This window comes from Alosa sapidissima, chromosome 9 (assembly GCF_018492685.1).
Source record: "Alosa sapidissima isolate fAloSap1 chromosome 9, fAloSap1.pri, whole genome shotgun sequence".
Classification (NCBI taxonomy): domain Eukaryota; kingdom Metazoa; phylum Chordata; class Actinopteri; order Clupeiformes; family Clupeidae; genus Alosa; species Alosa sapidissima.
In genome coordinates, this window is record NC_055965.1 from 8457288 (window position 1) to 8601466 (window position 144179).

The 144179-nt window shown below is 40.1% G+C and overlaps 6 protein-coding genes and 3 long non-coding RNA genes across 11 annotated transcripts in view; 4 read left to right on the plus strand and 5 right to left on the minus strand.

The window, feature by feature from the left end:
* Window positions 1-2188: 2188 nt before the first annotated feature.
* Window positions 2189-7440, minus strand: LOC121719825 (apolipoprotein L4-like). The gene is made up of 5 exons (XM_042105618.1): window positions 7360-7440; window positions 5274-5325; window positions 4405-4938; window positions 3605-3712; window positions 2189-3499 (listed from the first exon to the last, which is right to left on the minus strand). The coding sequence occupies exons 2-5, from the start codon at window positions 5291-5293 to the stop codon at window positions 2623-2625; spliced, it is 1539 nt and encodes a 512-aa protein (XP_041961552.1). The 5' UTR covers window positions 5294-5325; window positions 7360-7440; the 3' UTR covers window positions 2189-2622.
* Window positions 7441-35770: 28330 nt separating this feature from the next.
* LOC121719280 (B-cell receptor CD22-like) lies at window positions 35771-51548 on the minus strand. Of its 3 annotated transcripts, XM_042104759.1 has the most exons (12): window positions 50661-51548; window positions 49123-49158; window positions 48707-48773; window positions 48180-48479; window positions 47865-48077; window positions 47306-47602; window positions 46954-47211; window positions 45000-45263; window positions 44738-44819; window positions 44537-44585; window positions 44159-44394; window positions 43894-44021 (listed from the first exon to the last, which is right to left on the minus strand). In XM_042104759.1, the coding sequence occupies exons 3-12, from the start codon at window positions 48759-48761 to the stop codon at window positions 43976-43978; spliced, it is 1800 nt and encodes a 599-aa protein (XP_041960693.1). In that variant the 5' UTR covers window positions 48762-48773; window positions 49123-49158; window positions 50661-51548; the 3' UTR covers window positions 43894-43975. The 3 variants fall into 3 exon arrangements, with proteins under 3 accessions (XP_041960692.1, XP_041960693.1, XP_041960691.1); XM_042104758.1 differs by lacking the exons at window positions 43894-44021; window positions 44159-44394; window positions 44537-44585; window positions 49123-49158 and adding exons at window positions 35771-36128; window positions 36770-37005; window positions 37099-37147; XM_042104757.1 differs by lacking the exon at window positions 49123-49158.
* A 1570-nt stretch (window positions 51549-53118) lies between these two features.
* Window positions 53119-63675, minus strand: LOC121717884 (B-cell receptor CD22-like). The gene is made up of 10 exons (XM_042102588.1): window positions 63597-63675; window positions 61480-61546; window positions 57278-57577; window positions 56971-57183; window positions 56470-56766; window positions 56118-56375; window positions 53976-54239; window positions 53714-53795; window positions 53513-53561; window positions 53119-53307 (listed from the first exon to the last, which is right to left on the minus strand). The coding sequence occupies exons 2-10, from the start codon at window positions 61532-61534 to the stop codon at window positions 53119-53121; spliced, it is 1707 nt and encodes a 568-aa protein (XP_041958522.1). The 5' UTR covers window positions 61535-61546; window positions 63597-63675.
* Window positions 63676-70153: 6478 nt separating this feature from the next.
* Window positions 70154-77413, plus strand: LOC121719283. The gene is made up of 10 exons (XR_006034220.1): window positions 70154-70350; window positions 73212-73312; window positions 74139-74298; window positions 74473-74772; window positions 74848-75065; window positions 75149-75208; window positions 76148-76400; window positions 76543-76808; window positions 77063-77153; window positions 77368-77413. It is a non-coding gene; the product is annotated as an uncharacterized LOC121719283 (long non-coding RNA).
* A 19471-nt stretch (window positions 77414-96884) lies between these two features.
* LOC121717885 (B-cell receptor CD22-like) lies at window positions 96885-101298 on the plus strand. Its single transcript, XM_042102589.1, has 9 exons — window positions 96885-96918; window positions 98250-98558; window positions 98640-98827; window positions 99261-99507; window positions 99642-99914; window positions 100171-100261; window positions 100442-100487; window positions 100572-100810; window positions 100975-101298. Exons 1-9 carry the CDS (start codon window positions 96885-96887, stop codon window positions 101042-101044), a joined length of 1497 nt encoding a protein of 498 aa, XP_041958523.1. The 3' UTR covers window positions 101045-101298.
* A 4621-nt stretch (window positions 101299-105919) lies between these two features.
* LOC121717932 (B-cell receptor CD22-like) lies at window positions 105920-113431 on the plus strand. Its single transcript, XM_042102644.1, has 11 exons — window positions 105920-106039; window positions 106125-106345; window positions 106972-107312; window positions 107400-107654; window positions 109120-109374; window positions 109562-109825; window positions 111017-111274; window positions 111430-111684; window positions 112101-112185; window positions 112392-112437; window positions 112741-113431. The coding sequence occupies exons 3-11, from the start codon at window positions 106988-106990 to the stop codon at window positions 112885-112887; spliced, it is 1890 nt and encodes a 629-aa protein (XP_041958578.1). The 5' UTR covers window positions 105920-106039; window positions 106125-106345; window positions 106972-106987; the 3' UTR covers window positions 112888-113431.
* A 20986-nt stretch (window positions 113432-134417) lies between these two features.
* LOC121719281 (B-cell receptor CD22-like) overlaps window positions 134418-144179 on the plus strand; it is a 10837-nt gene continuing 1075 nt past the window's right edge. The window contains exons 1-8 of the mRNA XM_042104760.1: window positions 134418-134548; window positions 134661-134743; window positions 135034-135330; window positions 135415-135645; window positions 136112-136453; window positions 143248-143502; window positions 143634-143894; window positions 144036-144129. Of these exons, the coding sequence (XP_041960694.1) occupies window positions 134665-134743; window positions 135034-135330; window positions 135415-135645; window positions 136112-136453; window positions 143248-143502; window positions 143634-143894; window positions 144036-144129 (1559 nt within the window). The 5' untranslated portion in view covers window positions 134418-134548; window positions 134661-134664. The remainder of the gene's footprint in view (window positions 134549-134660; window positions 134744-135033; window positions 135331-135414; window positions 135646-136111; window positions 136454-143247; window positions 143503-143633; window positions 143895-144035; window positions 144130-144179) is intronic.
* On the minus strand, window positions 136935-137994 carry LOC121719284. The gene is made up of 2 exons (XR_006034221.1): window positions 137833-137994; window positions 136935-137052 (listed from the first exon to the last, which is right to left on the minus strand). It is a non-coding gene; the product is annotated as an uncharacterized LOC121719284 (long non-coding RNA).
* Window positions 138190-144179, minus strand: part of LOC121719285 — an 11914-nt gene continuing 5924 nt past the window's right edge. Inside the window, exons 3-4 of the long non-coding RNA XR_006034222.1 lie at window positions 143372-143473; window positions 138190-138513 (exon numbers count right to left, since the gene is read on the minus strand). This is a non-coding gene — a long non-coding RNA (uncharacterized LOC121719285). The remainder of the gene's footprint in view (window positions 138514-143371; window positions 143474-144179) is intronic.

A 144179-nucleotide genomic window follows, 5' to 3' on the forward strand; every position in this document is an offset into this window, starting at 1 on the left:
AAAATACTATGGTATGAAGTATGTAAGGTTATAATTTGGAACCATCGGTTAAACCTTAAAAAAAAGAGAAATCTTGATTTTATAGATGCAGTTTTGCCAATTTCGCTTTTTGCTCGCAGGTTTCTCTGCCCCTACAGCTTTAAAGTATATATTTTACGACCTCCTCAATCAGTCGGTCTACCATTTCCTCTTTCCCTGTTCCTCCAACAACAAATTACTTGCTTTCTGCTTCTTTTCGCTAGCTCTGTCATGATGAATGTCTGAGAAGCTCCATCGCTACCTTGTTCTAGCCGGTACCTGGCTAGAACACTAATGCAGTAAAGCAATTTGTTACATCGCGAGGCTGTGAGACTTTCTGTCTCTGGCTTACAGTTGCAAGGGTGGCTATTCTGCTCACAGACGCTAAGGGAAAACATTTCTTATGTTCATTGCAGATAATGATCATTATGTTGTCTTACCAAATGCTATACATCAAGTTAACATACAAGGCACCTTAGTGATTCTTTCCAAATTCTGCATATTTACACTGCTTTATAGAAGTGCTAATGCAATCGTGTATGATTTATTTCCTTATTGGACACTGATATATCTTTGAAATATTGTTATTCTCTGTCATTGTAGTCAACAAGTAGTATTATTTTGATATCATAGTTACCAGTATTATGTTTGTAACATAAGAGACACAGATTGTAAAATATGCTTTTATTCAAACTCCATTTTGCTGTAACCAAATTATTACTGACATTCCATATTTGTGAATACTCACAAACTTACGTGAGACCACTATTGTGTCTATAGCGTCACATGGTGCCAATGCCAGGTCAAAAGACAGATCACTGAGAAAACATTTTAGGTGAGCCCCTAGCACGTTGTGCAAATGTGCTAGTGAGATAAAATACATTCTATTCTCCCTCTGTCACTTTTACAACAACAACACATTACATTTAATTAGCGCTTTTCTCGACACTCAAAGCGCTTCACAGGGAATTAGGGAACCACCTACTCTTTGCGATAAGTGCCATGGGATCTTTAATGACCACAGTGAGTCAGGACCTCAGTTTGACGTCTCATCTGAAGGACGGCATCTCTTACAGTTTTTGGACCAAAACTAAAGCGAGATATTGTTAAGTTTTAAGCCCCATATCAGTAAAGTTACTCAGACAGCCTATTTCCACTTGAGAAACATTGCCAAAGTGCGACCCTTTTTAATTCAACAAGATGCATCTAAAGAAATTGGCACTCATACAGAACTCTGCGGCTAGACTTTTAACTAAGACAAAGAAGAGAGAACACATCACCCCTGTGTTGGCTGAACTGCACTGGCTCCCTATTTCCTATAGAATTGATTTTAAGGTGAATTACTTACAAAGCTCTGAATGGCATAGCACCTTCATATATCTCTGAGCTTTTAATATCTTATCAACCACAAAGGAAACTTAGATCATCCAATTCTAATCTTTTAATCATACCCAAAGTGCTCCACAAACAAAGTGGAGAAGCTGCTTTTATCCATTATGCCCCCAAACTATGGAACACCCTGCCTCTGTACATCAAGCAGGCGAGTTCAGTAAATATTTAAAAAAAAAGATCTGAAAACATACCTGTACAGGAAAGCTTTTAGTTAACTCATCTTATCCTGTAGACTACTTTTTCAGATTATTCTACATCTGCTGCTATTGGAGGGCGCAGCCAGCCAGAAGCAGATGGGGTCCCCCTATTAAGTCAGGTTCTGCTCAAGGTTTCTTCCTGGAATATGAGAGTTTTTCCTTGCCACAGTTGCCATATGGCGTGCTTGTGGGGGGTAAGAGGGTTAAGGCTGCCAGTCTTATGACATGTCATTTTCTATATTTTTGATGTTGCTGAGTGGATCATAAACGGCCCCTAGCAATGAAGAAAAGTGATTGATAATGACTGACTGACTATTATTGTGTTACATGCTTCAAATGTAAAGCACTTTGAGCTGCATTCTGTGTATGAAAGGTGCTATACAAATAAAGCTTATTATTATTATTATTATTATCACAGTACAGTGTCCCCGTCACTGCACTGGGGCATTGGGATCGATCTTTTCGGCCAGAGGGAAGAGTGCCACCTACTGACCACCCACCAACACCACTTCCAGGAGCAACCTAGTTTTCCAAGGAGGTCTCCCATCCAAGTACTAACCAGGCCCACACCTGCTTAGCCTCAGTAATTCAGCTAAGACATCCATTGGTCTGGCTGCTGGCTACTTTTAGTACTTCTCAGTAGGCCTATTTAGGCAATTTAGACAGTGGGACATTTACTACGCTGTTGACTGATTGACGTTGATAGACTTTTATTTTAACTGTTAGTCTTCTCGGGCACATCCACAGATATAGTCCTAGTCATTGACCCAATCAGATCAGAGTAGGCTACCTAACATCATTGATTCATGTCAGCCAACTGCGTACAACTTGAACCAAACACGGGACAAGAGAACAATCCATAACCACCGGAAATTCATGGCAGGCATGTCATCTCCCAAGGGTCCTCATGACTTCTGCTCTCCGCTGCTGGGCTCACGTTACACATTACATAAAAATAGTTATTTAACGTGTAAAAACACCAAGTCCTCTATTGTTGTCTTGACCATTTACAAAACTAAAGTAGATTGGCAATTCCACGCAAAACTGTCACATCCATTACATCCATGAAGCTCTTGGTCCCTCTTCTCAAAGACTCGTGGATCCTAGACCAAGACTCCAGCTCGGAGCGCCACAGATCTACCCTGGACCGGATGATCTGGGCAAATTCATTTTTTCCCCTTTTGGACAGACTGACACTTTCTCTGGCTATCATGACGCCATCAAAACCAATGCAAAGTACATTGAGACCAATTAAGCCATATCGTGCAGCCTGAGTAAGGGCCAGTGGTGTTCCTTTGAAACCCTTTCCAATCTTAACCACATCCTTACTTCCAAGGACTTTCACAGCCGAGGCACCATCTACTAATGAATCTATCTTCTTTGCAATGGCACCAACCCTATATCCAGCCTTCCCTACTTCTAATGCCCTTCTAATGCCTTTCCTATCTGACCCTACAGATCCCTTAGAATCTGCTACCTCCACCAATAACACACTAAGCTTCTCCATATCCTCCTTGTAATTCGTGAAGATATAATCAGCTTTCTTTCTATGGCGACTGTTGACCACTGCATCTGTGATGCCAGTGACCAGACTGTTCACACCGCCGGTAACCCCTAGACCAACCCCAGTCAGAGTGAGAGCCAAGGAGGCACCTCCGGTGACTGGAGCTAAGGCCAGACCAACAATGGAACATATCCCCGATGCCACCGCTACTGAGTTGCTAGCTACACTAGAGATACTGGCACCACGTTGCATGTTATTCAGCTTTTTTTCTGTCTCCTCCAGATCAAACAGGAACTGCTCCATCCTGGTATGACGCTTGCTGAACTCATCAATAAAAGTTTCCGCCGCGTCTTGGAAGAGGAATGTCAACCTCAGATCCGGGTCATTCCTGTAAAATTACCAAGGGCTTTGGGTCTTCAGCTCACTTTCATTGTGCCACCATGCAATTTGAAATCATGTTCCTAGATTTACAGCACACAAAAAATATGATTACCTTAAATCTATTAGCTGTTTCAAATGGTCAAGAATGGATTCTTCCTGAATGAATTCCTCATTGCTATCCTCAGAGAAGCTATCCTCGGAGAAGTTGGAATTTTTCTCTCTGCAAATATAAATGACATTGGTAAAAAAGTAATTGGGGCAGGCATTTCAATAGCCCAAATGAAAAAAGAAAATTTTCCAATGCATCTATTCAAGAAAGCAATAAAAACCATTTTTTTTACCAAGCACAAACTAATAAGATTAATAACGTAAAGATTATTTTACATCAGTCAATAAATGCACTGAAGTATCAGATTACAAAAGATATTGAGAGGTCTAAAGGGCCTATCACATTACACGCGGTATGCGCTATGAAATGCATTATTGTCAATGTCTTGCGCGCCCCAGAACTGGTCTGCCACTGGGCTGAGCAAAGCGCAACGCAAGCGCCATTTTGCCGCTCTTGCGCGTGACGCGGTCAAAGTTCAATCAGGTTGATTGTGACAGGAGATGTGTTTTTTATTCATACCATCAGTGTGTAGTTGGCACATTGTGTGTTTACTATTGTGATGGCTTGTGTTTAATGTTTGATACGAAAACACCATTTTTACGAAGGTGTGAAGAGTTAAGCAAAGTGTGCTAGCATTTGCAAGAGAACAACGTTTTGCTGATTGGGTGAAAGGTTTTCCTATTTGTGTGTAGAGTTTTGCAAAAATAGCCAATAGTTACAAAAAATGTGCTTAAGCAATCAGAAAAAAACTGTAAAAGGTTAACAATTCAATTTAAATCTTCTAATGTTATTTGACACCTGACCTTGTTTCCAGCGTTTCACAGATCAGCTTCGAGTTGTTAATGTAATTCCCCAGCTGGCATGCCAGAACTTCCACAATATCCAGGCTGGGTAAGAAGAACGCCTTGTCGTCCCTCTTGAAGTGGATGACACGAGGGGCAGCCATCCTGGCAGCCTTGATGACTGAACGGACATCCGCAGCATTGGCTCCTCTGGGTAAGTGGTGGTCATCGGTGAAAGCATAGAGTGACGTGACGGCCAGCTTCTCCACAGCTTCCAGAAAGGGTTGCAACTGCTCAATCCCTTCCAGAGTGCCTTTTAGAACATCCCCCAGCTCCTTCTCCAGACCTTGACGTCCGCTGTCACCAGTTATCACGCCCTTCAGAAACTTTCTAAAGCCTTTGCGCTTGGCCTCAGCCTGGATTTTTTCCATCTGTGTTATCTCCTCATTTCTCTTTTGGGACCAATTGTCTTGTTGGGCACAGAAACGGTTGATGGCACGAATGCTGGATAAGGTTTCAGAAATGTACCGCTCTAAAGTTCTTTGTAACGCCTGTCTGAAAATAAAGGAAATATGATAACAATCATATATGACAAAAAGCAGAAAAATGGAGCAAACTGTAAAGCAGTAGGCCTATAGGCTATATGCATACAAGTATGTATTATTTAACTATTTATTTAAATGAATTTATAGGACACAACAAATCTACCCAACAAAACTGATGACTGTTTTAGTCACAATTTAGTCATTTTCGTGACAATATTTTGATGTAACAGAAATCACTGTATTTCTCTCCTGAAAAAGACATTAGTGACCATTTCTTTTGCCATAAATAAGTCCCACGTTCATCTGACACATCTATTGCCCTGTTCAGCGGATCAAATGTCTCACCTTTTTGCCGTCTTACCCATATTGATATCTGGCCAAGTCACGTTCGTTCAACCTTTAAAAAGACACAAAAGAATGATTTTCTTCACATAGGCTATGAAGCTCAGATGATTTCATTAAAAATGGTAACTTTGCCTATAGTGTGTGTGTCTGTGTGTGTATGTGGTGGGGGTTGCTTGGCCAGGGGTATTTGGGGGGCCTTGTCATTGAAAAGAGAGCAGCGGCACTGTCTATCAAAGAAATGCAGACCTGCAAACCTTGAAGCATTGTTTTGAGTAGCACCTCGAGAAAAAAGAAATTACTCAAGTCAGCTTGCATGCAGCCAACAGACATAGCCATGCACACAAGATACATTTTGGATAGCGACCCATCTTGGATATCTATCTAGATTTGATCCAATGCGTGCAAACTGAATATTTTATAGTAGCTCTATAATGTTGACAATCTGTTTTAGAGCCCAATAATCCTGACCTATGAAAACCACTTGTGTTGATAGGGACTGATGTGGATATGTTGTCCATTTTCTTATATGTGGTCTCTATTCAATCATGCCTGGTCTATTACAGTTTTTTCTGATTGCTTAAGCACATTTTTTGTAACTATGGCTTTTTTTGCAAAACTCTACACACAAATAGGAAAACCTTTCACCCAATCAGCAAAACATTGTAGTTCTCTTGCAAAAGCTAACACACCTTGCTTAACTCTTCACACCTTCGTAAAAATTGTGTTTTCGTATCAAACAGTAAACACAAACCATCACAATAGTAAACACACAATGTGCCAACAACACACCGATGGTATGAATAAAAAACACATCTGGCTTTTGCTTTCTCTGTGCACAAGGTAGACAATGTCAAAGTTTGAGGTCATACTTTTGTCATAGTTCTGTAAACATACAGGGATCCAAACTTCAAGTATTGGTCTTTATTACACATCAAAACAAACACAAGTGTGTTTTTCCAAGTCAAAACAAAATAGCAATTTCACTGAGACAAAACAAATCAGTCTACATCGATCAAAATTTCGTCTACATCACATGCAATGTCCTAGTCCAAGGCACCGGGAAAAATATATTCTTCAATGCTGTATCCAGGCCTGACATGACAATATCCCCACATGTAGACTGTTTTTTTGCCTGTATAAAAGGGCTATTTCTTTCTCTTCTTACCCTTCCTCTTTCCCCTCCTCGTCCTCCTCTTGCTCCTCCTTGTCCTCTTCCTCTAACTTCACCTCCTTGTCCTTGTCATTCTCTCCCTCTCACTTCTTCACCTCCGCATCCTCCTCCTCTTCTTCCTCCTACTTCTTCACCTCCACGTCCTATTCTTCAGCCTCCTCTAATTCTTACTTTTCTCACTCTTCCTACTCCCTCCATTGTACCCATTGTACATTACCTGTGGCTTATTTATAGTGCTTAGGCTGATTGCAAAGTGAACTAATTATCTAAAACAGTTTTCACATGAGAAAGTGTGCCAGAGAGTTGGCAAAATAGTGAAAATAATAGCCATACATGTGTATAGATTTGCTAGGAGTGTGTTGATCATTTGAAAATTGAGTGTAAAGCATGAGTTGTGTTTACAGTTCCGCAAAGAGAGTGCTGTGCAGTGAATTGTGCCAGTTGTGCAAAGTGTGTGTTACAAAATTACAAACTGAGTGCAAAGCAGTGTTTGTGCTTTTAGTTTTGTGAACTCAGTGAGTGGTTTTGCTATAAGTATTAATAGTTTTAGAAATTGTGCTATTAGAATCACAGTTGTGTTTAAGCATTCAGAAAAAACTGTATTAGGCCTACCTCGTTTCAATCCATTATTATTATATATTTCTTTTGTAAAGAAATAGGCTACATCTGTCCCTTATGTTATGCCAACATATTTAATTCACCAGAATATTAGGCTACAGAGACTTATGGACATCTGGCGTTGTCAATGTGCAGTCTATCCCTATAGTAACAACTGCTAAAAATAGCCAAATACTAACACACGGTAGCAGCTGTTTGACAAACAGAACACAAACAGCTTGTATAACATGATGTCTCTGACGAGTTCGCTAAAAGACAAATCTAACGGCACAATAATATCTAATAATAATGGCCTACCTTTCAACGATGAGTCCAGTCCAACAAAAGAAAGTAGCCGCCAGTCGGCAGTAGCGAGTCCTGTGTGTGTGTGTGTGTGTGGGGGGGGGGGCTTGTGTGTGTGTGTGTGTGTGGGGGGGGGGGGGCTGGGGACAGAACGTCTTTCTGTCTTCCCACTGACATTAGTGGGCTGAAGCACAAGAGGTCTTTTTAATTTTCCAGTGCATGTTATGGTATATAGGCTACCGTGAGTTGTGTTTTCTTCACCCTAAGGACCCAGACAGGTTGGAAATAAATGTACTTGGGCTGAGGCTGCAGAGTTTCTGCAGATCACACCATAGGCACTTGGGTAGGGTGAAAGACGATAAAGAGAAAGGCAAAGTTAGAGAAGAATAAATCAAGAGTGTGCCAGTCTGGGGGGTAACACATAGAGTCTGGAGGGAACCACTGGTATGAATTAATTGGGTAGTGTCTGTGTGTGCATGTCTGTCTGTGTATGCATGTGTGTGTGTGCACACATGTTTGTCTCTCTCTCTCTCTCTGTGTGTGTATGTATGTGTGCGTGTGTATGTATACACATTCATTTTCTCGTATTTGAAACGTGGTTAACGAATGCACAGAGCCGTTTATTGGGTTCTACGAATGTCTATCAAATGCGTCTGTACGTAGCTCATAACCGCTTCGGTGTGTCGCCATTGTCTTGTGTGTCCCCCCTCCGTTCTGTGATTGGTTCCTTCGTTGAGGTGAAAACGAAGTCCATGGTATCCAGGCTGCCTAGCAGCTTGAATAAATTTGTGCGCATAAGGCAGCATGGGAAAACCCAGGCTAGGTCATGATCAGAATTTGAGGTATCCTGGTTTTGTGTTTGCACATGTAAACATCCTATCCCAATTTCAAAACCCGAATAAGCCCTTATCCCTGTTTTAAGAAATCCAATCTCCGAAAGGATACTATTCCATGTATTGGCCTACACCTTATCTCAGTTTCTTATGCAAATGCATACATTAAAGAACTTAATAATAATATAACTTTATTGTTGGTAACTGGGATACTAGAATTCATCAGTAATATTAATGACAAAGTTTCGCTGTGTTCATGCAACACCAAATCCTGAATATGATCGAAATCGGGATAAGCCTCATAATCGGGAAACTGAAGTGCATGTAAATGCAGTCAATGAGGCATCACTGACATAATGTAGAAGTATCCAACTGACTCATTCAAAGTACCACATGCCTTTGTTTCTACGCAGAGTGCTCTGCTCATGAACTTTCTCCAACCCAGGCACCACAAACACACCTGTAAGTTCATGTGCAAGAACACCATGCCTCCATTCTCCTTATCTGTCTTATTATGACCGCCGCGCAGCGAAGCGGCGGTCATATAGGTTTAGTCAGATTTTTTTTTTTTTTTTCTTTTTCGCATGCCCAAATTTCCGTCAATGATTCCCGGGACACTGAAAGACCGGGGTACACGAAACTTGGTGGACATGTAACCCCACATGGATAGCATGGAACCATCGTTTTTCGTTTTGATCTGTAGCCCCCCCGCTGAATTGGACCCCCGAAAGGAGGGTAGGGCAGACACAGTTTTCTGTGAATATCTCGAAAACCGTAGGGTTTAGAAGGACCATTTTTTTTTTGTATGTTGATCTCAAGGGGCCATGTCAACCCATTCCATAACCACTCATTTCATGTATAGCGCCACCTAGTTAAACACAAAAAAGTAAAAATGAGGTGGTGTAATTGAAGGTATCTGTGACCTAACATAGTCAAAACTGCACGAAATTGGAAGTGTAGGATCATTATGACACCCTCTGTATGCACGCCAAGTTTTGTGGAATTCCGTTCATGGGGGGCCACACAATAAATTAATTTATGTTACTATACACCAACTGGCCTGTAGGTGGCCGGAGACAGTTTTCTGTGAATATCTCGAGAACCGTAGGGCCTAGGAGGTCCACCTTTTTTTTGTATGTTGGTCTTAAGGGGGCATGTCAACCCATCCCATTACCACTTATTTCATGTATAGCGCCACCTAGTTAAAAATTAAAAAGCAAAAAATTAGGTGTTTTCATCTCAATATCTCTGGCTGACAAGGTCAAAACTGCACGAAATTAAAAGTGTAGGATCATTATGACACCCTCTGAATGCATGCCAAGTTTTGTGTACTTTCGTTCATGGGGGGCCTTACAATAAAATAATTTATGTGTACATTTAGTGACGTACACCAACAAGGATTCCCGGGACACTGAAAGACCGGGGTACACAAAACTTGGTGGGCATGTACCCCCACATGGATAGCATGGAACCGTCATTTTTCGTTTTCATCTGCAGCCCCCCCGCTGGACTGGACCCCCGAAAGGAGGGTAGGGCAGACACAGTTCTCTGTGAATCTTTTATGGTATGTTGGTCTCAAGGGCCCACATCAACCTGGCTCATAATCACTCATTTGTGATTTGCCCCCCCCCGGTAAAAAATGAAAATCAGTAGGATTAAAAGAAAGCCAAATCATCATCATCATCATCATGGCTGCATTTTCAGTATTGGCGAGAAGTAGTCCTTTGTCCACTAGATGGCGCATCGTTGCAGTGAGACGTAATTTTGTTGGAAGTTAAAAGTGGGTTGGAAAAAACAATGGACGCTGGTCCGTGTAACGCTTTGCAGTGCTTTGTTCTATTTGTTCCATCCATCGGGTCCAAATAAAAAATGTGTTCAATAATCCAGTTTTCAATTTGTTTTAACTGGTCAGCAAATAGATAATTGCTGCTATTTTCTAAATGTGTCATTAGTCACGCAAGATAAAGAAAACAGAAACTGGATTGGAAACAAAAGTAAAATTCAGTTAATATTGGATTTTGGCCCCTTTTTTTTTTTTACTGTTTTTGTTGGGCTGAACCACGCGTAGGGGTGGGTGACCTGATAGATATTGGCGCGCGGTGTTGGTGATCACATTTTATCAGCGGATGTAGAGCATAGACTGTAAAAAATAGATGTAGAGATGGAGGGCTATCAAACACAGTTCCGCTTGCATCAAGGTGCCAAGCGATTGATAATGTCAGCTCGAGATCAGAACTTCAGATGCAGAGGGATACATTGCTGCGTCCTGACACTTATGAGTAGGCCTACGTGAGCCCTAGTAGCCTACAGGCCAATGTAGGCTATTTGCTGTTGAAATTAATAAATGGATAAACGGATAAATTAGGCTCACCGTTGTGTCTTCGTTTAGCCTAATGAAACCTAGTCTAGCGTAAAGCGTTAAATAAGCAAAAATACTATGTCAAACAGTGCTCGGGGTAGCCTGTATAGCCCAGTATAGCCAAGACTGACGTCGATGACATTCTGCTTTGGGGAATTATTTGCTATGGCATGGCTATGGTATTCAAATATAGGCTACTGTAGATATGTTCAACATAGGCTGAAAGTTATGTTTAACGTGCCTTCTCCCAAAAAGTTTGTCATTAATCTCTAAAGTAATGAGTCAAAATCACAAACAACTTCAGGCGGCGCTCCCTTCCACCATCTAGCCTGGCCCAGCTAGATGGTGTTCTCCCCCCGGTGTTCGTGGTTCAGTCCAACCACAAGGGCAAAAAAGGAAAATTAGAAAATTGACGCATCATTTCAATTTTTAACTTCTGAACAGAAAACCGTAACTGTGCTCAATTGAAAATCAAAATAAGCAACAATAACCCATTTACTGTGCCGTCCTAAAGAATGGATAACGGATTTTTAAGCCTATTTTTATATTTTTTCATGTGAATTCTGCAAATAGAACATAGCACTGCAAAGCGTTACACGGACCGACGCTTCATACAAGGACTGTAATTTACCGCAGCGAACATCTAATAAGGATAGGACGATGTTCACATGAAGTGTAATTCGCATTTCTTCTTGAAGCCGAAATAAATCTGAGGATGTTTATCGGACATGCTTGGTTTTTACTGCAGGTACGTTAATCTTGTAATATCAATAAGGACCTAGGTAATGTTACCGTTAGCGTTGGTTGAGTGATGGAGGCATTTGATTTATTGCATTTGTAGAAAACTATAAATGCGGTTATACCAAGCAAATGTATAGCAGCACTGTTTGTATCTTTCGACTGTCATTTGTTGCACGAGCTACAAAATCATTCTGTGCAATGGAAGATTTACCAACGTTACACAGGTCTGATACAGTTTTGCCTATACATGCGTGAGACTGAGACTCCTGTTTATTTTGTTTTAAGTGCGTGCAGGGTGTGAGAGGGGAATCGATGTGCTTTGATTACAGCTTGGTAGTTGTAGTCTGTGAAATTAAAAAGCACGTGTGTGTGAAGTATCCAAACAATGACACCTTCATTTCATTATGGCTACTTTAGCAAAACACCTTAAGCTACTGTGTAGTGGGTCCCATTTAGAAGTGGCTACTTCATTCGCGCTTTCCTTGACTCATGGAGCTGCGTGAATGTTATTACAACTTTTCGCCACGATATGACAGTTTAAGTCCGCTTGATACTGTAAGGCGTAAGCCATTGGTTTCCAAAGGAGATTTTATTTGTGTCGCCAGCATAGCCTATTGACAATTTATGTTGTAAATAGGCCTACCTTATAATCCTACCTGTAGCTTAGGGAAGCTAACAGCTTTCTGTTAGGATCTAGTTTGTTAGTTACCGTTTTGTCATAACTCCCTGATGCATTTTTGCATTTAGAATAGCCAGAGCGTGTAGGCCTATATCTCAATCGGAAAATTAAACAATATCGGGTGCCTATGGACTAGGCTGGGTGAACCCAGCCTGATCTGCCCGCTATTTATTTTTTGATTTCTTAAAAGATTGAGCTTGGTCTGATGAAAGCCAGACTAGCCATGGACCTCAGTTAAACAATGCAAGGGAACATGAATCAGCCTATATTTGCACCAACAATAACGGACAAAAGCTCTTCAACTTTGGCCCGTTAAAATGTGTATGAACAGTCTAGCGACGCATTTCATCAAGGCCCATTTGGACATGTCAGTTATTTGCACCACTGGTTAGATGTAAAACAGCATTTCGTTACAGACTAGGCTACTGTTACTTAATTTGTGCATTAACAATAACGTTTCAGACTACTGTTACTTAATTTGTGCATTGACAATAAAGTATTACATTAACTAAAGATGACTAAAATCTTATGTAGAAGAAGAAACATTCACAAAAAATCCATCCATCCAAAAATGACCTTTGTTTTTGATAGCTGTTGAAAACGGCATGGAACTGACAGAGATGTTTTTGTTTAAAAATACATAAAAAATAAATAAATAAATAAATAACATTATGCTGATACCTTTTGCTTTTCCCAAATACAATGTAGCCTACAGGTGTAAGTGACCTTTCATCAATCCAGTTGCAATGGATGAACTGTGATGAACTGCCCTACTTGTGATTGTTTAGAGATTTTAAAGGTTTTATAACAATTCTACATCTTCTTTGGCTATTCTACAATCTATTCACCTTTTCAGCACCAGTAGGGTACTTTCTGTGCAGCCGCACACACACACTCAGGCATGCCAAACAAGCATACACAAAAGTTTCAAGAGTGGGGGATGGAGTAAAATATGGAGACAAATTGAAGTGTGATTTATTTTCGCGGAACGGATGTACAGGACTGAGCGGCGGTCATATTTTGTACCGCTATGCGGTACATCTAGTTTTTCTTGTCTTGCTAATCTCTGAATAGCAATGTAGCATAGTCACCATCATAAATGCCTTTGATGAACCTATGCCGGCTATCATCATGGTTATCTGCCAAGACACATCACAGACCAGCTAGAGATTTATCCCATGGATCAGCTAGTCTGGATATCATGATGTTCTGTTGTGTCTGTTGACAGATCATGGATATAAATTACATTAATGTATAAGTATATATACTCTTTTGATCCCGTGAGGGAAATTTGGTCTCTGCATTTATCCCAATCCGTGAATTAGTGAAACAGACACAGCACACAGTGAGGTGAAGCACACACTAATCCCGGCGCAGTGAACTGCCTGCATCAACAGCGGCGCTCAGGGAGCAGTGAGGGGTTAGGTGCCTTGCTCAAGGGCACTTCAGCCGTGCCTACTGGTCGGGGTTCGAACCGGCAACCCTCCAGTTACAGGTCCGGTTCGAACCGGCAACCCTCCAGTTACAGGTCCGAAGTGCTAACCAGTAGGCCACGGCCGCCCAATGGAATGTGAAAGTAAATACTTTCCATTCTTAAAAAACAAGTCCTATGTTAATGCATATCATTGTTTTGTTGTCCAAAGTGACTTACAATGACACCAATACACATTTAAATAAACAGTTTAAAGGATTTACTGTTTTTACTGTTATTTAAAGTAAGAGTTTAAAGTCGTATAGCTAGCCTATAAAAACACAATACACAATATTGTCAATAGCAGGCCCGGATCCAGCTCTATTAGTAAAGAGGGGAGGGGCAGAGCTGATTTTGGGGGGCTAATTATCAGAGGTGGAAAAGTATAATAAAGGATTTAGAAAAGGTGTAGCCTATCAGTGTGGGGAGAATAGCCTATTTGCTGCTATGCTTGTATAACGCCCCGGGCAACCACCCCCTCAGCCCCCCCCCCCCCCCCCCCCCCCCTTTCTTGTCCTGTGTTTATTTGGCACTCCATAATCAAATCACATATCCCTCAATACCATTAACCAATTGTCAACACAAAACCAACTCATTTTGGTGTGCAGATTAGTTTTGTATTATGTTTGTAAACCTATTTCACTATCCAATATTATACTATCGATATTCCCCGTTTCCTTGCTCCAGTAGGTGTGGTCCGCCGACAGCCCCGCCTCCTTTCCCTTCTCAGCGTTTGCGTATGAGACCTTCTCAGATGCAAGCACAGGCACCTGCGAAGTATATAAGGCGCCTACTACCTACATGGTGACATATGATTGACTTAACATGCAATTGAGTGATAGAAAAATGAAAAGCGCAGATGAAAGATAAAACTTGCCTGCAGTGGAAGCTTGACTTGAATGGCACCGCCGAGAATGTGCTCTCACTGCTCAAGACATCAACATCACAGCACTCTCTGAACTAATTGGTTGTTCGCTACTTTTGCATGAACAGTGAATGATGAATAGACACAAAGTATGTGAATTCATCCATGTTTTTAAGAAATATATTTAAAAAAAAAATAATAATAATTGAAAAAAATTAATCAGGCCCGTCCCACCTGTAGAGCTGGGCCTGATCAATAGACTAATTTAACAGAATAACAACAGCAATAACCATAAACATATATAAACTGAGACTCTTAAGAATTAATTAGTTACAAACAAGGTAAACAGATGAGTCTTTAGACGCTTTTTGAAGATTCCAAAACTTTCGCTAGAATGAAGAGCATAAGGTAAATCATGTGACCTCTTAGTGTTGATGAAAGGCTGACATAGCAGACGCTCATCAGAGAACCGCAGTGGACGAGAGGGGACATGGAATTCAGATAGCAGGTGCTGATCCAGTAAGTGTCCTAGGCCCGAATGAGGGATTTTAATTTAATTCTGGATGCTACATGCAGCAAGCCAATGAAGAGAAAGAGAGGAATTACATGTGTCTGCTTTGACTGATTAAAGACCAGCCACTGCATTTTGAATAATCTTTAATGGTCTTACTGCACAAGCAGGCAGGACAGCTAACAATGCAATAGTCCAGTTTGGAAAGAACCAAAACCTAGGTCATCCAAGGTCAATAAGATTTAATTCTACTCAAGTTATCACAGCTATCACTAGCCTTTGGCACAATGAACCACTACATTCTCCGCTCTACATTATGCTAAAAAATTCTGGGAGAGCCCTAAATTGACAGACTTAGTAACAGTTGAATGATTAGATGAGATTAGAAAATCTAAACACCTGTACATTTTCACAAAGATTGCTTCTACAAACAGAACCTTATGTTATGAATATGTTTTTCAAACAACCACCAACTCTTTTGATAGACACTGGTCTCCCTTGATGGACACTGTCTGGTCAAGCCTATATATATTTTCCAGAAGAAATACTTCTGCAAAGGATAATAGGCACTACGCAGACTAGAACAAACAGCTGTCCACATGTAAATGTTCTACACTAAAATATCAATATCCTGTCCTAACATGAAGCATTCCTCTACAGAGATCAAAAGATAATTTGTCTTTACTCCTAAAAAATAAATGTTTTTTTGTTTTTTTTACAAAAAAGGTAAACAAAACCATTTTGGTTTTACAAAGCTCTAGAAGAAAACCACAAAAAGTTACACAGTGGGTTACACAGTGACGGAACTGTTTGAGCTGTACATCATGCAATTAATTAAGCACACACCCCTTTGTGTTAGAATTGAAAAATAACAGCTGATTAACACATCTTAAAAAAGGAACATAAAGGTTGAGCCTCAGATTTGGATCAGCGTTTTAAACCAAAGAGTTTTTTTGTACCTTAAAATAATGTTTCCAAAATCGTTTCAGTGGTTCATCAACTTGTGAACTGCATTTCTGCATTCGCTTCGCAGCCCTCTATCGGCTATAACTGAAGTTTGCCTGATCGGGTAGCGGATCTGTAGTTCGATGGAATGAGACATAAGAAACTACAAATTTGACTTGCGCTTGATGTTACAATACATCGTACTTTCATAAATCATGCAACATATGATGGAGGTGGCGTTTGGAGACTTTTACATCTGAACTCTTCACTTGTCAAACATATACAAGCCTCTGATAGTGATCAAATGTCCAAATCAGTTGATCAATTCAATGTAGCTGATAATTTTTCTCAATTGTTTAAACCATTTGCAGTAAAGAACTTAGTAAAGACTCTATGTAAGATCCTTCATCTCCATCTCTGTCTGGGGCGTCTTTTTTATCTGTAGATTCTGATACACTGAGGACTGAGCTGTTCTCTGGAGAGGCATGTACGTGTCACTCACAGTCCCCACACTCTGAAAGATACAGATGCAATTACTGTAAGGCTTCTTAACAGTTTGATTAATTAATGAAGAAATGTACACACACACACACACACACACACACACACACACACACACACACATAGGGACTTTCATCATAATTTGAACAGATTCAGTACCTGTGCATCATTTCTTTTACTTCTGTGAACATGAGTGATTAAGAATCATTACAAATCCTACAAATACTGAAGCCAGTTAATTATAGTGTAAACATCATGACAATATACAAATAGACAACAGTGGAAAAAACTTGAAATTTGCATGTGAAGAAAACACACCTTACACAAACTACAGTAACAGCAGTCAAAGCTCCCACAGCCAGAACAGCTGTCACACCGACCAAAACAAATAACATTGTGCCTATTTCTGTCACTGAGAGAGAGAAAGAGAGAGAGAGTGTGATAAAGAGAGAGAGATAGAGAGAGGAAGAGAAAGAGCATAAACTTAAGGCTCATTACATCTCAAATGATGTGATAGGTTAGTGATTAATGAAGAAATGTGATTATATGTGACAGATTTAGTAAAACTCTTATGGGGTGGTTGGAAGCCCAAACGATTCTTGCCGTCACATATTGCACTGTGAGAGTGGGTGAGCAGTGATAAACTGTTCTATAAAGACACCACAGGAGACTGAAGATCCTCATCATTTTATATGTTTACACTGTACATATAAAAATACATTTAAGTGTAAAAGAAGCATTTTTATTGTTGCTGTTGCTGTTGTTCTGAAGTGAATTGTGTTGTCTTTTTCATTGCAACTAGCCTACATGACTGAAATATTGTATATATGTACCATATACCTTCAGCCTCGTACCTACGGCCGAATTACAGCCGTGGCGATATCCTTTATCAACCCCACTCCGATTCGTGTCATATTGCTTAAATATCTAATCTATCACACATTTAACATAATTAATAGTGGTAATATATAAGAGTTTATAAGGAACCCATCTTTTAGATTGCCAATAAATATATTGTAACTTACATTTGACGTAGAGGAAAACATCAGCAGAGGCGAAACTCTCATGTCCTCTAACAGCACAGGAGTAATTGCCTGAGACGTGTCCTTGGACTGGGTCAAAGTGAAGGTTCTTGTCAGTGGTGTGCTTGTGGATGAGAGAGTTCTTGAACCAGGTGAAGGTGGGGTGGTCACTCAGAGTGCAGGTGGTGCTGCAGGTCAGTGTCACTCTCTCTCCCTCTGTCACTGCAGCAGAAGTCACCATGACCTGCAGAGCTGGGGGAGATATAAAAACGTGGTGACATTTACACAGCAAATGTGTGTTAACAAATGTAATCTTTTCAACGAGGGCTTACCCGTAACATTGATGGTGACTCCAGGTAATCCTGAGTAGTTCTTTCCCTGTTCTGTTGTAAACCTGAAGGCATATTCTCCACAGTGACTCTCTCTGATGTCTTTCAGTCTTAGAGTACAGCTGTTGTCTTTTTCACTAATATAATGCAAATGATTCTGATATTCTTTATTCAGAAGTAAGTTGTCAGGGTGATTATTGGAATTTTGTTTGTTAAACCAGAATGTTGTTTTGATTCTGTGGTCTCTGGGATATTTGTAAGTGCAGGGAATGTCCACAGATGACTGCTTTAATGCACAGATGCTGTTTGATGAGTAGGTCACAGTCCAACACTGTTTTGCTGGAACACCTAAAACAATATTTGAAATAAGAAATTCAAGAAGATTCCAAGTCTAAGTTTGCCAGCAATCTACATTTTGTTATTTGTGCATTGATTTACAAAAAAAAAAAAAAAAAATTGACCACATGAATCTAAGGAGTATTTCTGGGAAGTCGGTGGAAACAAGCAGACAGAACTCAGGACCAGAGATTCTCTCTTTTGAGCTGAAGGTAAAGTAAAGGCTGTGATGCACACTCACACACTGCAGGGGAGCGCTGAGCCTCATAGCCTCTTATGCTGCAAGAGTAGCTCTCCTCCTCAGTGGGTCTGGTAGAGTTCACTAGTATAGAGGCTGTGGTTTCGTGTTGTAGAGTCTGTCCATTCTTGTACCAGACATACTGAAGGTCAGAGCCCAGGCTGCAGGTGGTGCTGCAGGTCACCTTAGTCTGATTCTGATTCCCTACAACAGCATCCTCCTTCACCTGCAGGTCTGATGTAAGAAGACAGCTTGGCTATAATTGAGATTTCATCCACTGTTTATTCAAAAAAAAACTAAACTTTGATTTTTTTTTTGTTCAGTTGTGCTTACCAGTGATTGAAAGTGCAACACCCAATATGCCTCTTAACCAGCTTGTGTGAAGGAATGTGTAAAACTGAAAGTGATAAACACCAGCGTGATTGTCCGAAATTTTGTCTACTCTCAGGCTGCAGTCTGGATAACTATTAGAAGTGACTTCTCTCACTCTCCCGCTCCTCTCTTTGTACCACTCTCCTCCGATATAGTGACCAATCCAGGCGTACTGATATCTGCAGGGCAGGACCACTGATGCCCCTTTAAGACCACAGACCCGTCTGGACGAGTAGGTCACACTCCATTCACACTGTACATCTGCAACAAAACAAATGCTGAGTTATATAAAATGCTGAGTTATAAAAATCAGCTTAAAACCCACACACAATTAAGAATATTCTGTGAAAATATTTTCCTGACACTTACTGGTCTTTGCTTATCAACAAGAGGCATCATCTATTGGTAAATATCATATATACCATGTACAATTTTGCTGTACATGGTTGTATAATATTGTATATCATGTGCATATTTTGAAATATACATATGTAAATTGACTGTGTGTAACTCTGCACCATACCTGTTAGACACAGGAGCGAATGCACCAAAAATACATTCACGGCTTTTAAAAGGATGACTTGTCCTGCCTGCAATCATAAAGAGTACAATCTAGTCTATACCCATTTACCCGAGTACCACATTGATTAGATACGTTATGCATTCACTGACACCAGAAAGGACACCTACCATTCAGTTTAGATATCAAAATTAGACAGATGATTCTGAGGCATTCATGACTGCTAAACATGTAAAAAACAAAAAACAATATGCAAAAAATTTCATTTTCAAGACCTAAAGAGCTAAACTGGAATGTTATTCAAACATTTAACAAGTTACTCACACAACATCTTGTAGTCTAGTTGGTATTACTGGTTGCACTAAGTGAACTGAGAGAGTGTCCACTTGAGGTGAATCTGTCATACCACAAGTAGGAGAAAGAAGTGATTCTACAAAAATGATGGGGCTTTATCGGTTCTGCAAAACACATGCTAAATGACATGACATGGTATCACATTGCACATTAATCTCTGAGGGCAGTGGTCTCCCAGGGCATCATACAAGGTTGAACAGGATGCGAGTACCCACCACCCACAGAGTGAGGGTGGGGTTGAACTTTTAGCTGAGACGTGACACATTTAAAAAACAGAAGTAAAACATGGACAACATCACCCATCACTGCAGACTTCCCCAGGGGCTCCTGTTGTCTCTACAAAGCTATACTGTAGCTCTACTTAATATTCTCTAGCCAACAAATCATATTTTGTTAATGACATTATAATATCATACAGTTTAGATTCTCCGTTTCTTAGTGAGATGTGGTTGACTTCCAATCTGCTTGCATTTAACCAATCATTAGCCCACAAATTATCTGTAAACAGATGAGGTTTATAGATAATAAAAATGAATAAAAACAGAGACAATGTTGAACAACAATGGACCCCTAATCAAATGATCTAGAGCACTTCTGTTTCATTTGGCTTCATTTGAAGTCTGTCAGAACTGTGCTGCACTCATTCTAAACTTTCTGACAGAGAAGAACAGCGTCTCTCCTCAGTGCATAAAAAACGAACAGAGTCCCTTACTATACTAGGAAGACAAAATAATACTACAATCAAACCATGACTGCACCTTAGAGTCAGCCCTTATTACTTTAACCCAGTGTTTCTCAAACTGATAAAAAAAACCTCACGGACAACCTAAAAAAACTGTTTATTTACTTCAACAGTAGGGCTGTAACGATACACCAACCTCACGATTCGGTTTGTATCACGATTTTTGACGCACAGTTCGATACGAATCTTGATTTTTCTTTTTTTTTTGGGGGGGGGGGGGAGAGAAGAAGATTACAATATAATATATCTGCTCCTTGTTGGTGCCCCCCACCCAATCCCAATCCTCCCCCACCTTTTTTATGCAGCCCTTGCCACTTAATCTACTAAACCCCTCTTCTACTGCACTCTTTACCCCCCCCCCCCCCCCCCCCCCCATTAATGCACAAATAGGCTGACACCAGACATAATTTCACTGCATTTCTTACTTCCAGTAACTATATGCATGTGACAATAAACTTCCTTGTATCCTTGTATCCTTGTATCTTTTATTTTATATCCTTTATATTTTCCTGAATGACTGATATTTATGACAGCACACTTTATGCAGATTAGCCTATAGCCTAGGCCTACTATTTTTTATTACAACTCTACCTCTTTAATTCAGCTGTCTGGTTGAAGCATGGAAATGTTGGCTAGCTTAGCCTATCATAGTCTACTGATTGGACTGTTCAGTTTCCCCATGTGTGTTTAAGTTTCAAGATAATAGGCTACTTGTTCTCCTTGGGACAGGCCCTTTTGGGAAACGTTGGTATTGAGATGATCAGTCAACTTCAATGCAAGAGTTTTAAACAAATATGTGCAGCAATGATAGCTAATGATGCTAAGCGGATTTAATAGTAATTTAGCTAGTCGTCTTCTATGCGTCCTTGATTTCACGATTGTGAATGTTTTATTTAAGTCGCGCGTGTTCATTGAGCAGGAGAGGGAGGGAGAGTGAGCGCGAGAGAGAGCGGAGCAAGGAGAGGGGGTTTACTTCTATACTGCTTGGTAAAGTTGCACAGATAGTCTACAATGAAAGCAAGGATAGGTATGAAATTATTATTTATTTATTTGTTTTTGGACAACGTAGGCTACCGATAAAGCGGGAGATGTGGGTTGCTTTTGCGGCCGCGTAAGCTGCAAAGCAGTGCGTGAAACACTAGAAAGGGTGTGTCGCGATTCTGCCTTTTCACACCGCGACACAGTATCGTCGATATGAATGTCGCGATTTCGGGTTCGAATCGTATATCGTTACAGCCCTACTCAACAGTATATTACACAATAGGCCTACTCACTGAACCACCTTGCTTGTCTTTGCAACAAGGTGAACTTATTGCGCCTTAGACTTAGGCCTTATTATTTTTACCTGTACGCTAGGTTAGAATCCAACATGAGTTGTTGATATTAGGTTGCTTTAAATATACAATGGACATTTGATGAAATAATAACATATCACAGGTCATATCCAGGCATCAGCACAGATGGCTGGTGGACACATACTGACCTACAGTGTCTGTAGTCCTGTCAGTGTTCTGGCTGAGTGAGGCACATAAATGTTCTTGCTTGAACACTCGGGGAAATCTTCTGCTGACACACTAATGTTTCCTGTCATCTTCCTGTTTCGTGAACAAATGCTAATGATCATGCTGGGGTGGAGGATGGAGTGGCTGGTAAACTCTGACCTTCTTTCACACTCTCTCAGCTCCCCTTAGCTGCTTCTGTGTGTAAATTCAGACTATGGAAAAACTGACTATCTCAGGCAATGGAACATAATAGTTCTTGCAAACCCTTATACCTAACCTTATGCCAAAGGTTAGTTATTTGCATTTACACAGTAATATTTTCGTGTCTTGCTGCATCTATGCTGGATTTATTTATGTCTGTCTGTATTCTCTTAAAATACAAAACTGCACATCTTTTGTAACTTAACATCCTGAACTCTAAAGTCCCATCATCAATATGAGCTTAAAGGGGTGGTTCAGGATTTTGGACATAGGACCTCATTTCCAAGTAGGCCTAAGCAAGTGTGATATTTATCAGTGGAGACCGTTTTCAACACGTTTCATCCAGTCCTTCTAATTGCAGAGTTCGCAGGTGCTAGGCTAGCGCAAGTCAACGGTAAAGGCACCCTTAATAGTTTTTTTACCTTAACATAACATTTCTAAAATCATATTGATGGCACAACCTCATAACATGATGAATGGCACTTCTGCCACTGTCTGAGCGGCCCTCTATAGGCGATTACAGACATAGCAGCTTTCTGTGTTCGGTTAGGAACACTACAGATGTGCTGTAATGATAATAAACGCCCACTGGGTGGCAGCACTGATAAGAGAGAATATCAGCAAAGGGCAGATTGTGTCCTGGAAATGTTTGAACTCTTTGGCTTTTATCTATGGACAAAATATGTCTAAATGAAAGCTTTATTCTTTCAGAGTATCACTATTCCAAGTAGATCTCAGTTGTATAGTTTACATTTCATTGCTAACTGTACTGTTATAAATATATGTGACAATAAAAAACATATTGAAAGTGATTTACTTAAGATGCAGAGAGATCAAAGAAAATAAAACAAAATGAAGTATTATCATTTCAACATTAATATTTACAAAAGAAATCATAAACAGGAAACTAAACATAGAAATAACCTCCTTATGGACTTCAACATACATAGTTTAGATTACAATCATCAGCAGATTCATCCACAGTGTTGAATCGTGACCTACTGTACCTGATATACAATGCAGAAAAGAAGATTATAAAGTTGGAATACAGACGCAAGACCTCATTTATCAACCGAGCCAGCGCAGATCTGAGTGCAGGAATCATCTTACAATGGGGCCCATGTGTGATTCATGAAACATTCGCATAACTCCAATTCCAGTGTAAGGGCTGAGCTACACCAGGCGCGTAACGGCTCCTACACACAGCTGCGTGCGTTGCGTTGCTGGAGACGCATCCCATTCACTTTATATGGGCTCACGTCATCCGTTGCCGAACTGAATTGTGGGTCCGTTGCGTCGCGTTTCTCCCGCCGCTCGCATTGAGAAGTTCAGCTGTTGCTGCACCGACAGACGGCACTGGCCAATCAAGCCAATCGACTGACAGCACCAACCAATCAAATTACGGTTATACTTCAAGTCATTTGCATAGCTACCGTCGGGAACACCCACTGGCATGCGTTGACGGAACGCAACTGTGTGTAGGAGCCGTAACTGAAGCGTTCCGTTCGCGTTGCGTCTGCTGCAACAATTAGCTTCCATTATAATCAATGGAAGTAGCTACACCAGACGTGACAGTGGGGCGTACGTTCGAAAAAAATAGACCATTCATCTAAAATGGATTTTACGCGTCGCAAACGGAAGGCTTCAGTTACGCGCCTGGTGTAGCTCATACCTAAGAGTGAATGTTTGTTGGTAAATGTGGTGGCTGAAAACAAGCATCATTTAAATATCACGCCCCTATATATTCCCATTTTGGAGGCCTTGTCCTATTACGACATAAAGGTACATTATACGTCCAAAAGAGAAACATTTCTGACCTGCAGATAGCCACAGTGACGCTTCCAGCTGAACTTTGTTAATTTTGAGAGCTAGAAAAGGGCCATGAAGAAAGCTGGAAATAAACTGCAGAAATCGCCTTATTCACCCGGCGACCAGAACGAGGCTAGGGTACACTTGCCATTACACCTCAGTCCAGCAGATGGTTGTAATGCATTCCATTTGCAAACTGCCTCCAGAAGTAGAAGATTCTGGCAGGCCAGCGGACCCTTCTTCTATTTTTGTGAGCTTTTTTTCTTTTTTGGCAGTTTGCAAACAGAGTGCATTACCACCATCTGCTGGACTGAGGTGTAATGGCAAGTGTATCCTGTAGCCTTGTTCTGGCCATCGGGTGAATAAGGCGAATTGTAGTAGTAACAAAGTCTTAATGGTCAGAAAGACATTTTAGTATTTGCACAGACCACATACTGTAAGACCACATTCAAACTAACCTGTCTGAACAATGACTTCAGCAGAGATCTGAGAGCCAAGTTCATTCTGTGCCTCACAGTAGTAAAGTCCACTGGTATCAGAGGTCAGATTGAAACTGACACTCTCCCCTGTGCCCCTAACAAGAGATTCAGCTCCATTCTTCATATGTGTAGGTGTGCACTGGTGGGTTGGCAATGCAAGGAAATGATGTACAGTATGTAGACAATGTAGACTTTAAATTATTAAACTTCATTAAACTTCAGTAAAATGCTACCTGTAACAGAGATGTTGACTCCAGTTGATCCAGAGTAATTCTGTCCTCGTCCGGTTGTTAACCTGAAGGTATATTCTTCAGAGTGACTTTCTCTGATGTCTTTCAGTCTCAGGGTAGGCCTACAACTATTTTCTTTTTCACCAGCATGACGATGCATAGATATTTGTTTGTGAAACCAAAACATGTTGCTGATACGGTCATCTCTTGGATACAAGTAAGTGCATGGAATGTCCACTGATGAGCCCATTAATACACAGATATTCTTATCGGAGTAGGTCACACCTAGGGCTGGGCGATAAAACGATAGCGATATGTATCGCAATAGACATGTAATCGATATCAGGGCAGTTCCAGCGTTATGGATGTGACAATTGGACTCATATTGGTAAACAAAATGCCTTAGAGTGGGGGCAGAATTAGTATCAGTGAATTCATTTGCATAACTTTTAATGTAACCTCTGTCCCCTGAATACTGAGAAATCCTCAAATTTCATATAATCAATTTCATCCTAAGAATACAAGGCATTTTATCAGCGTTATGGATGTGACATGAAATGGACACACTTTTGTGAGAGATTACAGGTTTTCTACAAACTCTTTGAATTTTGAAGGAAACTGCCGAAACTATGATATATGTAGCATGAAGGAGACTTGAATGAACACAGAAAGTGTGTTTTTGAAACTATGCGTCATTTTCGTAATGCATTATGTAGGAAAAACTGGCGTTATGGATGTGACGGTTTCACGTTATGAATGTGACGTGTCTGAACCAGTCCTCGACAAACTACATAAAACACATAATTAAGTGAATTTTGATATGAAACAATTGAAATAGTAATCATGAAAAACTAGCGATGAAATTATTGCTTCCGCAGTGCCCACTAAGATAGATAGATAGATAGATAGATAGATAGATACTTTATTGATCCCCAGGGGAAATTCAAGTTCTCAGCAGCATACATACAACACAAACACATTCTTTAACAGCAGAAGAGTAATTAAAGTATATAATATAAAAACACAACTAAGCAGTAAGGACAGTAGAAGATAAAGGATATGCTAAATATACTAAAATACAAATTATACTAACACTTAATACAATATAAAAAAATATACTAAAATACAAATAACAAAGTTACAAATTATACTAACACTTAATCTAAATCAATTCTAAAAACAGTATCCACATAGTGGTGATTAATAAATCAGAGGCGCTTGCAATGACTGAGGCAGGGACTGAGCCTGTGATTCTCTGTGCATAGTAAGGTATGGTAAGGTGCTCTAAGGTGCTCTGTGTGAATGAGTGTCATGGTGGTAGTGCAATGGTGATAGTGGTCATGGTGATAGTGCAAATGAGTAAGTCAACAGTGCAACAATGCAGAAATAAAGTAAAGTCTATATATCTATATATTTAACTATTTAAGAAAATGTATAAGTGTGGCCACAGTTAGGCTGTGGCATGGAGGGGGGGGGGGTTATGCATATGTGCTAATGTGCTAATATAGCACGCAAACAGTGAGGCATAAAGACAGTGGTACAAGTGGCTAGTGGACAGACAGTACCAAACATGGAGGGGGTGAAGAGGCAGACAGACTATGCAGAGAAGTCTATCTCTCCTCTTCCCTTAAGTGAGGCATTGAACAGTTCAATGGCCCTGGGGACAAATTACTTTCTCAGTCTGTCAGTTGTGCAAGGCAGTGAGCGAAGTCTCCAGCTGATCAGGCTCTTCTGTTTAACAATAGTGCTGTGGAGTGGGTGACACTCATTGTCCAAGATGTTGATCAGTTTGTTCAGGGTCCTTTTGTCAGATAGTGAAGTGATACACTCCAGTTCAGCTCCCACTACAGAGCCAGCTTTCCTTACCAGCCTGTCAATTCGCCCCACATCCTTCTTCCTTGTGCTTCCACCCCAGCATACTACTGCATAGAAGAGGACGCTGGCAACAACAGACTGGTAGAACATCCTGAGGAGCTTACTGCACACATTGAAGGACCGCAGCCTCCTCAGGAAGTACAGCCTGCTCTGCCCTTTCTTGTAGAGTGCATCAGTGTTGGCTGACCAGTCCAGTTTATTGTCCAGGTGGAGACCCAGATACTTGTAGGTGCTAACCACCTCCACATTGACCCCATCAATGTGAACTGGTAGCAGAGTGGGCTTAGACCTGCGGAAATCCACCACCATCTCCTTGGTCTTTGAAGTGTTAAGTTGAAGATGATTGAGTTTGCACCATTGCACAAAGTCCTCCACCAGGCTCCTGTACTCCTCCTCCTGCCCGTTCCTGATACACCTGAATATACACAAGAAGCACAGGAAGAATCAGGACAACAAGTCATTTAAAATATAAAAAAGAAATGTATTTTTTTCTTTTACAGTCATCAATTTTGGTCAGTGATTCCCGGGTTACTGAAACACCAGGGAACATGAAACTTGGTGGCCACTCCCCTAATTAACTAGCCCTACCTGAACCGTTAAGCCAAAGACTTTTAACTCCTTTAAATGTTCTCTTTCTTTGTAAAATCCATTGTGGATTTAGATATCTGAATGTCATTCCTGCTCTCTGAGTCTTTCTGATAAGAACTGAAAAGAAGTTTTGATGTGAGACCCTGAAGGTGATCTGTACTTACACACTGAGCGCGTAGAGCTTCATGGCCTTTCACTGCACAGGAGTATCTGGCCACTTCATAGACTAGTATGGAGGCTGTTGTTCTGTCTTGTAGGCCTAGAATCTGTCCAGTCTTGTGCCAGACATACTGAAGGTCAGGGTGCAGGAGGTGCTGCAGGTAGCTTCAGTCTGATTCTGTTTCTGTGCAACAACTTCCTCTACTCTCAGATCTGTTCATGGTTAGGCAGGAGTGAAATACAGTAAGTTGCCACATGAAGAGATTACCCAGTAAACAAAATAAAGTCCTGGCGACGTCCCCTAAAGGTCCCCTGGCGAACGTCACCTCCTCGACATTGTGTAGGGTTCCCTTTACGTCCCGCGGATCTCTGTTCGGGAGGTCTAAAAGACGTCCACGAGACTTTGAGAGGACATCCTGTATTGGTCACCGCGACGTTATGCGCGCGACGTTTATATTTCCGCGATGGTAAAAAAATAAAAAAACATGAAGTGCGATTTGGTATGGTATTACATCCTGTAAATCTCAGGCGTTGCTAGGAGAGAGGTATACGGAACATGAACACGCATTAATGGCTTGTTCTACGTAATCAACTTCACTCACCTCATATTTTCACGCATATATGAAATCACGTCCTCCGAATGCATTACACTATTGATGAGAAGACATGGACATTTATACCGGGCTATGATGTGCTGCTTTCACATCTACGGTGTCATTTTCTTAATAAACTAATAGGACGTTTTAATGGGCATATCCCGTAGCATATTGTTCAAAACATCTTTAGAGTAGGCCTAGGCTAGCCTAAGATAAATTGTTCAACCCATATTGTTTCAAAATATTAAAAACTAATAATAGCCAAAAATACTAAATGAATCGCAATGCATGCTGGGAAGCAAAACTCAACATGAAATAAAGTACATGAAACATAATTAGAATGCATTGACGTTATATCCACTCGTTTTCTTGGACCTGCTGTGATCAAACAGGGACAGCCTATAAATGTAAGCCTTTCTTCCTGGAACATTGCAGATAAAGAAAAATGTATCGTTTTCTCTAGGCTATGAATGCTCTTTATAGCCAACTTTAAGATGAAATAAATAGATTCTGATGTTTCTATTCTATATCATTGTTTTATTAATAAACAGTAAGGCTCTGGTGAGGCAGAGAGCTTCTGCTCATCGTTAGAAATCTCATCGGATATGTGCACTCTTTGCTGTTTCCACAAGGAGCTGCTGTAACGTCGGGGACAGCTAGGCCTATGCGTGACACTTTTAAACGCGAGCATGAGTCAATTAAATTACAATGACATTTAAACAAGTCATGAAGAAGCAGTATTCTTCTGCAATGTAGAGCTAGATCGTTTTGCTTTACAAATTAAGTAGTCACTTATGTTGCCAGACAACCCTAAACAAATGCTAGTGGTCTGTTTTTAACATTTCTCTAGTTTTATTGCATGGTATTCAGCTCCAAAAGCCGGTTCAGTCCCAATTCGGCCGTGTGTGTGTTTCTGAAAATAAAACAGATAATAAGTACGTGACTACGTTAAATAAACCACTGCCTATTTAGAGCATGTTACATGCATCACGTAATGACAGTTATCTGAAGAAAAGCGCATTGTAGGCTAAGCTAGAAGCTAAGAACAGCGACTTTGCTAACGTTACGCAAGCATCACATCAGCTAACATTTTGATAAAATCCCTTCCCTAGTTTGTAACGTTATACATTAACGTTAAACTCAAAATGTATGTGCTAAATAATTCAGACGTGTAACGTGAAGTCGTGCATGGATGTGATGTCTCCGTCCTGCAGGCGGTAGCCAGAGCGCTCTCAACTCCGCTGCCATGTGTGAATAAACAAACGTCCCCCCCATGTCACCGGTATAACGTTATTGTCGGGTCCTTAGGAGGTATTTGAAATGACCAAATGCAAATGTCATCCGAGGGACCTGACGGTGACATCCCCAGGAAGTCCTGCACCGGACGTCACGCAAAAACCAAACGATGACTTGCTCCGGGCGTCAGGTCACCGGAACGTCCGCTAGAGAACATGACGTTCGGGACCAATCAGGGACGTCGTGAATGTCGGCATGAGTTCCGGGGGGACGTCCGGTGTTTGTCGGGTAAGCATAAATACAGATAAAATGACACAATGACGTCTAACCCCTACATTACCTGTAACAAACAAGGTAATCACTTGTTATCCATGCAGTGTAAGACTGTATAAAACCGAAAATTATAAACACCAGAGTCTTCATCTGAAAGTTTGTCTATGTTCAGACTGCAGTCAGGATAATTAGAGTTACTGTGTTTTATGACTCCCTGGCTCTTCTCTTCATACCACTCTCCTCTCTGATATGTGTCTAAATCACTTTTCCAGGGATAGTCATATTTGCAGGACAGGACCACCGATGCTCCTTTAAGACCACACACTCTTGTAGAGGAGTAGGTCACACTCCTTTTACACTGCACAGCTGAAACAAATGCTGTGGAGATGAGATAAATATGCACTACATTCACAAATAATTACAGTTACAGTTACTGCTTACACACGTCCTTCCAACATCATAAACCCACACCAAATCTGCTAAACCATACACTAATTCTCAGTGTTTGACTCTGTTTTCAATTTCCTGAAAAACATTTTGCAATAGACCACACACAATTTCTACCTACAACAGGTAGTAACTTAATCACAACCTGAACGTGTTTGTAAGCCCCCAACGTCGTCTTCTAGGCAGCGCTGCATGGAAGGACCTAGGGTTAGGTGCCTTGAAGTCGACGGTGAGGGCTTAACCATCGAGCATCCTGACATTTTTGAATGGGTTTTGTTTCACAATCCTCTTCATGGTGCAGTTATCCCTTTTGCTTGTACACTTTTTTCTACCACATCTTTTCCTTCCCTTTGCCTCTCTATTAATGTGCTTGGACACAGAGCTCTGTGAACAGCCAGCCCCTTTAGCAATGACCTCTTGTGTCTTGTCCTCCTTGTGCAAGGTGTCAATGGTCGTCTTTTGGACAACTGTCAAGTCAGCAGTCTTCCCCATGATTGTGTAGTCTACAGAACTAGACTGAGAGATCATTTTAGAGGCCTTTGCAGGTGATTAGAGTGTGGCACCAGGTGTCTTCAATATTGAACCTTTTCACAATATTCTAATTTTCTGAGATACTGAATTTGGGGTTTTCATTAGTTGTCAGTTATAATCATCAAAATTAAAATAAATAAACACTTGAAATATATCAGTCTGTGTGGAATGAATGTACTTTATACATTATACAAGTTTCACTTTTTGAATAGAATTACTGAAATAAATCAACTTTTTCATGATATTCTAATTATATGACCAGCACATATAACCTTTCAATCTGTTCCAAGAGGATTTACGAAAGTCAACTTTACGTAAAACTTGTCTTTTGTCCATAAGTTACCATTAGCTCAATGTTGTTTCTGTGCCTCAGAAATGCTTTTGGAATGCACATGTTTCTGCAGATGAAAGGGTCTATAGGCCTATGGATAAACATGTCCAACGCCACGCCCCATCCCCAAAAAAACACACACATACACACATACATACACACACACACACACACACACACACACACACACACACACACACACAATAATATATTTTATTTGGAAAATTAGCTTTTTCAAAGCTCCATGTACTTCTGGTGGTCAAAAGTGACAAAAGTGTTTATCATGTGAGGTGAATGTTTGTCATTTGTGTGATTTTGCTGGAGATTTGAGGCATTTTGTCTGAACAGTTGGGTGTTGTGTGTAGAGTTTTGAAAAATAGACACAGTTTGAAAATGTGTAAACAGTAAAACAGTGTAAACTGGATTTTGTTATTTCAACAGGAAGTGACGTATAATATATTTCCTGTATCACACACGTCCATAGTGGTGAATTGACTGTATGTAACTCTATATCATACCTGTTAGACGCAGGAGAAAATGCACCAAAAATACCTCCATGCCTTTATAAAACATATCTTGTTCTGCCTGCCCTGCAATCATATACAATACAATCCAGTCTACCGTTATGATGTTATTGTGCTGGTGCTATGTATTTGTAAGAGCAGAAAGGGCACCAATTCAGCAGCGGTTGGAGTTGATGATTTTCATTGAATTCTGTGCCATCAATTCTCAGATATCAAAATAGGGGTCCGATCAGGAAGCTGTGGAATTCATGTCAGCTAAGTATAGAACTAAAAAAAAAAAAAAAAAGTTTAAATATAGTCACCATGGTTCCTCCATGGTAAGTGAACTGAGCCTTAACAGTGGTCATATACCACAAGTAAGAAAGAACTAAATTTACAGAAAGGAAGTAGCTTTGTCAGTTCTGCAAAACACTGTCATACTGTATGAAGAGATCTTTTCCAAAACCGGAATAAATCCATTTCAGTGGTAAAAGCATTTCAGGTAATATCAGTATATCAAGTGCAGTTGTGTTGTTTTGATTGAGTGAAGAAAACAACATTTTAAAAATATATTTCTGAAAATGCATTAAAATGGAGGATATAGCATTTTGGAACAGAGATCTTCATATAAAGAGTAGCCTACCTCTGGATGGCAGCTGGGTTATGTTGAGTACCTTGATCCTTTTTCAGTGAGCTTCTGGATCACAAGCTGTGCTACACCACTGTGCAACAATCTTGACTAAATGTCACTGAGGTGTACGTCATATTGATGTAGAAAAAAAAACATATTGAGGCAACGTGCAGTTACACCACGACCACAAAGAGACATACATAAGTTTTTTTGTGTGTGTGTGTGTGTATTTGCCAGGGAATGACTCATGAGGCACATGAGAGCCCATGAATGATCTTTAAATTTGCAGAAATTTCGTCACCTGCAGAACATTTATAAAGACCCCCTATCTGGCTCACAAATTCACTGTCTCTTACTTGGGAAGACCCCAACATTTCTTCGGTTACACTTTACTTGACAGTATCGACATGAGTGACATGACACTGTCATGAACGTGTCATAAACAAGTCATAAACATTTATATGACATAACGCTTCTGTCATTAAGTGTCATTCGGTTTTTGTCATAACAATTTAGGGTTAGGATTAGGGTTAGGTTTAAGGTTAGGGTTAGGGTTTCATTTCAAAAATGAAAGTTTGAATAACCATGAATTTTGAAAGTCTGAATAATTAGTCCTAGTGTTATTTGATAATAGGGCTTTTTCAGGTGTTCACGTTCATGAAAAGGTAATCGATCCATTATCGTATTTAGACATACAGTATATAATGGTCAATATGGCATTCATTTAAATTGTTTTTGGTTACTTTGTTTCAGTCTGTCTCTGACAGGCTGTAATCTATACAGGCTGTAAATTAGGGTGTCAATACATCAGGCCGAAATAGCTCTGTTCTGTGATTATTTTCATATCGGTGACTATGCTAACTGGCAACAGCAGCCACACTGTCACGTTCACACCATGACTCAACCATAACTCAGGTAGAGAATAGAAACAGAAACGACATTTGATAATCATACAGTATGTGTTTGTGTTGAGAAAAGTCATGTGACCTGAGGTTGTGTGAGATCTGTCAGTTTTGTGTGTCTCACGCAGGGCTTTGAACCGATTTTTTTTTCCAATCGGTTCGTTCCGAACAGAAACGGAATTATAACGTTTCCGGTTATGTGTTCCACCAATAAATTAACGTTCCCGAACCGGTTAGAACAAAAAAATACTGTTCCCGGAACGGTTAATTTCGTTCCTGTCAGCTGTTTAATGCTATAGAATTATGTCATCTTTCTCATCTAGCTTAAACCAAATGCAATGATATTACAACCATTATTAAATAATAATAATTATATTATTATATAATTTACAACAAATTCCAACTGTCGGGGGGAAAGGCCATCCAGTAGGCCTACTCATACCGTAACAAGCCATCTGTGCATTAGGCAAACAGAGGTGTTGACGACATTTAGCCAAATGTTCGCTAGTCCATCATTAACGTGGAGTCGACAAATATAGCTATTGTTATTGTGTTTGGAATGAGCGTTTTAATTAACGATGGATCATAATTTACCCCTTATTTAAGATGTGGAGTGGAGCGAATGTCTGATGTGATGTCACACAGGAAGTGAACCTCAGCCGTCATGGTAATGTGCGCAGGAAAATAATTACTTTTTTTTTTAGGCAACGAAAACTTTGAGGAACGAAATAAAACCGGTATTAACCGGTTACCATTATTTTTAGTGTTCCTGTTCCAGAACATAAAAAATAATAACGTTTCCGGTTTCGTTCCTGTTCCCTGTAAAATACAAAAAGTTCCCGGTTTTCGTTTTCGTTCCTTGAACCGGTTCAAAGCCCTGGTCTCACGGACAGTGTGTGACATTTGAGAGCATGTGTGGTTGCCAGGGTGCAGTTAAAACTAGAGTACTACCAGTTTTAGATACTAGTTAAATGGCCAAGCAGACATCATATGTTTGTAACCCTCCAAGACTAAGCTTACAATATTTTCTGACAGATATTGATACTGCATGTTTATCTAAATTATCTGTGTCTGCATGAGGTTGCAAAAGTCTTAAAGTTGACTACTTCTTTCCTCGCCAAGGAGGCTAATAGGGCCGATACTTAAACCTGATTTCTGTGTTGTTAAGCAGGTGAGAGTAGACTCCCTCTGGATGGGACAACAGCCCCATTGCAGACTAACCCCCAGCCAAAGCCAGTACCAATGTACAGATGGGTGAGACATGAACAGTGCACATGAAATGCCTCGTCCAAGGGCCAACATTGGCAAACTTCTGGTAATATTTTCTAGTGAACTCATTTTTTTCCCACAAATTTGCTGCAAATCATGCCGCAACTCTGAAAACAACTTCACCCTATGACACAAGTCCATTTAGAAGTGCTGTATCACTTCCAATATTTGCTCCTTTCCTCATTACTCCTTTCTTCAATCACCCATTGCCACCCTGACCAATTGACATCATCATGTGCTCTGTCTCTCTCTCTCTCTCTCTCTCTCTGTAATCATTAGTAGCACGGTGTACAGTAATGTTAACTAACCATTTCTGATCTGATCAAATCAAAAAAATATTAACTTATCTCTTAGGCCCTGTACACAGTGCAGTAGATTAGATTAGAGTAGATTCAAATTTATTGTCATTGTACAGTACAAGTATTGTCATTGTGGAGTACAAGTACAGAGACAACGAGTATGATAGCTCCATGACATTATAGTTGATTGATAGCATTCATCTTGCAGATCGACCCACTTTAAATAAAACTCCAAATCTAAACATCTTGATTGCTTTGCTTCAGATCCATTGAGGTGGTGTGCAGAGGTCAAATTACAGAAACTGTGACACTGTCCAAATAGCTAACTGTACAAGGGACTGTATCAAGGGAATGTCGTTTTTGTCTGTTGGTAAATCAGACTTAGTTAATGATGGTTTGTGATTGGTGCATTCAAATATTTCCTGTCAAAGAACAATGTCTCAACCAAATATCCAATATCCACACCTTAGAAAGCATCATTTAACGTTGGAGTTTAAGACAACCTGTCCAGGCAGACTTGGCCCAGGCAATTTAGTCTAAAAGACTAGATGAAAGTACATAGGCCATATCAATGCTATGCCTTTTTCATGTAATGTAATTTTAGAACAGAAAAATGCCATTTTTCTCTTTGTTAAATATATAATAATAATAATAATAATACGTTTATTTTATATAGCGCCTTTCTCAAACCCAAGGTCGCTTTACATAGTAGGAAGGCAGGGAAACACAATAACAAACAAACAAACAATACAACAGAGACAAAGGCAGGGAAACACAATAACAAACAAACAAAACAATACAACAAACATACAAAGTTATCTGTATGGAACTATGTGTTGGGTGTGGAGGAGAACGTGGTGGGGGGTCAGAGGGAGAGGGAGTGCTCCAATATGCTCCAATAATGCAAGAGTGCATTTTTATTTATAAAATATGTCGACTTAGACAGCTCTATGTTTAGGTATGTCTATAGTATGTTATTGTTGTGGAAATCAGAACGTCAAATGATCTCTTGTCAGTGGATGAAAGAGTTAAAGTACTTCCAGGACATCAAGATCTGCCCTTTGCTGATATTCTCTATCATCAGTGCTGCCATCCAGTGAGCGTTTGTGTTCATTACAACAAACATGATGAGTGGTGAATGATGACACTATTGTGTGTGTGTGTGTGTGTGTGTGTGTTTGTGGGGTCTGGGTATAGTAAACACTTGTTATATGTCTTAAATACATTTTATGATTTTCTACATACAATTACATACAATTACACAACATTAAAGGTTGTATCAGCGATTTCAGGCCCCAAAAAGGCCCAAACATAAATGACCACTTTCATCTAATCTTTCCTAATGATCCGCTAGCTGCCTGCCCCATAAGCAGGCCGTCAAAAAAACACGTCTCTGTAGACAGCCTAGGCTCCGAGATCTGTACACAAAAACAATTGCTACCAACAAGTGTGAACATCAACAGAAGTGACGTTACCCCGAAATCGCTGATACAACCTTTAATGTCTACGCTGTTTCTTGCCACTTTCATTCCTCTTCTTGTATCTTTCTTTTTGCACTTAAGACTCTAATTACTATTTTTGCATGTTTCTATTGATTATTTCTATTTAACTTACTCTGGGAAGTTGGGCTGGCTCTGAGTCTACACATTTCATTACTGGTATTGATGTAACATCTTCTATTGAGTATATGACAATACACTTGTAAGTAATTGCATGAAAACATTTTTTTTATTATTAAAAAAAAAAAATGTGTTTTTGCTAAAAATCGGCCCAAACAATTACACAATGTAGCTTTTAAAACCTTTACCTTTATTTTAGTTTTTCTGTTAGTTTTTTTGCTCAACATGAACTGATTACGTCACAAGTCACGTCATAGCTGGTCAGCTTAAGACACAGGTCTAAAACTCTTTAGAACTATATACAGATTTTCCAGACATCTATTGGAGAAATTAACGGAAAATTTACTTCTGGAAAGTAAGCCCTCGTGGAAGGTGGGTGGGACTGAACGCTATACTCTGACGATGAGATGAACAGATGGTATTTCTGTCCTTTCTCTCTGTCAGGGTTTGTGGACTGCACTGTAGATCTCACCATTATCATCAGCTCTGCAAACACACAACAGAACACAGTCTGAGAAAAAAGAAATACGGATAGATTGTGATGGAACCCTAGCCTAGCATCTGCTGCCAGGGCTAGTCTAGCGACTCTCCGTTGGCTTGTGAGCTCCAGAAATCGAAACTTAATCAGGCCATTGAAATCGTGTATAGAGTCGTTAGGTGGGCTTAACATAATGATTGATGGCAGAGTTGCAACGGTTTGGCTTGAATTCCCTGCTACTTGAAAACAAATAAGATGGATGTTGCTGCTGTCGAACAGTGTGACACGAGTTAAGCTTTTATTATGTTGGCAAACGTTTGAACTAGCCAACTAGCTCCGCTGGTGGGAAACGCATGGGACTCATAGCGCTGCCGCTGCCGCTGAATTTGAAAGACAACTGATTATCCCGCCCCTCGGACTAAGCACTGCGAACGGTGAGTGTCCAGACCCTACATTTTAATGTGGGTCTGGCTCGCCAGGCTAATGGAACCCAGCAACACAGGTCCACCTTCTGCTAAGCATGAAAGGGGGATGACTGCACATTAAGTCTAACATTGTGCTTGTTTAGACTAATCATTCTAATCATGAGCATCTAACTGGCCCTGTCAATTATGCAGCAAGATTTATTGTAATAATCTGAAAGGCCCACCTGGTGGCAGCACTCCCTGTGAGGAGCTGAACTGAAGTGTAGACAATGTTGTTGTCCAGTGCGGATGTTGGAGCCATGTTAACAGTGGAATTTAGAGGCACTTCCTGTGTTTTGGAGAGATTGATCTGAACACTGGCATACTTAATGTCATCTTGATCACATGAGGTCGCTCTCTGTGTGGGGTCAGAGGTCGTGGCTCTTGCTGTGATGGTGCTGTACATGGGACCTGAGTCACTCTGATCAGAAAATAAATGATTACATAATGTGACAGATGTGTCCTATGTATAGATATAGATATGATTACAACAGTTAAGCTCCAATGTCCTCACCTGTGTGTTAACATTTGTGGCCCTTGTAATACTTTCAGCATTCTTCTTTCTAATTTGTAGGCAGGACAGTCATATGCATGTTTAGGTAATGATAGGTAAAAATATATTATGTCATATTTAGTAGAAATATGCTGTAAGCATTATATATGTCACGCCTGGATTGCCAGTAAATTATCTCAGAGGAAGGAAACTTGGTTGCATCACCTCAAGTGCACAATTCCAAGTATTAGCAGGATGGCAAGAATGATGAATGTGGTGACAATGGCTGGCAGGAGGACATCAGCATCTAAAGAGACATTTTTATGAGGGAAAATGAAATACATTTTAATGAAGCAAAATGATCAACTGTGTTGAAAGATACTTCACAAGAGCAGCTGACTGATATAGCATAGTCATGTCTTAGTAAAGTAAACTGCAGAATTGTAGCAGTAACAACCTCTTAGTGGTCACAAAGACATTTTAGTATTTCCACAACCCACATAAACACTAACCTGTTTGGACAGTGACTTCAGTAGAAATCTGAGAGCCTTCTTCATTCTGTGCTTCACAGTAGTAAAGTCCACTGGTATTAGAGGTCAGATTGAAGCTGATACTCTCCCCTGTGCCCCTAACAAGAGATTCAGCTCCACTCTTCATGTACCAGGTGTAGGTGTGCACTGGTGGGTTGGCATCACTGCTGCAGGTCAGAATCACTACACTGTCCTCCTCTATTGTACTAGAGGCAGTGATGGACACGAGGACATTCTTTGGCTTGTCTGTTACGAAATATATCCAGGTTATGGGATTGATGTATTTATTTTTTTAATGAATAAAGCAGGCATGGGAAACAGTATAAGAAAAGACGTAGAGTACACTCTTGTCATAGTCACCAGTGTCTGTAATCTGAATCATGTCTGTGTTAAAGGAGAAGTCTGTGATTCTAATTCAGCTAATCCCTTATGATCGTTTAGTTATCTATTCACATACAGCCCTGGCTCTGTAAAGCCACATATATATCTCTTTACATTTATTTGTTACCATTTCGTTGTGGCTTTTGCTGAGAAACAAATAGTTTGCAACACACACTGAACTTGAATCAAACATTCTTTAGAACACAGCTGATAAACCGTCTGCCTTCACTTTTAAATGAAAATCCGTTGCCATTGACAGCGGTCATTATTTCAGAGGTCCTTAGATGAAAATAAGGATCCGTAGAACTTTGGGAAATCCCATTCAAGTCAATGGAGGAGCCGTATAATAAGCAATGTTAATGTAATTCAGTGATTGCAAGCGAAAGACAGCTAACAAAAATACTTTCAACTTTCAACTACCAGTGCTTTTTCAAAGTTCTCAATGTCTCGTTTTAAATGTCAGGGCCATCGGAAGTCTACCAATGAAGTGTGGAGATACATTGAGCCTCGTAAATGGGTGTAAAACAGTGATTTATTTGCATGGCTAGCCCGATGCCGAAGCACCACTACTGAAAAAGCTGTTGGTAGCATCGGCTAACTAGCGCCAGATTTTGGAGTGCAGGGGAAAAGTCGAGATGGGCTATGAGACATACGTTCACACTCGGTATCATGTTTCAATACACTTTAGGTCAATATCACACCGGAATTCTCCTTTAAGTGGGATTGAATTCAGGAATGTTTACTTACATCGGACATCAAGAGAGACAGCTATTGAAGAGAGACTCTCGTCTCCTTTAACAGCACAGGAGTAATTGCCTGCATCCTCACTGCTGACTGGGTTTAGTTGCAGCTTGTTGTTTCTGGTTGTATGTTTGTAGGTCACAGGCTGTCCATTCTTGTACCAGATGAAGGTGGGGTCGTTACTCAGAGTACAGGTAGTATTACAGGTGAGGGTGACTTTGTCCCCCTCTTTCACTGTATCAAGAGGTGCCCACACCTGCAGATCTACAAAATACACTATGCAATAAAATGATGTACAGTCTGTAGGCAATGTAGACTTTAAATTATTAAACTTCATTAAACTTCAGTAAAATAGTATAGTAAATAGAGTAGGTCACACCCCAGCACTGTTTATCTGGAACACCTACAGTATAATCACACACACCAAAACCCACATCAATGAGAAAAGATACAGACTGAATGCACATATTATTTTTTATTAAGATTGTTTATTAGATCTTGATAACATTTTGGATTAAACTTTTTGAATGTCATTCCTGCTGTCTGACTCTTTCTGGTAGAACTGAAGATGTTCTAATGTACTGTAAGACCCTGAAGGTGAATGTCATGCTCTGAGTCTTTGTGATAAGAACTGAAAAGAAGTTCAAATGTAAATCACTGTAGGTGAGCTGTACTCACACACTGCTGGGGAGCGTAGAGCTTCATGACCTCTCACTGCACAGGAGTAACTGGCCACTTCATAGACTAGTATGGAGGCTGTGGTTCTGTCTTGTAGAATCTGTCCAGTCTTGTACCAGACATACTGAAGTTCAGGGTGCAAACTGCAGGAGGAGCTGCAGGTCACCTCAGTCTGATTCTGTTTGTGTGCAGCCGCTTCCTCTACTGTCAGATCTATTCATGGTCAGGCATGAGTGAGATATAGGAAGTTGACCACATTAAGTTATCAACCATAAATACTGATAAAATGAAAATAATGTTTAACCCCATAATTACCTGTAACAGACACTGTAATCCCAGGTTTGCTTGTCATCCAAGTCAAGTGTAAGACTGTATAAAAGCGAAACTGATAAACACCAGAGTCTCCATCTGAAAGTGTGTCAATGTTCAGACTGCAGTCAGGATAATTAGAGTGACTGTGTTTTATGACTCTACCACTCTTCTCTTCATACCACTGTCCTCCCAGATACGTGTCTCCATTAGAATACTGGTATGTGCAGGGCAGGACCACTGATGCTCCTTTAAGACCACAGACATGTGTAGAGGAGTAGGTCACACTCCATTCACTCTGCACCCCTGAAACACAATCAAAACAAATGCTGTGGAGATGAGATAAATATGCACAACACACATAATCAAACTGAACTTGACTGGATTTTGTTAATTCAACAGGAAGCAAAAAATACACAATATATTTTCTGTATGAATCTCAAAATGCATACATACACGTATATATCCCCAAGGGGATAGTAATAAAGTATCTATCTATCTATCTATCTATCGAAACTCTGCATCATACCTGTTAGACCCAGGAGAAAATGCACCAAAAATACCTTCATGCCTTTTAAAAGCATATCTTGTTCTGTCTGCAAAAGAGTATAATCCAGTCAACCATTATGATGTTATTTTGCTGGTGCAAGAATAGAAAAGGCAATTTAGCAATAAATGATGAGTTGAAGACTCTCATTGAATGTTGTGCCTTTAACTGGTTCCTCCTATCCATGGGTAAGTGAACTGACAGTCTTTAGATGTCATACCACAAGTAGAAGAAAGAACTAACAGAAATGAGGTGGCTTTGTCAGTTCTGCAAAACACACCATGTCAAAAATACATCATATCACATCACACCACAGACAACATGAAAGTTTTAATCACAACGATGTTCTATTTCAGCTACAGCTGGTTTAGATAAAGTGTAGGTACACTATGACCTACCTACAGAGAGAAAGGTGTAGGTACACTATGACCTAACTACAGAGAGAAAGACAGGAAAAGTGCAAGTTGGTGGTTCTGGCCTTGCAAAGTGCAGTGCTATGGGCAATGTCAACATGTAGTGTTTTTTTTATGATTACACAGTATGTGCATTAATTTAGCAGACACCTTTATCTAAAGGAACTTCATACTACATGGTGACATAACTTAATCAAATGAACCAAAAGTCTTCTTTTTTCACAGTAATGTAAAATGTGAGTAAAATGCTACGTTAATGGGGAGTTAGTGCACTGCACAGTAATTTTAAATTCTACACAGGGACTTTACGCTAGAACTTCCTGTTTAAGAAACTAGTTAATTGGCCAAACAGAGATCAAATATTTTCATGACTTGTAACTTTCCAAGACTATGCCTACATGTTCTGACAGATATTGCAGTACTTGTAGAATACTTGCAGAGTACAGACTCAATACTGTATCTAATATGATGCTCTTGTGGAAGAAAAGCTACTGTATGTATTTTGAGCTAAAATGTTGATCTGACTGTAATCTAACCATACCCTGGAGTTCTTGTGAGAGCACAATGGAATTGTCTCTGCGAGACACTCTGGCAAAGAGCAATGATGCACGTTACTTTAACCCCAACATTCCGGGAAACCAACTAAACTGATGAAGACAGCGCTGCAATGTTGGAGGACAGTACACATTGGTCGTAGTGTTATCCGATTGCGTCAAAGTCCGAAATCATTCAGAGTAAACATGGTCTAGTGTTATCCAATTGCGTGCAGTGAGATTTTTAAATGCATGCTTGTTGCCGCCATTACATTGTTCTTTGCCAGACCCTTAATCTTTCTAGATTATCAGGGTCTGGATTTTCCTGGCTAATCTAACCAAGCACCAGCTCGCAAATTGCTTGAGTCTGTATGAGGTTGTGCATAAATAAAGTTAGCTAATTCTTTCCTAGTCAAGGAGGATAATAGTGTCAGTATTAATACCATCGTCTCTGTGTCTAATACCTTGTTTCCTTGTACCCTAATTCTTTCCTAGCCAAGCAGGATAATAGCGTCAGTATTAATACCATCATCTCTGTGTCCAATACCTTGTTTCTGAATTGCGGTGAGAGTAGACTCCCCCTGGATAGGACAACTAGTTCATTACACGTTAACCCCAGTACCAGATGGGTGACTGACACAATGCACATGAAATGTCTCGTCCAAGGGCACAATGGACAACATTGAGTGACTCTGGGATTTGAATTGGTATCCCTCCTACACACACTGCATAATAACAGAGAAATACAGACCACAAGGGCAAGTCCTACTCACTCTGGGCCCACATCTGTCTCGAGTTATGACTTCATTTAAAAACTCAGTATTAAAGCTTCTGGAATCATTACTCACTCTCTGCATTCTGACAGAGAACCAGAACCTTCCCTCCTAGGTGCTCTTCAAGACATCAGAAATTGCTCTTACAATGTTATGCACTACATATAAAGATGCATACAATGGAAACAGTAACTGTAAGATTATACCATCATCTCACCGTGATTATGGTCTTCATTCCAGCTATGGATGTTTGGTTAAGTAAATAAGTCCACAAAGCATGCAGCATGAACTGTCTTCTGTCAGTGTATAGGCTGAGTGAAGTACATGTTCTCAAAATAAACATCTTGTTAAAATAAACAGTTGAGTCTTCTGATATTTCACTTCCTTGGCGCCTTTTCGTTCTTCCTCATTTTCCTGTCGAGAGGTGCACAGTATGTCTCAGTCATGTTAGGGGAGAGCGGCTGGTAAACTTTGACTGTCTTTAACTTCTCATGTTGGCTGTATCTATTGTTGGCTCTATGTTAGTTTTGTCCACAGCTTAACACCTTAGACCAAGACTGCTTTCGTGTTGTGTTTCTGATACTCTGGATGTACATGTGTATCAATGGTGTAATCGTACAACTTATATTTGGTATTGCACCTTAATAGGTCATTTTAGTCATTAGACACATTTTATTGGCAAAAAATGGTCATTAGATACCATGTCTGACATTTACCTGATAACTTGCACAGTTTTTAAACTGGTTTTTATTTAAAGGATAAATCCGGCGATTTTTCACATAGGTCTCCATTTCTTCAGCTACCGCACTACACTCTGGGGGCATGAACATAGGGGTTGACAAACATGCCCCCAGAGTGTAGCGCTGTAGCTGCCTGATTGGGCCTCATTCACCAATATCTTCCGAAGAATTGTCTTAAATGTGTTCATAAGAAAGTTCTACGAAAAGTCTTAAGCAGAATTACGAAGGTGTTCTTAAACCTCAGAATCGTTCGCAGTTTCATTCTTATCATGCTGAATCCCATTCCTTCTAAAGTTGACAGGGCGTGTCAATTATTCTTAATTAACATAGGTAAACACCCTGTCAATCCCCATAAAAGGGTATGATACTGCAGGGCCATGTGCACACAAATTGAGGCAGAGGCACCTGCTTTCATTTGTACCGTATATTATACACTACATGAGCAAGACAATTTGATTACCCTATATGACACATGCTTTGAAGTGAAAGCACTGCAGGAATTGAATAGTAAATGAGTTTTTATATTTAGTAGTTAGTATAAAAAGTGAAAAGGTGTTATTTGCTGTGTTTATATATTTTAAAATACCTTAATGCTTTGTAAAATAGTGGAATTCATTTTTTTGAAAATAATTATATTTTCATTCAAAAATATCATACATGATAAAATATATAGTTGTCATTTAAATTCCATTATATTTTACATCTGCAGATACTGTATGATGAAAATGCAATAGCCATTTATTTTGCACAAACAAGTCAATTCCCAAATGTGCGTAAGAGTGCTCTTGAGTGTTCGTAGATTCTCTTCTTACCTACAGTAAGAACAAGAAAACATTGGTGAATACCATAATCTTCGTAAAAACTGCGTAAGTGGGTTTTAAGAACACATTTCTTCATAAGAATGGTTGGAGAATGAGGCCCATTGTTATTAAGTGCGGATGAGTGGTATTAGCAAAGTCCTTTTAGGCAAGTTCCCCCACTCCGTGGCCATCTTGCAACACACTTTGGGCAGTTATCGGACAGCTATTTTGGACACACTGCGCGTGTGCAAGGCTTCACCCCCTTCACAAAGCAGATCATAGCTGCACAATGCCAAATTATAATAGGAAACCCTTCATTTGGAAACTTTAAAGACATTTAGCACTGATAATAAGACTAATGAATACTGAAAAAGAATGTGCACAGCCTGTACTGTAGATGTTTGCTCTGCTCTGATGCTCTGGGTATCTCAACTCTGCTGTTTCCCAGGCCTGTCAGGGTTTGTGGACTGCACTGCAGATTACACCATCATCGTCAGCTCTGGAAACATTACTTCCAACATTATACTTGTCTGTACAACTGGTGTTCAGACAGTCCTAATCATGAGCACCTAAACAAGGCCCGCATAGCCTGTCGATTAGGCAGCAAGATTTGTTGTAATGAGCAGAAATGCCCACCTGGTGGCAGCACTCCCTGTGAGGAGCTGAACTGAAGTGTAGACAGTGTTGTTGTCCAGTGTGGATGTTCGAAGCGTGTTAACAGTGGAGTATAGAGGCACTTCCTGTGTTTTTGAGTGATTGATCTGAACACTGGCATACTGAACGTCGTCTTGATCACATGAGGTCACTCTCTGTGTGGGGTCAGAGGTCGTGGCTCTTGCTATGATGGCGCTGTACACAACACTCAAGTCATTCTGATCAGAAAATAAATGATTACATAATTACATTATTATCAGTGATGCAGGGGATCTAGACTCCCAGGGATATTTAAACTGACAGATGTGTTCTATGTGTGATAGAGGTATGATCACAACAGTTAAGCTCCAACTTCCTCACCTGTATGTTTGTGGGTCTTCTGTCTGTAGTACGTTCAAAATTCTTCTTACTGATTTGTAGGCAGGACAGTCATATGCATGTTTAGTTAATGATACAGTAGTAACATTATGTCATATAGAAATAAGCAATGTACATGTCATGCTTGGATTGGCATTGAATTATCTCTGAGATATTTTTGTTTGGTAAACTTGGTTGCATCACCTCAAGTGCACAATTCCAAGTATCAGCAGGACGGCGAGAATGATGAATGTGGTGACAATGGCTGGCAGGAGGACATCAGCATCTAAAGAGACATTTTCATGAGGGAAATGAAATACATTTTAATGAAGCAAAATGAGTCAACTGTGTTGAGAGATACTTCACAATGGCTAGAAATAGCATTCTAGCATAGACATGTCTGCAGAATTGTAGTAACAACCTCCGAAGACATTTTACTAATTCCACAGACCACATAAACACTAACCTGTTTGGACAGTGACTTCAGTAGAAATCTGAGAGCCTTCTTCATTTTGTGCCTCACAGTAGTAAAGTCCACTGGTATCAGAGGTCACATTGAAGCTGATACTCTCCCCTGTGCCCCTAACAAGAGATTCAGCTCCACTCTTCATGTACCAGGTGTAGGTGTGCACTGGTGGGTTGGCATCACTGCTGCAGGTCAGAGTCACTACACTGGCCTCCTCTGTTGTACTAGAGGCAGTGATGGACACGAGGACATTCTTTGGCTTGTCTGTTACGAAATATATCCAGGTTATGGGATTGATGTATTTATTTTTTTAATGAATAAAGCAGGCATGGGAAACAGTATAAGAAAAGACGTAGAGTACATGCTTGTCATAGTCACCAGTGTCTGTAATCTGAATCATGTCTGTGTTAAAGGAGAAGTCTGTGATTCTAATTCAGCTAATCCCTTATGATCGTTTAGTTATCTATTCACATACAGCCCTGGCTCTGTAAAGCCACATATATATCTCTTTACATTTATTTGTTACCATTTCGTTGTGGCTTTTGCTGAGAAACAAATAGTTTGCAACACACACTGAACTTGAATCAAACATTCTTTAGAACACAGCTGATAAACCGTCTGCCTTCACTTTTAAATGAAAATCCGTTGCCATTGACAGCGGTCATTATTTCAGAGGTCCTTAGACGAAAATAAGGATCTGTAGAACTTTGGGAAATCCCATTCAAGTCAATGGAGGAGCCGTATAATAAGCAATGTTAATGTAATTCAGTGATTGCAAGCGAAAGACAGCTAACAAAAATACTTTCATCTTTTGAGGCGACGAGTGAATCACTGTACGGACAGGGCTGAAGGGAAAGAAAAACGTATTGGACCGAGCCCTAAACAACTCCAGCCAATCAATACAGACTCCTTCAGGGGCGGGTGGGGTATAATTTGACTGGTAGTTAAGCTCCAACATCAACAAACTTTCCTCAGAATCACAGACCGCGACTTTAAAGGAGAATTCCGGTGTGATATTGACCTAAAGTGTATTGAAACATGATACCGAGTGTGAACGTATGTCTTATAGCCCATCTCGGCTTGTCCCCTGCACTCCAAAATCTGGCGCTAGTTAGCCGATGCTACCAACAGCTTTTTCAATAGTGGTGCTTCGGCATCGGGCTAGCCATGCAAATAAATCACTGTTTTACACCCATTTACGAGGCTCAATGTATCTCCACACTTCATTGGTAGACTTCCGAGGGCCCTGACATTTAAAACGAGACATTGAGAACTTTGAAAAAGCACTGGTAGTTTACTTTGTACAGACAGTATCTTCACGAAGTTTAGCGTTTGCAGCCATCTTGAATTTAGTCACGATAAGTCGAGCAACGAGTAAGAATGAACAGGTATGATAAAGGATCAGATTCCAAAAATAATTCAGTGGAAATGCATGGATTCCAGTTGCTGCTACTGGAAGAAACTGGAATCCATGCATTTCCACTGAATTATTTTTGGAATCTGATCCCTTATCATACCTGTTCATTCTTACTCGTTGCTCGACTTATCGTGACTAAATTCAAGATGGCTGCAAACGTTAAACTTCGTGAAGATACTGTCTGTATAAATCGTCTTGTAAGTAAACTACCAGTGCTTTTTCAAAGTTCTCAATGTCTCGTTTTAAATGTCAGGGCCCTCGGAAGTCTACCAATGAAGTGTGGAGATACATTGAGCCTCGTAAATGGGTGTAAAACAGTGATTTATTTGCATGGCTAGCCCGATGCCGAAGCACCACTACTGAAAAAGCTGTTGGTAGCATCGGCTAACTAGCGCCAGATTTTGGAGTGCAGGGGACAAGTCGAGATGGGCTATGAGACATACGTTCACACTCGGTATCATGTTTCAATACACTTTAGGTCAATATCACACCGGAATTCTCCTTTAAGTGGGATTGAATTCAGGAATGTTTACTTACATCGGACATCAAGAGAGACAGCTATTGAAGAGAGACTCTCGTCTCCTTTAACAGCACAGGAGTAATTGCCTGCATCCTCACTGCTGACTGGGTTTAGTTGCAGCTTGTTGTTTCTGGTTGTATGTTTGTAGGTCACAGGCTGTCCATTCTTGTACCAGATGAAGGTGGGGTCGTTACTCAGAGTACAGGTAGTATTACAGGTGAGGGTGACTTTGTCCCCCTCTTTCACTGTATCAAGAGGTGCCCACACCTGCAGATCTACAAAATACACTATGCAATAAAATGATGTACAGTCTGTAGGCAATGTAGACTTTAAATTATTAAACTTCATTAAACTTCAGTAAAATGTTACCTGTAACAGAGATGTTGACTCCAGGTAATCCAGAGTAATTCTGTCCTCGTCCTGTTGTAAACCTGAAGGTATATTCTCCAGAGTGACTCTCTCTGATGTGTTCCAGTCTCAGGGTACAACTATTTTCTTTTTCACCAAAATACTTTTCATATTTTTGTTTGTGAAACCAAAACATTTCTTTGATGCGGTCATCTCTTGGGTGCAAGTAAGTGCATGGAATGTCCACTGATGAGCCCATTAATACACAGATATTCTCATCAGAGTAGGTCACACCCCAGCACTGTTTATCTGGAACACCTACAGTATAATCACACACACCAAAACCCACATCAATGAGAAAAGATACAGACTGAATGCACATATTATTGTTTATTAGATCTTGATAACATTTTGGATTAAACTTTTTGAATGTCATTCCTGCTGTCTGACTCTTTCTGGTAGAACTGAAGATGTTCTAATGTACTGTAAGACCCTGAAGGTGAATGTCATGCTCTGAGTCTTTGTGATAAGAACTGAAAAGAAGTTCAAATGTAAATCACTGTAGGTGAGCTGTACTCACACACTGCTGGGGAGCGTAGAGCTTCATGACCTCTCACTGCACAGGAGTAACTGGCCACTTCATAGACTAGTATGGAGGCTGTGGTTCTGTCTTGTAGAATCTGTCCAGTCTTGTACCAGACATACTGAAGTTCAGGGTGCAAACTGCAGGAGGAGCTGCAGGTCACCTCAGTCTGATTCTGTTTGTGTGCAGCCGCTTCCTCTACTGTCAGATCTATTCATGGTCAGGCATGAGTGAGATATAGGAAGTTGACCACATTAAGTTATCAACCATAAATACTGATAAAATGAAAATAATGTTTAACCCCATAATTACCTGTAACAGACACTGTAATCCCAGGTTTGCTTGTCATCCAAGTCAAGTGTAAGACTGTATAAAAGCGAAACTGATAAACACCAGAGTCTCCATCTGAAAGTGTGTCAATGTTCAGACTGCAGTCAGGATAATTAGAGTGACTGTGTTTTATGACTCTACCACTCTTCTCTTCATACCACTCTCCTCCCAGATACGCCCCTTCATTAGAATACTGGTATGTGCAGGGCAGGACCACTGATGCTCCTTTAAGACCACAGACATGTGTAGAGGAGTAGGTCACACTCCATTCACTCTGCACCCCTGAAACACAATCAAAACAAATGCTGTGGAGATGAGATAAATATGCACAACACACATAATCAAACTGAACTTGACTGGATTTTGTTAATTCAACAGGAAGCAAAAAATACACAATATATTTTCTGTATGAATCGCAAAATGCATACATACACGTATATATCCCCAAGGGGATAGTAATAAAGTATCTATCTATCTATCTATCTATCTATCGAAACTCTGCATCATACCTGTTAGACCCAGGAGAAAATGCACCAAAAATACCTTCATGCCTTTTAAAAGCATATCTTGTTCTGTCTGCAAAAGAGTATAATCCAGTCAACCATTATGATGTTATTTTGCTGGTGCAAGAATAGAAAAGGCAATTTAGCAATAAATGATGAGTTGAAGACTCTCATTGAATGTTGTGCCTTTAACTGGTTCCTCCTATCCATGGGTAAGTGAACTGACAGTCTTTAGATGTCATACCACAAGTAGAAGAAAGAACTAACAGAAATGAGGTGGCTTTGTCAGTTCTGCAAAACACACCATGTCAAAAATACATCATATCACATCACACCACAGACAACATGAAAGTTTTAATCACAACGATGTTCTATTTCAGCTACAGCTGGTTTAGATAAAGTGTAGGTACACTATGACCTACCTACAGAGAGAAAGGTGTAGGTACACTATGACCTAACTACAGAGAGAAAGACAGGAAAAGTGCAAGTTGGTGGTTCTGGCCTTGCAAAGTGCAGTGCTATGGGCAATGTCAACATGTAGTGTTTTTTTTATGATTACACAGTATGTGCATTAATTTAGCAGACACCTTTATCTAAAGGAACTTCATACTACATGGTGACATAACTTAATCAAATGAACCAAAAGTCTTCTTTTTTCACAGTAATGTAAAATGTGAGTAAAATGCTACGTTAATGGGGAGTTAGTGCACTGCACAGTAATTTTAAATTCTACACAGGGACTTTACGCTAGAACTTCCTGTTTAAGAAACTAGTTAATTGGCCAATCAGAGATCAAATATTTTCATGACTTGTAACTTTCCAAGACTATGCCTACATGTTCTGACAGATATTGCAGTACTTGTAGAATACTTGCAGAGTACAGACTCAATACTGTATCTAATATGATGCTCTTGTGGAAGAAAAGCTACTGTATGTATTTTGAGCTAAAATGTTGATCTGACTGTAATCTAACCATACCCTGGAGTTCTTGTGAGAGCACAATGGAATTGTCTCTGCGAGACACTCTGGCAAAGAGCAATGATGCACGTTACTTTAACCCCAACATTCCGGGAAACCAACTAAACTGATGAAGACAGCGCTGCAATGTTGGAGGACAGTACACATTGGTCGTAGTGTTATCCGATTGCGTCAAAGTCCGAAATCATTCAGAGTAAACATGGTCTAGTGTTATCCAATTGCGTGCAGTGAGATTTTTAAATGCATGCTTGTTGCCGCCATTACATTGTTCTTTGCCAGACCCTTAATCTTTCTAGATTATCAGGGTCTGGATTTTCCTGGCTAATCTAACCAAGCACCAGCTCGCAAATTGCTTGAGTCTGTATGAGGTTGTGCATAAATAAAGTTAGCTAATTCTTTCCTAGTCAAGGAGGATAATAGTGTCAGTATTAATACCATCGTCTCTGTGTCTAATACCTTGTTTCCTTGTACCCTAATTCTTTCCTAGCCAAGCAGGATAATAGTGTCAGTATTAATACCATCATCTCTGTGTCCAATACCTTGTTTCTGAATTGCGGTGAGAGTAGACTCCCCCTGGATAGGACAACTAGTTCATTACACGTTAACCCCAGTACCAGATGGGTGACTGACACAATGCACATGAAATGTCTCGTCCAAGGGCACAATGGACAACATTGAGTGACTCTGGGATTTGAATTGGTATCCCTCCTACACACACTGCATAATAACAGAGAAATACAGACCACAAGGGCAAGTCCTACTCACTCTGGGCCCACATCTGTCTTGTGTTATGACTTAATTTAAAAACTCAGTATTAAAGCTTCTGGAATCATTACTCACTCTCTGCATTCTGACAGAGAACCAGAACCTTCCCTCCTAGGTGCTCTTCAAGACATCAGAAATTGCTCTTACAATGTTATGCACTACATATAAAGATGCATGCAATGGAAACAGTAACTGTAAGATTATACCATCATCTCACCGTGATTATGGTCTTCATTCCAGCTATGGATGTTTGGTTAAGTAAATAAGTCCACAAAGCATGCAGCATGAACTGTCTTCTGTCAGTGTATAGGCTGAGTGAAGTACATGTTCTCAAAATAAACATCTTGTTAAAATAAACAGTTGAGTCTTCTGATATTTCACTTCCTTGGCGCCTTTTCGTTCTTCCTCATTTTCCTGTCGAGAGGTGCACAGTATGTCTCAGTCATGTTAGGGGAGAGCGGCTGGTAAACTTTGACTGTCTTTAACTTCTCATGTTGGCTGTATCTATTGTTGGCTCTATGTTAGTTTTGTCCACAGCTTAACACCTTAGACCAAGACTGCTTTCGTGTTGTGTTTCTGATACTCTGGATGTACATGTGTATCAATGGTGTAATCGTATAACTTATATTTGGTATTGCACCTTAATAGGTAATTTTAGTCATTAGACACATTTTATTGGCAAAAAATGGTCATTAGATACCATGTCTGACATTTACCTGATAACTTGCACAGTTTTTAAACAATAAACAGTGGTTTTTATTTAAAGGATAAATCCGGCGATTTTTCACATAGGTCTCCATTTCTTCAGCTACCGCACTACACTCTGGGGGCATGAACATAGGGGTTGACAAACATGCCCCCAGAGTGTAGCGCTGTAGCTGCCTGATTGGGCCTCATTCACCAATATCTTCCGAAGAATTGTCTTAAATGTGTTCATAAGAAAGTTCTACGAAAAGTCTTAAGCAGAATTACGAAGGTGTTCTTAAACCTCAGAATCGTTCGCAGTTTCATTCTTATCATGCTGAATCCCATTCCTTCTAAAGTTGACAGGGCGTGTCAATTATTCTTAATTAACATAGGTAAACACCCTGTCAATCCCCATAAAAGGGTATGACACTGCAGGGCCATGTGCACACAAATTGAGGCAGAGGCACCTGCTTTCATTTGTACCGTATATTATACACTACATGAGCAAGACAATTTGATTACCCTATATGACACATGCTTTGAAGTGAAAGCACTGCAGGAATTGAATAGTAAATGAGTTTTTATATTTAGTAGTTAGTATAAAAAGTGAAAAGGTGTTATTTGCTGTGTTTATATATTTTAAAATACCTTAATGCTTTGTAAAATAGTGGAATTCATTTTTTTGAAAATAATTATATTTTCATTCAAAAATATCATAAATGATAAAATATATAGTTGTCATTTAAATTTCATTATATTTTACATCTGCAGATACTGTATGATGAAAATGCAATAGCCATTTATTTTGCACAAACAAGTCAATTCCCAAATGTGCGTAAGAGTGCTCTTGAGTGTTCGTAGATTCTCTTCTTACCTACAGTAAGAACAAGAAAACATTGGTGAATACCATAATCTTCGTAAAAACTGCCTAAGTGGGTTTTAAGAACACATTTCTTCATAAGAATGGTTGGAGAATGAGGCCCATTGTTATTAAAGGAGAATTCCGGTGTGATATTGACCTAAAGTGTATCGAAACATGATACCGAGTGTGAACGTATGTCTCATAGCCCATCTCGGCTTGTCCCCTGCACTCCAAAATCTGGCGCTAGTTAGCCGATGCTACCAACATCTTTTTCAATAGTGGTGCTTCGGCATCGGGCTAGCCATGCAAATAAATCACTGTTTTACACCCATTTACGAGGCTCAATGTATCTCCACACTTCATTGGTAGACTTCCGAGGGCCCTGACATTTAAAACGAGACATTGAGAACTTTGAAAAAGCACTGGTAGTTTACTTACAAGACGATTTCTACAGACAGTATCTTCACGAAGTTTAGCGTTTGCAGCCATCTTGAATTCAGTCACGATAAGTCGAGCAACGAGTAAGAATGAACAGCTATGATAAGGGATCAGATTCCAAAAATAATTCAGTGGAAATGCATGGATTCCAGTTGCTGCTACTGGAAGAAACTGGAATCCATGCATTTACACTGAATTATTATCACACCGGAATTCTCCTTTAAGTGCGGATGAGTGGTATTAGCAAAGTCCTTTTAGGCAAGTTCCCCCACTCCGTGGCCATCTTGCAACACACTTTGGGCAGTTATCGGACAGCTATTTTGGACACACTGCGCGTGTGCAAGGCTTCACCCCCTTCACAAAGCAGATCATAGCTGCACAATGCCAAATTATAATAGGAAACCCTTCATTTGGAAACTTTAAAGACATTTAGCACTGATAATAAGACTAATGAATGCTGAAAAAGAATGTGCACAGCCTGTACTGTAGATGTTTGCTCTGCTCTGATGCTCTGGGTATCTCAACTCTGCTGTTTCCCAGGCCTGTCAGGGTTTGTGGACTGCACTGCAGATTACACCATCATCGTCAGCTCTGGAAACATTACTTCCAACATTATACTTGTCTGTACAACTGGTGTTCAGACAGTCCTAATCATGAGCACCTAAACAAGGCCCGCATAGCCTGTCGATTAGGCAGCAAGATTTGTTGTAATGAGCAGAAATGCCCACCTGGTGGCAGCACTCCCTGTGAGGAGCTGAACTGAAGTGTAGACAGTGTTGTTGTCCAGTGTGGATGTTCGAGGCACTTCCTGTGTTTTTGAGTGATTGATCTGAACACTGGCATACTGAACGTCGTCTTGATCACATGAGGTCACTCTCTGTGTGGGGTCAGAGGTCGTGGCTCTTGCTATAATGGCGCTGTACACAACACTCAAGTCATTCTGATCAGAAAATAAATGATTACATAATTACATTATTATCAGTGATGCAGGGGATCTAGACTCCCAGGGATATTTAAACTGACAGATGTGTTCTATGTGTGATAGAGGTACGATCACAACAGTTAAGCTCCAACTTCCTCACCTGTATGTTTGTGGGTCTTCTGTCTGTAGTATGTTCAAAATTCTTCTTACTGATTTGTAGGCAGGACAGTCATATGCATGTTTAGTTAATGATACAGTAGTAACATTATGTCATATAGAAATAAGCAATGTACATGTCATGCTTGGATTGGCATTGAATTATCTCTGAGATATTTTTGTTTGGTAAACTTGGTTGCATCACCTCAAGTGCACAATTCCAAGTATCAGCAGGACGGCGAGAATGATGAATGTGGTGACAATGGCTGGCAGGAGGACATCAGCATCTAAAGAGACATTTTCATGAGGGAAATGAAATACATTTTAATGAAGCAAAATGAGTCAACTGTGTTGAGAGATACTTCACAATGGCTAGAAATAGCATTCTAGCATAGACATGTCTGCAGAATTGTAGTAACAACCTCCGAAGACATTTTACTAATTCCACAGACCACATAAACACTAACCTGTTTGGACAGTGACTTCAGTAGAAATCTGAGAGCCTTCTTCATTCTGTGCCTCACAGTAGTAAGGTCCACTGGTATCAGAGGTCAGATTGAAGCTGATACTCTCCCCTGTGCCCCTAACAAGAGATTCAGCTCCACTCTTCATGTACCAGGTGTAGGTGTGCACTGGTGGGTTGGCATCACTGCTGCAGGTCAGAGTCACTACACTGGCCTCCTCTGTTGTACTAGAGGCAGTGATGGACACGAGGACATTCTTTGGCTTGTCTGTTACGAAATATATCCAGGTTATGGGATTGATGTATTTATTTTTTTAATGAATAAAGCAGGCATGGGAAACAGTATAAGAAAAGACGTAGAGTACATGCTTGTCATAGTCACCAGTGTCTGTAATCTGTAGTCTGTGATTCTAATTCAGCTAATCCCTTATGATCGTTTAGTTATCTATTCACATACAGCCCTGGCTCTGTAAAGCCACATATATATCTCTTTACATTTATTTGTTACCATTTCGTTGTGGCTTTTGCTGAGAAACAAATAGTTTGCAACACACACTGAACTTGAATCAAACATTCTTTAGAACACAGCTGATAAACCGTCTGCCTTCACTTTTAAATGAAAATCCGTTGCCATTGACAGCGGTCATTATTTCAGAGGTCCTTAGATGAAAATAAGGATCCGTAGAACTTTGGGAAATCCCATTCAAGTCAATGGAGGAGCCGTATAATAAGCAATGTTAATGTAATTCAGTGATTGCAAGCGAAAGACAGCTAACAAAAATACTTTCAACTTTCAACTACCAGTGCTTTTTCAAAGTTCTCAATGTCTCGTTTTAAATGTCAGGGCCATCGGAAGTCTACCAATGAAGTGTGGAGATACATTGAGCCTCGTAAATGGGTGTAAAACAGTGATTTATTTGCATGGCTAGCCCGATGCCGAAGCACCACTACTGAAAAAGCTGTTGGTAGCATCGGCTAACTAGCGCCAGATTTTGGAGTGCAGGGGACAAGTCGAGATGGGCTATGAGACATACGTTCACACTCGGTATCATGTTTCAATACACTTTAGGTCAATATCACACCGGAATTCTCCTTTAAGTGGGATTGAATTCAGGAATGTTTACTTACATCGGACATCAAGAGAGACAGCTATTGAAGAGAGACTCTCGTCTCCTTTAACAGCACAGGAGTAATTGCCTGCATCCTCACTGCTGACTGGGTTTAGTTGCAGCTTGTTGTTTCTGGTTGTATGTTTGTAGGTCACAGGCTGTCCATTCTTGTACCAGATGAAGGTGGGGTCGTTACTCAGAGTACAGGTAGTATTACAGGTGAGGGTGACTTTGTCCCCCTCTTTCACTGTATCAAGAGGTGCCCACACCTGCAGATCTACAAAATACACTATGCAATAAAATTATGTACAGTCTGTAGGCAATGTAGACTTTAAATTATTAAACTTCATTAAACTTCAGTAAAATAGTATAGTAAATAGAGTAGGTCACACCCCAGCACTGTTTATCTGGAACACCTACAGTATAATCACACACACCAAAACCCACATCAATGAGAAAAGATACAGACTGAATGCACATATTATTTTTTATTAAGATTGTTTATTAGATCTTGATAACATTTTGGATTAAACTTTTTGAATGTCATTCCTGCTGTCTGACTCTTTCTGGTAGAACTGAAGATGTTCTAATGTACTGTAAGACCCTGAAGGTGAATGTCATGCTCTGAGTCTTTGTGATAAGAACTGAAAAGAAGTTCAAATGTAAATCACTGTAGGTGAGCTGTACTCACACACTGCTGGGGAGCGTAGAGCTTCATGACCTCTCACTGCACAGGAGTAACTGGCCACTTCATAGACTAGTATGGAGGCTGTGGTTCTGTCTTGTAGAATCTGTCCAGTCTTGTACCAGACATACTGAAGTTCAGGGTGCAAACTGCAGGAGGAGCTGCAGGTCACCTCAGTCTGATTCTGTTTGTGTGCAGCCGCTTCCTCTACTGTCAGATCTATTCAGGGGACAAGTCGAGATGGGCTATGAGACATACGTTCACACTCGGTATCATGTTTCAATACACTTTAGGTCAATATCACACCGGAATTCTCCTTTAAGTGGGATTGAATTCAGGAATGTTTACTTACATCGGACATCAAGAGAGACAGCTATTGAAGAGAGACTCTCGTCTCCTTTAACAGCACAGGAGTAATTGCCTGCATCCTCACTGCTGACTGGGTTTAGTTGCAGCTTGTTGTTTCTGGTTGTATGTTTGTAGGTCACAGGCTGTCCATTCTTGTACCAGATGAAGGTGGGGTCGTTACTCAGAGTACAGGTAGTATTACAGGTGAGGGTGACTTTGTCCCCCTCTTTCACTGTATCAAGAGGTGCCCACACCTGCAGATCTACAAAATACACTATGCAATAAAATTATGTACAGTCTGTAGGCAATGTAGACTTTAAATTATTAAACTTCATTAAACTTCAGTAAAATGTTACCTGTAACAGAGATGTTGACTCCAGGTAATCCAGAGTAATTCTGTCCTCGTCCTGTTGTAAACCTGAAGGTATATTCTCCAGAGTGACTCTCTCTGATGTGATCCAGTCTCAGGGTACAACTATTTTCTTTTTCACCAAAATACTTTTCATATTTTTGTTTGTGAAACCAAAACATTTCTTTGATGCGGTCATCTCTTGGATGCAAGTAAGTGCATGGAATGTCCACTGATGAGCCCATTAATACACAGATATTCTCATCAGAGTAGGTCACACCCCAGCACTCTTTATCTGGAACACCTATAATCACACACAGCACCAAAACCCAAAGATACAGGCTGAATGCACATATTGTTTGTTAAAAGTCCAGTGATTATGGGAAAAGTGTAGATATTGATCTCAACAGCCAAACCAATTACACTTATTCATTCCTGCTCTCTGCGTCTATCTGGTAGAACTGCAAAGAAGTTCAAATGTAAATCACTGGAGGTGATCTGTACTCACACACTGCTGGGGAGTGTAGAGCTTCATGACCTTTCACTGCACAGGAGTAACTGGCCACTTCATAGACTAGTATGGAGGCTGTGGTTTTGCCTGGTAAACGCTGTCCAGTCTTGTACCAGACATACTGAAGTTCAGAGCCCAAACTGCAGGAGGTGCTGCAGGTCACCTCAGTCTGATTCTGCTTCCGTGCAGCAACTTCCTTTACTTTCAGATCTGTTCAAGAGTGAGTTATAGAAAGTTGATCACATTAAGAAATTAACCATGAATACCAATACAATGACAATGATTTTGAACCCCTACACATTACCTGTAACAGACACTGTAATCCCAGGTTTGCTTGTCATCCATTTCAAGTGTAAGACTGTATAAAACCGAAACTGATAAACACCAGAGTCTCCATCTGAAAGTGTGTCTATGTTCAGACTGCAGTCAGGATAATTAGAGTGACTGTGTTTTATGACTCTACCACTCTTCTCTTCATACCACTCTCCTCCTAGATACGTGTCTCCATAAGAATACTGATATGTGCAGGGGAGGACCACTGATGCTCCTTTAAGACCACAGACATGTGTAGAGGAGTAGGTCACACTCCATTCACACTGCACGGCTGAAACACAACCAAAACAAATGCTGTGGAAATGAGATAAATATGCACTAAATTCACAAATAATTAAACTGAACTTGACTGTATTTTGTTTATTCAACCATCAGGAAGCAACGTCTAATAAACAATATATATTTCCACACTTGACCAGTGGTGGAGGAAGTACTGAACCTCAGTACTTAAGTAAAAGTACAAATACACAGAGAAATATTTACTTTAGTAAAAGTAAAAGTACCACAATGACAACCCTACTTAAGTAAAAGTAAAAAGTACCTGCTTTTAAATGTACTTTAAGTATTAAAAGTAAAAGTATTTGCATAATGATTTATTCTCTTAATATCTATATTCTAAAAGGAAAAATCAGTATGGGCTGTGGCATTTTAATTAAGCTAGTTTTAGGTTATACTCGACTAGATAGTTTTAAGTTAATACAATTGTGCTTACCATCTGTGGCCCAGTTTACATTCTGACCTACAATTCTAGAGACTGTAATTCTGGTTATCTACTAGGGTGATCTGCTGAGTAATATCATTCAGCAAAACACGAGAGCCTGAAGTTTAACGGGGTAGACAAGGGAAACGTCGGGTGGATCGTAATGCCTATTATGCTGATTGAACAGAAAAGTTGCTGAGAAAGGTGTCTTTATGATTAAGTTCAGTTTCACTTGCGCAGACGCATAGACATTGAATGAGCGCTCCCGTTACTACCCCCAATTGTAGGCTATGCATCTTTATTTAATCACACACAATTAAGGAATATTTCCTAATCTGGAAAATGTTACGTTTTTTCCGGCCACCGGTTCATTAATAGTCTACCATTCATTTGTGCCGCAAATGATAAGACGTGTGACAGAAGCATGGGCATAACCTGTAACTTCGCTGATCCACGCAGTGGCGGTTCTAGACTCAATTACTCCCCGGGCGAGATTTGATGTTGCTTAGCAACGGGGACAGACTTCAGAGCAAAGATTCTAGAACAGAGCTTCAGAGAGACACGTTTTGAGTTCGTGGCCAAGTACCTAAAATATCAGTTTCCATGTGTATGTGCTGGATGGTGTGCTTCCTTTATGAAAGTAAGTGTTTTATACAGTTAACGTTACAGACATAATGAGTCATGTTGTAGTGGTCCACATAAATGTGCCCCTTCTGTTATTAGAATGCTAAGCAGAGATTTTAACATCAGTCATTTCTTGTGTGGCTAGAAGCTAGCTAGCTAGGTCATAGGGAGGAGATGTTGCTGTAACGTTATGAGATTTATGTTGCTTAGCGTAATGCCATGGTCATTTGATATGAGATGCTTGTACTTGTAACTTCGTCACTCGTAACTTTAGGACTCCTATTTTTTTTTTACTAAGAGTAATTCAGGAAGCATTTTAGCCCTAAAAGTAGCGCCTGAGTCTGTGACAGCTTAAGCGAGGACTCCTAATAAGACCGATTCACAAACAATGTTTTGTTGTGGCATTTCACGTCGCGATGTTTTGAAATGCGTCTAACAATCACGAGGGAACAATTTTGCATTGTAGGCATAACATAACATAATAATAAGGGATGCAGTAACACCACCAACAACAACCAAAACTAGCCTACTCATTGTTTACATGTACATTAAATGTAACGTTTCATTGTGAATCAAATTAAAAGATTCTCCTCTTTGCAAACGTTGGCATAGGCATATGGTGACAGATTAATTTAATAATGTTGCTGCGTGAATCACGGTAAGCGCGAATGAAGTGGCCACTTCTTAATAGGAGTCACTGTATGGAAGTAGGCTAAGTAAAATAGAGATGTTTAAAATAGGATAAAGTTAGGATATGCCCGCTTGACAGTGGCAGAGATAACTGGCCTTTGGCCATAGCAACCATCCATTTAGAACGACTGGCCTTCATAGCAACCAAGGATCTTAGCTGTGATTCATGTAGCTACAGTATGCATACAATGTGATGCAAAGTATAGAAAGGTGATGAAATATACAGAGACAGGTCAAGAAATATAGTGCAATGTAGACAGTAGTATACAGTTGATTTACAGAAGGTGGTTTATAGTAATATGAATTGAATATAAATATGTGCAGTGTATTAGCAGTTATCTCATACAATAAGTAGAATAATGTATGTAGTAGTAACATTATAATAGTAGAAATAATAATATAGATATATGCAGTGTATTAACAGAATATAATAAAACAGAATAAATATGGATATTCAATATGACAAATATATAACAGATATGTACATAACATACAGCTAGAACTAGAACGTCTAAAGAACCAGAACTTGAGTGTAGTTTTTTGCTGGGTCCCAGGCCATGTTGGTCTGAGGGGAAATGAGAAAGCGGACAGTGCTGCTAAGCAAGCCCTCAATGAAGAAGTCACAGAATGTCAAATCCCTGCCCCAGACCTTAAACCTATACTGAACTCTTACATCTCAGATAAGTGGCAATCTGAATGGGATTAATGTACCAGGAATGTGAATTTTGGCACATTTTCATGATCCACTGGGTCGTTATGGGCCACACAAAATACGGTGTTGCTAAAATTACTCCTATTGTGGCTATTAGAGACATGCGTTCATGAGTATCCAGCTACATTCAGTGAGTTAAGTAAAATACATTTACACACAAAAAAAAAACCCATCACTAATGTTGTGGACATTCCTTTATTCTGAGATACATCAATAGGCTCTCAAAACAATCCCAAACAGACATAAGGTCTTTATAGAGCAAATCCATATAGATTATTTGTCAAATAAACCAGTAAAACAGAATTAGGGGATGGAATATATAACATTCACACTCATAGCTCATATTTCTAAAATAAATCAGTGAAAAAATATCCTGACAAACAAGCAGCATTTTAATGCCTTGGTCATATTTCATAATTTCAAAATTTTCTCTAGGTTACCTGATAGCCCAGTTTGAGAGGTGCAAGACGCGTGACATTATTTATTTTTGCAGCCAATCACTGCTGTTGTTTTATTTTATTGATTTGATTTTAGTCATAGAAGCTAAATTCGAAGGCAGGCCACAGGTAAAAGCCAACGAACCGCATTCACCCCACAAGGCAATAGTTGAATAGAGCTTTTGAGGTATTGCCACTGCTCCAACACTGAAAGGCACTGTTAGAATGCTTGGATCAAGCCAGGTTCAGCATAGCGTATGTCACTGTCTGCTCACGTTGGTGACCGGACCAGGGCAAGCACACTTTCGCAGTTCCCGCCGGAAATGCAGTCTAGTTATTATTATTCTTTTTTTTTTTTTTTTTTTTTTTTAAGCGCTCGTGCCGCCCCCTACAAGATGCCGCCCCGGGCGACCGCCCGGTTCGCCCGTACCTAAAACCGCCACTGGATCCACGGATAGCAATCTCATCGGAGAGGAGGCCCTAACGCTGCAGATAACAGACAGAGGCACAGAACACAGTTGCATGTACAGTGTAGCCATGGGTCTGGTGAATATAGCCCACCGAATGCAGATGGCTACAAGCTCACGCTTTGCCTGGTCTAGACTAGAAGCTTATGTTTCTAAGAATGCACGTAGCGCTCCAGAATCTTTGGTAGCAACCCCCCGGTAAAACAAACGTGTTTGTCAGAGAGAAAAAAAAAACTGATCATAAAATGTATCGTAAAAAGGAACGATGGTGTTGTAGAAATGTAGCGGAGTAAAAGTACAGATAATTGCTGTAAAATGTAACGAAGTAAAAGTCAAAAGTACGCACTATAAATTTTACTTAAGTAAAGTACAAATACGTGGAAAATTTACTTAAGTACAGTAACGAAGTATTTGTACTTCGTTACATTCCACCACTGCACTTGACACACACATGTGCATACATTCATCAATATATATTTCCTTATCACACATGTCCATACATACATTAGTGGTGAATTGAATGTATGTAACTCTGCATCATACCTGTTAGACTCAGGAGAAAATGCACCAAAACTCCTTTCATCTCTTTTAAAAGCATATCTTGTTCTGCCTGCAATCAGAAAGAGTACAATCCAGTCTGCCATTTGATGTTATCATGTATCATGTTAATTCTCAATTTTTTATATCAAAGTATTTCATACTATATTTAATATCAAAGTAGGAGTCCGGTGAGGAAGCTGTGGTATTCTTGTCAGCTAAATATTTAGAAATAAATAACAAATACATGTTTAAATATATATTTAAACATTTATTTGTTATTATATTTTGAGTACCTTGATCCTTTTTTAACAGTACCTCTGTAGCTCAGTAACGTGTTCCCAGCTTGTGATTGAAACTTGACTAAATGTCTCTGAGGCTTATGTCATACTGATGCAGAGAAATGCTATTTATAGTTATAAGACAGTGCAGGTACACCATGACCTACAGAGAGAAAGAGAAAAACAGCAAAAGTGCAAGTTGGTGGTTCTGGTTTTGCAAAGTGCAGTGCTATGGGCAATGCCAATATGTAGTGTTTTGCTAATGATCACATACATTACTTTAGCAGACACATAGCCAAAGCAAATTCCAAAAATAAGGAACAACATTCAAACTTCACACTGACATAACTTAATTAAATGAACCAAAGGTCCTCTTTCTCACAGTAATGTAACATGTGAGTGCACAATGCTACACTAATAGAGAGTCAGTGCACTGCAAGGTAAATTTACATTTGATACAATTCTACATCTCTACAGTTTTGGTATTTAGTCCAGTCATCACATTTCATTGTATTTCACCTGTCAGCTGAGTTAATGCCTTTGCCTTTTAATATTGTCATTGTGGCTGGAGGCTATTTGATTTATGGAGCACCATGTTGTTATGCCAGTGTTAAGATGAGTAATTTCCTGTGTATTAGCCACATTGTGTATAAGCCACAGGACAGTGTTTTATGCAAGTTTAAACAAACAAAACCATACAGTATTAATGCCATATTAACTGCCCCCGTGTATTAACCTCATAGCTGAAGAAATGTTGCAAAATCAATGTATAAGCCACGGCTAATAGTTGGAAAATTACGGTAGTCCCAAAAAGCATGGTAAATTCTGTTTGGAAAACAAGTATGATCATCAATGAAACATCATTTTGGGAGCCACATGTTTGGCAGGATGCAGTTAAAACTCTCACCCACGAAAGCTGAAGCACAGGGACTGTACACTAAGACTTCCTGTTTAAGAAACTAGTTATTTAGCCAAAAGATCAAATATTTTCATGTCTTGTAACTCTCCAAGACTATACAGTAGGCCTACATTTTCTGACAGATATTGCAGTACTTGCAGAAGTTTGCAGAGTATTGCAATTGCAGTGCTGTACCTAATATGATGCTGTTGTGAAAAAAGTATGCAAGTTGAGGAAAAACTGTTGATCTGATTACTTTAATCTAACCAAATCACCAGCTCACAAATGTTTTGTTTGTGTCTGGGTGAGGTGGCAAGAGTTGTGCATAAATAAAGTTAGCTAGTTCTTTCCTAACCAAGGAGGATAATAGGGTCAGTATTTCTACCTTGTTTCTGAATTGCGATGAGAGTAGACACCCCCTGGGTTAACCCCCAGCCAAAGCCAGTATGAGACAATGCAGATGAAGTGCCTCGTCCAAGGGCACAGCACGCATTATTATGTTACTAGCTGGGATTGATATCGTTCCAATTGTCGGTCTAACCAATTATACTACATACACTGAATAAAAAACAGACAAATCAAGAAAGTGAAGGCAACTTATTCACTCTGGGCCCTTTGCCATGTCTGACTTTTGTTATGGCTCCATTTGAAATCTCACAGAACTTGGAATCATTACCCTCTGCATTCTGACAGATAACATAACCTTTCCTCCTTCAAGACATCAAACACTCACAAATGAACCATTTCAATTGAGAAATTGCTCTTACAATGTTATGCCCTACATATAAAAATGTATGCAATGGAAACAGTAACTATACTTGCAGGACAGTAAGATCATACCATCATCTCATTCCAACTTTGTTTGTTTGTTTGTTTGATTAAGTAAATAAATCCACATAGCATGCATTAGATGTTAGCGACACAGCTAATTATAGGATACTTACAGGTCATATCCTGTCCTCAACAGAGAGGGTTGCTGATCTATCTGTGCTGCTGTCAGTGTACAGTTTGAGTAAAGTACATATTCATCTTCCTGTCGAGAGATGTACAGTATGATTGAGGGTGTGAGTGTGAGTGTCAGTCATTGGAGCGGCTGGTAAACTTTGATCATCTTTCAGTTTCTTATGTCTTTTTTCTTCAAATATACACAGGAGAGATGTTAAATTCCTAGTGCTATAGGTAGGGGACCGCTCAACAAGCAAGCCTATTTACTGACAATAACAAAACCACAAACAAAGCAACCTGTTTAGGCAAAAAAAGCAGCATCGCCAACTGAATAGCACCGGAGAACAAGCAGACACCTTCATCTGTTGTTTGATAGATAGATAGATAGATAGATAGATAGATACTTAATTGATACTCAAAGCAGTTTCATTGAATTACACACACACACACACACACACATACACACACACACACACACACACACACACACACACACACACAAAGACAAACACACTCATGATGGGTTCTCCACCAACACCTATACCAACATACTTTGGTCATTCCTGGTTTCCTCCCGGGTTAGGGAAATGCCTGTATTAGATTCTGACAGATTGAGGGGCTTAGCCAAAATTTTGAATGTTTACAACTCTCATGCCCCTCCCCCACTACCACCGAGCACCCTCTCATCGAGTTTGTGCTCGTCAGTGCGCACCAGACTGCACCATACTGTGATTGACAGTCAGATCTCACACAGCCATGCTCTGATTGGACCAGAAGAACCGGGAGCTGTGGATTTTTGCAAAACAAATAACAGGCTCTAGTTGGAGGTAGAAGTGCAGGTTTTTTTTTTTAAACCGGCTGATTTATGTTGTTCTGTCGAAGCATAGTGTCGGTTTCAGTGAATATGATCAAAAAAATCTTGCCAACTGCAGCTTTAAGAGAGAGGGCATGCTGATTTGCAGCATCTGTATTCCTGTCCGTTTCCTAGTTGATGACAGTTGAGGTTGAGGTAACAGTGAAAAATACTGTCAATCATGTTAGGGTGGAGCGGCTGTGAAACTCTGACCTTGTGATTTTACTCTCTCTGCTCCTCAGATGGCAAATATTTCAGGTATTTAACCCAACATGTTATGCCACGCCTTGCACCAAAAGACCAAAATTGCATAAATTACAATGTGTGTGCATGTTAATGGGTCATTCCACATCAATTCAACCAGGGCCCACACACTTAGGTCTAAAGAAATAATCAGAAAAAAAAAATACCAGGTGTACCTATGTTACCAGGGGACACACACTGTAAAAGTTATATTATATAAGATCAATACTTTCCAAGATGCAGCCAGTTTTACGGGGGGAGGGGGGTGCCGATTTTGCTCGGTCTCTTTTTTTTTGTCAAAGTTCACAAGCCCATAGCGCAAGAACTAAACCATGTAGAAGGCTCAAATTTTGCATGCCGGTACATACATAGGAATAGTATGTAGCAACATCACCACGTTTGGTCTGGATGATCCTGCATGGTCATAGCTGTCCCTCAAAGTTGATCAAAATTTTATTGGAGTTTTTGGCTGGACTCTGTTTAGGCCTTCAAAAGACATATTGTACTCAACACAGGCAATTGAATTATTTTCCTTATTGAGATAAGTAGAAACACTCTCACAAAAAGCAATGAACAGAAAATAAATTCCTTCAGGGTCTGAACAGCAGACCTCACAACTCTGAAAAGTCATTTTGGTTCTCATTTTCAGAGCACCCTAACACCTTGATTTTTTTCTATATATCTGTTTCTTTATTCTCCATGATCCCTTCTTTTTAAAGACACCAATTTTACTTATCTTATGCAAATCTTTCTTTTTTATTTTCCACCCTGAACATGGCCAAAATGCACTATTGAGATCAATATGTTTTATATGATGGATTTACCACAGTGCCACCTGTGATTGTATAGAGTAACCTGTGCTAACTCTATACAAGGGAAGTGGTTTGGAATGGGAGCATAGGACCCTGGGAACATAGGGCCCTCTAACTGTGGAACATACTAGGGCCCTTTTTCATGTTTCCATTATCTACCATGTACAGTAAATCTGGGAAACAAAGTGCCTTGAGAACATAGGGCTCTGGGAATATAGGACATTTTGAACAATAGACCCTGGGAACATATGGACCTTGGGAACATAGGGCCCGAGTTAATCAAGTTAATTTGATTAACTCGAATAATTGGATTACAAAAAATGACTGAGGCAAATTCTCTGCCTCGAGGCTTCGTTTAATTCCTATGTGGCCTGCTCAGCTCAGGGGTCACCGTTTCACACAGACTGATATTACTGATACGCACACCACTAAGAATTTAAGGTGCGATCCATTTGTCCAATGTGCTCGTGTCACCAGACTAGTTGTCATAAGGCTGCCCATGACCAGACAGCAATATAGGCTATAAATTGAATGTATAACAATAAAGGTGGTTCCAATTTGTGGAGCTACTCGGTGCTTCGGTAGCTTCTGTGTCCAGCTGTGTAGGCTACCTCTGACTCGGCCGCTGTGGCTGGTGCAGTCTTTACCCGACAAGATTCCCCTGTCCTGAGCTTGTTAACCCTGCAAATATAGGGAGACAAACATTCCCACACACCTGTTCCCCCTCATTAAATTAAGCAGCCCCGTTCTGATAGGTTAGTTGAGTCTTTGAGTTTGTTAGTCAGTTCATGGGATTGATTTGGAAAACACCTGCCAAGGGACAACCAAGGCCCACACGCGAAGGCAAAGCAAAACCATGACAGCACACAAAACCAGTAACCACAAAAATCAAACAAATGCATCAAGACACGTCAAACGTGAACAAACCTAGCGTTCATGGGCTTCGGAAAAACCTTTCTCCGAGTGAAAACATCATCATTCCGCGTCATTCACGTCACTTAATGTGTGAGTCAGAGGTCGGAAACTGGGGCTAGATTTTCCTAGCGTTCATGGGCTTCGGGAAAAACCTTTCTCCGAGTGAAAACATCATCATTCCGCGTCATTCACGTCACGTAATGTGTGAGTCAGAGGTCGGAAACTGGGGCTAGATTTTAGGCGAGTTCAACTTCAGGCAGATCTGTGCAGATCTGACTTGATGTGATGCATGCTGGGTTGAACACAATGCATACTGGGATGGACGCAATGCTTGCTGGTTAGAAATTTTGTCCGACTTCTGTCAGCCGGGGAGGGACTTACCACCGTGACACCATGTCACATGACCTTAAAATATCGCGGGAGTCTTAGCCTGCAGACAGATCTTGCAGTTGCCTTCTACGAGCTGCACGAGCTGAAACACGCCCTCATGACGTCAGTTCAAAGACGTGATAGGGCCATTTGGGAGGAATGTCCTCATGACGATTTTGACAGAAGTCTCATGCTGCTTCTTTATGTTGGAATATGCGAAAATAAACAGAAATCGAAGGGATACCTTCTCATACGTGATTTCTGCAACAATGGTAGGCTAGCCTACTGAAAATGTTTGGATATTCTGTTATTTTCTGCTGTTGGTTAAATAGATAGACACACATATAGGGAAAACACTTGATATTGAATTTATGTGCTACAAAGCAGGCCTATTAACTGTATGACAACAGTGGTTTATTTAAACTACATCATAAGAATTTATTTCGTCAGTCATCATGCTCATTTTAATGAGTAAGAATGAAAGTTCTGCTGTGTTTATTGCAAACAACATTCCGCGATATCTCCCGCGAGTCACGTCAGGCAGACTGTAGCCTGTCTGTCCGGGATGAGCTGCCCTCTGTTGTAGCTCCTCCCGGCTAGCCTCTGAAGATCACGTTTACGTAGAAAGCCAGACCAAGTCAGACTCAGTCGAAGTCGAACTCGCCTTTTGCTAACAGAGTTGCCCAGTTAGGGGCTTGTCATCACTTTTGTCGTCACGTTGTAGTGCGTTTGTAGTCCATGTGGCCTTTCATGTCCAACAGTTTTAATGTGAACTTGGGAATTTGCCCTTTTTATCACTTGAAAGCTGCATATCTTTCTTTCACGAGCATCTTACACTATATTTTAAGCAAATACAGTTGTTTGTTTAGGATTAATGAGTGTATGTTTTAACCTTTGTTGTGGCATCCGTGTTTGTCACACATTCGATGGCAAAGCACTTGAACACTTGCTGTCGGAAAAACAAAAGGCGAGTTCGACTTGCGGCAGATCTGTGCAGATCTGACTTGATGTGATGCATGCTGGGTTGAACACAATGCATACTGGGATGAACGCAATAGGCGAGTTCGACTTGCGGCAGATCTGTGCAGATCTGACTTGATGTGATGCATGCTGGGTTGAACACAATGGATACTGGGATAGACGCAATGCTTGCTGGTTAGAAATTCTGTCCGACTTCTGTCAGCCGGGGAGGGACTTACCACCGTGACACCATGTCACATGACCTTAAAATATCGCGGGAGTCTTAGCCTGCAGACAGATCTTGCAGTTGCCTTCCACGAGCTGTACGAGCTGAAACACGCCCTCATGACGTCAGTTCAAAGACGTGATAGGGCCATTTGGGAGAAATGTCCTCATGACGATTATGACGGGAGGCTCATGCTGCTTCCTTATGTTGGAATATGCGAAAATAAACAGAAATCGAAGGGATACCTTCTTATACGTGATTTCTGCAACAATGGTAGGCTAGCCTACTGAAAACGTTTGGATATTCTGTTATTTTCTGCTGTTGGCTAAATAGATAGACACACATATAGGGAAAACACTTGATATTGAATTTATGTGCTACAATGCAGGCCTGTTAACTGTATGACAACAGTGGTTTATTTAAACTACATCATAATAATTTATTTCGTCAGTCATCATGCTCATTTTAATGAGTAAGAATGAAAGTTCTGCTGTGTTTATTGCAAACAACATTCTGCGATATCTCCCGCGATGTCTGCCGCGGGTCACGTCAGCCAGACTGTAGCCTGCCTGTCTGGGATGAGCTGCCCTCTGTTGTAGTTCCTCCCGGCTAGCCTCTGAAGATCACGTTTACGTAGTAAGCCAGACCAAGTCAGACTCAGACTCAATAAACCACTGTTGTCATACAGTTAACAGGCCTGCATTGTAGCACATAAATTCAATATCAAGTGTTTCCCCAATATGTGTCTATCTATTTAGCCAACAGCAGAAAATAACAGAATATCCAAACGTTTTCAGTAGGCTAGCCAACCATTGTTGCAGAAATCACGTATAAGAAGGTATCCCTTCGTTTTCTGTTTATTTTCGCATATTCCAACATAAGGAAGCAGCATGAGCCTCCCGTCATAATCGTCATGAGGACATTCCTCCCAAATGGCCCCATCACGTCTTTGAACTGACGTCATGAGGGCGTGTTTCAGCTCGTGGAAGGCAACTGCAAGATCTGTCTGCAGGCTAAGACTCCCGCGATATTTTAAGGCCATGTGACATGGTGTCACGGTGGTAAGTCCTCTCCGGCTGACAGAAGTCGGACAGAATTTCTAACCAGTAAGCATTGCGTCCATCCCAGTATGCATTGTGTTCAACCCAGCATGCATCATATCAAGTCAGATCTGCCGCAAGTCGAACTCGCCTAGATCTTGCAGTTGCCTTCCACGAGCTGCACGAGCTGAAACACGCCCTCATGACGTCAGTTCAAAGACGTTGATGAGGACATTCCTCCCAAATGGCCCTATGACGATTATCAAGTCAGACTCAGTCGAAGTCGAACTCGCCTAAAGTAGCCATGGGGGCGGTCCTTCTGAATGCACCCAAATTCCATTCTGCACAACGTGACACTCGTCTTACGAGGACCCCCAGTTCACACGAGTTCTTACGACAAGGAAGTTACGTCATTTTACGTCAGTTAGTTAGTTGTGACAAGCCGACAGCATGTACAAATGGATCAAGAGGGAGTTAATAAAATTAATATAATAGTAATGGTTGCTGCATAGGCAGTAATGGTACAAATGCACAAATCTACATAAAACATTAATTTACTTTGATGTGTATAAAGCTAGTTTACAGCATGACATTTGTTGTGCATATTAATCAATTGCACTTTTATCCGGTTACTTGATTAATCGATGAAAAAAATCAATATAATACTTGATTCCAAAAAGAATAGATAGCCGTGGCCCTAGGGATTCCTTTTTTTACAGCAGTGAGTAATGTATTGTACATTACATTACTTTTTTTGAGTAACAACCCCAACAATGAGTAGGACAGAGCGATGATATCTGTAAGAAATGTTCCAACACTGCCACCTGGTGTCGCATTTGTAGTATGTAGTAGTAGATTGCTGTATGGAACATGTTAAATACTGTATATGGGTAGGCTAGGCTACTCTGGCCATGTTAAAGGTTGTGTTTATTATATATACACTATGCCTAAGAGTATATTAGGCTAATATTTCACACAACATCATCAATTAAAAAAACATCCCATATGTTGTATTGCTGTATTAATCAGTAACTGAAATCATCAATTTTGTGATGTTGGCTTTTTATGTGTCATTATTTTCACTTGTGGTCTCAAGTCCTGATTAATGCATGCTGTAAGAAGCAGAGCTGTGCTGTAAAATCTTTTTTCAGAGCCACCACATGCATCTCTGGCATGGAGGCGTGAATCTAGTTCACAAACCAGAAACCTCTCTAAATAGAGACTTAACCACTTCCTCAGTTATGACCAAGGCCATACTGCAGTAACCAGATACCCTTCCACTGACGTATGTAGCCAAATCATGTTGATCACCATTCTGGCTATGTCCCTCGGAAGGTAAGTCCGATCTTATCTGAAACATTTACCCTAATGGTTATTTTTTATTTTCTATCTAGCCTCTCATCGAACTCAAACAAAACTTTATCTGTAAGGTGCATACTATTTTACTATTTCAAATGATTATAAAGGGTCATAATCTAACCAACATCTACTGAGAGGAAGAAAAGGAGGTCCTGTTTGTTTTAAATCTGAATGATATTTTTAGGAATATATCTACAACAAATACAGATGGGACTGTATCATTAAAAGAAAATGCTAATTTCATGCACATATAGGTTCCTTTCATTACCTTTTTATACCTCAGTGGTAGCCAATGTGGTGCCTCTGGGCTATTTCAGTCAAGTCTAACAGAATATGGGTACTCTGGGTATGTAACCAAGTCAGGTTAGTGGTGGCTGCCTTTCGGACAATACATCCATTTTAAGGTCAGCCAACTATTGGACCTGAAGTAAGTAATATCCAGTCAATTTAACCCTCGTGTTCACATCAGTGACGGACTGGGATTAAAAAACGGCCTTGGCATTTTCACCAACCAGCGGCCCACACGGGAACGTGCATGCACGCATGCTCGAAACTCAGATATAACTTCACATGCACGGACATAACACGTTTGTAGCCCCATTGTTGATGAACTCTAACTTTAATATGCATAAAGACTGAACCAAGAACATGGATATATCAATGCACAACTCCAAAAAAATGAATGCAATATGAAATATGAAAATGAAAAAAGAATAGCCTAGAATACATGGATTTCTATGTAACGTCACGAAAACATGCGTGCGCAAGAGGCAGAAAGCAGCATAAAACAGTGCTCTCCATGAAAAGAACAAAATAAGTTTTTGTGCTGAAAATTGCACCAATTCGAAATCACGATGGTTAGAGAATGTTCAATATGTTCAATATCCCTAAAGGAATGCATGTCTTCGCCAAAAATGACAAAATATGATGTTAATGCAAATGAACGGCAAACTCTGAAATATAGCCTGAAATGAGATGCTATTATCATTGAGACAACAGGGGACCAGGGGTAGCCAATACATAAAAATATGACGATTGTAGCTTACAGCAGCCGACTATTTAAGTCAGGTTTTTTAACGTTGTGGCACCAAGCGTCTTCTGCCCCACGGCTGCGCGCGAATGTAGTTTTGTTGATAAACGGGAAACCCATCAGAGCACCCGCTCCACAAACGTATCTTAATTAACGTCATGCATTATAGAACCTCTTTCTCTGTCGCCATCAGCATAAAGGCCTCCAAATTATCCTGTGACAATCGTGTCCTTAGGCGATTCTTGATGAATTTAAGAGTGGAAAAACTCCGTTTGCATGCCACTTGAGTACATGACAGTGTTAGTAGGAATTCATTTGCTAACCATAGCCTATATAGTTGTAGGTACAGGTAAAGAGGTTTAACTGCTGGAGAAGGAAATAGCAACAGATTGCACAATTCTTGCAGGTAGCACATTTCTTGCTCACCAGGTTTATTTCTGTATCTTCCTATATCTCCGCGGCATCATCAAAGTCCGACGCTTTGACTGTATAGGCCTACTCGTTTAGAGGAGACTTTTTCAGGCTGTCCCAGTGCGTGGCGAGATGTGTCAATTCCGACTGTAGATTTTCAACCGTAGCACCTTCATTAAATTTAAGCAGACATTCTCTTATGTTTCGAAGTGCATTTGGGGGCAGTTTATTAGCTTTTATAAAGGGGAAAATTCCGAGAATCAAGGCATGCTAGATCGGCAATTCCCCGTGCTGAAGGTAGTAGACGCATTCGGTTTTGAAATTCCCAGAAGTCCTTGCTTCATGTAGCCTAACTTTTGTAAACCAATAATAAAATAAAAGATACAGGCAGCATATTTATTGTATTCCAATTTCAAGCAATGCACTTTTAAATCATTTGATTGAATAAGGTTACAAAAGAATGTAGACTGATGTAAATATTGAGGGTCACCATGACTGTAGTGTAGAGACTCCTGTCTGGTATAAATACTGATCAGTTTCCAAATAGGAAGGATGAAAAGGTAGTTAGAGATAAATGGCTTATTCAAAGTCATGTAACACTATTGATGATTGATAGTGGGCCGAGAGATAAAACCGATAATCGTCTTTACGATAAATGGGCCGCGCAAACCCGACAAACATGCCGCTTCGTGATTGGCCGGCCCAAACGGCCCACGAGGGGCCGCGGCCCTTCTGGCATCGGCCCAAATGCCGGAACACTTTGATATCACTTTAATTATAGGTGTTTCTTCTTAATTCCTCGGAGAAACAGTTTCACATTTCAGACTTTTTCCTCAATATTCTATGAGAAACAACTGGGGACATTTTAATCTCAGAGGGAAAATACTGTAAGGTAACACAGAGAAATGGCATTGTGTCAAATTTCTTTTCCCCATGTTAAAATTTGATGTTCTGTATATTTTGTGATAAACCTTAAGTAATTATCTTCATAATAGTTATTATCTGCATTTTTATAAGTCTTTTTTTTTTTAATTTGTATTGCTTATTTGTTCACAGAATATTTTAAAAAACAATGAATTTTATTTTGTTTATTTAACAGCATGTTTATTCAGCAATATAGCTATAACTGTAAAAATATAGCAACATGTTTAACACATTTATTAACCAACAAATGCAACAATGCAACATTAATGAAAAAGTATTATGATATACTTGAATCTTTAAATAATTCATTTCATCCATTGAAGAAAACAGGGTAATGCCATGAAGCTTTTAGTGAAAGACTTAGTTTCACACAGTACTTAATGAGGATTAAAATGTATGGGTCTTCATTCTACTAAGTATGAAGACAAAAAGATAACTAATATTTGTAAACTGTAAATTGTAATTGTTGAAGGAGCACAAGTTTAATGAAACCAAAAACTACACATGCAGTGAGAAGGATGTCATTTCAAGCCTCAATCACATTCGTGGAAATATTCCTCCTGTGTCTGCCAGGTAAGACTTGATAAATGATCTTTGATAAAAACAAATGAGATCAAATGTTTACACCTTCTAGTTTATACATATTTAACATACATGTTCAGTCTTTGATTCACATGTTCAGTCTTAGTAGTGCTATTGTATTAAATCTGCTGGGTAGGAAAAAGGTCCCCCTCTAGCGACCCCCTTTGTCCCTTCCCCCAGGTAGACAACTCAGAATGTGTAGACCCCACACCACCACGGACGGTACAAAAGTAGCTTTATTTATTTCCACAAGCACAGCCAGGCAGCTCCAGACATTATAATTAATCAACTGATATGATTTGGGGGATCCTCACTCCCAATCCGTGCAAAACAGCAATCCAATAAAACACAGCAATTCATAAACACCACAAAGAGGAAAACATCTCCATTCGGGTATCACAGCACACCATTCCAGTGTTCTCAATAAAAGGTTCCCCGCAACCCAGTCACTAATAAATTATATTGCACAAAAGCTACCCGACTTTCAATTATAAAAACAGACACAGATACATATTAGTCAAATGAGTTAGTAAAAGGGAGACTTCCCTGCTCCCTGAGACCCTTCCCTGGGGGCCTGATGGCAAGGGACAGCGAATCGAACTTTCAGGTGGCCAGCGAGGTTCCAGTATGTAAATTCCTGTGTGCAAGTTCCAGTATGTAATTCCAGTGTGAAAGTTCTAGTCTGTAATTCCAGTATGAAAGTTCTGGGGAGTTCGTGCAGGGGCTCACGAGTCCAGTAATCCAACTCGCCCGCCAGTCGCAGCGTTGGTCTAGGTTTTAACAAAGGCTTATACTAAGGTTTCCTCCCCCCCTACAGCTATCTTAACTGGCGGCGATCCTACTGACCGCGACCAGCACAATTCGTACCCGGTTTTGACCAACGCTCCCCCAGCGTTACGCCTGGACGCTCCAGATCAATCTCGGACTCTCTCTCCCGCACGTTGCTCCTCTGCATGCTCATATTGTCTCCTACCCAGGTGAGTCCAATTAGGGCAATTAGGCATCAAACGCTCCCTCGTTATCTCCAGGCATTGCCCCCTCAGTTCACCACACTATTAATAAACTGTGAACTTGAACACACAATGCCATGACCAATGAAATTTACATTTTAAAAACACTTGTTGATTATACAGAGTTTGATGTTTTTTCAGGTGTGCAAAGTTGGTATTCTGTGACCTACTCTGACCCAAGAGTCTGTGGTATTAAAGGCGCATCAGTGGTCCTGCGCTGTAGATATGGCTATTCTTGGATTGGTCACTATATCGGAGGAGAGTGGTGCAAAGAGAATAAAGGGAGATTCAGAGAATACAATTACCCTAATTATCCTGACTGCAGTCTGGTCATAGACAAACTATCAGGTGATCACGCAGGTGTTTATCAGTTTTGGTTTTACACAACCCTACACAGGAGCTGGATGACAGTCGGTTCTGGTATCACTCTCTCAGTCACAGGTAATGATGAACACATCAATACGATGACCCCAATGTTTCGAATTATATTCAGGAATGAAGATCCTGTTCTCTCAGACCTGCAGGTGAACGCTGTTGTAGGGAATCAGAATCAGACTAAAGTGACCTGCAGCACCTGCTGCAGCTTGGACTCTCACCATCAGTATGTCTGGTACAGGAATGGACAGATTCTACAAGGCAAAACCACAGCATCTATACAACTAAGCTCAACCAGACCCTCTGAAGCAGCTTATTACTGTCAGAGTGACATGAGGCTCACCACTCCCTTGCAATCTGTGAGTAGATGTAACTCCAATACAGTACTTTGGTTATCACAGTGTTTTGGTTATCATGTATGTTATCACTGCTTGATCTCTAGGTGTTCCAGAAAAACATTGCTGGGCTGTGAAGTGCTTATCTAACAGTGAAGGAGAGTGGGGTAAGTTGAACCACTCTTTTACTTATAGCCAAGGGAATAGGAACCAGGAATAAAACAAATGCATACGTTCAAGATGTGTGGCAATCCTTAGCAGTGTGCCTGCTAAAATGGAGAACAAGATATCAGGTCTCAGAAAGTGGTTTTGTGGCTCAACTTACATTTTTAAGGGCCATTTTTAATCTGCCATTAATCTCAGTCTCAATGTCTTGTTAAACTGAGATACAATATTGTGTGACACTGATAGGCCATAATAAATACTTTTTTAAGTATATTTTTTGTGCTTTTTTGCCTTTGTTTGGACAGGACAGTGGAAAATGAGACAGGAGGCAAGTGGGAGAGAGAGATGGGGTGGGATCGGGAAATGAACGCAGGTCAGATTCAAGCCTGGGTCCCCATGGACACCACAGCGCCCCCCATAATAAATACTTTAAAATGGAAAAATTCTTTTTCAGTTTTTTTTTTGTAAAATAAAAAAAGACTTACTTCTCAATCCACATGGTGCTTACAGCCATAGCAAGATGAGAATTGAGAACGCAAACTAAATTTAATGTCACCTGAGAAAAACTAAAGTAAAATAAAGATAATGGCTAATCGTACCCACTGCCTCAACGCGTACCCCACTCTCCTCTGACTGTATAATGCAGACACACCATCCAGACAACTTTATAGTTTAGTTCAAGAACAGCTCAGATAGTTAAAGAACAGTCATAATATAAAGGGGGGGATAAGACAACAATGTCTTTTTTCAACCCTAAGATCTGGTACAATATGTTTATGTTCATAGTATAGCAGACTTTTTTGTCCAAAGCGACTTACAATGGGATCAATAAACCTTTAAATTAACATTAAAACAGAACAGGAAAAGGTGTATCCTAGGTCTCCTGACGTCTTTGTGACAGATCAGCATTGTGTGTGAGCCTATTCATTTTTCTTCTGTAGCTCTGCAGGTAACCGTGACACCTGAAACAGTAACAGAGGGAGAAGAAGTGACACTGACCTGCAGCACTTGCAATCTGAGCAACAACCTCAGCATCATCTGGTACAAGAACAGGCAGCCTGTGTCTAACAACACAACAACCAGAGACAACAAGCTGCATCTAAACCCAGTCAGCAGTGAGGATGCAGGCAGTTACTCCTGTGCTGTAAAAGGAGATGAGTCTCTCTTCAACCGCTGTCTTTCTCAATGTCAGATGTAAGTTATCAAATTTTTACTTAAATATCCACATACTTTGGTAATGGCAGTACACTTACAGTGTAGTGATATTGCCACTATGAACCGCTTTTATGTATGAGAACATTTACAGTAACATGTCACCATTTACATATTTCAACAGATGTACCAAGGAATGTTTCAGTGTCCATCAGAGCCTCTGGCAAAATACAGAATGGAACTTAAGTGACTCTGACCTGCAGCAGTGATGCCAACCCACCAGTGCACACCTACACATGAAGAGTGGAGCTGAATCTCTTGCTAGGGGCACAGGGGAGAGTATCAGCTTCACTGTGACCTCTGAAACCAGTGGACTTTACCACTGTGAGGCACAGAATGAAGTGAGCTCAACAAACTCCAGTCAAACTACAGTGCAAATTGTGACAGAAGGTGAGTAGGCCTATTGCTTTTCTGTTCTATTACTCAAATTCACCAGTGAATAGAGAAAACATTATATGAAGAAAGGCAAATATGTCCAAACCCTTATAATTTGTTAAGTTAAGCAAATATGCCATATATGTAGAGAAATTTAGCAACTATAATGCCACATTTTTGTCTATAATATGAAGAAGTGAATGACAAGGTTTAACAGTTTGAGCACAATCACCTTTCTTTTTCTGCTCATTTAAATTCCTTTTCTTCAGATGAACACGTTGCTGCCATGATGTTCCAGGCTGGAATCATACTTTTTGTCATTCTTACAATCATGCTGGTGTTTGCAACTCTGTGGTTGAGGTAGCTCAAATCTAAACTTTGGAATTTATTGTTAATACAAGAGAGACTACCACATAGAGAATTATTACTGGAAAATTACAGATATGCGTAAACATCTGTGCTTTCCTGCAGCTATTTTCCTGCCAGAGTGAACATACAGTAATATTACATGTTAAAACTGAAAACAAACTGGGCACATTTAAGTAATCTGTGCATTAATTTCTTTTCAAAATAGAAAAAAGAAGAAAATTCAGTCATCTTCAAGTCCATATACCTTAGAGGTGAGTAGCCTGATGTTCAGAAACAGGTGTACTGCCTAGTATGTATCTGTAATCTTTTAATTTACTGTCTTCTGACTCTTCAGGCTGACGCCAGTACGGTGTTCATTTTAGGACATCCTCAGACTCTGGTGTCAGACTCAGAAAAACATCGGTCATCTTCAGACAAAACTGCCTCAGCGTCAGAAAAACCTCTGTCATCTTCAGACAAAACTGCCTCAGCGTAAGAAAAACCTCTGTCATCCTCAGATAAAACTGCTTCAAACCAAACTGCCTCAGAAAAACATCTCTAAGGAGTCAGGTCTCAGAAAATCAGGTCTCAGAAAAGTATTAAGTATTAAATAAGACAAATGTGCTATGCCATGATGTAATACCATATAATACCATTATAAAACGTTAGCAGTTGTCATTGTCATTGCACAACAATAATAGACAAACATAAAGATAGACAGGTACTTGAAATGTAATCCCCACGGGACAATAACTGCAGCGTTGTTGAATTCATTTGATATGAGATGTTATCTTAACTTATTTAGAGAAATGTGCCTTGTTGTTGGTACCTGCTATTTCATGTATTATCATAATGGTATTAAATGGTATTACATCATGACCTAGCACATTTGTCTTTATGGGGGTTTGGGAATAATGATGTGATGATAATGATGCAGGTTTCTTACTGGTAGGTAGTGTACAACTGGGAAACGGTTAGCAAAAGTAAGAAATAATGTTCCAGGTGTCGTTCTGGACTTTCGTGGTGGAAAAATGTTTAACCCACTTTTCCCTAGCTCATTGAATGTACCGTAATCCTACGAAAAACAAATTATTTTGCTGTATGTAGTACGTAGCTTACTCCGGAATGTGCCTTACAGCAGCTGCTAATGTTACTAGCGAAGTGAAGTTAGCTAAGTTACATCCATGGATTTCCTACAATGTGTATACCATTGGATCACTTTCTACCTTTACTTATAATTTCTACATCTAACCAAGCACCAAATATAACATGCCAGTGACCAGGCTTGGAATTTCACCATTCTGGGGGCAAGGCCACTTGGCCTTCAGTTGGGCATATTTGGTGGGGGGCACAAAGGCCACATGGGCACCAAGGCCAAAGTTAACTATACAGTAGTAGGCTATAAAAATGATCAAAGTTGTATTTAGCCTATTCACTGCAGTAGACCTGCATCATTGTATGAAACATAACAAAAACATGAAACATGACATATTACATATAACTGTAAATCATCTGATCATCTAATAAAAACAGATATCTAGGCTATATATAACATTTATTTTATATTTGGCCTGCTATGAAATCATGTATTGAACAATTTAAATTTAAGCACAGCTCATCTTTAAGAAACTCAAATAGCCTAGATGCATGCTTAGCATTTTGTGATCAGGCTACTTTCATAAACTCTTAGTCAGCTGTCCTCTGATTTACCAATATCTAGGCGATATTTGTAACATTTATTTTGTATTTGGCCCGTTATGAAATCGTGTGGAACAATTTAAACACATTGTAAAACTTAAAGCCCAAATTTGGAGACATCAATGCATGTCGAAATTTACTGCAAATTCAAAACTGGATTACTCTGGAACGGCTAACTGTACAGGGGACTGCTTTACACCTTTATGTTCGGTAAGGTCTGCTGTTTATTCTGATATGTGATTTGTCATGTGTTAAAAGAAGGGTTCGTAAAGTATTCCACCGAGATGAATGGGTAGGGAGATCATGGACGCAAAACCTTCAGTAGAATGTATGATTAAATTTAATTATATTATTTACTTTTCTCGCGAACCGTTCAACACAGCAATTATCGGCTAACATCGTTTAAAAGCTGAGAAAAAGCTCTTTCATGTGACATCACTTGTGATGTCTGTGTGATGAATAGGCTACTTCGCGAGTAGTTCAACTGAGAAGAATGGGTGAATTTGGACGCACTTTCTTGCGATGTCACTTTCTCCACTGCGTAAAAGACTAAATTAATTTGCGCTGTGAATGCTAAGATTATTTTGACAGGCCGCAGGCTAAATAAAATTCGCTATTAGTAGGACACAAAGCAGAATATTGAAAGAAGGGGGCACCAAGGCCACCGTGGCCTGTAAACCTATGATTTTCAAAGGGGCTTCACGGCCAACGCAAGGGGCTACCACGGCCGTCGTTGCCGCCGTGAAATTCCTACCCTGCCAGTGACAGAATAACGTATTAAGCATAATATTAAACTCACCGTTCTGTATCCGTCGTCTTCTTCTGTCCCCACAATAACTTTTCATTTGAGACTTTTTCGTCTGACTCTGTTTTTTCTGACAGCGTTTTTTCTGAGACCTGATTTTCTGAGACCTGACTCCACTTTTTCTGACAGCGTTTTTTCTGAGACCTGACTCCACTTTTTCTGAGGCAGTTTGGTTTGAAGCAGTTTTATCTGAGGATGACAGAGGTTTTTCTTACGCTGAGGCAGTTTTGTCTGAAGATGACAGAAGTTTTTCTGAAGCTGAGGGAGTTTTGTCTGAAAATGACAGATGTTTTTCTGAGTCTGACACCTGAGTCTGGTTTTTCTGACGCTGAGGCAGTTTTGTCTGAAGATGACAGAAGTTTTTCTGACGCTGAGGCTGTTTTGTCTGAAGATGACCGATGTTTTTCTGAGTCTGACACCTGAGTCTGAGGATGTCCTAAAATGAACACCGTACGCCAGTGATCTTTATGCCAACGTCATGCCAACGACCATGACCTCTGACCCAGGGCAGAGAGTGGACTCTCAGGGGGATGAAGACGATGTCCATTACGCCAGCATCCAGTTCCAACCGCGCACTACAAAACAAAAGCCTCTCTACAGCAATAAGAAAAGAGCTCAGCAGCTCAAACAACATGAGGATGTTGTCTATACCTCTGTTCAACCAAGTCAATCAAATACTGCCGTCTGGTGAGTTTATTCTGCTACTACGAGACATTTGCCCCATTTCCTCCCTCTGATGTCACAACATTTATTTTTTTTCTTTTATAGACCTCACACATCAATGTAATTACAACACACATGCATTCTTGACCCACACAATGTAACACAAGTATGATGTACACACTCTGCAGGACTGACGCTGATTTTCCAGTCTACAGCTCTGTCAACAAAGACAAAGTCAACAAAGTTGTTGGTGACTAAGCACTGTCACAACACGGGTGTGTGTCTATGCATTTATTATCAGGACACACTAAAGCACCCCATTATGTGTTGCTTTTTTCACTTTGCCATTTCCTACAGTGAATTTATTGCAGCTATTCTGTAAATTACAAGTATACTGTATCTAGAGATGCTTTGTTAGTGATTTACTGTTAAGCCATGCTGCTTGTAATGTTGGATATCAATCACAATTCATGAAGATTGCATGTAGAGTATATACCCAATTGCATTGTTCTAAAATGGCAACAACCATTTTAAATGGATAATGTAAATCATGCTGTTTTATTGCCTATTTACTGTTATTGACATTTTCTGTTCATTATTCTGAATGCTCTGATAACCTCCTATGGTTGAATTTGTATTTTTTATACAGTTGCATTGTCAATTTTACTCTGTATTAGTTTAAGGTTATAGTAATAAGAGTTTTTTGGTACATCATTTATAAACTTTTTATGAAACTAAATAAAATTGTGTGCTACAAAATGCTTTGGTTGATTCCATGAGAGCATCAAGTTACACTGCACTGCATTATGGTTCACTTGAGTTTATGCTTTATTTGGGTATTTCTCCTGTAACTGAACTTTGAGCATGTTCACTAAGAACAACCATCAAGTGCACCAGCCTCAGTCCTGACACATAAAGGGTGACAGAGGACATACGGAAGCCCACAGGCACAGCAAAGCCAAACCTCAGCTACTCAGGAAGGGCAGTGAACTGAGAAACTGATGTTTCAGGCAGAAGAGGGATTAGATAAATCCAAGCTCTGCTTTTAATTTAGTGCCTAAGAACAGATCTCTCAGGAAGTGTTCTATTAGCATTCTCTCTTCACATATGTATGCAGAACTGACCATAGGGTCAGTCAAAGAAAAAATTGGTCACTTGTTAAAGGTCCATGTAAATCTACTTTGTTTATAATGATAGCAAAATAATGGTGCATCTTTTCTGCCAGCACAGTGGCATTATCAAGTTCACCCACGTTATGCTCTCTTGAGCCATTCCTGCTACTGGCCATTTTCATGTTTACATGTGCACATGCCCCCTTCAGCCACTGCACTCTTCCAGTGTGTTGTGTGTGCAGTTGCTCTAGAAGTGTGTTCCTGAAACGTCTGGTGATCCACTATATGCATGCTGCTGTTTACCTTAAAAAGACTCAAACATCAATGAATCAAGGCCAGCAGTCAGCATCAACAACTTGTTGATTTGTCTCCTTGTCTTATCGCTTCCCTACCTTAAATAACTTGACTAACGTGCTCAACGCCTTCGTATATTCTCAACTGGGTGCTAAATCCTCCTGAGCATCAACATAAACTTTAGAGATCAAGGAAAGTTCTATTTCTAAAGTTTATTTCGAAGCACAGCACCTTATGAAGTGAGATGGAAAGTTTCTCAGCACCCTGTGTGCTCTCTGATCATACATCGCCTACATTCAAACACTCGCTGTCTGCTGGTTTGACCAAATCTATGTCTCAGTGTCTTCCTCAGGAAATGGCTTGACCATAAAAGTACTGAGCTGAGTTGGTCTAAAAAATAAAAGCCTGCTTGCATCGTACCGAGGCACCATTGAGAGCATCCTCTTCAGCTGTATCGCTGTGTGGGGCGGAAGCTGCACTGAATACAACAGGAAAGCCCTGCAGCGCATAGTGAACACAGCTGGAAGGATTATTGGTGCTTCACTCCCCTCCCTGAAGGACATTTACATCACCCACCTCACCCGCAAGGCGACCAAAATTGTGAGTGATGCAAGTCACCCCGCTCACAATCTGTTTGATCTACTGCCCTCTGGGAAGAGGTACAGAAGCCTGCGCTCCCGCACTACCAGACTCACCAACAGCTTCATACACCAAGCTGTAAGGATGCTGAACTCTCTCCCTCCTCTCCCCCCTCCACCCTCAGCTACATAACATCCTGGACATTGGACCCACAATGGCCGCCTGCACTACTCCACTTGCACACTTGTAACTTGTTGTTGTTGTCCTGAAAACACAACACTTCTGCTGCTCTTACATAACTTGCACCACTATGCCACTTTCTTTCTTACTTAGGTCAAACAGAACTACCCAAGCCTTTTATTGGCCTGACTTTGCACTAGTATTTTATTGACTGTCTATGCACAATTTCAACCAAATTTTGCTGCTCTTATTTTTTCATTATATGTGCCCTCTTATTTACTTATTTACTTACTTTTTTGTTTACTTGAATGTTATGTTTGTCTGTGGACTTAAATTGGTAAAATATGTCTTGTCTTCACCGTGGGATAGTGAGAAACGTAATTTCGATCTCTTTGTATGTCTGGAACATGTGAAGAAAATTGACAATAAAGCTGACTTTGACTTTGACTTTGACTTTGATCGTACCTACGCCTTAACCACAACATTGAGCTGCCCAAAGTGCATCAACACGCCCTGTTCTCTTTCATCTGTGTTAACACACTCAGTTATTACCGGAGCCATTTTGGCCAGGTCTCAACAACTGAACCCCTTTCCACTGGGGTTGATCCAGCATACAGTATTTAACATACGTAAAGATGTACACCACTCTCAGCTGAACCTCTCAAAATCTTCCCAACCGAACAAAGACTGCAAGTGTCTCAGTACCTTTGATGACACATCATGCACCTACATTCCTTCATGCCAGTTCCTACAAGGGCAGGGACATCCTTTTCCACTTTCAAAAAACTCCTGAAGACCCAGCTCTTTAGAGAACATCTACTCTCATAGCAAAACTTACAACAAGTCTAACTGATCCTAGCACTCACCAGCCGTTTTAAACTGACAAGTAACTGTTAAAAACAGCACTCACCGACGCACTTATTCTTACTGTACTCTAATGTTTTTTTAAACTGTCCTAAAATTGTGAGAATTGTTCTAAAACTTACTGTTTACCATGTTGTTAGTCACTTTGGTTAAAAAGCGTCAGCCAAATGTAATGTAATGTAATGTAATTCACTCGCTGATGGTCTGCTGGTTTGCTATGCTTGCTCAGTTTCAGTCTCAGCCTCAGGAAATGGCTTGCCATAATGGTACTTGGCTGAGCTGGTCTAAAAATAAAAGCCTGCTTGCATCGTACCTATACATCTTAACCACAACGCTGAGCTGCCTAAAGTGCATCAACACCCCCTGTTCTCTTTGATTTTTTTGGTGTTACTGTTAACACCTTCAACACACTCTGTGGAGCCATTTTGGCCAGGTCTCAACAACTGAATGCCTTCCCCCTTGGGTCTGTCACATCACATTAGTAGCAGCCACCATCTTAACTACAACTTTTTGAAGGTAGGCCAACCATTGGATATAATCAGAGGCAATATTATACAATCAAGTTACTAGTATTAATATTATACTACTAATATTATACAAACTAGTTAACTAGTTTGGACAAATGATGCATCAACTAGTTAATCAATTGTTTAACTTGAGGGGAGGTGGAAAATTAGCGTAATTCCCCAAATGGTGGAATATCCCTTTAAGCATGTGATAAGGCAGCAAAGGCCTGACTTATGATGTTTCCCTCACGGAAGCATCTAAAGGGAAAAGAGTAGGGGACCAAGACAGCTCCCCTGGGCCACACCGAAAGGCAAGTCATGTTTTACAGACACATGATCTCCTAGACTAACATAAAAATCTCTGCCAGTAATGTAGGTTTGAAACCAGTTTAGAACATTATCAGAGAGATCCACCTACTTTGCAAGGCGGTGAATTAGAATGTTATGATCAATGGTGTCGAATGCCACATTTATACCTTCCCTACATATTCCGCACGACAGTTATCATGACATGACATAGTAAAAAATATGTAACAATTATAATTGTTACATATTTTTCAGCATGTATAAATGACAATCAGCTCAACCATGGAGATAGCAAGAAGGTGGAATTTCCCATTATTCACGTTGGAAAAGTAACATTAGCCTACTTTAGCTTTTTACAAGACATTTCAAGTTCACTCTAAAATATTTCTCTATGATGCTTTTTTACTATGTCATGTCATGATAGTTGTCGTGCGGAATATGTAGCTATGGTATACGTATATGTTGATATTAGGGCTGTCAATCGATTAAAAAATTAATCTAATTAATTACATACTCTGTGATTAATTAATCTAAATTAATCACATATATAATTTTTGCTGTGAAAGTATTTTAAATATTTAAATTCAAATGAATCATTGAATAATCAGCATTAGTGACATTAAAGTTCAAAGACTCTTTTATTATTATTTTCACTGTTCAAATAATTGCCATAATAATCTATGATATGAGCTAATATGCTGAGGAAATAAATTCAAAAGTGCTTCAGGAAGAAGTTTTTTTTTTTCACATACAAGGCATTTCAGGCCACAGATATAACCTAGGGGACACAATGAAAATAAATTAACACTCCCCTCAATGTCAACACTTATTTATTTGCATTGATGTGCGACTATAGAGTTGATGAACTCCGGTGATATGCAAATTCCTTGCTGCAGACATTGCAGAGGACTTTATTTTCAACACTTTATTTTTTATCAACACCATCAGGCCGTTTTTTAAAAGTAAATGTTCCAATCAATGATCCAGGCAACATGTTTTCTTCTCTCTCCTTCATTTTACAGTCTAATTTTTACTGACTAGAACGGCTCCGGGTCAAAGGTCATATGGAATCGATTAATCTGCACTAATTTTTTTAATCAGTTATTTTTTCTCAAATTAATTAATCGAAATGAATCAGTTATTTTGACAGCCCTAGTTGATATTATGGGAAATAGAATCATTTGGTAATGTTGCAGATGTTGAAAAAATTATTAATCTTTTAAAACTTGTATGGTTAGAGCCTGGGAATACTATGGTAACAAGTAAGGCTTCCTTTTAGATGCAAATGATCAACATAATGCTGTTAATCTGTTCATTAGTAATTAGCTGATGATTTATATAATCATGTTGTGACTTTACTTGGTAAGGCACACAATGCTACTTATTACTTAAGGTCTATTCACATGTTTATTATGACCGCCGTGCAGCGAAGCGTCACAGAGTTTTCTGTGAATCTCAAAAACCGTAGGGCCTAGGACGGTATTATTTTTTTGTATGTTGGCCTCCAGGGGCAATGTCAACCCATCCCATTTTCACTCATTTGATGTATAGCGCAACCTACGCAAAAAGCAAAAACGAGGCATTGTAATCGCAGGTATCTTTGGCTGACAGGTTCGAAACTGCAAGGAATTTGAAGTGTAGGATCATTATGACACCCTCTGAATGCATGCCAAGTTTTCGTGGTATTCTGTTCATGATGGGCCATATCAGCTACACACACACACGCACACGCATGCATGCACACACACATGCATGGACAGACACGCATTGCACACACGCATGCACACACACATGCATAGACAGACACGCATTGCACACACACGTACGCACGTACAGTACAGACACTCACACGCACACACACGCAGACATAAACACACACACGGCAGACATGTACGCTCATACACACACATGCACACACACAGGCACAAACACATATCACACGCACGCACATAGACACAAGCAGGCATGCACACATGCACGCACACACAGACGCATACACACACACACTCACACACATGCACACAGGCACAAACACACGCACGCACACAAACACACACACACACACACACACACACACACACACACACACACACACACACATAAACACACCCACACACACATGCACACAGGCACATACACACATAAACAGACCCACACACATAAAAACAGACACACATGCAGCACATGCACACAAACACACACACACACACACACACACACACACACACACACACACACACACACACACACACTCAATTACCCTCCCCACACACACTCACAAGCGAACCCACACACACACACACACACACACACAGAAGCACACATTTACACAAAAACAAATACATACTATGCACACACTCATTTTCCATACACAAAAGTAGGGGATGGAGTAGGGGATGGAGACAATCTGACAAGCGATATTTTCCTTTGCGGAGAGAATGTGCAGGACTGGGCGGCGGTCATATTTTGTACCGCTTTGCGGTACATCTAATTTATGGTTTATGGTTAAGGTCAAGGTGAGTTAAAGGAGAAGTTCGGTGTGATATTGACCTAAAGTGTGTTGAAACATGATACCGAGTGTGAACTTTTGTCTCATAGCTCATCTCGGCTTGTCCCCTGCACTCCGAAATCTGGCGCTAGTTAGCCGATGTTACCCATGGGCCTTCTTTTCTTTTCTTTTCTTTTCTCTGATTGTCTAACACTCTGTAAAGTGCCATGAGACATGTGCAATGTTTTGGCGCTCTATAAGTACAATTAAATTGAAATTGAAATTGAAGTAGTTAAATATTAATGGAAAAAGCTTCAGTTGTATTTCATTTATACAATTTTATTTTTAAGATGTGGGTTATCAATAATTGTGTTTTTGTTAAAATGTTTATTTCTTTATGAGGAATGTTTTGTTCCCAAGGTTGGATTTTTTTGTCATTGTTTTCATTTGTGAAACTAAGGTAAAATGTTAACAGATTATTAAACTTCTTTTTTCTAATCTTTACCAGGGTGCAAATAAATGAGGAGGGTACTGTATTTTATCCATTCAAGATGGCAGGGTAATGTTATGAATCCTCGAGGGAAAGACTTAAGTTACACAGTGTTGTTCAGATCACAATACGAGGGTTAGATTGTATGTATCTTTATGGTTACTAAGTGCAAAGCAGAATAAGTATAACAACTGTAAACCAGCATGTGTAAACTGCATTAAAAACTGCACACTATTTTAAAGGGGCACAAATTGAATAAAACCAACAACTACAGATGCAGGGAAGGGGGCCAGTCATGTCATTTCAAGCCTCAATCACATTTCTGGAAATATTCCTCCTGTGTCTCCCAGGTAAGACTTGATAGTTGCTCTTTGATACAACAAATGAGATAAAATGTTTATATATAGCTTCTAGTTTTCATATTTAACATACATGTTCAGTCTTTGATTTAGGCTATAATACACATATTCAGGTCTTGTAGGAGGCTATTTGACTGTATTTGTGAACTGTATTTGACTTCAGAATCAGAATCAGAGTCATTTTATATGGAATCAATTTTGAATTAAAATTAAAGAATACTTATAAAATAGCAAGCAAAAAAATACAAATCAAAATACCAAATAGAAAAAAATCAAACAAAAAAATTAAACTCAATTAAAAAAGACAAGATTGCAATGAAATCATTTGGGTAACCGTGTAAAATATTTGTCTTTGCCTCTTTCTCAGTTTTGTTTGATGCTGTTTTCTTTGATTACGATTCCAGCTTTCTCGTTTGAGTTTAATTTTTTTGTTTGATTTTTTCTATTTGGTATTTTGATTTGTATTTTTTTGCTTGCTATTTTATAAGTATTCTTTAATTTTTTTGACAAAAAATTGATTCCATAATTTTATTGCCAAGTTTTTTTTCTTTTCCACAAAAAGAAAAGACAAGGGATTTGACTTGGTGAAATGGTGCAAGACACATAAGAAGTATTTAAATACAATATTATATATAGTATAATATATTATAATATAGGCCTATATATATATATATATCTAAATTAATCGCATATATAATTTTTGCATATTTAAATATTTAAATTCAAATGAATCATTAAATAATCAGCATTAGTGGCATTAATGTTCATATTATTATTTTCACTGTTCAAATAATGGCCATAATATGATATGACCTAATATGCTGAGGAAATAAATTCAAAAGTGCTTCGGGAAGAAGTTTTTTTTTTTCACATACAAGGCATTTCAGGCCACAGATATAACCATGGGGACATAATGAAAATAAATGAACACTCCCCTCAATGTCAACACTTATTTCTTTGCATTGATGTGCGACTATAGAGTTGATGAACTCCGGTGATATGCAAATTCCTTGCTGCAGACATTGCAGAGGTCTTTATTTTAATCAACACTTTATTTTTAACACCATCAGGCTGTTTTTTAAAAGTAAATGTTCCAATCAATGATCCAGGCAGCACATTTTCTTCTTTCTCCTTCATTTTATAGTCTAATGATTACTGACTAGAACGGCTCGGGGTCAAAGGTCATACGGAATCGATTAATCTGCGCTATTTTTTTTTTAATCAGTTATTTCTTCTCAAATTAATTAATCGAAATGAATCAGTTATTTTGACAGCCCTAATATATATATATATATATATATATATATATATATGTATGCAGAAAGGGCGGGCTACGTTTTGTTGAGGAGACCAATAGACCTCTGAAGTTCGCCTACAAAAAAGCTGCCATCTTTGACATCCGGTATCTGGCGATTTTTCCTATGGGAAAATAACATGGGGATTTTGAATTATCATATCTGTTAAATTCTCGCGGGGATGAAAAAGTCTGAAATGCAGACGTTTTCCTGAACACACTTTTGTCCTCTGCCTTCAAGTGGACACTGTGATCTCCGGTATGTGAAGGCGGTACACTTAGATTTTTGCTACCCCAGAGCTAACTTGCAATGCAACTTGCCATAGGTAGTTAGCTTCAATTAACAACCGGATCTCCTTATATGGGCAAAGATGGCCGTTTTGGTTCTTTTTTGTAGGCGAACTTCAGAGGTCTATTGACTGATCGCAAGCCCCGCCCATCGAACGCAGATGAGCCAATGGCGGTTCAGTAGCTCCGTGCACGCAGACATACTGCTTCAACTTATATTACGGCTCCATAGAAATGCATTGGGAGCAGCTGATTTTTGTCCGGTTTTATGAGATTTTATATTTATATTGATGTGAGTTGAAAAGAACGGCCAAACGACATGTATGGGATTACGGCAACACCGATACACAGAATAATGGCTTTCAATCTTGATTAGGCTATGCTTTCTGTAATGTTAAATTAGAATTAAATTCTATCCTCCCAGCTCTCCCCCATGTTAAGCAAATTTATCCTTAGCAAACCATAACGAAACAGTGCTCCACCACCACATCTGTAGATTAAACCACACAGCTAACTCAATATAAGTAAGATAAACAAGGATGTTTGTTGTTCTCAGCATTGTATAATACTTAGCTAATCGCTGCTAATGTGCTACTGTAGCATCATCACGTCAGAAAAGCATAGGGCTGTGCACTGTAGCATTTATTCACCATGAATTAATAAAGTTGAAGTAGCTCTGCAATGTAGGCTATGTTTCCGTTTATTTGCAGTACCATGTTCCTTACACGACATGACCCAGTGCCCTTGTAATATGCATGCAAATCTATCTAGCACAGCTAATATTAATATCAGTGAATCACACTCGCTTCCCGTTTGTCACCAAACAAAGCCAGATATGATTTTTGTGTTTTCATGTCATGTTAGAGTCTTTCGACGGATTCTAAATGAAATCAGGTCTGTGGCTCTCCAAAAGAGCCTCTTGGGATGTAGGCTAACTTTTACAGACAGACTACATTACTAGAATTCTACAGCTAGAATCTACCTAACTTCTGTCCGATTGTCGGACTATAGCAACAGTAACTAAGGGGGGGTGAGGGGAGTGACTCAAAAAGACTGTGTCCGGGGTGGGAGGGGTCTGCAGCAATCTTTCCTGACCGCCTCAGGAACCTGGGGCACTATCATGACAGTCTAAAGTGCATCGTCACTAGTCAAAAGCTGTTATTCAAATTTAGTAGAAGGTGTCCAGTCCACATTGGGAGTGTTTTCGTTATCAAACGTCAAGCGCATGGCGCAACAACGTGTTCCTAGGTTTCTTAATCAGTCATAGGTTGTAGGGTAGACTGAGTACAGTTGAGACATGTGTACAGTTGAGACACCTTAAATATCTTGCTTGCACAGCAAGCCCAAGTTGTGATTTTTGCTATGCACATGCATATTAGTGCCCTCTTTGATCATGGAAAATTTGAACGACACAAGTATTTCCCATTTAAGGATATCGGCAAGTGTTTTTTTCCCAAAGTAAGAATTTCACTTCACCATGCACCTTCGACAATGAATAGCTCATTACACTTATGTTACTGTTAAACGTAACTGGTATCATTACAAACATTATTCTGTGTCCTAAAAACTGGCATATTTTATGGCATTGTGGCATGTAAGGTCGTTGCAAAATCTAGAGAAAGGTGTGAGGTGGTCAGCGGGGGACAATTGAGACACACATTGGATTGTGTTAGGCTACTTGAACATTCCATTTGTAGGCTACTGTTCGCTATCTGTTCCTGGGTCACATTTTGTTCATGATGTATTCCTTTTAACCAACGCTAATTTAAATGAAATGAATGAATTTGAACTACAAACACTTTGCAATTGCTATGTTTTTATTTATTCAACTTTCCAACTAACGGTTAGTTAACTATACATCATTAAAGATGGGTGTCTCAACTGTACCAGGTAGGTGTCTCAACTGTACTCTATAGGGTACAGTTGAGACAGTCAAGACAAAAAATGCACCTTATGTTTATGAGCTAATTGTGGAAAATATAAACTACTTATGGGTATTATTCATTTATAATATTTTAGTCTACAAGCTAAGGAAATGGCATGTGGAATTTTGTGTGGAAAATCACTTCTTTTCAGTATCTATTTTTTGTTTGATTTTGTGTGGGCAAAAAGTGTCTCAACTGTACTCGGTCTACCCTAATGTTATCTCTATTATGTGTAATATTTATAAGAAGTAGACGGAGAGCGAGTCACGTTCAACAACCCCTCTACCTAATAAACAGGGTTCAAAATAACACTCTCTTACAGGTATCACAAAACACATTAACCTGAATTATAAACCTGAGCATTGTATTAGCCTACTCAATTTTTGCAAAACATCAATAGAACACAATTCACTTGTTTTCTCCTCCCCACATATCACATTTCTCCATTTTTTTTTTCATCACAAATCCAGACGCACCGGAGGACGTGACACACAACCTGAGGATGTCACATATGTGTGGTTGTTTGTTTCTTTGGTAGTGTGAGTGGATGTTACTGTGTTACCTGGCTCAGAAATCTCATCAGGTGTATCAGTTGTGTCAGGTGTTGATGTCTGGGACTGCGTATTTTCTACTGAGCACATGTGTGAGCGGTTTCGTCTGACCTGTCCTTCATCAGTATGTACAATGTAAGACCTGGGTGTCGTTGCCTTCTGTATAACAGTCCCTTGTTTCTTCTCTCTCGGCAGCCACACATTTTAACCTGGCTGCAGCTGAGACAGGGGACGAGCTCTGTGACGCAGGTTGTAGCAGCGTTGTTGGTTCTCCTTGGCTTGTTTTTCAGACTTTCTGAATCCACTGATGTTCGGCTACCGCAATGGTGCAGGAAGTTGTGGTATGTTGGAGCGAATTTGTCTCCCCATGAGGAGTTGTGCTGGGGAGTAGCCACACTCTAGGGGTGTATCGCGATATGTCAGCAGCGCCTTCACTTTGTCGCCTCCTCCTTTCCACAGTCCTTTCACCGTGGCCACTGCCCGCTCAGCCTCCCTGTTGGCCTGCGGGTATCTGGGGCTGCTTGTAACATGGGTAAATCCGTACTCAGTACTCTGTACTGCGACCCATTATCCGACATAACAGTCTCTGGCATCCCGTGGCGGCTGAATACATCTTTGAGGGCAGCCACTACAGTGTCAGCAGAAGCTACCTTGAGGTGGGCTACCTCTGTGTAGCGTGAAAAATAGTCTACTACGAGGAGGTATGACTTTTTATCCCAGAAGGAGGTCTGAGCCAACTCGCTGCCAGGGTCTTTCCTGCACGGGCGTGGCCAGCAAGGGCTCTCTCTGTTCTGCTCTATGCTGTGAGCATGTGCTGCAGTTTTCCACCATCTGACTGATATGCACCGACAGTCCTGGACACCAGACTGACTGGCGGGTCCTTGCCCTGCACTTTATAATACCTTGGTGCCCACTGTGAAAATCATGAAGAATTTCCCGTCTCATGTCGCGTGGAATCAAGATCCTTTGAGCTGTCCAGCCAAGGTAAGGTTTTTTTTTTTTCAGGCCAGAAAGGGGCCAGCTCAGGGGGGAGAGCATGTTTTTCTGGCCACTCAGTCTCACAATATCTGATTAGTTTTGCAGACAGGGTCAGCTTTCTGTTTCTCTTTGATTACTTGTAGTCTGGCTTCTGTAGCAGGAAGGCTCTGAGTGACCGCATCCACAAACACCTTGACCTCTGTCTCGTTCTCTCTTTCCTCCTGTGTGAATGTGTGCTTCACAGGGGCCCTTGATAAAGTGTCTGCAGTTATCAAGTGCTTACCGGGCACGTGCACGATGTCAAAAGAGAATCTCAGCAGCCTCAGTCTGAATCTCAGCACTCTCGGGGGAAGTTCATCGAGGGCCTTGGTGCTCAACAATGGCACTAGAGGCTTGTGGTCGGTCTCCAGTCTGAACCGTAATCCCAAGAGGTAGAATGACAGACGCTCACATTCAATTCAATTCAATTCAATTTATTGTGCTTATAGAGCGCCAAAACATTACACATGTATCATGGCGCTTTACAGAATGTAGGCAATCAGAGAAAAAAGGAAAGAAAGGAAGAAAAGAAAAGAAAGAGAGAGGCCCATGGGTAACAGGGGCAAGGAAAAACTCCCTAGAATTGGAGATACATATAGGAAGAAACCTCGAGCAGATCCACGACTCAAGGGCCTGACCAGTCTGCCTAGGGTCAGTACATGACAGTAAGGTCTGTATACATGACAAATGCATATGATAGTCAGGTGTAGAGAATAAGACATGGTGTTAAAAGCACTTGAGCTGAAAGTTACAAGAGGTGGGATGATTACGTATCCGGTATGATAATTCATTATTCCTGATTTAGTGACAGAAAGTTCAAATAGTCCAGCGTTGGAATTGTCCAGGGGAAGGGAGTTGTCAAGGGGCATGTGGTGGGTTGGCAGACGGGCCAGTAATCCGGGCAGAGTTGTCATAGGCAGGTGGTGGGTCGCTAGGCTGTACGGGACAGGAGTCCAGATAGGGGACAGTAATAGGGCAGTCGACGATGAGACTTCAGGTGAGATGGGTGAGAGGAGGGCCAATACACACATGGTTGATGACTGGTGATGATATACCAGTGAGGTACAGTAAGGGGGAAGAAAGAGAGATGTAGAGTGGGTTAGTATTACTGAAAATCAAAATGGTTAATGTCAATAAGTATTCAGTAGTACTATATATTGTTACAGTATACCATAGTGAGAATAGGCAAGAGAGGGAGAGTTGAGAGAGAGAGAAGGGGAGAGAGGAGAGGGGGGGGGGGGGGGGGGGGGGGGTTGTACGGCGTGACACATGAAAAGTCCATGACAGCACTATGCTATAGCAGCATAACTAAGGCATGGTGAGGGGTAGTCGACACCAGCGCAGGTATGGTCAGTGACCACCATTGCACGCGCGACTGGGATGCCAGTCACACGAGGACTCAGCAGGGTGGTCCATTTCAAAAAACCCTGAGATGGGTGAAGTTCCACGCACCATACCTAACTATGGGAGGCAGTAAAGAGGTATGTTTTAAGTCTAGACTTAAAAATAGGGAGGGTGTCTGCTAGTCGAATTGAGAAAGGGAGATTATTCCAGAGGAGGGGTGCGCGATAGCTGAAAGCTCTGCCTCCTACTGTAGTTTTTGAGATTCTTGGAATTACAAGAAGGCCCAGTGGCGGTTCTAGACTCAATTACTCCCCGGGCGAGATCCCCCCGAGCGCCCCCCCCCCCCCCCCCCCCCCCCCCCCCAACAACAAAAAAATCTTCTTTTTTTTCAAACAGTAATTTTTTTATTGAGACATTTTAAATGTCATTTTTAAAGCAACAACAGGCAATTCTGCACAAACAAGCAGATGGCAAACAATGAGATGGCAAAATACTGCTTACAGCATTGCCAAATGACAATGAGGCAATTCTGCACAAAACCGTATTAGAACTTAAATAAATACACAATAGGCCTATATACATAAAACTGATTTTAGCCCACTAATAGACTGTTGTAGGCTACTATATAGTGGATCCCCATTCATCCCCCCTTTCCCGTTTCATTAAGGAGACCCAGAGGTGAACTGTCCCCCGCAAACCCCTCCCTTCGCCCCTTCCTCTGCACAGTGCAGTGCAGTAGGCCTACCTTCTGAGCAACAGGGGCGCCAATTCCCTAATTCCTCACACAAGTGATGGATAATAGAAAATCGTTTTGCGACGTTTATTATTATTATTATTCTTTTTTTTTTTTTTTTTTTTTTTAAGCGCTCGTGCCGCCCCCTACAAGATGCCGCCCTGGGCGACCGCCCGGTTCGCCCGTACCTAAAACCGCCACTGAGAAGGCCAGTATTCTGTGATCGTAGCGGTCTGGGTGGGTTATATGGGACTAGGAGATCTTTAATATATTCGGGTGCCTGGCCATTAATGGCTTTGTATGTTAGAAGTAATATTTTGAAGTCAATGCGACTTTTAACAGGCAGCCAGTGTAGAGATGCCAGGATAGGGGAAATATGTTCATATTTTTTAGTTCTAGTGAGTGTGCGAGCAGCTGCATTTTGTATAAGCTGTAAGCTCTTTGGACAGGTGTTATTGCAGCCAACGTATAGAGCATTGCAATAATCAATCCTTGAGGTGACAAAAGCATGGATTAATTTCTTAGCGTCTGGTAAAGATAAAGACTTCCTGCTTTCTTCTGACAACTGGACCTGCCAGAAGCCAGAGGTAGCGTCCAGCTTTGAGAAGATTTTCGCCCCGGCAAGCATTCCAAGTGTATGGTCTACTGCCGGGAGAATATGTCTCTCTCTCAGAACCCACTTGTTCAGGTGTGTTAAGTCCACGCACAGCCGTATTTTCCCACAAGGCTTGGGCACTACGACTATGCCCGCGCACCATGTTGAAGGCTGCGTCACTTTGGAGACCACACCTATACTGTCCATGCAGTTCAGCTCTGTTCTCACTTTGTCACGCAGAGGGAGAGGCACGCGCCGCGGAGTTGACAGAGCATAAGATACCGCATCTTGCTCCAACACAATTGTGTAGGGCTCCTTTAATTTCCCTAAACCTGAAAATACAGTGGGAAACTGAGCTTTGAAGTCCTCCTGTTGGGCTTCCACTGTATGGACCCGCTTCACTAGTTTGAGAGCCATTATTGCAGGGAGACCTAAAAGAGGCTTTGACAGTTCTTTAACAACATACACATCTTGTTTAGTTGCTCTCTCTTTGGTGATCAGGTTCCCCTCAAAACATCCTTTATCATCCAGTCTATGATGTCCCAGTCCATACAACACCTTACGAGGCCATCTCAGTGCTCCATGTATTTTACTGGAATACGTGCTGCTTGGGATTGCAGTAACTGCAGCTCCCGTATCCCGTTTGAACCCAGTCTCTACACCGTTCAACTGCAACACTCCAATCCATTCCTCCTCTTCATCTGAGCGCACTTCTCCCAAAAAACAAACTCCTCCTGCTCTTGACCCCCGTATTCCTGTGTGATGTCATGCACACCCTTGGCTGATCGGCATTTTTTTGCGAAATGTCCCCTTTTTTGGCATTTCCTACATTCCGACTCCCGGGCGGGGCATTCTTTCTAGAGGTGTCTCCTGGTATTACCACATCTGCCACATCCTGCCGAATATCTTTTTCTGTCCTTTGCTGTCTTTTTTCAATATTGCTTCAACATGCTCAGTTGCTGGCTCTGTCCCTCTCAGCACTGGCTGTTGTTTTTTTACTGCCGCACTTTGTCTAACTTTGTCTAGCTGCAAATTTTCTGAAAGCTTAGGATCTTGTATGCCAACCACAATTCTGTCCCTAATCAACTCTTCTCTCAGGGCTCCAAAGTGGCAATGTTCTGCGAGTGTGTGTACAGCCGTTATGAAAGACTCAACACTCTCACCCGGCTGTTGACTACGGCGACTGAAGAATGCTCTTTCAAAGATGACGTTCCGCTTGCTGATGCAGTGTTTCTCAAACGCCTCAGTGACCGCTTTGTACGACCTTTTTTCAGCCTCTGTCAGAGGTAAAACGCTGAAGATGTCTTCGGCCTCGCGTACATAAAAGCATTCACTTGAAACACCTCTGACCGCATGTCCAGCCCTGGGCGTAACATAATTTAAACCAATGAGAATGACATCTGTCATTCCCGTTAATGGCGCAAAGCGCGTCGTCAAAGTATGCATCGGTATTTTGACAGTCAACGGTGCATTTGAAGGAGACTGCTAGCGAGACCGTATCCGTCCTGAATTTCCCCTTGGGGATCAATAAAGTATCTATCTATCTAATAGTCATTCCACTAAACCATGCTTAACTAAAACCTAGCATAGCCTTCACACATTTGCATTTGTCTATTATTTGAACTCATTGGCAAAGTGAAACTAACTTCACCATGGTGTCAGTCAAGGACAAGACAGTTATACGCAGTAAGTTACCTTCACTATTGACTGACAATGGGTTACCATCGAAAACATAGGCTTGAAAAAGCAACAATTTCCCTAATATTATTCAAATGACTGAATAAAACAAAGTTAGCTTAATCCTGCAGAGGACTTGCTTACTGTATACTGTATCTCCTGACAGTGCGTCTTCAGCTGTGCTCCATTCGTGTCTCTCTACTCATCATGAGATGTGCAGTATTTCGTAATATCTTTATTCTAATTATGTTTCCCATGTAATGGTGCAATTTGTAATGTTTTGCATGGACGTGCGCTGGTGTGCGTTCATGGATGATAGAAGGATAATGTGTTGTGCACCCGCCAATATGACAATGCGCTCTTAAAATAACATATAAACAACTCGCCATAGACTTCTGACCAGGTTTCTCTTGGTTCTCGTGGCGTAATGCGTTTTAGGTGGTGTACAATTGAGATTTTTAGACAATGCGCCAGGCCACTTCCTGGGTTGTTAATTGCCACACCCCTGGGCGCATTGTTTAAAAAATAAACTTGTGAAATTTTTTGTGTACATTTGTGAAAATGTACTTTGCGCCAGGTGGAAAACGAGTTTTATGCCATTCGCCAGGGTGAGAAATAGGGGCCCTGGAGGTGTACAGACTTTGGAGAGAAGGCAGGCTGCAGCCAATCACTCTCTCAGCAGAGCAAATGATGATTGTGACTTGATCATAATGTCATGAAATTACCATTATAAATACATATTTACATATAAAGTTGATTTGTTTGATTTTCACTGGTCCTGCGCTGCAGATATTACTACCTACTCAGAGGTGGAAAAAGTACTAAAATATTGTACTCAAGTAAAAGTACCAATACGTTGATGAAATATTACTCAAGTAAAAGTTAAATTATCCATCTGAAAATGTACTCAAGTAAAAGTAAAACGTAGTTCATTTAAAATGTACTTTAAGTAAAAGTTTCCTACTTTTTTTGGGCACTATATCGGAGGAGAGTAGTGCAAACTCAATAAAGGGATAGAATATAACCCATATTATTATAACTGCAGTCTAAACATAGACAAACTGTCAGATGATCATTCAGGTGTTTATCACTTTCAGTTGTACTCAGCCCTATACAGGGGCTGGATAACAGGTAGATCTGGCACACTCTCAGTCACAAGTAATGATGAATATATCAATACGGTGAGCCCAATTCTTTTTTAATTGCACTCAGGAATAAAGGCATTTAATGACTTCTTCCCTTGCACACTCCTGATCAGTGGCAAAGAAAAAAACATTTTGTCAAAGCTGTTTGCAATTAAATATTTTATTGACTCTTACATTATTGTGACTGTGTTTCAGGTTTGTTGTGTGGACCCAATTTGACCTACTCCTCTACACAAGTTTGTGGTCTTAAGGGGGCATCAGTGCTCCTGCCCTGCAGATATGAGTATCCATGGAAAGGTCGTGGAGACACGTATCTGGGAGGAGAGTGGTATGAAGAGAAGAGTGGTAGAGTCATAAAACACAGTCACTCTAATTATCCTGACTGCAGCCTGAACATAGACAAACTTTCAGATGGAGACTCTGGTGTTTATCACTTTCGGTTTTATACAGTCCTACACACAGGCTGGATAACTGCCAGATCTGGTGTCACACTCTCTGTGACAGGTAATGACAAATATTTACAGGTCACATGTTTTTGTCTGTTATGATATTCACGGTTGAAGGCCTTCTAATCTCTCCACTCAGACCTGCAGGTGAAGGAGAATGCTGTTGTAGCTAATCAGAATCAGACTAAAGTGACCTGCAGCACCTCCTGCAGCTTGGGCTCTCAATATGTCTGGTACAAGAATGGACAGCCTCTACAAGGGGAAACTACAGTATCCATACTACTACAGTCAACCAGACCCTCTGAAGCAGCTTATTACTCCTGTGCTGTAAAAGGTCAACGTTCCCCTGCAGTGTGTGAGTAGATGGATTGGCCACTTATCTAGCCAACATCACAATACCAAGAGAGCACCCCAGAGGCGGATTTATATTTTTGTGAGCGAACCAATCAGAGACCTCCATTATCTCATTACCAGTCACAGATGGCAAAACTACAAAACAAATACCTTTTAGTTATGTCTGTGTTCGGAACACCACAAAAATGTCCATTGATTATTTGTGTTATCTGTTATCACATATCATTTCAGTGTTTGGTTGGTTTATCGTTACTTGATCACTAGGTGTTCCAGAAAAACAATGCTGGGCTGTGAAGTGCTCATCTAACAGTGGGGGCAAGCAGGGTAAGTCGAGTCAGAGTCACTATATTACGTATAGAATGGGAAATAGGAACTAACCATTTCTATTTCTTCAGCAACCCTGCAGGTTACCATGACGTCTGAAACAGTAACAGAAGGGGGAGAAGTGACACTGACCTGCAGCACCTGCACTCAGAGCAACAACCCCACCCTCATCTGGTACAAGAACAACCAGCCTGTATCAAACCAACACACAACCAGAGACAACAAGCTGCATCTAAACCCAGTCAGCAGTGAGGATGCAGGCAGTTACTCCTGTGCTGTAAAAGGAGATGAGAGTCTCTCCTCAACCGCTGTCTTTCTCAATGTCAGATGTAAGTTATACAATTTGTACTTAAATCTCCACAGTGGTATTGGCATGTAGGCTAGTGATAGTGCTACAATGAACAGCTTTTATGTGTGAGAACATTTGAATTCTTCACACGTCACCATTTACTTATTTCAACAGATGTGCCAAAGAATGTTTCAGTGTCCATCAAAGCCTCTAGTAAAATAGAGGAGGACAGTGTAGTGACTCTGACCTGCAGCAGTGATGCCAACCCACCAGTGCACACCTACACCTGGTACATGAAGAGTGGAGCTGAATCTCTTGCTAGGGGCACAGGGGAGAGTATCAGCTTCAATCTGACCTCTGATACCAGTGGACCTTACCACTGTGAGGCACAGAATGAAGTAGGCTCAACAAACTCCAGTCAAACTCCAGTCCAAATTGTGACAGAAGGTGAGTGTTGCTTTTCTGTTCTACTACTCAAGTTCACTAGTCTTTTAAATGATTTATAAAGGCCTATTATTTTGAGTGAATAGAGAAAACATGATATGAAAAAAAGCCAAATATTTCCAAACCCTTATAATTTGTTAAGTTAAGCAAATATGCCGTATTTATAGAAAAATTTAGCAACTATAATGACACATTTTTTTCAATTTTTTTCAAGGTTTAACAGTTCAATCACCTTTCTTTTTAAATTCATTTTCTTCAGATGATCACGTTGCTGCCATGATGTTCCAGGCTGGAATCATACTTTTTGTCATTCTTACAATCACACTGGTGTTTGCAACTCTGTGGTTGAGGTAGCTGATATCTACACTTTGGAATTTATTGTTAATACAAGTGCACATAGACAATTATTACCTGTGTTTTCCTGTAGCTATTTTCCTGCCAGAGTGAACATACAGTGATTTTGCATGTTAAAACTGAAAACAAACTGGACACATTTAAGTAATCTGTGCATTAATTTCTCTTCAAAATAGGAAAAAGAAGAAAATGCATTTGTCTTCAAGTCCATATCCCTTAGAGGTGAGTAGCCCTGATGTTCAGAAACAGGTGCACTGCCTAGTATGTATCTGTAATCTGTTAATTTACTGTCTTCTGACTCTTCAGGCTGATGCCAGTGATGTCTATGACAACGTCATGCCAACGACAATGACCTCTGACCCAGGGCAGAGAGTGGACTCTCAGGGGGATGAAGACGATGTCCATTACGCCAGCATCCAGTTCCAACCACGCACTAAAAAACAAAAGCCTCTCTACAGCAATAGGAAAAGTGTTCAGCAGCTTAAACAAGATGAGGATATTGTCTATGCCTCTGTTCAACCAAGCCAATCAAATACTGCCACCTGGTGAGTTTATTCTGCTACTACAAGATATTTGCCCCATTTCTTCCCTCTGATGTTACAACATTTCTCTTTTCTTTTATAGACCTCATACATCCTTTGATTTACAGTAATTACCACACATGCATTCTTGACCAATATAACACAAGTATGATGTACACACTCTCCAGGACTGACGGTGGTTTTCCAGTCTACAGCTCTGTCAACAAAGACAAAGTCAACAAAGTTGTTGGTGACTAAGCACAGTCACAACACGGGTGTGTGCCTATGCATCTATTAATATCAGGACACACTGAAGCACCACATTATGTGTTGCTTTTTTCACTTTGCTATTTCCTACAGTGAATTTATTGCAGCAATCTGTAAGTGACAAGTGTAGAGATGCTTTGTTAGTGCTTAACTGTTAAGCCATGCTGATTGTAATGTTAGATATCAACCACAATTCATGACATGAAGAATGCATGTACAGTATATACCCAATTGCATTGTTCTAAAATGGCAACACCCATTTTAAATGGATAATGTAAAGCATGCTGTTTTATTGCCTATTTACTGCTATTGCCATTTTCTGTTAATTATTCTGAATGTTCTGATAACCTCCTATTAGGATTTAATTTGTATTTCTTTTTGTACAGTTGTATTTCTATCTGTTTCTCTCTGTCTTAGTTTAAGGTTATGCTCATAAGAGTTTTTTGGTCATTTATAAACTTTTTATGAAATTAAATAAAATTGTGTGCTACAAAATGCGTTGGTTGATTCCATGAGAGCATCAAGTTACACTGCACTGCATTATGTTTCACTGAAGTTTATGCTTTATTTTGGTATTTCTCCTGTAACTGAACTTTGAGCATGTTCACTAAGAACACCCATCAAGTGCACCAGCCTCAGTCCTGACACATACAAGGTGACAGAGGACATACGGAAACCCACATGCACAGCAAAGCCAAACCACAGCTACTCAGGGAGGGCAGTGAACTGAGAAACTGATGTTTCAGGCAGAAGAGGGATTAAATAAATCTCAGCTCTGCTTTTAATTTAGTGCCTAGATCTCTCAGGAAGTGTTTTATAGCATTCTCTTTTCACATATGTACGCAGAATTGACCATAGGGTCAGTCAAAGATAAAATTGGTCACTTGTTAAAGGTCCATGTAAATCTATACTTTGTTTATAATGATGGCAAAATAATGGTGCATCTTTTATGCCAGCACAGTGGCATAATCAGGTTCCCCCACATTATGCTCTCTAGAGCCATTCCTGCCACCTACTGGCCATTTTCATGTTTACATGTGCACATGCCCCCTCAGCCATTGCACTCTTCCAGTATGTTGTGTGTGCAGTTGCTCTAGAAACGTGTCCCTGAAACGTCTGGTGATCCACTATGCATGCGGCTGTTTACCTTAAAGGAACCGTATGTGTATTTCAATTAATCATAAAATGGCCCTGATATGGCATAGACATTAAGAAATCATGTTCATTTCAAATACTTATAACACAACAGTAGTCCTGTCCAGCCAGAATATTGTCATTTGAAAAGTGAAGTTGCAGCCCTCAACTGATGTTGATGTTGTCATGTTACGTTTTGGCCTGATGCGCCACCCTCTACCTATCTACTAATCACAAAGTCAGTAGTATTTCGGCATCCGGGTTGCCAGCTCTGCCAGTCAGGGGGAGGGGATACGCCGCTGTACCGTAATTTGAAAGTGATTGCAGTACCAGTTTTGGCCACAATCTTACATACGGTTCCTTCGATTCAAACATCAATTTATCAAGGCAAGCAGTCAGCAAATAAATCAATCAACTTGTTACCATAAATAGCATCAGAATGGGTGTTAGCTCTCAGTTTTCTCTCATTTTCTCCTTGACTTCCCTACCTTAAATAACTTGACTAACGTGCTCAACGCCTTAGTATACATATAGTATATATAGTATTTTCAGTATGCCGAATGTTCATTCAATTACACTGCATGTTTGTGTGTGTTTTCGATTCAATAGCATTGCCAGGAGATGGCAGACATCTGTCACAGCCTGACATTCCTCCTCACTGAGGGAGAGATATGTCTGTCTGGGCCGGTAGACCCTCTCCCTGGTTTTTGAAGATAGTTCCTTTCACTTTGACATTAAAGGGTTTTTGTAAATGATTGTAAAGAAGGGCAAATTAAATTGACAAAGATTATATTCATTAAAGCAATAAAAGGGAAATATCCAAGGCACTATAAGTACATATAGCATCCATTTCTAATTATACACTGGTGAAAATATCATACGTTATTTGTACCAGGTGAAAATAGTCTTTGCCCATCAGTACTTACACCAGGGTATAAATAGAACACATTGCTATATACACCAGGGTACAATAAATAGCATTCTTCTGATCACTTCTGATTATACCCTGGTACAAATAGCATACACTGATATTGGCACCAGGGTGAAAATAGTCTTTGCTTTATATCAAGTTTCAGTCTTTCAATTGACTGGTGACCCGAGATGCCTAGAGTATTTATAAGTTCTCTTTACACCTAAACCACAACATCTGAGCAACGACAAAGTGCACGAGCACCCATTGTTTTCTCAGATGAGGAGGTAACCGCTTATAAACAGCGTATGCCTCAAAGAAATGAACCAGTTTCACATGTGCAGACCTCCCCTTTCCGAGGTAGAAGTCATCACACCTCAAACAGCAGCAGAAACTTGAACCTCATTCTGCCTATGTAGATGATACACAATCTTATTCCCACCAGATGTTGCTACGGTCTCTGTGCAGGTCTTGAATGGTCTCAGACATATCCTCATGGATGAAGAAACACCACTCTCAGCTGAACCTCTCAAAATCTTACCAACCACACAAAGAATGCAAGTGTGTCAGTACCTTTGATGACACATCATGCACCTACAGTACATTCAGTCTGCTGGTTTGCTATGCTTGCTCAGTTTCAGTCTCAGCCTCAGGAAATGGCTTGCCATAATGGTACTTGGCTGAGCTGGTCTAAAAATAAAAGCCTGCTTGCATCGTACCTATACATCTTAACCACAACGCTGAGCTGCCTAAAGTGCATCAACACCCCCTGTTCTCTTTGATTTTTGTGTTAACACCTTCAACACACTCTGTGGAGCCATTTTGGCCAGGTCTCAACAACTGAATCCCTTCCCCCTTGGGTCTGTCACATCACATTAGTAGCAGCCACCATCTTAACTACAACTTTTTGAAGGTAGGCCAACCATTGGATATAATCAGAGGCAATATTATACAATCAACTTAAACTGTCAGTCTCTTTATTGTCCTAAAGAAAAATAAATTGATCCAGCATATTTAAACTATGTAAACATGTGCTATTCTTATCACATCTTATTTTTTAAGGGATACAAATGTAATGAAACTAACCATTACGGATGCGGAGAGTGATAGTCATGCCACTTCAAGCCTCAATCTTGTTTTTAGAAATATTTTTCCTGTGTCTGAATGGTAAGAAGATTTGATAACTGATTTGTTATACAGTATGTGTTGGTTGTTTTTTTATACAATCAGATTTATTTTCATTAATATTTAAAGGAGAACTCTGGCGATTTTCACACAGATCTTTGTTTCTCTGGGTCACCGAATACTGTCAGTACGGAAAAAAAGACGAGTCAACAGCTAGAATAGCCAGGCAACTACAGTGCTACACTTTGAAGGCATCTTTAAAATCATGCAACCAGAGTGTAGCACTGGAGCTGCCTGGTTGTTGGCTGCAGAGACTTGAGCTAGGTAGCACCGATTTTTTCTCAGTGACCTCAAGAAACAGAGATCTATGTCGCTGAAGTTTTCCTTTAAAGGGGTGGTTCAGGATTTTGGACATAGGACCTCATTTCCAAGTAAGCAAGTGTGATATTTATCAGTGGAGACCGTTTTCAACACGTTTCATCCAGTCGTTCTAATTGCAGAGTTCGCAGGTACTAGGCTAGCGCAAGTCAACGGTATGTGCTAGCCTGCCACTAAAAACAGTCTTACCTACTCCAAAGGACACTCGAGGCAAATTCCAGACAATCGATGTAAATGTCTGTGTTGATAGAATAGTGTAAGAAATACAACTACCCTCGCATCGCGTTGCAATAGTTATACTTTGTTCCCTGAAGTTGGTAGTAGTCATTTTGCATCTCAGCGGCGGACTGATATTACCAAGGCTACTACTAGGTATCCCCATTGGAGTGCGCTTTACTGTTTACTTTTTGGCGCAGTACTACTAACTGGAGCAAGTATAATTCCGCCGCTGCTAAGACACTAGTCCCTCAAAATGTAATGCGATCGTTGAAATGCAAGGATAGAATAATGTTAGAAATAAAACTATCAATACAGACATTTACATCGATAGTCTGGCGTTATAATTTATTTGCCTTGGGTGTACTTTGGAGTGGGTAAGACTGTTTTTAGTGGCAGGCTAGCACATACCGTTGACTTGCGCTAGCCTAGCACCTGCGAACTCTGCAATTAGAAGGACTGGATGAAACGTGTTGAAAACGGTCTCCACTGATAAATATCACACTTGCTTACTTGGAAATGAGGTTTTATGTCCAAAATCCTGAACCACCCCTTTAAGGCCAACAGTCACTGACGGTGATATGTGTGTCTATGGATTTGACACTCAAGAGATAGAACAATTTTCTAAACTTTTGGGTCGACACTCGTCTGACACCATCAGTGGGCTTTGCTCCGTTGAAAATAATGGAGTTTAAACTTTGCCGACACTTGATGCGCGCCAGACGCCGCCAGTGGGCATTGTCCTTTTGAATCAGATTCTAATTTCCAGATTCTCTTTCTCTCTTTCAGTTAACACACCCATGTTTACTCTTTGTAGAAGGTTTTATTGATGCTTTTTGCAAACTATAGCCTATTTGACTTGATGATTCTATTATATTTTTTTCTTCCAGCAACGTTTCAGTAACTTGATTTTGATCGTGTTTCAGGTGTGCAATGTGGATACTATGTGAGATACACCCACACAAGTGTCTGTGGTATTAACGGGGCATCAGTGGTCCTGCCCTGCAAATTTGAATATTATAGGATTGGTTTCTATCTCAGAGGAGAATGGTATGAAGAACGCAGTGGAAGTGTCACAAAATATTCAAATAAATATCCTGACTGCAGCCTGAACATTGACAAACTGTCACACAAACTTTCTGGTGTTTATCACTTCCGGTTTCACACAAGCCAACACAGGAGCTGGATAACAGGCACATCAGGGGTCACTCTCTCTGTCACAGGTAGGCCTAGAGATGGAAAAGTGTATGTTTTGAGTGAATGAAATTCAAGACAGAAGATGCAATGACTTCTAAGCTCTCTTCTCAGGCCTGCAGGTGAAGGAGGATGTTGTTTCAGGGAAACAAAATCAGATTAAATTGACCTGCAGCACCTCCTGCAGCGTGGGCTCCCATTATGTCTGGAACAAGAACGGACAGCTCCTACAAGACAAAACCACATCCTCCATACTACTGGACTCATTAGACCTTCTGAAGTTGGCAGTTACTCCTGTGCTGTAGGTTATGAGGCTCAGCGCTCCCCTGCAGTGTGTGAGTAGGCAGCCAAAATTCCAATCTTTTAAAAGGTACCATAAGCGATTCTGATATTGGATCCAAAACTGCGTTTTAACAAAATAGCATTCCATCATACATATGCATAGCTTTTTTATAAATAGTTTCCTTGTATATGAGCATCATGACATTGACCACCACTGTCCCCTATGTTGTGGTTGAGCATGACCCCTTGCCTGCCTTGCCCTCTGTTCAAGTCTTCTAATGGCTCTGTGTTTTTGCGTTAATAAATGACAGAGAGAGGCTAGAGAGAGGCTATTGAGCTGCTCTATCACTGCAGTAAATTAACTTCTGTGTAGTTTTAGTATATTTTGTTGTGTCTTGTTAGTCACAAAGTCAAAGTCAAAGTAAATGTATTGATTAAGCACATTTTAAACAATAGAGTTGTAGTGCTTTGCAATTAAGATTTACAACAAAAAATAGGCTACATGAGAAAAAGAGGAAGTAAATAGGAAGTAATAATAAATCATTAAATAATTGTATTAATATTCAATAATTAGAACTTATAAGGGAAAAAGAGTAAAATAATGAATGTTGCAAAATGAATAAAGTATGATAATCAAATAATACATTATTACTTTATTGCTATCATTGTTCATCTTTAGGTGTCCCCCAAAAACAATGTTGGGTGTGACCTACACATCAACTGGCATATGTGTGTTATTTAATTCATCAGTGGACATTCCCTGCACTTACAAATATCCCCAAGATCATAAAATCAAGACAGCATTCTGGTTCAACAAACTAAAATCCCACTTACAACCTGAAGACGTATGCCTGGACAAAGAGTACAAGAATCATGTGCAGTATCTTGGGAATAAAGAGAATAATACTCTGAGACTGAAAGACATCAGAGAGAGTCACTCTGGAGAATATGCCTTAATGTTTACAACAGAACAAGGAGAGAGCTATTCAGAATTACCTGGAGTCATTATTACTGTTACAAGTAACTCCTTCAAACTTATTTTTAGTTATGAACACGTGTTTTTTGCTTCAGTTTATATAACCCCTTTAACTCTTCTAAATCCTCTAGCTCTGCAGGTTCTGATCACTCCTACTTCAGTGAAAGAGAGAGACAGAGTGACCCTTACCTGTATTACTACCTGTAGACTGAGTAGTGACCCCACCTTCATCTGGTACAAGAATGGGCAGCTTGTGACCTCTAAACACACAACCAGAGACAACAAGCTGCATCTAAACCCAGTCAGCAGTGAGGATGCAGGCAGTTACTCCTGTGCTGTTAGAGGACATGAGGGTCTCCCTTCAAACGTGTTTCTCAACGTCAAATGTAAGTACACATGCAGCAGAGCTGCACTTCTACATAACTTAACACACACACAAAGTTCTGGAGAAAATTATCTGAATTGTTTTTTTTATTTGGTGCAATGGTTGTGAAGCCATAAGGGAAGAAATACTTCTATTTCTCAAGCAGGGCAAGTTGCATGTGCTGGAGGTCTAGTAGGCCTATCCTGGGAATCATCAAGCAAAGATTAATTAAACCTTTTTATTTTTTGGATAAAACCAATGAGTAGCAACAATCATATAAACTTGTGCTCAGGGATTCTGTATTGATTGTTATCACTGAGAGTGTTTTCATGCCGAGAATAAACCGTTTTGAATCAGTTTACTGCCCAAATTCCGTTTATGTCTATATTCCGTTTAACCTGTTTACATGCAAGTATAATGTCATGTTTTGAGCGAATAATTCAGCGACACAGCCCACAAATAGGCTCCCATGACGTAAATCTCCGCTGGTGGAATTTGCTCTTTGGGCTGAATAATACATCATCTTCAGGGTCTTCCACATTTCACTTGTCCAGGCATATGTCGATAACCAGCCTCATTAAGTTTTACAAATCTTTTTAAAAACGTCACTATATTTTCTCCCGTCGATGAACTCCATGACATTTGCATGATTGCAAGACATAAGTTTGTCTCCTCGTCTTTCCAAAAGTGTAGGCTACGCGCTACGCGTTGTTTCGGCATGAAAGTGCGTGAGAGACAATTCTGTGCGAATTGACCATGCGCAGGCCTACAACACTCCGTTTAAGGTGTTTTCATGACCAATATTCCGTTTAAAATAGGCATATGCTAAGGTATGCAAACGGTTTATAAGTAAACCGAATATGGCCTTTTTCGGTTTATTTCAGTCAGAATAAGGTTTTACAAGACACAGGCAAATTCGGTTTATGCCCAATAAACTCCTGATTCAAAATCATTTATTGGTGTTCCAACAAAACGGTGTTGGGGTGTGACCTACTCATCTACCAGCATCTGTGCATTATTGGGCTCATCAGTGGACATTCCCTGCACATACAAATACCCCCAACACCACAGAATCTAAACAACATTCTGGTTTAAGAAACAAAAAGCTCACAGACACACTGAAGACATACATGTAACACTGGACAAGGAGTATCAGAATCTCTTGGATTATTTTCACGAAGCCAAAAATTGTACCCTGAGACTGAAAGACATCAGAGAGTCACTCTGGAAAATACGCCTTCAGGTTTATAATAGAACAGGAAAAGGGTTACACAGGATCACCTGGAGTCACCATCATTGTTACAGGTGGTTTCTTCATCCTCATTTTATCTATGAACACATTCTGTTTTGGGTTCAGTTTATTTAAAACCTTATAACCCCTCTACATCCTGTAACCTACAACCTCTCTCTCTCTCTCTCTCTCTCTCTCTCTCTCTCTATATATATATATATATATATATATATATATATATATATATCTCCTGTAGATCTGCAGGTGTTGATAACTCCAGAAGCAGTGAAAGAGGGAGACAGTGTGTCACTCACCTGTGATACTACCTGCATTCTGACCAACCCCGCCTTCATCTGGTACAAGAATGGGCAGCCTGTGACCTATCAACACACAACCAGAGACAACAAGCTGCATCTAAACCCAGTCAGCAGTGAAGATGCAGGCAGTTACTCCTGTGCTGTAAAAGGAGATGAGAGTCTCTCTTCAACCGCTGTCTTTCTTAACATTAAATGTAAGCACACATGCAGAGCTGATCTTCTGTAGACTTCCATGCGTATCATGTCAATATCACAAAGAAAATTATTATTATTTGTTTGTTTGAAAGACTTTTGGTGGCTGTGATTGGCTAAGCCAGGACAGGCTGTGCAAGCATGTGAAATGGAGAACACTGTGTTTAACTGATAACTGTGTTTTAACAGACTCACCAAGGAATGTCTCAGTGTCTATCAGTCCCAGTGGAATAGAGGCAGGCAGTCCAGTGACTCTGACCTGCAGCAGTGATGCCAACCCACCAGTGCACACCTACACCTGGTACATGAAGAGTGGAGCTGAATCTCTTGTTAAGGGCACAGGGGAGAGTATCAGCTTCAATGTGACCTCTAATACCAGTGGACTTTACTACTGTGAAGCACAGAATGAACTTGGCTCAACAAACTCTGATGCAGTCACAGTTGTGACGGAAGGCAAGTATTGATTTTTTGTTCTATTCTACTTCTCTCTACTAGTTTGTTTGTAAATCATTTATGTAGGCCTGTTATTACTGTGCATGTATTAGGATGTTGAGAGCAGGGATGGGCATTATTTCTAATACATGTATTTAAAATATGTATTTAAAATACAAAATACTATTTTGTAATTTGTATTTTATTGAGATGATGAAAATGCCTTCATATTTTTATCAAAATACTTCAGTGTGGTGTATTTTTGTATTTTCAAAATACAAAATACATTCTGTGAAACACTGTGATGACATCTATCTAACTATCTATAAAGCACAAAATCTCTGTCTCTGTCTGTCTGTGGCACCCTCGCATGGTCAAGCCCCTCTGCTTAAAGGCATCAACTGAGGAGACAGGACTAGCTAAGGTTACACACACTCCTTTGCTCACACAAGGACAACACAAGGACTTCTCAAAGGACTTTGAGTTTGCTATTTTCCTTTCTTTTTTCTGTTTTATAGTTTTTTTCAAGTCTATGTTCTCTGACCTATGGAATATTTCAGTGATATGGTAACTTCACAAGATACATCAAACAAGGACATTTCCAATTTTGCACATTTTAAATAAGAAATGATTGATAATGTCATAATAATTCTTCTAATTGGCTTAACTGATTGGATGGTATTAATGTGACCTGAACGCGGACCCTGGCAGAGGTTTATATTGGGATGTCTAACATGAGGGGTCAGCATATCTAATCTGTTGACTGATTATGGAAGGAGTCTCTTGCTTTCAGATGTTTTTCCAGGTAGTGTACAAGTGAAGGGATAGACGAAAAAGGCTTCTAGAAAGATGTATTTTGTAGTATTTTGAAAATACAAAAATACAGTATTTTATTTTGATACATTTTTTGGCTGCTGTATTTTGTAGCTTATTTTGATACATTTTTAATGTGGGTATTTGGTATTTTATTTGGAAATACATTTTGATGTATTTGTACCCATCCCTGGATGAGAGTAGAGTAAACATGTAACAGAGATTTTTGTCGTTTTTGTCCAAAGTGACTTACAATGACATTGTGAAATTAACAGTCTAAATGTGTTATGTCTAATGTGTCCAAATAAACATTAAAACAGAATAGGGGTGTACCCTCGATCATCTGAAGTCTTTGTGATATTTAAGTAACGGTGTGTGAGCCTATTTCTATTTATTCAGTCGCTCTGCAGGTAACTGTGACCCTCGAAACTGTAACAGAGGGAGGAGACGTGACCCTGACCTGCAGCACTTGCACTCAGAGTTACAATCCCACCGTCATCTGGTACAAGAACAGGCGGCCTGTGGCCTCTAAACACACAGCCAGAGACAACAAGCTGCATCTAGACCCAGTCAGCAGTGAGGATGCAGGCAATTACTCCTGTGCTGTAAAAGGAGATGAGAGTCTCTCTTCAACCGCTGTCTTTCTCAATGTCAGATGTAAGTGATCAAATCTTTAGTTTAATTTCCACACACTGTGGTAATGGCTGTGTACTTACAGTGTAGTGGCAGTGTAGCTACAGTTAACTAATTTTATGTAGGCCTATTAGAAGATTTAAATTCTTCACGTCACCACCATTAACATATTTCAACAGATGTGCCAAAGAATGTTGCAGTGTCCATCAAAGCCTCTGGCGAAATACAGGAAGGAACTTCAGTGACTCTGACCTGCAGCAGTGATGCCAACCCACCAGTGCACAACTATACCTGGTATATGAAGAGTGGAAATGAATCTGTTGTTAGGGGCACAGGGGAGAGTGTCAGCTTTGATACCAGTGGAATCTACTACTGTGTGGCTCAGAATGAAATGGGCTCAACATACTCTGATGCAGTTACAGTTGTGACAGAAGGTGAGAATTGCTTTTCTGTTCTATTACTCAAATTTTCTAGTTTTTAAGTTATCAATTTTGTAGGCCTGCTATTGTTATATTAGGATATGATGAAAGCTATCTGTAGAGAATACAGAAGACATGGCACAGAGCCTTCTTGAAAAATAAATTGTCATGAAGTTCCATAAATATTCAGGGAAAAAAGCCCATCCAGTAATATTATTGTAATAATATTGAGCCAAATATTATGTCCACAACCATATAATTAAGGAAGTATGCCGTGTTCGTAGAGAAATGTATCCACTATGATGACTCATTGCATATTTTTGTCTATAAGCTATGATATGAATCCTATGAAGTGAATGGCAAGGTTTGACCATTTTAATCACAATTACCATTCTTTTTTCTGCTTTTTAATTTGTTTTCCTTTTCGTCAGACACAAAAGCTGCTGCCATGATGGTTCGAGCTGGAATACTTTTTGTCATTCTTACAATCACACTGGTGCTCGCAAGTCGGTTGAGGTATCTCAAATCTACTCTTTGGAATTTACTCTTACTGTGCACATACCAGTGGGAAATTACAGAAACGTGCAAAACACTGCTTTCCTGCAGTTCAAACATAATGTAGGAAACATAATGTTGCATTTAAACCGTAACCACAAATTGGGTACATTTAGAGTACTGCACATTTAAGTAATCTTCTGTTGATGTGTTTCTCTCCAAAAAAGGAAAGAGAAGAAAACAAAACCATCATCAAGTCCACGTACTTTAGAGGTGAGTAAGCTGATGTTCAGAAACATGTGCTATATATATATATATATATATATATTACACATATATGAGAAGAATTTGGTTCCAAAACGCTATCCATTTTTTAAAACATTAAAGTCATGCTATTTAATTGTGTAAGTAATATCAATCAAATCTAAAACATTTCTACTGAAACAAAATGTAAAAAAATATTTATGAAAATTCATTAAAATGGTGGATATAGCATTTTGGAACCAAACTCTTCATAAATTATATATATAAATTACCTCACTTTCTTCTGACTCTTGTCCTTAACTTCCTGGTCAGGCTGACGCCAGTGATGTCTGTACCAACGTCACATACATGACCATGACTTCTGACCCAGGGCAGGGGTGGGTCTCACCGGATGAAGATGATGTCAATTACACCATCATTCAGTTTCAATCATGCACTGGAAAGCCAGAGTCACAATGATGGTAAAAGGGTTCACCTGCTCACAACAACCAAGTAAATCAAATACTGCCACCTGGTGAGTTTTTAGTTACTACAAGATACTTGCCTGATTTTCTCCCTCTAGCATCACAACATTCATCTTTTCTTTTGCATATTACCTCACACATCCTTTCATATAACCTACACATGTGTTCTTTAACCAAACAATGTAACAGCAGGAGTGGTGACTACACACAGTCTCTAGGAGTGTAAGTGTATGTAGAGATGCTTTTGTTAGTGCTGTATTGTTAAGCATGCAAATTCTAATGTGATTCTATTTGTTAATGAAGCACAATATGTTCTATTAATATGCCTCTTCTATTAATATGTCTTCATGACACATAATTCATGAAGAATGCATGTACAGTATGCCTAAACTACACATGTCCTTAAGTGACAACTGTCATTTGAAGCACAATGGGTATAGCGCCATCATGCTGTTGTTGTTGTTGTTTTATTGCCAATTTACCATTATCAATATCCAGCATATCCTTTTCCTCATTCTAAATATACTGATTATCTCCCATTTCTCTGTCATAAATGTATGTTCATAAGAGTTTTTATGAAAGGAAATATGTACATAAGAGTTTTATGAAACTAAATAAATTGTATACTGCAAAATGTTTTGGTTGATTCCATGAGAGCATCAAGTTACATCTCACTGCATTATGGTTCACTGAAGTCTATGCTAGTAGATAGTATAGTTTCTCTTTAACCTTGCTGTTCCTTTCATGTTTACTAGTTTTGTGTTTCCGGTCAAAAATGACCGCTGCATTATAACTTGTTATAAATCCATAGTAACACATATATTATCATCTAATGTTGTAATAGACCTTTGTATCAACTTAAGTTCTATTGCATATTACCGATTTTGAACTTCCATTTGCTATTCATGGCCTGCAGGCCTCATTGACCTGCAAGTCAGAAAGGGGAAGATTAATTGGGAAAAGGTTCCAGTGGGGGCTGTCATAGAAGCAAAGAGGGGGAGTGAGGGTGTGTTTGTGTGTGTCTTTTAATGTACAGAAGCACACATACTGTCCATCTGATTAATAGTATGTGTCTAGACTCACTTTCTCACCCATTCATTTCTAAAGGCTGGTCATTTTTGACCGGGAATACACATTCTAAAGTGTTCTAAAGTTTAAAAAAACACCCAAATTGTTATGAAAATGATTAAGTGTTGTGTTCAGATGCCCTGTGTTAACAAAGTCATGGAACCTCATAATAAATTAACAATATTTTAAGAGTTTAAAATGTAAACTGGTCAAATTTGACCACGAACACAACAGGCAGAAGAGAAAGTAACATTCATAATAAATTATATAAATGTAAGATATCCTTTTAATTTCATGCTTCTCCAAAACAGATCACTGAAAAGGGATGCATTTTATTAGCATTCTGATTCTACATTATTGAGCAGAGTAACATAGTAAGTTTAACATTTCAGGGTAGGATTTCAGATCAAGGTCTTGTGGTTGTTTTTCAATGGGTAAACGCAATGTGAAATGCAAGGCATCCATTTTCATGAAGTGTGGCCCTCCATCTTAAGTTACAATCAAATTTCAAATACAGCAGGTGTAAAAATAAAAGCCTGTTTTCATGAGATGAGAAGCAGGTCTGTCTACACCTTCACCACAGAACACGGCCAGAGTGCACCAGCACAGCTTGTCCTGTCTGATGAGATGTTTACAACTCTGGCCTACTCATGACCAGGGTCATTTTGGACAAGTCCCAATGTCTGGATCTTTTTTCCACTGTACAGTATGTGGCCACCAATCTGACTATGACATTCTGAATCTCTTTCCTCTGGAAACATTGCCATAATGGAGTTGGAGTAGGCCAGAGTTCAGTTCTGTGGTGAAGGTGTAGAAAGCTTTTATTTTCTAAATCTAGACTCTCGTCTCGTATAGTTTGATTTGACTCGGTAAACACTGAAAGTCTAGCAGCACCAGCATCTTGACCACAACACAACTGTATCATCACCCCCAACTCTCTCTTGAAGTGTTGAAGTGTTAGCTACTTTCACACACTCAGTTATGAGTAGAGCTAATTTGGGCAGTAAGTTTTCATAACTTCTTTTCTTCAGTCAAGACATGTTATTACCGGTCATTCGGACGTCCTTCTGTAGGTAGGTCAACGGTTGGATCTTTTCTAAAACATCTCTCTAATGGGTGCTTTTTATTTATCTAGACTCTCGTTGTGTGTGAAGTAAAGTAATAAACACATCTGTAAAGTGTTAGATGTATTGACTTCATTTCAGAGGATCATAATCTATACGTGAATGATATGCAGCAAAAGAGAAAATTATGTTTCTTAGTCAGAATCAAGGAATATTCTTCCTGTGCCTGTGAGATTTGATGAAAAACCCATATCACATACATATAACACATAGTTAGTTTTTACATAGAAATAAGTAAAAAGGACTCCTGTACATGTCAAGAGTTCTGTTGCAGTATCTTAGTGATGAAATTACCTAGAGCTGTTCATTCTGACAGACATTGAAAAATATTTAAATACCCTCATTTTCAAAAAGCATTGGACTAATTAGATCATTTGTTTCAGGTGTATTCCTCAAAAAAATAAGTAATTTGACATTTCACATCCCATTTCTGAGGAGGAAAACTACAGATGAAACTTTGAGTAACAACAGCCTGAACTACAGTACCTCGCTACTATTTTAGAACTTTATGTGAACAAAATACTGTTATTATAAATAGATTCACAAATAGATTCACAAGTGAATAAAGCAATAGGCTGACATAAACAGTGAAAAAACATTTAGCTTAGTTTTTGGGCATCCATTTGAATAAAGTTAAACCCTACAAGTTATTCTCAGGCTGTGTTGTTGACCTGTTAAAGTACAGTAATGGAAGAGGAGAAAGGGATGAAACTCTCTGGTTATTCATTTTAGCACAGGAGGAGCAATTGTGAAGATGACCATGACATATACAGCACATGATCAACAAATTATGCATTTCTATAGTTACAGATAAAATAAATATAAGATAAAGTATACTTTATTTTATTGTCAGTATACATCACAAAAAGCATACCACATAAAATATACGCTGAAGTAGACCATACAAACAGATCCACAAAAAAACACAGCTGCAGTTCAGCAGAATGTACACAACACAGTGGGAGTAAAAGTGTAAACCAACAGCATCCAGGGCTAATAAGCTAAGCCCAATCAATATTGCATAATACTATTAATAATATATAGTCATTTGATACTGTTTAGCATCTTAATTGCCGCTGGAATAAATGAGTTCTTATATTTCTTTAACCTGCAGTTTGGCATTCTGAATTGTCTACCTGAGGGTAGCAACGCTATTTCCTAATTCAGTATGTTTATAGGATCATCTAGAATCTTATGTGCCTCCCTGAGCACTGACTTTTCTTGGTGCCTACAATTTTCAAAGCTGTATTGACCAGTCACCCTAACTTGGACTTTAACTGAACTGAAAGATTACCATACCAGGTTTGCATACTAACCTGGTATGGTAATCTTAGCGTATCACACTCTCTAAAATCATTTGGAAAAACAAAAACAGGAGTTTGCTGTTGACACTCTATACAGCCTAAGCCTTCTTAAGAAATGCATCCTCTGTTGAAGCCTAGTACAAAGACTTTCAACATGAATGTGCCAGGTAAGGGAACATTCAGTAAAGACACCCAGATCCTGTATATATGACATAACCTGACGGATTGTTGTGAATGAGTGCAGGATTAGGTTCACAGATTGATCTTAGGTCAAATATAATGTCTTCTTTGTTGACATTAACAACCAGATGGTGAGCATCACACCAGTCTACAAATTGTTTAATTTCAGAATGGTAGGAGGCTGTGTCTTGGTACTGTACCTGTGTAATAAGCCAAGAATGGCAGTGTCATCAGAAAATTGAACAATGTAATTTTGTGGGTGTTTACTCACACATTCATTGGTGTAAATAGTAAAAAGGACATGGGAGCTCACACACCCCTGTGGCGCCCCTGTGCTGATTTGGGGCCTGAGACTGCCTCATGTACCTTCACATATTGTGTCCCATTAGTTAGAAAAGAATAATACCACTTAACAATAAAAGAGCTTACACCCATCTTTTTCAGTGTCTCCAGTAAAATAAATGGCAGAATGTGCTAAACGCTGACCTAAAATCTCTAAAAAGGAAATGTGCTTAGGCCTTAGTGTCCTAAAGGTTTTTTAGGACTAGGTGGGTGATACTACTTATAGTGTCATTTGTACTCCTACTCCGTTTATAGGCAAACTGCCAGGGGTCTAACTCCCTGTTTACCTCAGTTTTTAAGAGAGACACCATGTATTTTTCAAAACATTTCATTACAATGACGGAGGAATGTCAACGCTACAGACCTAAAGTCATTATTTTCTTCTTTAATGATGGAGAGGCATCCATTTTACACTACAGGTAATTTTGTCAGTTGACTGAGCAGGTTTAAAACTAAAAGCCTGTTTGGCCTGTCGAGGTAGAGTAATGGAAGAGGGAAGAAAGGACTTAGGGATGTGTGATGCAAATGAAACTCTCTAGTCATTTTATGGCATCCATTTTAGTAAAATATACCCAGGTCATTCTCTGAGATTGTGTTATATGCAAAGATGGGTGTTTGATATCAATGTAGGCCTAAGATCTGTTATACAAGCTGCTAACTGAGCAGGTTATTACAGTTTTTAGAACTGTTTACACACATTTTTAAAACTCTATTTTTCAAAACTATACACACAAAACCCACTGTTGCCCATAAAATGCAAAAGGCCTCAAATCTCCAGCAAGATGACACACAACATTCAAAAATGTCACAGTTGGGCGTGCAACTTGGGGACAAACAAAAATAAAAAAGACAAGTTGTGTGTAAAGTTGACTTTTTGTAGAACATTACAATAAGTCCAATTCATTTTCATTTCAAAGTATCTGCATTGGTTCTGAACATTTCAAACGGAAATCCTCTACAAATATATTGAAAGGGTCTATACATGTATATCTATTAATAGGCCTATACTAAGGCAATGATCAGATGGTGTTCAGTAAAGTAATGAGTGTTTGTACATATAAGTGCTAATAAGTGTGGTAATGAAATCAAGTTACTTCCTGTTAGATTTTTGTGTGTAGAAAATTGTGTGTGGTGTTTTGCAAAATGTGTTTTAGGACATTGAAAACTGAGTCAAACACTGAGAATTAGTGTATGGTTTTGCAAATTTGGTGTGGAGATATGGTGTTTGAAAGATTGTGTGACAAGCAAAGATGTAAACAGTTGAAAAAAAAACTGTTAACTGAAAGTCTAGCAGCACCAGCACCTTGAACACAACACTGAGCTGAGGTAAACTGTATCCTCACCCCCAACTCTCTCTGATGAGGTGTTAACAACTTTCTCACACTCAGTTATGAGCAGGGCTACAGTATTTTAGTCATATACACTAAGTAGGCAAGTCATAATAGAGGTGCCAACTTTCTGACTATCCTTTTGAAGATCAGCCAACTAATGGACCTGATCAGCCTGACTATTGACTGATTTTGCCCGACTCTCACTTCCTAAACTTTCTGATCGTCGTAATTTTCATGTAAATCTTGAGTAGACCGTCTTCTGCGTTATCCTCCTGATTTAGGTGCGCTCGGGTTCAAACTGAAAAGGCTGAATGGCAGACGTGTTCATAAGGCCAACATGTCGTACTAGTCGGGGTTCCTTTTAAAGGGACACCGGGCAACGTTTTTGCGTTAATTAATCATCTTCGTAAGTATATGGTTAAATGACTCATTACAGGGCGAATGAAGACTCTCTCGCCCGCCTCTACTGCCTGTAGGAAGAATATCCCGCTTGCAAGTTCGGTGTATCAAACCCGCCGACCTTCAGTCTCACAAAGTCTCAGACATCGCGAGAAGCAGGATCAGCATCCTGCATCCCCAGCACAGAACCAGGCTAACGAAATGCTAGCAATTGTTGCAAATGTGTGTATACAGTGGGTAGGCCTACTAGTTAAAAATTGACACTTCACTCACAAAAAACGTGATTCACGCAGCTACGTGAAATGTAAGTACAACTGCAGCCGCTTGGGTCAGCATAAGTCCGCTATGGCGTTCCACGGTCGAACTGGACAGGGGGTTGTTTCTAGAAAAGCTAGCAACGACGTTGCTCAACCACCATGGTACGACGCAACGACATTGTTACACCTGTTTCCAGAAAGCATCGTACCTGTGTCGCAATTCACTACCTCTGACGTTCGAACACCATAGTTCCAATAGTGTTGTTGATGATGCAGCGATACATATCATTGGTGGAAACAGTGGCAACGTGTAATACCCCACCCCCTCGAAATTTTCTGTCACAGCTTATGTCGACATTTTTCTAATTTAAACCGAGTGATTAATGCTGGCATTGCCATTGCCATCAGCAAAAACCTAAACCTATTGCAAGCATATAAAACAGTTAACTGTAAATTAACTCTCAAACATTTCTCAAACATCTCTCAAACATTTCCCAACTCTGAATTCACACTATACTGACTTTGCACTCATTCACTCCTCAGCACTCATGACCCCCCCCCCCCCCACACACACACCTACATGACTTTTACATCCCTCTCCCTATGCTACAGACCTTTTATTTATTTTCTTATTTCATCACACGTCAAAACACACACACACATCTGAACTTCTCCAACTTTTGCACATCTCCATAGAACTTTTTATTTATTATTTTTGATTTCTCCTCCATCTATCTACCCATGTCCTTGATTGCCTAGCCTTTCTACCCCCCGCCCCCCATCACACACACACAAAACACACACACTTACATCATCACTGTCATCACCTCACATACATACAGCACACTGCTTGCTACAGTAAGCCTCCTGTACATACTTGCTGCACACTGCCCCCCCCCCCCCCCATATACACAGCACATTGTCTTCAGGATCTTCTCCAACACACATCCTCTACATACTTACAGCACAAGCCACGAGACAGTTGACATTTGTGATACCCAGACATTCGTCTAGGCTATATATTTTTTACCAACATAGATATTTAACACAAATAATGGCACATATTGGTCGGCTTCAGTAACATGTTTTATATACTTGCAATAGGTTTAGGGTTTTGCAGATGACAATGACAATGCCAGCATTAATCACTCGGTTTAAATTAGAAAAATGTCAACATAGGCTGTGGCAGAGAATTTCTAGGGGGTGGGGTATTACACGTTGCCACTGTTTCCACCAATGATATGTACAGGGATTAAAGTGAAAAACAGGGTACACTTAAGTTACTATATAATTAATGCCACCTACAGGTGAATGCATAGAACATAACAATCCTATGGTTTGTGTACCCTGTAGCCTCGTTTTAGTTGCCAATGGCCGCCATGTGAATAAGGCGAATTGAGAGTGTTCTTGATTGAGATTGAGTTTTCCTGATGAACAAAACAATATTTCAGTACCATCCCTGACCATTGCTGATTAGCCATTGCCGTTTTTTTCTACTGCAGTAATATTGTAGAAAGGCTTTAACTTACACTCTTATTTAATTACTTCAGGCCAAAAGTGTGGGGTGATTTTTTTCTTGCATGCAATTTAATACCAAGTAAAATCTATAAAATCAAGTTTGCAAGATTTCACATTTCCTCATCAAAGTAACGAATCAGAACATTCTAGATATTGTTCATATTTCCATGTGTTGCCTCATCCGCATTTAATGAAAACATGGTAATTTTGAGTTTTACAGACAACTCAGTTTTCCAATGAGCAGCAATACTGTATTTGCTCATGCAGGAGGTCTGCACATTTGACAAGGACAATCTGGAGAGGGCGCTTTTGTCTTCAGCAACAGATTGTATAAGGTTGACAAGAGGTTGCGATATGAGGGACAGGTCGTGTTGCGCTATGGAAGAACATGCGTAGCCTACTTTCTGAGCACAAAAACGGTCAGCCATAGATAAACGTAGCCTACCTCTGTCGTGGTGGCTAGTTGCACCATGTAAGGAAGATGTCCTGAAGTGCACGAACGTTAACCTTATGGCGGTCTTCTGATTGTTGGCGTGCTAAAACGTTTTCGTATTGCATCCATAAACAATTTTCTTGCAGCAAACCGCGCAAAAGCAACCCCCTGGCACTTTAATTTCTTTACACCATGGCTTGTTAGTTCTCCCCCGTTTCCAACAGCCGCCCATCTCTATTTATTTTTTATTATACTCTTTAACTTTTGACACCTGTGCCTTCCTTTAGCAACAACGCATCCATGACAGCTGGTCTTGCCAAATAGACACACACAAATCATGACGCTAACATGCGAGGTTCTGGTAGGCCTACTGGTTATGGTTTTGTGCTATAAATAGCAAGTTTTAAGTTGACTATTTTAATTGCCTGGTTATTTTTTGTCAACATACACTCACAACCTACTGTCGTTAAAAGTGAGGCCTAAGCAAAATAGGCTACAAGGCTGTCTGTGCGTCACAAACACGACTGGCGCCCTTACTCAACAGTTCGCGATGATGACAATATTATTATTATTTTATGTCAACACGCTCAATCAAAACCTTCCGTCGCAAATTGTGAAAAACATTGTTGTACATGTCATAACAGGCGGGATAATAAATTGCATAGGCTACGGTTTATATTGCGTCGCTTTACACATAATGTTAGTTGCATTGATTTAACAATAATAGTAGGCCTACATCGGGTGGTATAGCAGGCTATCTGTTGAAGTCATAGGTGACACCCAAAATGAATGACCTCCCCTGACAAGAGTTCGCGATAGTAAGAAATTGTCTACATTGATGCACGGAAAGAACACAGTCTACGCTTCTTCTCCGAAGTCGCACATATACGAGCTCACAATATCATCTCCAAAAAAGTTAAATGGATTGGGAACCTCATGTCACTATAATCCAACTTTTAGACCATCCTCCAAACGTGTTCTTTTTTTTAAGCAAACGCCCCAGGCCAATGAGACAAGCGTGTCGCTTTGTTTAGGCCATCCTTAAAAATATTTTCGTTTGCCGTAACCCGACCGGCCCTATCAATTTAGAACCGACCCAAATATTTTTTTTTTCCCCTTTTAGTGCGACCGACTTGCCGGTTGTAAACTTGCGTTAATACCGACCGATTGTTTTTTTTTACTCTAAACAACCAATACAAATGCAATAAAATAATAGTTCTTTTAGTAGGCCCAAGTATTGTGAATATAAATTGCCTACATGCAAACGTGGCTCACTTAAAAAAAAACCTGTGGCGTCATCTCTACACCATTGGTTGTACGCATGTCACTTCGTTTCATTCACACAAACTGATAACGCTGTTACTAAGTTCTGGAAGAACTGTGGCCAGATCTTTTCTCATCCCTTCTCCCCCTAGTCTAGCGGTGACCGTGTCGGAGTATTGAAATTGGTTGTGGTCTATTCAGCATTTCTCAAAATATGGGTCCGCAACATGGAGACTGCTGAGTCGTGGAGTGAAATTAGGCCCGGTGCTTCATCTGATAATTTGCTGCGCAGTTGATCAAGAAACCGCGGATCGACGAAAAAAGAAAACAAACGTTTCTGCTATCGATGTCATTAAACATGGAGCCCTACAATTAAGTGGTGGTATGAGCATTCATTCAATGCGCGTCTGCGCGAGAGAAACTGAAACTAATCGATAACGTTGGTATCAAAGCTCCGCTTCAACCTGTTGGAAGGCTATTTATTTATTTAACGAAACTTAATAGAACGACGTTGTTTTTTGTAACTTCCTTAGAAACAGAGCAGAGACTGTATAATACACTGTATAGCATTGAGTATTGTATAGTCAAATTTCAATATAACGTGGTCAAGAGCTATTGTAGCCTTCTTTCTGGGTACATGTAGATGAGCCCTATGACCCAAAAGTCTGCCATGACCGGGCCTCAGGTCAAAGAAGTTTGAGAAAGGCTGGTCTATATAACCTGCATCAGAATGAGGTTTGCAATGGTGCGCCTGAAGGCACGGGTTGAAGACCCAGTCAGTTACGTCACGATATGCACATTTGTGTAAATTCATTCCTAGGTAATCAACATAACCAAAATTGAACTTTTTTTTTTACTTTGAATCTTGAAAAAAAAAAATATTGACCTACCTACCGACCCATTTTTTATTTTTTTTGGCTGTTACTGCAAACAAAAATATTTTTAAGGATGGCCTTATGTCTACAACATAAACAAAGCGAAACTCATGGCTGACGTATCTTCTTGAGCGGTCACTGATTGAGACACAGAAAATTCTCAAGAACACTATTACTGTAGGTCTTTAAACATTTACCATCACACACATTAATTCATCGGACCTAATATTTGTAGTTGCCTTAAAAAAAGGAAAGGTGATAGCCCCCCTCCTATTTTTTTTTCCTCATCGGATCTGCGTCGATCTCAAATATGACATTTCTAAAATCAAATTGACGGAACTTTAATCCTTGTATGTATCGCTGCATCATCAACAACGTTGTTGCAACTACGGTGTTCGAACACAGGTACGAGGCATTCTGGAAACAGGTGTAACAATGTCGTTGTTTGGTCGCAAGTTGCGTCGTACCATGGTGGTTGAGCAACGTTGCTAACTTTTCTAGAAACGACCCCCAGAGGCAGTAGTTCAAACGACCAAACTTTGCGTCCTTGTTTGCGATTGAGAGTTTGAACTCCCTTTTCTAGAAACACCAAATCCAAGAACGACGGAGTGAACCAGCAAGGTTGCGACGCAAGTTAGCAAACGCCTCTTCCTAGAAACGAGCCCCTGGTATTTGTATTACAAGTTTCTTTGAAAAATAATTTGAATATGCAAATGAGCTATACACTAATCGAATATAGGAGACCCAAAATATACCCGCATATAGGCTAAATTTTTCCTTTACTCCTATCACAATCAAACCTCACACGGTGAAAGTATACATGAAAAGTAACATTTTTTACATTTCTTGGAAAAATCTATTTTAAATATGCAAATGAGTTCAACACTAGGCATAATTGACTAATGGCCAAGAAGCCATAAAGTTACAAGTAGAAAAAACAGGGACCAAATAGCTTGTCCATTCAGTAAGTTAACGTATGCATAAACGCAATAAATTTAAAGTAACTTGCCACACTTACCACCTGGGTCACTTGCCACAAAAATACTTTTATTGACCAGAACCAAGAGCCACAGAAAAGGGGTCCAGGATCCAGGCTGGATTTTTTAATGAAAAACATTACAAAAAAAAGGTTAAAATGAAAAACTAAAAGAAAACGTCCCTGTTGTTGCTACCTTGTCGTGGTGGGGAGGCTTGTGTGTGCCTCCGTGACCCTGAAGACTTATACCGGCGGGGGTTATACCCCTGGCAGGTACTACCAAGCCAGGCAGTTTTCAGGTTAGAGGCCAGTCTAAAAGCAGCATTGCTATCACCCATTGGCAGTAGGATGATTGGATGAAGATTGGGCCTATGTATTTGTCATACATATGAATGGTGTTTCTGCCTATGCAAATTAGGACATATTTTAGGACACAATAAGTATGGAGCCATGTGCATATTCAAATTAATTTCAAAAGAAACTTGTGATGCAAAAAACTTTTAACTTTTCATGGGTACTTTCCTTGTGTAAAGTTTAATTTTGATATAGGAGTAAAGGGAAAAAATAGCCCCATTGGGGGTTTATTGTTGCCTGGCCTCCTTGGCACACATCTCGGATTGATGAGAATTTAATTATTTCCTCAACTAGGATTTCTTAGGACTTTTAGTATGTTGTCCTGGACACCTCATAGAAATCATCTAAGCAAAAATATATTTAACAATTAGTCTGTCGTAAAACACTAGGCCTACTTTGCTTGGACTACAAGCTGGGATTCACGTTAACTAACCCCCCAGGCTACTTAGAACTGTCTTTAGACTTTGAATAAACAAACGACAGTTCCGACTGCAAGGTCCGAAATTGAACCGAGCAATAATGGTACAGAATTTAAGAACATTTCAGAATGATGCAAAGCATGACCAACTAGACAGTGTGATGTCAATAGGCTACCAGAGTCACATCGTTGCAAATTTCATAGGATGATGCATCATTCCACAAAATTGTTTGTCTTCTATATCAAGTAATTCAATAAACATAGCCAACTCAAAGCAGCTGTTTATGTCATTTTGATCTATAAAAAAAAATATCACATGCAGCATGCTTAAATTCTGCTCACTGCACATACAGTATAACGTAATATAATATATTTAGTATTCATTACTGAATGCTTACCTGGAATTATATTTTTCACTATCATCCTATGTAATTGGGCTATGGGTTTTCTACAGGAATATCATGTTTGAACTAGTATTTGCACTAGTATTTTAAAATATGACTCAAGGTGAAATCTTAATGATTTTTAGTATTTTGTTTATTTACCCATGTGAACAATAAAGCTACATGATCTGTAATTGTAAAATATAGCAACACTCAGTCAATACTTTTATCTAATTTTATCTTAGTCAAAACTGATTAGCTTGATTTTAGAAGCAAAAAACAACAATCAGTCAATTCTTACCCAGTTTTAAACATTTTTACCCAGCAAATGCAACAATGCAAACTCAATTGAAAGTACTTGCTATACATCTTGAAATAGTTTATTTCATCCATTCAAGAAAGTAGGGTAATGCCATGAAGCTCGAGGGAAAATATGTTTAGTGATAGACTCCAGTTTTACACAGTGTTTTAAAAACTACTATATGAGGATTAAATAGCATGTATCTTTATTCTAAAAAAACTGCATATTATTTTTGAAGGGGTGCAAGTTTAATAAAACCAACAACTACAGATGCAGTGAGAGGGAAAGTCATGTCATTTCAAGCCTCAATCACATTTCTGGAAATATTCATCCTGTGTCTCCCAGGTAAGACTTTTTTTATTTGATACAACAAATGAGATTAAAATGTAATCTCAGGCAAAGGCTATTTTCCCCCGGTACAAATATCAATGTATGCTATTTGTACCAGTGTATAATGTAATTAGAAGTGGATGCTGTGGACAGCTATAACTGGATAGCTGGTACAAATAATGTAAGCTATTTGCACCAGTGTATAATTAGAAGTGGATGCTAGTCATTCCCTGGTGTATATAGTAATGTGTGCTATTTACAAACTGGTTTGAGAATTGCTTTCTTCATTGTTTCTTCTCTGCGGAGACGTTGGTACATATGCACACTTATACTTAGGGATGCAAATACCGGTGTTATACGGTAACTAGTAGGCTAGAGTAGCGTAAAAGTAGCTTCAACAACGCATCAACCTGTTACGCCATATGCAACTTGTCACTTGAGAAGAAAATATAAATCTAATACACCTAAACTGTTCTGTCACGGCCTATGTCGACATGTTTCTAATCTAAACCGAGTGATTAATGCTGGTATTGTCATTGCCATCAGCCAAAACCTAAACCTATTGCAAGTATATAAAACAGTTAAGCAGACCAATATGAGTCATTAGTTGTGTTAAATATCTATGTGTTGGAAAAAATATATAGCCTGGACAAATATCTGGGTATCCCATAGGTTATCAACTGTTTCGTGGCTTAACGGCGGCGCGTTGGTGCACTGCGCGCTCGGCCGGAGTTCACATCCTATCTCTTCTTTTCATCTCTGAGTACGAGTAGGCCTACGAGACACAACAATAGGTTTTGACCATACATATTTATGTATATAGTTACTCTACATCGAGAGACCATAGGTACAATACATCAGTCAAAAACAATTGAATCTACGTGTCACACAGTTCACCTGCAGGTAGCGAGAAGCAAGAGGACAATCTCACATCATAAGAAAATCGAACCCACAACGTTGGGATAACAAGTCTTCTGCTCTAGCCACTACACCATTTATCACTGCTGTTGTAAGAGTCTGGGAAGATTATAATACTAAAAGCAAGGCAATACTCGAATTAACATAAATAGCAAGAATGAGCCAAGTAGGGGAGTCAGTGTCTTAATCAAAATTAAGCTACAGGATAGATCAATCATTGAGTCACGAGATAAACATCCACTTCGCAATTTTTGGTTAGGCAGTTGTGATTTTTGGTTAGGCGCTCCGGACACCAACAGCAACTACCAAGGAACGACATAAGTGCGACTGCCTAGGGGCAGTAGTTCAAACGACCAAACTTTTTTATTTTAACTATTTGCTGGCGTTCATAATCTGTGTTAGACACTTCAAGTAGAGGCGGCCACAGCCTGGCAGCAATCAGTGAAACTTAACCATGATAGGGTACTTTGAAGGCCTAAGTACGGCTTTATTCATGGTCCAGCGCATGTCGCCTAGCCTACTACAAACAACCGGACACTTCCAACCCCGACACATCATGTTGCTTTATTAAACAACAAAGTGGAGCATCACAAACATTTCTATTTGAACTTGAGTTAAACAGACGAATCTGCGACCAGGTATCGAAGGCTAAATCATCAGCTGACAAAGTAAACAATCCAGCCAGTTAACATGAAAGCCAGTTACCGTATAACACCGTTCTCAACCGCTCTGGCCAAACTACACAAGAATCAAACCCTGTGCTTCTGCATGCTGTTATGAGTTTGCAGGCGAATTTGTCGACCTTCATAATCATGAGATTGCTGTTAACTAACAAACTGACGGTTGTATGTATTCACTGAACAAAGATTATGAATATAAAACACAACGTTTCCACCAGAGAATTCATCAGAACATACAGTATATTAGTGCCGAAACCTTTCTGAATTATTCTCTTTCTGCTGACGGAAAAACAAACGGAGTGTCTACGAATAGCCTTGGCCACACAACTGGGCTATTCACACCCTGTTACATAACAACAAAAACATGTTGCTCGCGTACCCAAAAAACATGGCCAACATTCGTTTTTTTCGTCAGCAGAAAGTGAAGAATTCTGAACGGTTTCAGCACTAATATCACTAATATGTGCACCAGGGTACGAATAGAATTCACTTCTTATTGCACCAGGGTATGAATAGCATACACTGCTAATTGTACCAGGGGTACAAATAGCCTTACCCAAAAGCAAATGTCTGCCATGTTTTTCGTGCATGCTCAATGCATTTTTTGTCACCCATCATAGCCTACAGGGTGCGAATAGCCCAGCTGTGTGGCCAAGGGAGGAAATAGTCACTCCGAATGTGTGTATATACAGTTTTCATGCACATTATTCAATATACATGTTTAGTCTTTGATTTAGGCTATAATAGGCTACACATGTTTTTAACCTGACAAGCCAGACCTACATCAAGATGTAGGGTCTGAGAACAGTAGGATAGCACTACAACTCATAAGTCCCATGCGTTTTACCACCAGCGGAGGTAAACTCTATCAAACTTTTGCCAACTTAAAAAAAAGCTTAACTGGAGTAGTTCTGTTTGCCAGCAGCAGCATCCACCTTAGTTGTTTTCAAGTAGCAAGGAATTCACGCAGAACCGTAACAACTCTGTCGTCATTAAGTTAAGCCCGTGGTCCACCGATGGATTGGCCTAACCGAAGATTAGTTTTTCAAGCTCGCAAACGGATAGTTGCTAGACTACCCTGGCTGCAAATTACATTTGATGCCACTAGGGTGCGTCTATATTTCTAGGCTACATGTTTTTAGTCTTTGAATAAGGTTTTATTGGTGCTATTTGCAATCTGTATTTGACTTGATCACACAATGTCATGACTACTGAAATTGCCATAATAAAGCCTATTTCCACTTGATATTATTTCATGTTTATTTGGCAAAAACTAAGACTTTGATGGTTTTTCAGGTGTGCAAAGTTGGCGTTCTGTGACCTACACTCCCTCAAAAGTCTGTGGTCTTAAAGGGGCACCAGTGGTCCTGCACTGCAGATATGACTATTCCGGGGTTGGTCACTATATCGGAGGAGAGTGGTACAGAGAGTATAAAGGGAGATTCAGAGAATACAATTACCCTAATTATCCTGACTGCAGTCTGGTCATAGACAAACTGTCAGGTGATCACGCAGGTGTTTATCAGTTTCGGTTTTACACAACCCTACACAGGAGCTGGATAACAGACAGTTCTGATGTCACTCTCACAGTTACAGGTATTGATTAACATATTAATACATTTACACCAATTTTCAAAGTGAATTATAATTAACGAATGCATATGTGATGACTTCTATCATCTCCTCTCAGACCTGCAGGTGAAGGAGGACACTTATGTAGGGAATCAGATTAAAGTGATCTGCAGCACCTCCTGCCACTTGGGCTTCTATTGGTATGTCTGGTACAAGAATGGACAGCTTCTACAAGGTAAAACCACAGCCTCCATACTACTGGACTCAACCAGACCCTCTGAAGCAGCCCATTACTCTTGTGCTGTCAGAAGCCATGGGACTCTCCGCTCCCCTGCAATCTGTGAGTATACAGTGCCTATAAAAAGTATTCACCCCCCTTGGATATTTCGCCTTTTATTTCTTTAATAAATGAATGTCAATTTAATTTTTTTTTTTTTTTTTACAATAATGTACAAAAATGCCCTCTTTAATGTCAAAATGAAAGCAAATTTCTACAAAGTAATGTTATATACAGTGGCAACAAAAAGTATGTGAACCTATGCTAAAGTTGACTAAAAAGAGGAATAAAAAAAGAGTGTCTACAGTATTTACACCCCTGGTACGGATAGCCTTGGCCACACAGCTGAGCTATTCACACCCTGTGACATAACAACAAAAAGACGTTGCTCACGTGAACAAAAAACATGGCGGACAACAAATGAAGGGTATGTGATGATGTTGGGCTATTTTAATTCCAAAGGCAAAGGGAACTTTATCAGGATGCATAGTATCCTGGATTCATGAAATAACTGGCCTTTAAAAAGAAAAAAAAATGCCTTTTAGTCTTTGAATAAGGTTTTATTGGTGCTATTTGCAATCTGTATTTGACTTGATCACACAATGTCATTACTACTGAAATAACTGTATTGGATGTAAATCCAATACATTACAGTGGATCAATGAAATGTCCATTGATAGTACAGATGTATTTCTAATATTTTACAGTACATCAATTGACCTCTGAAATGCCCATTGGTTATTTTCTGTGTGATTTAATTTACAGTACAGTATGTGTGTTTTGTTTGTCATCACTAGGTGTTCCAGAAAAACAGTGCTGGGCTGTGAAGTGCTCATCTAGCAGTGGGGGAGAGCTGGGTAAGTTGAGCTACTGTTTACTTATAGCCAAGGGAACAGGACACAGGAATAAAACAAATGCATACAACACAAGTTCAGAATGTGTTGCATTAGCAGAAACCTTAGCAGTGTACCTGCTCAAATAGACAACTTTAACGTTTTAAACTGAGATAGAAAGTGTTTTGTGACAGTGTTTTGTAACATAATAAATACTTTAAAGGGGGATTTTTAAACATTATCATTTGTTATTAGACAATTCTATATACTTCAGCTGTGCCTACTTGTAACCCTCCGGTTACAAGTCCAAAGCACTAACCAGTAGGCCACGGCTGCCCTATATATTCCCAAATATAAAGGGGGGGAAAGGACAACAATGTATGTTTTCAACCTTTCCTCATTGTTTTCATTGTAAGATTACAATAAATCACCAAAAGATCATTTATTATACCTGTTTTCAGTGGTTTATTTTACCAATAATTCTGGAGGGCTGTATCGGAATGACACCTAGTGCTAGGCTATTACCGCCCGTCCCCGGTAAGAACCAAACCAGATTTAGTTTAAATGTGCACACTTGACTACTGAAAAATGTAAGGTTCATTTATCAAATGTTCTTTATTCTTTATAAGTATTAAAAAACATTGTTTTAGAATTTTCGAATGAAAGTGGCGGTAATTGGTGCTTTTACGATATATAAATGTAAAACAGGTTTATTAGCCAAGTTTGCTTGCATAGACAGCACACCCCCACACACAGTGTACACACACACACACACCCTCAGAGCAGTGAGCACACTAGGAGCACACACACATACACATACACACCCGGAGCAGTGGGCAGCCCTTAGTCCAGCGCCCGGGGAGCAGTTGGGGATTAGGTGCCTTGCTCAAGGGCACCTCATCCGTGGACATGGATGTGGGAGAGCGCTTTTCAGTCACTCCCCCTACCCACATTTTTCCTACCAGTCGGGGATCAAACCAGCCACCCTGCAGTCACAAGTCCGATTCCCTAACCAGTAGGCCACAGATGCCCCTGAAAATGGATGTCCTGAAAATTAAAACAACAGAGAGATGTACCCTGATTCACCTTGAGTCTTTGTAGTACATAATGGATAGATAGATACCAATAAATATTGTGTGTGGGCCTATTTTCATTTCTTCAGCGGCGCTGCAGGTGAAAGTGACGCCCAAAATAGTAACAGAGGGAGGAGAAGTGACCCTGACCTGCAGCACTTGCAATCGTAGCAACAACCTCAGCATCATCTGGTACAAGAACGGGCAGCCTGTGTCTAACAACACAACAACCAGAGACAACAAGCTGCACCTAAACCCAGTCAGCAGTGAGGATGCAGGCAATTACTCCTGTGCTGTAAAAGGAGATGAGAGTCTCTCTTCAACCGCTGTCTTTCTCAATGTCAGATGTAAGTGATCAAATCTTTAGTTTAATTTCTACACACTGTGTAGTTACAATGAACAACTTTTATGTATGAAAAGATTTAAATGATTCATATGTCACCATTTACATATTTCAACAGATGTGCCAAAGAACGTTTCAGTGTCCATCAAAGCCTCTGGCGAAATACAGGAAGGAACTTCAGTGACTCTTACCTGTAGCAGTGATGCCAACCCACCAGTGCACACCTACACCTGGTACATGAAGAATGGAGCTGAATCTCTTGTTAGGGGCACAGGGGAGAGTATCAGCTTCAATGTGACCTCTGATACCAGTGGACTTTACTACTGTAAGGCACAGAATGCAGTGGGCTCAGCAAACTCCAGTCAAGTCCAAATTGTGACAGAAGGTGAGTATTGCTTTTCTGTTCTATTCTCAAGTTCACTAGTCTTTTAAATGATTTATAAAGGCCTATTATTTTGAGTGAATAGAGAAAACATTAACGGGTTGAGCACAATCACCTTTCTTTTTCTGCTCATTTAAATTCCTTTTCTTCAGATGAACACGTTGCTGCCATGATGTTCCAGGCTGGAATCATACTTTTTGTCATTCTTACAATCATGCTGGTGTTTGCAACTCTGTGGTTGAGGTAGCTCAAATCTAAACTTTGGAATTTATTGTTAACAACACGTGCACATAGACAATTATTATTGGAAAATTACAGATATGTGTAAAGACCTGAGCTTTCCTGCATCTATTTTACTGTGAACATACAGTGATATTGCATGTTAAAACAGAAAACAAACTGGGCACATTTAAATAATCTGTTTATTTATTTTCAAAATAGGAAAAAGAAGAACATTCATTTGTCTTCAAGTCCATATACCTTAGAGGTGAGCAGCCTGATGTTCATAAACAGGTGCTACTGCCTAGTACAGTATGTATCTGTAATCTGCTAATTTACTGTCTTCTGACTCTTCAGGCTGACGCCAGTGATGTTTATGCCAACGTCATACCAACGACCATGACCTCTGACCCAGGGCAGAGAGTGGACTCTCAGGGGGATGAAGACAATGTCCATTACGCCAGCATCCAGTTCCAACCGCGCACTAAAAAACAAAAGCCTCTCTACAGCAATAGGAAAAGTGTTCAGCAGCTTAAACAAGATGAGGATATTGTCTATGCCTCTGTTCAACCAAGCCAATCAAATACTGCCACCTGGTGAGTTTATTCTGCTACTACAAGACATTTGACCCATTTCCACCCTCTAATGTCACAACGTTCCTTTTTCTTTTATAGACCTCACACATCTTTTGATATACAGTAATTACCACACACATGCATCCCTGAATCACACAATGTAACTCAATGATGTACATTCTCTGCAGGACTGATGGTGATTTTCCAGTCTACAGCAACACGTCACAACACGGTGTGTGTCTATGATTTTTTTTATATCAAGACACACTGAAGCACCACATTATGTGCTGCTTTTTCACTTTGCCATTTCCTACAGTGAATTTATTGCAGCTATTCTGTAAGTGACAAGTATAGAGATGCTTTGATAGAGCTTTACTGTTGAGCCATGATTGTAATGTTGGATATCAATGAAACTTCATGAAAAATGCATGTATATACCCAATTGCACTGTTTTGAAATGGATAATGACCATCATGTTGTTTTTTAATTGCCTATTGTTCTGTACATTTCAGTTTTAATTTCTTTATACAGTTGTATTGCCAATTTCTCTCTGTCCTAGTTTAGGTGATACAGGTTCATAAGAGTTGTATGGTACATCTATGAACTTTTTTTTAATGAAACTAAATAAATATGCTACAAAATGCTTTGGTTGATTCCATGAGAGCATCAAGTTACACTGAACTGCATTAGGGTTCACTAAGTCTATGCTGCATTTTGGAATTTTTCCTGTAACTGAACGTAAGTAAACATTCACCAAAAATAACCATCAAGTGCACCAGCCTCAGCCCTGACACATACAAGGTGATAGAGGACATATAGAAGGAAGCCCACAAGCACAGCAACGCCAAACCACAGCTACTTAGGGAGGGTAGTGACTGATGTTTCAGGCAAAAGATGGATTAGATAAATGGAAGCTCTCCCTTTAATTTAGTGCCTATAAGAACAGATCTCTCAGGAAGTGTTTTATTATTCTCTTTTCACATATGTACGGCTACGCAGAAGTGACCATAGGGTCAGTCAAATATAAAATTGGTCATATGTTAAAGGTCCCTGTAAATCCATACTTTGTTTATAATGATAGCAAAATAATGGTGCATCTTTCATGCCAGCACAGTGCATAAACAGCATAATCAGGTTCACCCATGTTATGCTCTCTTGAGTCATTCCTGCCACCTACTGGCCATTTTCATGTTTACATGTGCACATGCCCCCTCAGCCACTGCACTCTTCCAGTGTGTTGTGTGTGCAGTTGCTCTAGAAGTGTGTTCCTGAAACGTCTGGTGATCCACTATATGCAAGACTCAAACATCAATGAATCAAGGCCAGCAGTCAGCATCAACAACTTGTTGATTTGTCTCCTTGTCTTATCGCTTCCCTACCTTAAATCACTTGACTAACGTGCTCAACGCCTTAGTATATTCTCAACTGGGTGCTCCTGAGCATCAAAATAAACTTTAGAAATAAAGGAAAGTTCTATTTTATTTTGAAGCACAGCACCTTAAGCATGAAGTGAGATGGAAAGTTTCTCAGCACCCTGTGTGCTCTCTGATCACACATCGCCCACATTCAAACACTCTCTGATGGTCTGACCAAGTCTATACTTGCTGAGTTTCTCTTCATCAGGAAATGACTTGAGGCCGTACAGGTACTGAGCTGAGCTAGTCTAAAAATAAAAGCCTGCTTGCATTGTATTTACATCTTAACCACAACACTGAGCTGCCCATCAACACATCCTGGTCTCTTTGATCTAAGTGTTAACAACTTTGACACACAGCCATTTTGGCCAGGTCTCAACAACTGAATCCCTTTCCACAGGAGTCTGTCACAGCACGTTAGTAGCAGCCACCATCCTAACTACATTTTTTTTTTTGAAAGTAGGCCAATCATTGGATATAATCAGAGGCAATATTATACAATCAACTTTAACTGTAAGTCTCATTATTGTCCTAAAGAAAATAGAAATTGAACCTGCATCTTTAAACTACTGCACATTAACATGTAGGCTACTATTTTGTTTTTAATCACATCTCATTTTTAAAGAGATATGGATGCTAGGGGACTGATGGTCATGCCACTTCAAGCCTCAATGTTGCTTGTAGGAATATTTTTCCTGTGTTTGACTGGTAAGATTTTGATAACTGTTTTTTATACAACAAATCTGATTTATTTTCAGATTCTACTATAAACACATACAGTATTATCATACCTGTTCAGTAGGCTATTTGATTTAACGCACATGTTCATTCTTTGAAAATGTTTTTATTGGTTCTTTTTGAAAACTGTATTTGACTTAGGCTAATCACAGTCATCAAAACTGAAATTACCATTATTAATAAATATAGATATTTCTACTTGAAGTTAATTATGGTTTTGTTATGGTTTTTCAGTAACGCTAATCTTCATTACGTTTCAGGTGTACAATGTGGATACCATGTGACATATTCACGCTCAAGTGTCTGTGGTTTTAACGGGGCATTAGTGGTCCTGCCCTGCAGATTTGAATATTATGGGATTGGTTTCTATCTCAGAGGAGAGTGGTATGAAGAACGCAGTGGGAGTGTAAGAAAATATTCAAATAAATATCCTGACTGCAGCCTGAACATAGACACACTTTCACACGCACACTCTGGTGTTTATCACTTCCGGTTTTACACAAGCCTACACAAGAGCTGGATAACAGGCACATCAGGGGTCACTCTCTCTGTCACAGGTAGGCCTTATGATGGAAAAGTGTAAGTTGTAAAGGAATTACATAGAAAATTACGATGTAATGACTTCTAAGTTGTCCTCTCAGACCTGCAGGTGAAGGGGGATATTGTTACATGGAAACAAAATCAGATTAAAGTGACCTGTAGCACCACATGCAGGTCATCATACCACCCTCAGTATGTCTGGTACAAGAACGGACAGCTCCTACAAGACAAAACCACATCCTCCATACTACTGGACTCATCTAGACCTTCTGAAGTTGGCAGCTACTCCTGTGCTGTAAGAGATCATGAGGCTCAGCGCTCCCCTGCAGTGTGTGAGTAGGCTACAGATAAAATTCTAAACCATAAACGATTCTGGATCACGTCACAGCACTTGATATTTGCACCAAACACCAACACCAGAGAGCGAATTCACCAATTCCCTCACTCACAATTGTTTAGGGGTCATTCACACTGACATTGTTTTTCACTTCCAGACAGTCACATTTATTGTTTCCCTATGATGCCACTGACCGTTGCAACGCTACTCACGTTTAGATAGCCTAAGCAATACGAAAGCAGAAAAACAAGGCTTAGCAAGGGGGCTAGCTACTTAGCGAAATATAACATAATTTACGAACATAATACGAACAATATGTACACACCAAAGATTTTAGAGTGCTATGCGCACTACACTCAAAGATCTTTAATCTTTGGGGGGGGGGGGGGGGGGCAAAATATATTAAGTATGACAATTATAGAATACCATATTACTATATTGCTTTCCCTGTGCCTCTTTAGGTGTCCCCAAAAAACAATGTTGGGGTGTGACCTACTCATCAACTGGTATATGTGTGTTATTGAATTCATCAGTGGATATTCCCTGCACTTACAAATATCCCCAAGATCACGGAATCAAGACAGCATTCTGGTTCAACAAACAATCCCACTTACAACCTGAAGACGTACGCCTGGCCGAAGAGTACAAGAATCATGTGGAGTATTTTGGAAACAAAGAGAATAATTGTATTTTAAGACTGAAAGACATCAGAGAGAGTCACTCTGGAGAATATGCCTTCAGGTTTACAACAGAACAGGGAGAGGGTTACTCAGCATTACCAGGAGTCACCATCACTGTTACAAGTAACTAATTTTGCCTCATTTTTAGCTGTGAACACATCCTGTGTTTGGCTTCAGTCTATACAGTATATAACCCCTTTAACCCTTCAGTCTATACACTCTAAAAAATGTTGGATTAAAAATAACCCAAATATAAACCAGCCGCTGGTATTATTGAACCAACACCACATTGAGTTATCCTAACCCAATGGTCTGGGTACATTATTAAACCCTGCAGATTGGGTATGATTCTAACCCAAAACGCTGGGTTATATCAACACAACGTTAGTTAAATTGGCACAATAGACTGGGTAAAGGTAACCAATATGCTGGGTTATAACTATATAAATGTTGAGTAAAATTCACACAGTATATTGGGTATAGATTCAACCCAAACCACTGGGTTATATTATATCGGGTTTTCTAAACCCAGTATTTGGGTTGCATTGAGAGAAAATGGGCAACAAATAGCCATGCAATGAAATAAAACAGTTCGACATAATTATTTATTTGACAGTTTACTTTATTTTTGAATGGATAGCCTACTCTAAAAGCAGCATCAGCATGTGATAAGTTACTTCCATGAAGACAGCTAGATTCCACGGTCCATTTGGGGGTCAGCCCTGTCAATCAAAGAAAGAAAAAAGAGTGCTATTGACAGAACTTTACAAAGACTTTCACAAACCATTATCAGTGAATGATGTTGACAAACATTAAAAATCCGGAGACAAAATATTAGCGCAACACACTCGGAAACCATGACCACCTCATGGAGTTATTTAACAGCAGACTGACAAAACATACGTTCAGTAATAACGTTAGTGGCAGTGATAGTTCTACCATTAGCTAGCTCATGTTAACACATTCAGTTAGTTAAATTCAAGTTGTCTGTAACGTTAATGTTACCACCAAAAACCACCCAGTAAGTTACATGGCTATAATATGAAGCTACCCTGAATGAATTAATATGTTGTTTGGCATGATAATTACCGTACGTGTGAAGAGACTACTTCGACTGTATGTATGCAGCACTACCACGAAGCATTTAATTAACAATAGCATACCAACCGTCTGCTAACGTTAACCTAGCCAGCTGTTGGTATGCTAACTTTAGTTCGTTGTAAAAGTTTGTTTTGTTTCTGTTCAGCAGTTCATACCCAGTGAACACAGAACTATGTTTTTAAGAGTCTGTCTTTGTGTAGATTTAACATTAACATGAGCAGTAATTGTAAGTTAATGTTAGCTATCGTTAGCTGGCTTGAATGACACAATTCTTAACCTGCTCTGCTAGGCTGAACGAAATTGGCAGGCACAATATCCATTCATATCACGAAGGGTATCTGGGTGGACTTTTAAAATCTGTCTGAATAATAATAATAAAAAAGTTAAAAGCAGATACATACCTTCCAAAATCGCCTGTTTTCCACTGCATGTTGACAGCTGCTGGACTGCATGGACGGTTGAAAGAATAACGATTTCCCCCGAACTCTCAAATAACTATGCAGCTGTGTTAAAGTTACCCTGGTGCTGGGTAGTGTGCTCACGTCAGGTGGGGGAGAGGAGGGGCGCTGTCCTAAACTATCAATCCAACAAGCTGGGTTACAGAAAATAACCCAACATGAGTAAAAACAACCCCACACAATGACCCAACAGTTTCAACTCAGCGTTTGGGTTGAGAAAATAACCCAGCATTTTTTAGAGTGTACAGTAAATAACCCCTTTAACCCTTCAGTCTATACAGTAGGCTATATAACCCCTTTAACCCTTCAGTCTATACAGTAGGCTATATAGCCCCTTTAACCCTTCAGTCTATACAGTATATAACCCCTTTAACCCTTCAGTCTATACAGTAGGCTGTATAACCCCTTTAACCCTTCAGTCTATACAGTATATAACCCCTTTAACCCTTCAGTCTATACAGTAGGCTGTATAACCCCTTTAACCACTCATACTCTAGCTCTGCAGCTTCTGATCACTCCTACTTCAGTGAAAGAGAGAGACCGAGTCACACTCACCTGTAATACTACCTGTACTCTGAATAATGACCCCACCTTCATCTGGTACAAGAATGGACAGCCTGTGACCTCTAAACACACAACCAGGGACAAGCTGCATCTAAACCCAGTCAGCAGTGAGGATGCAGGCAGTTACTCCTGTGCTGTTAGAGGACATGGGAGTCTCCCTTCAAAGGCCGTGTTTCTCAATGTGAAATGTACACATGCAGAGCTGCACTTCTACATAACTTAACATACTGTCAAAGTTCTGGAGAGAATGATCTGCATTGTTTGTAACAGCCATAGGGCGACAAGTTTCATATGCTCTGTGCAGTGTGACCTACTCATCTACCAGCATCTGTGCATTATTGGGCTCATCAGTGGACATTCCCTGCACTTATAAATACCCCTCACTGTGAGGGACCGAGACGGCCACCCCACGTTTAGGGTGGTGCTCCACTGGATAAGGTGGTGTTGAGGGAAGGAGGTGTCAGGAGACGAAAGTTTTATGCAAAAATATAATTTATTGTCCAGAATTAACAGGCAGATCCAGGAGCACAATTGGAGTCCAAACATGAAATGCAGGGTTCTTCTGTCTACAAACAAACATGTACTGTGCCATAAAACTCTTTTAGGCTCCCTGTCCAAACAAGGCGACCTTGTAACTTTGGACCTCACTTAATCCTTTAGTCCAGTGGACAGAAAGGTGAACCCGGAAATGTTGAGTACACCAAAGTTTTATGATGGAAATATATAGTACGGGTTCCCAGCATGCAGAAACTAATTTGCATATGTTGGGCAATTTGTGTAATTGAGCAAATTAGCATAAATTAGCATAATCACCTATATTGATCATATTATAAGAGCTGCTTGGCCAAAATGGACCATGTTAGTATGTTTTTAGGGGTTACTGGAGATGCTGAGTCCATATCTGACGAGAGTTTTTGGGGGCGATATAGACGGATTTTTGGAGGATAAAAATGTTCAGTGTTTAGGAATAATTTGTAATTAATTTGCAATAAAAAGTTATTTCTGAATTCCACAATCATTTTGGAAATAGCTATTCACTGGCCCTCTGCTGTGACTCACAATTGAGTAACAAAGGGAAGAACTAGCCTCTACTACTCCTCACTGTCCTCATCCGTTGTCCTGTCGCCATCTTCTCCAGACTCTTCATCCCTATCCTTCTGCTGTTTTTGCTGTGTAAATATAGTGCCACATGTAACACCACTGCCTTTGCAGAAACAATAATTAGTACAGGCCAGGCCTGCAGCTGCACAGCTGCACTTTCCAGATACATATATACACAGTTTTATATATACCTGTCTTCTTACTCTATCCAAACGCGGTGATATCCACAGCCGGTGGATCAGGGCCCACTTCCCCGAAAGCATCTTAAGCCTAAGAGCGTCGAAAAGTCCCTCTTACGAACGTCTTAAGATTTGCCGACTGTTTCCCGAAACCATCGTAGCTTAAGAGCATCATGAAAACACTCGTAGATCTACGAGTGCTCCAGAGTACTCGTTACTGGCTAAGAGCGTCTTAACAGTACTTCTCACTGAGGTCACCAACAGGACATACAGAGGAATTACAACTTAGAATACATAATCCAATTTACGTTCCCATTCTTTATTGTGTTTACCTGTGATGAATCAGATTTTAGCGTGCAAAATAGCCTACATTTAATGGTCATAATAATGTGATGAAAAGCGGACAAAAATGCAATCAAGTTATGAAACGAGACGTTGCCAGAATAGTTTGACATTATCTTTGCTAAGTGAAGGCTATATTTTATTAGGCATATGAGGTAAAAAGCAGAGAAAGCAACATGTGGTTTAGTCTGTAGCCTACTGCATCAAAATCTAAGCCTACACATTTCCTATCTTTCTTACTCGACTTCTTTCTTATCTTCAAACGTGTTCTTGACACCGCGAAAAATTATTGCATGGTGCAACAATCTAATCTTAAAATAATTACAATTATTTATGTCTCTGTGTGGTATATAACCTACTTGGGATGCTTACATGCAGATGTCAAAGTGTTTCTATTTTCGTATTGATGTGAATTAATGTGTAGATCCGAAGTTTAAATGGTAGGCCTATAGCTGTGACGTGCAGTCACCTGACATCACCGTCAAATCAGAGGATATTTCAACTATTAACGTGGACAGCTCCCCTTAAGAGCATCTTAAGAGCAGTGCATGCACGTTCACGCTACGAGCATGTTCGGGAAACAGTCGGAAAAACCAAACGAACGATCGTAAGATGAATCGTAGAAAACCCTCTTAAGAGCGTGTCTCCGTCGTTATCGGGGAAGTGGGCCCTGGACGGTCTGCTGCTTTCCAAAGCAGCACCTGTAGATGGGCACATGGAGGAGCAAGACGTCACCGCCAGGGATGAATTACTGCACGGGCCTACAGGGCCAGGCCCAGGGGCCCAAGGGGTCAGGGGACCCTGAAGCCCAAGCCTTTGCATGAAATCATTGCCTAAATATCAACACATCAGGATGTAGGCTATGAATCTGATTGAATTTAGTATTGGCCATCCCCAAAATGCACCAGAATACAGGAAATCACATCAAACAAATTAAAACATTTCTGAGGAAGGACCCCCAAACCCCCCTTCCACATATGCAACAATTAATAGGAGGCCCTTAATACATCTGGGCCCAGGGCCCGAAAGTTCATAATCCGTCCATGCTCACCGCTAGGTGGAGGCCCAAGCAAAAGGATCCGAAGAGAACCCTTGTAAGGGGTATTGAAAAGCTTACAGAGGCCTTCAGACCTTGAGCCCCTGCCCCCGCCGGACAGCTTTAGGCTAGAGTTGGCGGTGGCCCTGGCTGCGGAGCAGAGCAGAGCAGAGGTGGAGCGGCAAGGAGGTGGTGCCTTGAGGACGGACGGTTGGCGGAGCCTGTTCGAGTCGGCCTGTTCGCCGGTGCTCTTTAGAAAAATAAGGGGGAAAAAAAGTTTGTTGTGTGAAATCCGATGGCACGAGCCAGAGAGAAGGTCTAGGCCTTGGCGCGATCGTGGCGGTGTGTAGCGGCCGGAACAGCGGAGGACAGCTCTGCGACAAGGCAGCAGAGGAGGGTACGCTAACGTCGGTAGCTGTAGCCTGATTGCACAGCGTGGTCCGGCTGCGATGGAACTGGAGTCTGCTGCCCCGACTGGCGAGACGACGGAGTGGAGCATCAGAGGTGCAGTGCCAGTTACGGTGCTCAGCGCCGGAGAGTCTGTGGCAGTGGAGGCTAGGCCCCGCCAGGTGTTGGAGGAACGTTGCGGTGGTGCACACTGCGAAAGTGCGACCTGAGGGCGTTCTCTGAAGGGAGCTGGGGACGAGAGGCGACAGACCAGGTGACTGCTAGCACGCCCCGCATTGGGCCGCTGGTGGTTGTGGTTCCCCAGGGTGAGTAGGGCTCTTGCGGTGTGTGCACCCCACCTGCTGTGTGGCAGTGCCAGAGACTAATTGCTGGACTGAATGTGGGAACGCCCGCGCCGAGGATGGCAATGGCTTGCTGGGGGAGCTGTGCAACGCCAGCGTGCTGGACTGTGCTTGAGATTCCCACGATGTTTCGCGCTGAGGATTCTGGGAGAACTGAATGATCATCTCAATACCAATGTTTCCCAAAAGGCTTGTCCCAAGGAGAACAGTATTACCTTAAACACACATGAGGAAACTGAACAGTCCAATCAGTAGACTAGGATAAGCTAGCCAACTATGCTACTTTGTTTCAGAGTCCTGCACGGGCCCAGATCCGACCCGTCACCTGTGGTGATATTAAAATTAAATCCGCACCCGCCCGGACCCGTTAATATTTTGCCCGTTACCCGACCCGTGTCCGCGATAAATCGCACACAAGCTAAAATCATTCAAATGAATGTGCTTTATTTTTTTTCTCGCACAATTGAAGCACGTAAAGGACGACCTTTTTTTTTTACATTTTGCGTCAGGGATAAACCTTACAACAACGACACATAGCCCAAACCTTGCTGCATCAGAACATTATTCTACATAAAATGGACCTGTTAATGAAACAAAAAGAACAAGAAAAAAACAACCTGAGCCTGCCACTAGCCAACTTTACCTTGACTTCATCCATTGTAGCCTACTCTCTTGCGCTCCAACTACGAGACGGTTATATTGTTTAATGTTTTCACACATAGATGCATCAAACAAATAATTCAAAAGTCGCAGTACTGATGTGATGGGTCAAGTGTCGTATCGTTGACTAAAACACAGATAGACAACACAGATAGATATACAAATATTTCACATATTTTTCAATGATGTTTTATTTCTGTTTTGGTTCTCATCGTATCCGCCCGCAAGGAGTTCTTTTCCCGCCCGCACATTTTAGGGACGTCATAATTTACCCGTTTTAGCAACTTGTAATAGTTGTATTAGAAATAGTAGGCCTAATCTATAGGCTAATTTGCATAAAGTGTGCTGTCATAAATATCAGACATTCAGTATTCTCTCTTTTTATATCAAGATATAAAATAATACAGATATATTACATTGTAATCCTCTGGTATTCTAAGGTAGGCTATTGAAATGTCTAGCCCCCCCCCCTTCTAAAAAAGAAAAAATCGAGGTTTGTATCAAACCGTGGGTCAAAAATCGTGATACGAATCGAATTGTTAGGTTGGTGTATCGTTACAGCCCTACTGTATATCGCTACAGCCCTATCCTCCAAAAATCTGTCTAAATTGGACCAAAAATCAGCAAAATCAGCTTAAATAGAGTAAAATGTGACCAAACCAAGTTTAAATAGTGATTTTGAATCTTGAAAATGTCAGATACCTCTCTCTGTATATATATCTTGTAGATCTGCAAGTGTTGATAACTCCAGAATCAGTGAAAGAGGGAGACAGAGTGTCTCTCACCTGTGATACTACCTGCATTCTGACCAACCCCACCTTCATCTGGTACAAGAATGGGCAGCCTGTGACCTATAAACACACAACCAGAGACAACAAGCTGCATCTAGACCCAGTCAGCAGTGAGGATGCAGGCAATTACTCCTGTGCTGTAAAAGGACATGAGAGTCTCTCCTCAACTGCTGTGTTTCTCAACATCAGATGTAAGTCAGAAAATTCTTTTGTTTGTTTGAAGGATTTTTGGTGGCTATGATTGGCTAAGCCAGGACAGGATTGGCAAGCATATAAAATAAAGAACACTGTGTTTAACTGATAACTGTGTACGTTTTAACAGACTCACCGAGGAATGTCTCTGTGTCTATCAGTCCCGGTGGAATAAAGGCAGGCAGTCCAGTGATTCTGACCTGCAGCAGTGATGCCAACCCACCAGTGCACAACTACACCTGGTACATGAAGAGTGGAGCTGAATCTCTTGTTAGGGGCACAGGGGAGAGCATCAGCTTCAATCTGACCTCTGATACCAGTGGACTTTACTACTGTGAGGCACACAATGAAGAAGGCTCTCAGATCTCTACTGATGCTGCAGTTCCTACAGGTCAGTGGGGTGTGGACTCTCACACACTGAACCAATTTCTAAACTAATTGAGTTTGATCCTTCATATATCATGACTGGGAACATAATGAAGAAGATTGTCATAGCTTCAATCATTTTCTGCTTTTCTTAAATATTTTTTAGAGGAATGTGCAACTTCCATGGCAACAAAATCAGGAATGATGATAACTAAAGTGATTCTAATCAGCATCCTGGTGGTTGCAACTGTGTCAATCAGGTAATTAAAGTTGCAGTTGGCAAGTCTGACAGACAGAGGGGACTTAGCCA

Coding starts and splice junctions, on each gene's coding strand:
- LOC121719825 (XM_042105618.1), bottom strand. CDS start 5,293: ATGGGTAAGACGGCAAAAAG. Junction 4,939..5,273: donor ATGGGTAAGACGGCAAAAAG/GTGAGACATTTG, acceptor CTTTATTTTCAG/ACAGGCGTTACAAAGAACTT. Junction 3,500..3,604: donor AAACAGCTAATAGATTTAAG/GTAATCATATTT, acceptor GTAATTTTACAG/GAATGACCCGGATCTGAGGT.
- LOC121719280 (XM_042104758.1), bottom strand. CDS start 50,786: ATGTTTATTTTGAGAACATGTACTTCACTCAGCCTATACACTGACAGA. Junction 48,480..48,706: donor TTTTCTCCTGGGTCTAACAG/GTATGATGCAGA, acceptor ATTGTGTTTCAG/GGGTGCAGAGTGAATGGAGT. Junction 47,603..47,864: donor TCTACGCTCCCCAGCAGTGT/GTGAGTACAGCT, acceptor ATTATACTGTAG/GTGTTCCAGATAAACAGTGC.
- LOC121717884 (XM_042102588.1), bottom strand. CDS start 61,534: ATGCTTTTAAAAGAGATGAAAGGAGTTTTGGTGCATTTTCTCCTGAGT. Junction 57,578..61,479: donor TTTTCTCCTGAGTCTAACAG/GTATGATGCAGA, acceptor GTTGTGTTTCAG/CCGTGCAGTGTGAATGGAGT. Junction 56,376..56,469: donor AGTCAACATCTCTGTTACAG/GTAACATTTTAC, acceptor TGTATTTTGTAG/ATCTGCAGGTGTGGGCACCT.
- LOC121717885 (XM_042102589.1), top strand. CDS start 96,885: ATGGTGTCAGTCAAGGACAAGACAGTTATACGCA. Junction 98,559..98,639: donor TGTCACACTCTCTGTGACAG/GTAATGACAAAT, acceptor CTCTCCACTCAG/ACCTGCAGGTGAAGGAGAAT. Junction 100,262..100,441: donor TTTGCAACTCTGTGGTTGAG/GTAGCTGATATC, acceptor TCTTCAAAATAG/GAAAAAGAAGAAAATGCATT.
- LOC121717932 (XM_042102644.1), top strand. CDS start 106,988: ATGTTGGGTGTGACCTACACATCAACTGGCATATGTGTGTTATTTAAT. Junction 109,375..109,561: donor TGTCTTTCTTAACATTAAAT/GTAAGCACACAT, acceptor GTGTTTTAACAG/ACTCACCAAGGAATGTCTCA. Junction 109,826..111,016: donor AGTCACAGTTGTGACGGAAG/GCAAGTATTGAT, acceptor CTATTTATTCAG/TCGCTCTGCAGGTAACTGTG.